Here is a 144,179-nt window from a genome sequence, read left to right on the forward strand (position 1 = left end):
CAGGCCGGAGCTGCGTAAATCCATACAGAGAGAGGCAGAGATCCACCTGCTGAAATATGCATCAAAGGTTCCTCCCCTTTGAATTCATGTCCGCACATTGTGAGGAGCGGATCGATCTCTCTGAGGCCGGCGATGATGTGATTATTGGCTTCATTATAATGAAATAATCAGATGATCAATGGCTGGATCTTGTACAGGATTATGGTGGTAATGAAATGTGAAGCAGGAGGTTGTCTGATGGGTTGTAATGTGTGAACAACACGCAACAATACGGAATATAAAGTGTGCAGAGGAAGTGTGTGTGTGTGTGTGCTTGTGTGTGTGTGTTGGGGTGACGGGGCTCGGGGTGGAAAGGGGAGGGAATATGGGGTAAAAGCAAAGGGGGGGCTGGGTATCTCTCCGTCTGTCTCCCGGTGAGAGCGCCGAGCCGAGCCAGAGTGCGTTCAGGCTGCGCAGCGTCGGAGCTGAAACCGCTGGGGTTCCCAAAATAAACCGAAGGCACCCCGACCCTCACAGACACACACACACACACCCAGGGAGAGAGAGAGAGGAGAGGATCCAGGCGGCGGAGAAAAGACCGAGGATGGAGCAGCAGAGCCAAAGAAAAGACACCAGAGCCTGAGAGAAAGCGCCCTTCCCCTCCTCTTTTTGTCGCTTCCTCAGCTGGAGAGGAAACGGAGGATCGCTGCGCTGATTGATATGGATTCTCTCGTTTATTTTTCTATCGATTCTGCTTTAATTAGTGACCCCCGCTAGAGGAAGAGGAAGAGGGATACAGCGAAAGGAGGAGAGGGAGGAGCGAAAGTCAAACAGGGGGTGCTGCCTGCCTAGCCTTACTTTATTATTTTATTAATTCTTTACCAAATAATGTTTTTACGTTGCATTATTGTGTCGCTTTGTGTATTCTTCTTCAGACCAGCCAGCTACTAACCAAATCTTTACCAGAACCAAAAATTAAAATCAGCTCCACTCAGATACGAACATTTCTTTTTCTTTTTTCTTTTCTTTTTTATTCCGGAGGATTCACGGGTGGACAGTTTGAGACTTTTACGGACAGAACTGGAGGAGAAATTGATTTTTATTAAACCCAAAACCAAAGCAAAGAGACGGAACCTCACCGGGCTTTACGCGCAAACTGTGTCTGCTCCGACTGTTCACATGGGCGCAATGAGAGCAGCTCTCATCCGGGCTCAGAAACCTCCAGCCTGCTTGGATAACCACTGATCAAGCATCGATCACAAACATCCACCAGATCTGAAAGCAGAGCGATGTAAATCTGCAGAGGAAAAGTCCAGACTCCCCGAAGGAAAACCACCTAAACTTCCTGAACCGTCCCAGCGTCCTCAAAGCGTCCGCAGAGCAGGAGAGCAAAGCCGGCAGGCAGGCCAGAGAACGACGGCAGGACCCCGGACAGAAGGAGCAGCGAAGTGAGACCAGAATAAACCAAAAAAATCCAACGACCACCAGGTCGACAGAGGACCATGTTTGTCCCCCTGCCGGTCCCCTTCGTCTTTCAGAGAACAGCGTCCGACTTCAGCGCCTGGAGACTCAAGTCCTCGCTGGTCCCGCGGTCCAGCCCCGGTAAGCTGCCTCTCCCTCCGCGCTGCACCTGCAGACAGTCAGACCCACTCAACACATGAAACATCATTTAGTTTTATTTTAACAACATCCTGCTGAAATTGGGTAAATTTTTTTTAAATGTACAGCAGGCAATATATATATATATATATAATTTTTTTCTTTAAAAAAAATCAGCTTTTCAATATGTTAAGGTTGCAGAAAAAAGATAAAACACAGCAATAGTTTGAGAATATTTTTAGTTATTTACTTAGAAATCTTTTTTTTAATCATCGAAATTGTTCCGATGAGTTTTCTGTTTGTTATAATTCACATTAATCCCTCTGTTTTACAGTGAATAAAACAAAAACATGTCATTTATATTTCATCTAATTTTTAAAGAATCAATCCGTTACTTACTTGCATTTGTAAAACCTTCCCAAAAAAAAACTGTATGCATGAATATTTAATCTCATTAGCATCCATCAGAGATCGTTGCTGCTCCTCCATCCATCCCATCTGCCTCCTCTCCTCTCCTCCAGTCTTTCTCGGCCGGGTTCGGGGGTGATATTCATGGTCGTCTATTGATCAGGATGTATTGATCCCTGACTGTTGGGAAAACAGGAGTGCAGTTGGAGAAGGGAGAAACTTTAGCGAACCAGGAACGATAACGGTTTGAGTTAAAAATCAGTTTTTTGGAGTAAAATAAATAAAACTGATTGGGTTTGAAGTGAGTCTGTCAGTCAATAATCACCTCCCTTTGTGCTCACTTTAATACCTCATCACTACTGTAATGATGCTTTGGTGAATGGCTGATCAATACCCTGCTGCAGCTGCAATGATTTTATCATTGTCTTAAATGTCTCTGCTTGTTCACTGGGATAGTTATGCAGTTTTCTTCTAGGGCTAATAAGAAAACCATTTAAAAACTCAAATGAAGTTATAAACTGTTCATGCTTGGATCATTTTCAGTCAAAAATAAAACCGTTTGACAATCTGGATGTATGCTGGTCCGAGCAGAACCATGCGGCAGTAATTGAGGTTATCAGCCTAAGTAGGCGTCAGGAGGAGAGAAACGCTTTTTGCTTTGACAGGCAACACATAACCAGCTTCTGTTTTGGAGGGGGTGGGGTCCCTTCCCCGGCTGGGCCTCTAAGAAATTAAAGTTAAAGGAGCAGCAGAGCCAGGGAGTGATTGGATGAATAAGAGAATGACCGGGTGCATGAATGAATAACGAATGAGTGAGAGGGTCAGCAAATGAACAGGTGAGCTCATCTGTGAATGGCAGCAACAAGAATTAGAGATTGTTTGTTTGGAGGAATCCGTCGTTTAAAGGCGGAGTGTGAGTGAAATCTGACCAGCGTGTAAAATGTGAGAGCGTTTGAGAGCGAGCCGGTTCCCCTGTGTGTTAGGAAGAGAAAGGGTTGGAGTTCCTGCTCCGGCTGCTTTTTTATTTAAACACAATGCTGTGATAAGCAGCCGATACACACCAGAGAAATAAACTGTACAAGAGTGCAAACACCCATCTGTCAATTTTTTTCTCAGTTGTTTCTTCTTTTCTCCGCCTTTCATCGATGCTCCCCAGAGACACACAAACGGAGAATCTGCTGTTTCCTGTTGTCTTTCCCATTTCTGTGAAGTAGGATTCACTCGACACGGAAATGCAAACTCTCTTCCCGTCTGCGGCTCGTCCCCGCGGACGGCCGGGTTGCAGAATTGGATTTTCTTTTGGTGTTTTGGTCGGGCCTTGTAAGCCACTTTAGCTAAATCTGTTACCCACAGCCCTGCTCTGATCTGAGACCTCACTGTGTGTGTGTGTGTTTTGTGTGTGTGTGTGGGGGGGGGGTACCTTTGGGTGTGTGAGTGTGCACCGGTCTGGGTGTGTCCCAAAAGAGGCGAATGAGTAAAACAGCTGACAGTGGCTTTTTATTGGATCTAAACTCTTTTTGTCAGCCTGAGTCTTAAACTGTCCAGCAATTAAATCACTGATTTCAGTCCAGTTGCACAAACTCTGAAACGTTCTGAGATTCTGCTTTAAAATCCCTTATCTCACACTGCTGCAGGATGTCTGTTTGTTCTCTTTCAGTAACATAAATCTTGTCACTCTGCTTTACTAGCTTTGGAAAATTACAGAAACATGCTGAGGAATGGTGGCTTTTATGGATGCAAACATAATCAAACCGAGTAGATCCTCTAACTCCCTATGGATAATAATCTTTATGTAACCAGGTTTGTCCCATTGAGATAAAAAATCTTTTTCAAGAAGACATGTCTGAAGAATGGCAGCATACAGTTGAAAATAGAAAATATTCATTTATAGCACATAGTCACAAACAGACATACAGTAAAATACATTCATAGACATTTAAGTAAAGCAGTGTGTGTGCAAAATCAAAATCTGATTCCTGTCATGCTTAAGGCCTCAAACTACTGATTATAAGCTAATGAAATGTTCCTTATGGCTAAAATTGTTTGTGATCCTAAATGGCTCTAATTTAAAACGGTTAAACACAACGAGCACCCAGTTCATTTAAAAAATTGAATCTGACTTCATTTTACAACAAAGAGTAAAAAATAAATTGCTCCTAAAGTGCAAACAGATGTCAAAATATTATTTTGAATAGTTTTATATACAGCGACATTGGAACCTGTCTGTATTTTTTAGTTTTACAAAGTAAACATGTTCTTTAGTTAAATTTGTTTTATTATGTTAACAGTGTGGAATTTCCCCAATACAACAAATTTATTGTTAAAAACCTAGAAGACGTATTCAAAATGGACGATAAGAAAAAAACTTTTCAGATATAATGTCTCTCATGTTCCAAGTCAAACAAAAGTAATGATGTCTTTAGATTTTTTTTTTGTTAGTTTGACCAACATTTTGTCTGGTGGAGTCTCTAATTTCTAAGTGATTCCACCACGAAAAGGCTTTAGAAACTGCTAAGTTGCTAGGCTAATGCTAGCTTGCTTCCTCTGTTTTAATAGGACTTGTTGATAATTTCTGCTTACAAAATGTTTATTTTGCTGTTATCAGTTAAACAGGTATGGAAAAATGTGTTTTGCAGTTTGCTTGTTAAATATTAATGGCAATATATCCCAATATGTATTCCATTAAAATGTATGCAGGGCAGGGTATACTTACCCTACCCTGCATACATTTCATTTTTTAAAATTAAGTTAAGAAATTTGCCACTAATCTTCAATTAATTTCTTTTACTTTTTCTGCATTCCTTTTTTTGTTGTAACATTTACTTTTAATCTGAATGAAGTAAAACGGACTTTGTCAGTTCTGCACCTGCTGTGATCCTCAGGAGGAACTCCAACATCTCATTCATGTCAATCACAAACCAGATAGAAAACAAACAAAAGAAGAAAGGAAATCCTCTTTTCCCCAAATCGCAGCCGCTTTCATTTTTTTGTTGATTTTAGACATAAAACGCCCTGCAAGCCAACCATTCTGTCAGAATTATATTCACCATCAGATGATCGCTGCTAAGAGTTAAATCCTCCCTTTTTGTGCAGCTCGGAGATCTGATCAGAGGGTTTTTATTCTGCTGTGTGGTTTTCAGAGGGCAGGCAGGGCGGAGAGGGACCTGTAGCTGCCTCCGCTTTGTCCCCACTCTGCAGCACAACAAAGGAAATCTAAATGCTCTTTTATTTTATGTACACTGCTGTAAAATCCTCCAGGGCCACTGTGGCCCATATAAAACTGAGAGCTGTCAGATTCTGGATTGAGAGAGATGCTTTATTTATGCCGGCCACTCTGAGAGTCCTCCTGTTCAGGCTGCTTCTCCGCTCCAACTTCTCCGTCATCGATCTTCTGCAGACGCTGTGAAGTGAATGTGATGGGAAGCCATTATCTTTCATGATTATGCCAACAGAAACAAAAGGAACAAAGAGAGAAAACAGCTCCTGGAGGTTAGAAATGACCACAGTAAGGAAACGATGAGGCTGTGTTGCAGTGGCAGCGCTGCAGAGAAACTTTTATTGCAGAGTTCAAAGCACAGACCTCCTGCCCACACATGCACAAACCTTCACAAATGCATAAATACAGTTTGTGCTGCTGCAGGGCTTCAGCAGATCCTTAAAAAGTCACAAGTCTTAAATTCGTGTATCTAAAATTAAGGCCTTATAATGTCTTAAATTCCTTTTTCTTTTTTTTAATTATGTTGGCCTTAAATTGATCTTAAATGTTGTTGTTGCATGACTATTTAATCTTGTATATTATATGTCTGGCAAAAGATTGAATCGCGCTCAAACATCTTTGCTTTACTTGAGGCATTTGACTCTAGATTGACGCTATTGCTAACTGAAACAGATTTGTAAAAGAAGAAAGCAAATACAACTTGAAAGGAACTGAAATTTTCAAAAACTTTAGATTCAATTAAAGCTGTCAGTTTATGGTGAAATTCTGACAGTGAGATAAAATGATTAAACCTCTTTCTGCATTTTAAAGAAATTTAAAATAATAAGCTGATGTTTTATTGTTTATTTTTTGTGTATTCAAAATAAGTCTGTATTAGTCTCCTGAGCTGAGTAGCTAATTTTCTTTTGTGAATAGGGGGCAAATATTCTATATTCATACTTATTTCTCCTCTTTTTCATTTATGGTTTGTTTCAGTTGTTACATACACTATTCATATTTCTTATTGAGTGAATGAAATCAAAAACAAAATTGAGTGAAATGCCGTTGGTAACTAGCTAGCTAGAAACTTCATTTTATTTTTGACCTGTTCCAAACACCAGGTCAGAAATTAGCTACTGGCTAGCTAGATAGAGGGCTAACTTGGTAGCTTTTTGGTGTTTATCATGGTTAAGTGCAAATTTACCATCAGTCGCCAGGACAATATTTGTTTTCGCCACTTCCGTTGTTGCATTTTCTGCAAAAAACAAAACAAAAAAACCTCACAAACAGACCCCAGATCTTTTATTGTCTTTGCTATGCTTGATTGCAACATATCAGGATCCCCCAACCGTTTTTGGTGTTAATTTTTATTAAAGGTTTTAAAAGTCTTAGATTTAGCATGCAGAAACCCTGTGCTGATAACTTCCTGCCCTCGCACTCCGGATCCTCACCTCTCAGACCTCAGCAGGGGGTTTGTGGCGTCTGAACTCCACCTAACTGAGCCTGTGTAGAGGTCGCCGTCCGTCGGCATTAATTGCTTTTCTGTGGGTTTGTGCATGAAATGGCAGACCTTTCCCACTCGGATCGCAGGCATGTTTGTAGGTGTTGGCTTGATCCGATGTTTGGATCAGGTCAGAATGATTGTGTCTCCTGGGCAAATAGCTGAGAGAAGATGAAACTCATGCAAACTGGAATGAAACCCAGCAGACGGGCACACGATTTGAAAACTGCACGTTGAGGTCAGTCATGGATCGTTCCGGCGTGTGTGTGGTAAACCACAAGCAGCACATTGTGTGAGTGGTTTTAACCTTCCACCGGTATTGATCAGCCGGCATTGACTTCCCTTCCACAGCCGCGTCCGTGTGTGTGCGGCAACGTGAACGGTGATGGTGGATGTGTAGGAATGTGAGAAGGTGCATTCATGTGCACCTGCCTTAGTATGCATGCATGTGTGTGTGTGAGTGTGTGTGTGTATGGATCGGGTTTTAAAAAGGGGCAGCGTTTGTCGGCGAGTCCCGGTGTTAACGTGATTGCGAATGACAAAGCGTCCAGGCGGGTTTGTTAGCTCCATAATGGGGAATCAATAGACACAACACAGATGTCAATACAACATGCTTTATTGCGTTAAGCTGCCTCACTCCCACACTGAGCTCTGAAAACACACACACACGCACACACCCCCACACACACCCTGTGAGGATGCATCTTTAGCTGCAGGTCGAGGTGCATGCAGGGATTAAAGTACATGAAAACTTTGACGGGTATAGATTGTGTGTCTGGCAGGAGTCCATCACATTTACACCTTGACTGTTCTACGATCGTTATTCTTCCTCCATTTTTATTATTTAACTTTCTCTTATTGTGCTAAACTTAATGGTGAAATAAAAAATCTCAAGGGGAATAACATTTGAGAAAGAAACCCAGCCTAATCAGAACAGTTTTACTACATTTCCCAGGGTTCCCTACTCATAATCTTTGAATTCATCTTTTGTTGTCCTACTAAGCTGAATTTAAGGAGTTTGATATTGAAATGTACATCAGTGTGAAGAAAGTTCACCCCAGTTGTTTAAGTGACTCAATGGGATTAATGAAGTTTGACTTTTTAGTGCTTAAAAACTGAACATGTTTAGGGAAACGAGGGATTTAACCTTCACTTACATGAACCTCACCATCTAAACAAACACATAGTCATCAGGTCTGATGTTTTCTGATGGCAAAAACAGCTTATTAATTCATTATAAATATTTTGCTTATTTTTTGCAAGTCTTAAAAAGAAAGAGAAAATATGAAAGAAAGCAAAGTATGCATTATGTATCTAATACTTAGATGTATTCTCATGTTAGTGTTTTTTTATTTTGTGGATTTATTTTACTGCACATGACTTAAGTGATTAAAAATGTGAGTGTTTATTTCTGCTCAGATATTTACCTGTATTCCTACTGATATTTGCTTACTTTGTCTTTCCAAGTTGCTGTTCGACTACACCCTTTATCTAGTTGCCAAAAACCTTCTGGCATATATCTGGTTTGACCTTTCACCTCTCTGCTTGACACAGATAGAAATCTTTTGAATCGGTTAATGACCTGCCAGAAATGTGGGATTGAGGCTTTGGCCAGTGTTTTTTGAGGTGTTGAGTTCGGAAAGGGTTTTTCCTGAAGCTTGATGTTACTCTCCTTTGTGTATTCCAAGATGAGATTTGAGATCATTGTCCTGTTTCAACACCTGGTTGTTTTAAAAATTCAGCCGTTTTATTAATTTGAAAGAAAGTTCTAATTAATTGGAGGGAGAGTGGATTTCCAACTATTTGCGTATTTTTTTTATTTTGTAGAGTATATCTGAAGTATTATGAAAAGAAAATGGCAGCACAATGCAACTTGACACGCTATTGGCTGCCGTTAGCAAAGCAACCAATCCAGGAGCTGCAATAATTTTTCTTGATGCTTATTGGCTGTACTACCAAACATAATGAAGAGCAGAGTTATTTAAAACTGCAAAAATCTGTAGTGTTAAGATGGTTTCAACTGTGTGTATTAATAAATATTTTGTGTTTGAACTAATACAATATAAGTGTTTTTGGAGGGGATCTCAAGTATTCACGTTATGACGCTTCTCCCACCATGCTTGACAGTCGGTTGTAGCGTTCTCTGCCACATCTTGACTCCTCCCAACACGTTTCTTCTCATTGTGGCTCGATAAAACTTTTCTCTACAGGACATTTGGCTGTAAATTTAAGTCAGTTTTGAAGGGTTGGGTATTCATTTTCTTGTTCCAAGTCGCAGAAACCAGGTCCTTAGGCTCATCCTCAACAACTTTATGAATATTTTAACTCCAGCCTCTTGCTTTAAAAAGTGATTGGTTTGGAAAATGGGATTCAGCCAAAACTTCTGTCCTAAAATTTATCTTTTGCTGCCAGTTTTGCAAAAGAGATGCCAAACCATAAACCCAAGTCTGAAAAAACTCAAACTTTCTGAAGTTTAAAATCCAATTTTCTCCAAGAGACAATAATTTTTTTATGTAAAGTACTTTATACAGATAAATATTGCAGTAGCTAGTTAGATGCATCGTGTTTAATGTGTTATTTAAAGTCTCATTTGTTCACATTTTGTCTTGTTGGAAATGGTGAGTAACATTTCCCCTCATGGTCACTTCCTGCTGTGCAGATATGAAGGAATATTTCCCCCTAACTGCCAAACATGGCCGCCTGAACTCTGCTTCCCCTCGCCGCTGTCCACCGATCTGTCCATTCAACCAGCTCAAACTCCCATTGTTACCGTGGTAACATCCATAGGCCATTAGACACACATATAGGAGAGGAAAAGAGTGCAGGTAAGCAGTGTCCTCCTGCACATGCATGCCGCATTGGACATTCAACTTGATGGTTGGCTCTAATGGCCCCAAACACCATTAAAGGCTAAATTGGCTGTACTGTGTTTGTCTGGCTGCCCCGTGCGTCCTTCTCTCTTTGGGTATGTAATCAGCGATCATACGTCACCTTTTATGAGCACAGGGCCGCCATGTCTGTCCAAGTACACAGGACCGTGTGTACTCCTTTGGTACTTTGTGTGTGTTAATTTTCCCCAACGCCTTGCTTCAGTGGCTGCATGTGTTTATAAGGCCGGTGTCCATTTTACACTCCTGCTAAATAATGAATCGCGGCCGCAGCAGGGGGACCTTTACTGGTTTAACACCGCCGCGCGGCCTTAATCGAATGCACTCAGCGTGCGCGGCCCTTTTGTCCGACAAGGTGTCCATCGATAGGCTTTCTACTCACTGCACATAAAGGCCATAAAGAATGCCGTGCCTATTCATTCGAATTCCTCCCTCCCTTGCCTCTTACTCTTCCTCCTTTTACCTTCTCCTTCACTTTTACTCTGTTTTGGTCTGAGATGAAATCTGGCAAGTTTGGATTAAGATGTTAAGGTGAAATAAAAAGAGTATAAGGGAGGCTTACAACTGGAAAAAAAAACCACGAAAGCGTCAATATCAACCTTTATCAACTCTGTAAAATCAATGGTACATGATCAATGTGTCTGCTTTAAAACTGTTGACTTATAATCTGAATTATAGCGCACTTACTCAGTATAAATATGGTTTTGATTTTATTTTGTGCTCTTTTATACTCGGTTGTATACTTTCAACATATTCTGAACTGATAGCTGTTAAAACTCAGAATTTGTTCTCAGTCAACTGGGATCATAGTTTAATGGTTATGAAAAAGAAAAAGTAATTTCAAACTATGAAATCAGCATAGAATCACCTTGTTAATGATTACTTTGTCTCAGATGTTTTATAAGTCTGATAACCTGATTGGGTCTAACTGGGGTCTTTAAAAAAACCAACTAATTTTCTGTTCAAATCATGCAAATTAAAACAAAATTTCTTCAGAAATATTCTAAACTTTGTGGTTGTGAATTTTGGGAAAAGTTTCATTTTCATCAAAAACATCAGGAGTCAGAACATTGACTGAATACAGTTTTACGTTAAGCCTCAGCCTTTTTTAACAAGCTGACATTGTTGGCTAGTTTGCATTTCCCTCCTATTACTGATTGTAGGAGACTAAGGATTCGTACTCAGCGACTCAAATAATAAAAAGTAGATTTTTCAAAATAAAAGCATGCAGAACTGAAATTTTCCACTTTTCAAGGACATCTTGAAGTCCGGATTTTCCCATTGGTCATAAAATCCCAGCCTTGACCAAGTAAAAGTTGTTAAACTAAAACACTTTAATTTTGTAAATGAATCCTTCATTGAAGAAGCAATCACATTTAGGATTGAGTGACTTCTACACAATATATTGTTTGAACAAAAACTTAAGAATTGACTTTAATTGCCAAGTTTGTGCACAAACAAGCAATTTGACTTCAGTTCCACTTTGCCCTCATTGAAGACTTTTTTTCATATAAATATGTTTTTAAAAATTGTTGTTAATCTTTATTTATTGGTTAACAATAAATAAATAAACTGTGCGAGCCATATTCTGAGTTGGGTGCCTGCAGATCGTCTGTCCTTCACCTTGCCATAGATACAAAACAATTGAAGCATCAAATTTGAAAAACATTGGAGGGACAGAAGATTCAATGTCGATTCTCAATGGATGTAACAACAGAAATGTCCTCCTGCATAGTAGAATTGTTTTTTTGACACGGGGTTGTTGCAGAACTGACCATGAAACCACATTGTTAGATCACAAATTTAGTCCGTTTGAGCAACTCTGTCTGTTAAATCTGCCGTAAAAATATCAGCTTCTCTGCAAACTAATAAAAGAAGCAACACACAGAAATCTGACTGAAGCAGCTGTTGCAGTTTAGACTGGCCAGATGTTTCCATGCATTAAAATAACAAAAAGAATATGCTTTTACATTTGTTTTCCTGTTTTCCACAAGGCGTGTGTGATGTAGCAGGTGTGAGTGTGCTGCATCTAATGTCCGTCACTGCCTGCTGCTGATGTGTGTAATCCAAACGAGCCGGCCTTTTGTGCCAACCTGAAGGCAGCGATCTTGTTCCCCCGCCTGCATGAATAAGATGGAACGGGGCTTTAGAAAGGCTGCTGTCCTCCTTCACAGCTTTCTGACATAATGAAACCAGCGTGTGATCTCTCACACACACACACACACACACACACCCCCACACACACACACACACAAAGAGCCTTCCTGTGGAAGTGTGAGCGAGCTCGTCTGGGTGCTCGCTTAAAGGTGCAGGACGCTTATAGAGATTACAGCCTGATTCCTGCGACTGCGTGTCTGTTTGTCTCATCTGCGAGTGTTTGCATGTTTAGTTGCGACACTGTAATCCAATCTGCGCAGAACGACTACGGCTGTTTTCCCACTGCGTAGTCCAGTTTACTCGGTTTGGTTGGAGAGCAAAATTGCAGCATTTGTTACATTTTTAGCTCCTGCAGTCCTCTTTCCCACTGCACTGTGTTAAAACCTATTCCTCTCCTCACCTGTGGTGGCGCTGCACCAATAACCACTGAAGGAAACAACACAAAAACCTCTGAAGAAGACATTGAGCGCAACTTCCTTCTTTACAAAACAAGAATGGAGTAACATCAGATTTTAGCGGTTGTAGGATTTCTCTTTTGTCTTTGGTTAAAGACAACGAATAATTTCTGCTGCTAGCGCTAGGCTAGAGTGTTTGTTTTTGTTGTATTTACCCAGAAGGCCCTGCATTGTAGTCCTCTTCCTGCTTTTGGCACTGTCTCAGGTCCACTTAGTGTTCACATGTGTATTCAAACAGCACTAAAGTTCACTTCAACCAAACCAACACCGAGGTTTGGAGGGAAACCAGAGTTCCTCTTTTTGTTTTTGAGCTTGTATTGAGAAAAACCCACACACAGCAAACCAGCGCGTGTCCTTTGTCGGGCGATTTCCATGCCTGCAGGTGTGTCCGTGTGTTTCTAAGCAATATAAATCGCCGCAGTAACAATGTGTTTCTTTCTGCCGCTGATACATTTAGCTAATAAAGCCGGATGACAAAAGTGGGGTCAGATAGATTGGATTTCACCTCCTTTGTGTCCCGTCGGCTGGTGGTCAGCGCTGTTTTGGGGATAGAGGGAAGATTTAGACCCCCCAATTTAATTTAGCAGACAGGAGTTATGGTAATGAACTTGTGTCAGGGAGAAGAGGGCTTGAGATGAGAGAGGAGGGAAGGGTCGGGGTCCCCCCGATTTACCAAAGGAACACCACGTCCTTCCTGTCCCCGACCCCTCCCTTAGTCCCCCCATTGAGCTTATTGAGGGGCCAGCAGTGACTGCGTGTTTTTTTAATTTTTTTTAGAGAAACAAGTAACATCATGCAGAATCTGAGTGGGGGTTGGAGGGGCAGCATGTATGCACAGAGACAGAAGTAAAGTGACAACAATAGAGGATGGGGAGTGAAAGGAATTGTTTGGGGTGGTGGGAGGTGGACAGGCGGAGGGTCCGGCCCTTTTTAATAAATCTGAGTGCTCTGGTTAGTGCTTCAATCTCCTGTACTCAACTAGCCCACATCTCTCTCACACACACACACACCCAAATCACATGCACTTACTCTCTATGACTCATTTTCACCCACATTTGCTTTCAGCAGACTACCAGCTCAAGGGCTTTTAGAAGGTGTTTTTGCCTGATTGTGCAGCTGATGCTGCTCCTAATTGGACTATTTTCCAGATTTGAGCTTAAAAGAATGAAAACCAGTTGCATTTAACACTAATTTGGACCGCCCGTCCTTCCATCCTTTGAACTTTTCTTTCAGTGGACAGTCTTTCCTTAATTGCCTCGGCTGTCAACAAACTGCCAGAAAGGTAAAAAGTAGATGTGTGCAATTTCAGCAAGCGTAAAAACAGACTGCGAGACGTGCCGGACGATGAGCCACTCCCATCAGATACCTGGATGAGACGCTCAAAGTGAAGTGAATCCAGCTTTGAAGCTTTTTAAGTGCCTGTTAAATGAAAGCAGAGAAAACAAACTACTGGCTGTATACCTTGCATTTTTGGGTCCATTTTGTGCTTGGAAGGTGTAATTTTGTTATTCGTCAAGCAGCTACAGTTGAGCTTAATAGCAGAAAATCTTTCACCTGTCAGACACATCAACCGTAAACAGCAGGCTTTGGTCTCGGCAAATAGAAAGAGCAACAACCTCTTCATAAACACTCCGCTTTGCACCAATGTTTAACCCCCATCCAGAGAACTTACTTCTTACAAGAAACCATAACTAGAACTCACAGATGTGTTAAGTTTTGTAAATAAGTGGAAGTCAGACCTATTCAGGAGTTTGAATGTTACTCCAAGCCATCAACTGGCTGTTTCTCTTAAGCATTGGGGATGTGCAGTGAAGCAGCAAATCAGTCTCAGCTTTAATCCACTGGCTAATAAGGCAAATCAAGACGCAGGTTTCCACCATCTGGTTTGGAGTGAAGCAAAGAAGCTGCAGTTTCAACAAATGCATACAGCGTTAGCTAAATAATGAATCTATGAATGAATGGATGGATGCAGTGGTCGGGACATTTCCTGAAATCTGCAAAAATCTAACAGCAAAGCTAATTTTTCATCTAGAGGTTTTGCTAACTTTGAAAACGTTTAGCGCACTGAGCTTCCCCTTAGTTTCTCAGATGTTCAAACTGTTCACTTGACATGTTTACAGTCATTTCTCTTAGTGTATTTTGTATCACTAAACTTATTCACATGCGATTTTTAATTCTGTTTCTAATGGGAACTCCACAATTGCAAAATTTTGTGGGGGTTTTATACAATCAGAATATAAAGTTTTTCACACATTTGTAATGGAAACGCAGCTAGTGAAGAGGAAACACTGAGTTAGAGGTGCTTTCCTTCAGGGAAGGAAAACAGAGAGAACAGGAAGTTAATGGCAGCAAACCTCCATGAATGGATCCTGTTCCTGTTCTGGCATGTAAGCCGAGTTTGATTCTCTCTGATGGCGACATGAACTGCACTGCAACACAGAAACCTAAATACAGTCAAGATTTCAATCTCTTCTTACGTTATAAGAAGAATAATCCACACACAAACCAATTCTGATTGATGCAATTAAAGAACGCCATGGCAACAGAAAACTGGTAGGGAATAAAACTACGAAACTGAGCTAGCCTCCAAAGTAACAAATCATGTAATGTTTGCTTTAAATGTTGGCCATATGCAATGCAGTCATTTTTTAAGAGCAGTGTTTTCCTGACCTGGACTGTTACATTTGTTATATAAAACCTTAACTTAACAGATATGAGTATAGAAAATACTAAGAATGTTATAACCTAGTTAACATGATTAGTTATTTATTAGATTATGCTGCTGATGTAAATTTATACTTCTACCCACTACTTAAAACATGTAAATGTACTTTTACTGTTTTCCTTTTACTTGCTTTTGTTTTAAATTTATTTTATTTGTATATACTTTTCTTGTCTTACACGATGTTTTAAAGTCGAACTCGACTCTGTTAGCAGCTCGTAAAAGCATTTAAACTCAAAATACGCTTTTTAAAAAATATATATTTTGTAAAAAGATAAAAGTAACAAATTCTTATTTAAACTTAGACATGAGGACTTTCCTTTTTTATGCTTTAAAGCAATTTTTTTGCTCTGTTTATATTACCATATTAAGTTAGTTATTTTTCACCAGATAATTGTCTTCACAGAGCCTCTATCCATAGCATGTACAGTATATTTATTACATCAGATAAACAGGAGGAAAAAGACTTTTCTTTTTGTCGTTTTTCTAAGCTTGCAATCCTTATCTCTGCCCCATTTTCCTTTTCTTTATCCTCTTTTATTACCCTTTGCGATTTTTCCAGAAGCAGAGGAGTGCTCAGTACAGAAATGAAATTAATCTGTTGTACTACTCCCCTCCCTCCTCTTCCTCCTCTCTCCTTCGTCTCCTCTTCCCTTTGCTCCGCAGAGTCGTCACTTTAACCTCTTTGTATTGGATATGAATCTGTTAGCCTCTCGGCCCTCTCTCTATCGCTTCAAACACACGCAGGCGTACTGTCGCACTCATTTAAACACTCACACTCTTCATTCCGCGCAGGTATCTATACAAATCTTTGGAAAATCCTCACACGCATGCCGACGTCCCTGACAAGCTGTCAGCCGGTGGGTTCCTTCCTCTGCCTCAGTCAAATCCATTGATATGAATCTGGGATGTTTTCTCCCAGCCTGCAGCAGCAGTATTACAGCAGCTCCACGTTTTTAGCTCTGACAAATCTTTCATCAGTGCCTCTGCCTAGAAAATGGCTCTTTTACAGCTGTCCCACCCCCCCACCCCTTCCTTCTTTTATTGGAGCCACTTCTATAGAGGCAGGAGATATTGCTGGATTTTAACTCTGGCCTTGGCTCAACCATCCTGCCTTATTAGCTGGATGGGATGAATGAGAGAGGCCTCATACTTCATATGAGAAAAGAAGACAGGGAGATGCATGGAGGGAGAAATGGGGGATGAAGAAGAGAAATGTGGGGAGTGAGCGAGGTTCTCCTTAATGGTCCCCCCCAGGGGTTTCAGCAGCCCCTGCCAGCTTGTTCTGCCACATGCAGTCATAGCACACTGCAAAAAACACAAATCTAACCAGGAATTTTTGGTCAGGTTTCTAGTGCAAATATCTTAATTCACTAGAAATTAGACACATCTAACTTACAAGTAAATTTTCAGCCAGATATCACTTGTTTTACATCAGTCACTCCTTAATATCGATGAAAAAGTGCTAGTTCTATTGGCAGATTATTTCACCTATGGGAGAAAATGTCTTATTTGTGAATTAATCTGCCAGTGGAAGTAGCACCAATGTTATAGGAGACCTATTAAACAAAAAACACATTTTACACATTTTCTGTACTTCCATTTGGGCTGTTATTGCTTTTACAAAACAACCCAAGCGATTAAAAAAACCACGTGCCATTTTTTGGCAATGAGTTAATGTTTTTTGGTGTTTGGAAAATTATACATTTCAAAAACCTTCTGATTGTTAAGTCTCACTTCACCGTTACCTAGCAACCCCAGCAGAACTCTGCCCGTCACCTAGCAACATAAGCTGAGTTCCAGAATATTTGGTCAGCTGGTTTTACAGCTCTGCACAATGGCTACTGGAAAAGACGAGTGTTTTATTGTTGACTTCCCATCCAGAAACCACTTGGAGCATTCTTGTTGGTTGTGCAGGAGGCTCCACTTCTGCTTTTCAAAGATAAACGGATGTTTATCTTTTTGCAGCCATTGAATCAGTTTGCAGCCATTTTCACAAGTGAGTGTAAAAGTTGGGAGGGCAGCAGTTTAGTTGGATTGAAGAGACCCTAAAGCAGCTCAAAATAGGCAGAATTAACCTAAAATCTTATTTTGAGGTAAAAAAAAATGTAATGAACATAGTTTGTATTCTAATCTGTTTAAGGAAGAAATTATTGACATAAAACTAGCTGCTATCTTGCTGAATAGTTAGTTGTGAGTTGGTTATTGTAATACGATATCTGCACTAGAAACCAGAAATACTTGGTAAGGTTTGTGTTTTTTGCAGTGCAGGGAAACCGTGGAGATGCTCTCCCTCCTCCCCTTAAAAAAAAGTGGTATGAATATGGTAAACCCACTGTCCGCTCGGCAGCACGATTCTCTGATTCCAGAAAATGGCCCAGTGTCTGCCTCCCTCGGGGGGTGGAAGCTAAGAAGATCTGCATTTAGGCCCAGCACTCACTGCCTTCTGCTCTCCCGGGGGTTTCAGTGGACCCCGGCCCGCCTCAATCCTCCTATCTGTCTCACCGTAGCAGCAGCAACAGCAGCGCAGCTTAAACACGGTGGCTGGAGCCGCACGGCCATCACTATCTGTGGCTGTTTTCACGCCCGGCCTGCGTCGGCGTCCGTTTCGCCGCCATTCGCCCTGGGCAGCGAGGAATCACTGACAGCCATCGTCATGTTCTGCTCCAAACACTCGCTCCAGCCTTGTCGGGGTCAGAGAACATGGTCGGATGGAGGCTCACTCCGACAGTCTGTCAGTCATCCATTACCGGAGGAGACCAAACGTTCAGTTTAGTTGCACCTAGTTGGCCTCGGCCTTACTGCTGGGAGATACTGATACAATCAAACGGAGTAATGTTTCTGACTCAAACCTTCAAACTCTGAGACTTGGCACGCTCATGAGTGAATAAATGCTGGTTGTTTCTCTCTGTCTATGATTCAAACAAGATGTTTTCTCACCAAAGGGTCGTCTTAGGTGGAAAGAACGGGAAGAAACAGAAATTCCCAGTTTTTGCAAACAGCTTTTTGTATTAGTGTGATTGAGTTGGAGCTTTCCAGTCAGCTTTTTGAATAGTTAATGATCTTATGATTAATTGCTGGGTTGAATTGTTAATCAAGTTTAATTGTATCACATATTTCATCAACAAGGCAGTTCAAAGTGCTTTACTTCATAAAAACAAAAATACAAAGTCACAGAACACACACAGCTTGTTTTAAATCAATAATTTCTTAATATTGACGAAAAAGCATTTGTACCATTGGCAGATTATTTCACTTATAACAAGGTATTTTCCCATGTTATAAGTGAAATAATCTGCCAAATTTCAAGACGATTGTTGACTGGAAGATGCTTTAAAACCTGCACAAGATGGGATGTTCTGTGACCAATAATCCCAAACACACATCCGCAGTTATTTTGAAATTAATAAATTTGCTTGTATTAAGCATCTGGAACCTCAGTCCTGTTCAGATATTTATGGAAAACACTTAAAAGTTGCATCTGTGCCAGAAAATGAATCAGTTTAAATTAAATCCATCAATTCTACCAGGAACACGAGTTAAATATCAAACCAGAACGTATCCCAAAGTTGCTGATGGCTACAAAAAATCGCAGACATTTAATCAAGCCCAATATTAGCATAAACTTTAACCATGATGAGTGCATCTAACTAGTAGATAGCTCAGGATTTGTGAAATGAATCATTTTTATATGTTTTTCTTTAATGGGAGCTTTTATCCTGTTGCCTCTGCAGAGAGCCTGCAGTTGGATTTGTGCTGGACATGTGAACTGATTAAGCAGCTAAAATCACAATTCTTTCACCCTTAAATTAGGGCTGGACAACATGGATTTAAAGTTCTATCACAATATTTTGTGGTATCATTATGATAATTAAAGCACTGATAAGGAGTATTATGTTTATTAGGTCACTGTATGGCTCTGAATACATGACGCAGCAACCATAGCCCGGCAAACACAGATACTAATCTTGGAAAATCTTGGAAACCCGTGGCGCTGGGGGTTGGAAAATGCTTCTCCAGGACTCCAGTCACATAAAGAAGTGTGTTTTGTATCACTAAGCTGATAAATTTGAACATATTTTCAAATTTATTGATGCTCTTGTTGAACAAACAGTGGATAAAACAGTAAAACTAACAATCCCGACAATATGGACAGTTTTAAGGGGTTTTAAACATAACTAATTGCAAATTATTGTGACAATGATCAATCAAAATTCTTATAAGAAATTTATCAATAAACCCCCATCCCTACTTGAAATACAAATTTGTCATTTTTTAGCTGCTGGGAAAAACCCAAGTGTGTAATTCCTGCTTCTCTAGCTGCGTTTCTAATGACCAGAAAATCAAATTGCCAATTGGAGTTATGAAAATAAATTTGCTTAATGGAAACCTGCCAAATCAAAACAGTTAGGTTTTTGCGCCAGGTTCAGGTGGCGTTCGCAGAAATATGTGGTTTACATCCATAATTTTTAAAGACTTGCCTCAGGTGTAATTTTAATTGCACTTCTTATTTAATGAAAATAAGCAATTGCTTTTTATCAGGATATTGGAAAGATTGTCACAATAACAACTTTTGCTGGACAAGACGTTATTGTGATAAATGATAATATTGTTGCTTTGGGACCTTTTTCAAGTAACATGAAGGAAGTGGCATAATAATGCAAGAATACATTCTCAAAGATCAATACACTTTAAATTCTATTCAACATTTAACACGAACTGGAAGACGTTTTAAATATACAAAATAAATACAAAACAACAAAGTCTGTAAATAAAATTATCCTTCAAACACCAGATTGAAGACGTTTATTATCCCATTTTTTTGTAGAAAGAGAAAAACGGTAAATCATGCAAATGGAAATTGAGTTGATTTTAATTTATCATGAGATTAATTGATTTATTGCAACAGGCTTACACATTTGTGATGGAAACACAGCTTGTGGGTCTGACTTTGAGCTGAACTTGGTGCTTCTTGTCCTGGTGGTTTGGGTCCTGGTGTTTGCAGAGTCCATCTGCATGTGTTCATTTCCAGCTCCGGTTGCCCCGTCCCTCCCGCAGCAGCAGCAGGGGCTCCAGCTCCCCGTGTCATCCCGACCCCTTCCTCCTCATCCCCTTTGTCTGCTCGTCAGTTAGGCAGCCGTCCACGCACGGCTCCGTGGCACTGGGGGTTGACCTTTACCCTTAACCTCCCTAACCTCACCCCTCCCCTCTGCATCGCCCCCAATGATTCATATGCAAGCGACCCCATCCCCGCTTATTATGCTCTTTCATCTGTCCGCGCCTGGCCGCGCTGTTGTGTCAAGTCTCAAGTTCAAGTCCCGGGACGAGTGGGCCACGCCGGGTCACGCTGCGCCTCAACAGACCAGATCTGGCAGGCAGCGAGGATCGAGGGCGGTGGGGGGGAAGACTTGTGTTTGTTGCTCATTTTTTATTGGGGGTCAGTGAGAGGTGGTTGGCCGGTGGTTTGGGGATGGGCTGGGGTCACACGCAGGGGTCAGTTCTGCTATAACAAACATGTCTGCTGTAGCTGGGGATTCCATCTGTTATCGAACGGCACTTGAATAATAAGACTTTAGAAACTAATGGTTCTCCTCTGCCTTAAACATTAAAACTAATAAAAATCCAAGTGATGTGAACCAAAGTTTCCACCTGCAGAAGATTAATTTTGGTTTTATTCTCCTTTTATAAAGCAGTAACAGGCATAAAGCAAATTTTAGCAGCGCGATTCCTTCCCACTGGGTGATGCTGGATACTTTATTCCTCCATCGTTTTGCTAAGTATTTTACTCCGGTTTCTAGTGCAAATATCTTCGTACACTTAAAATAAGACAAAACTAACTTACAAGTAACTTTTCAGCAAGATGTAGGAGCTTGTTTTAAGTCACTAATTCCTTAATGTTGATGAAAAAGTAACAGTGAAATAATCTACCAGTGGAACTTTTTCAACAATATTGAGGAATAATTGAAATAAAACAAGCTCCTACTTCTTGCCAAAAGGTTACTTGTTGGTTTTTGTTTCATTTCAAGATCTGTATAAAACACGTTGAAAAACTTCTGACTGATTATGGCGCACATTGGCTGTAGCTTTTTAAAATCAATTTTGGAACATCATCAATCGATTCTGAATCATAATAAATGGGTAAATATAAATCAATGACCGAAGTTCTTGGTTATTGTTAACACTTTGGTCATTAGTACTTTTTAACTATAAACAAACAACTGAAATTTTTCCAGTTTGAATTCCTTTTATATGTAGTCACTGATGAGACTTTTCCTGGTAATCTTCCAATTTTCTTTCAGATTTTACTAATCCTCATGTTTTATTCTGTAGTTTTACACGGAGGAGAAAAATGTGCTGTCGGTTGTTTGGCGAAAGGGTTTTCAATCTGAAACTGGTTGGATTTATTAATTTTTCATGCATTTTATGATGGTTTTTGATCTGCTGATTGATTAATCTCTAGTAGACTGAGGAGTAAGTAATAGGTTTCTTTAGATTTTAGGTGGATTTAAAGAAACGGATCAATGTTAAAAGAATAAAGTGGACATATAAAGTGACAAAGTTAGCCTCTGATGCGTTCGAGTCACATTTTACTCAATCCAAATGATTTCTTTGTCATCTGGAGTCAACAGAATCTATTTCATTGTGATTTTCTGTATTAGAGTATTCATTTTGTTTTTGGCACCGTCTATTGAAGCTCTGTCTAAATAGGAGACATGATCACATGATTATGGTATTAATTCAGCTTCTTTTGTGATGCTATAAACTCAGGAACAAGCCGACTGCTCTGAATGCAGCGGACTCTGTCTTTATGGCCTCACTTATTATTATATCTCTATTCAAATATAAATGTTGGCGTTTGGTAGCTGACCATCTTCCACACACCTCTGGTCCTCCACACCTGCATCAAAGGAACATCAAACCCAATAAGAGAGGTGATGTGTGAAAAAAGCCAACGATTCTAGAGAAATCTCACTCAAAGTTGATCTTTTTAAAACTTTTTGAACATTTTGAAAACACCAATTAAAGCTCGAAACGTTACACAACCAGCTCCGTCTCCCTGATGCTCTGAATCTTAATGCACTTTTCCAGGAATGACCTCAGTGTTGAAACTGAGGCAGAAAAGACTCTTAGGTTAAAATCCACAGATCTAAATAGTACAGCTGTATTATTTGTCATTACATTCCAACATGCAGCATATAGATTGTTTTTGACAACTTGTATTGATTCTTATTTAAATAACTCAAGTTTACCATAAAATCACAGTGGAAGGGACATTTTGATGCAAAGTACAAGATGGCCAACCAAGATGCTTTTTCATAAAACATGTCAATAAATATTGTGTTCTTTAAGTTGAAGTTGAACATAATTTCCATCCCCAGACCTTATGCTTGATGCCAATCCTGGCTTTGTAATATAATTTAGAACCCAAATATTATATTATTTCACAATTTAAGAGTATGTTTGGACTTTTAAAGTTTAGTTCAATTGCTCAAAAAGATTTCAAATTGTGTGATTTATATATTTGATCATCTTAATCTCACACATACAAATTAATCTGTATATTGCATGTATTTTATCAGTCCTAAAGCTTTCATTGTGTGAGTGTGAGAGGAGGATGCGCTGGGGATTATTGCAGCATGCCATCTTTACAGCCTGAAATCATCGTGTTTTTGTCCAGAGGCTCCATTGTCCTCCACAGAGGGACCTGCTGCAGGGGTGGGGCGGTTTGAGGGGGTCAGAGGTCAGGGTCAAGGTGGGTGGGGCTTTGGGTCAGTTAGCCAGACGGACGCACAGACGGTGGACTTGACATTGAGTGGATGAGTGGATTAACAAGATTGGGAGGGAAGGAAGTTGGACAAATTGTCTTTTTCTACTGCAACGGATTTTTATTCGTGTCATAAGAATACTTGAAATAAATTACATTGCATTCATCTTGGAAATGATTAAATATTTTGTGAAATTGGGCTTAAAGCTAAAGGTCTCCCAAAGCTTCTGCTTTTAATGGGTCAGTTTGTAGTTCATAATGGAAGGCGGACACATTTTGTTCTCTACCCATTAGAAAACGGAGCGTATATGACAGCCGTTATGCCCAGCGACCTTCAGTTTAAAGATGTAATCCGGAATGAATGAATTGAAAATAACTAAGCTTTTATTAAGCTAAAAAATACCTTCATTGTCCCACAACAGCTCTGGTTTCCTCCCAGAGATGAATAAACACTCGCTGTGGGTGGAATAATGACATAAGAAAAAAAACCCCACCGCATTCCTCTCTGATTATTCTTAAAAAAAACATACAAGTATGTTTTGTTTTGGTTTCTTTTTTTCATGGAGAAGTCTAAAGTGGCATTCCTTGAAGAGATGCACAGCTTCTACAAAGTCCAAGGCTGCGCTAAGTGGGAAAACAATTTCTTCAGGAATCTGACATTTAACCCGATGCTTGTGTTTGTGGCATTCTTGCTGATAATGGGCCGGAGTTTGTTTTGAAAGCATCCCAATTGACAGCTGATTGAGCTGGCCTGAAGGTTATGCAGCAAATGAAGGATGACATCCAGCCGCTGAGAGCCAAAGCTAGCCTGCTGGTAATGGTTCCTCTGAGCTGAATGCAATCACAGCGCACGCTGGATCAGTACTGGCCTTCTCAAGATGCACCCATGCTTGATGTTGAGCATGAAACATGGGCTCTGAATGCAGGAGGTGAAACAGGGCAGCTGACCTCATTTTTCAGTGTATGCATCTGTAGCGTTTATTTATTAGTTAGCTCTTTTAAAGGGGGTGAGAACGTCTATGATGCAGAAAAATGTAAACAACAAAGTTCAGTCAAGAATGTAAGAGATGGATAGTCAAGAAAAAACAGGTTATTTCTGATTAATAACACACTTTCTGATTGATTCAACAGGTTTTTGCTTATTTGAACCATGAATAGATGGAAACAATGATGATTTGTAGGCATGCATCTGATATGTTACATAAAAATAAGCAGAGATTTACCTTGGGACTGGGACAAAAGACTTAAAACTTGACTTGGGCTTTGAAAAATGACTTGATTTGAAATAAAAATGAGTAATTTAGCAGGTATTTTAACAAATCAAATTGATACACTTCTCAAATGTGGTGTTTGTTTCAATTAAATATTCATGAAATTGAAATATCCACCTTATTGCCTTGGAACCCTGACTTGTTGTTGGCACAAACCCACTGAGCATTCTTTTGTAAAAACACATCTATAAAGTTTTTAAGGTGTTTTTAGTTCAGTATACGCGTAAATCTGTGCTAAATTATTAGATTTTGGTGTTACAATTGAATACAATTATTCCTATTGCCTCATTCTGGGAAATTCAGGTGAACCAACAGATAAAGCATTTTCTGATGACTTTCATTCATCAGAAAAGCTTAAATATTTACCGTTACCAAATGTTTAATAGCAACCTGTTTACAGGAAAAACTTGTTTTTTAGTGATTCATAGATTAAACGTAACCAAAAATAACCTGATTACTGATGATAGTTTGACCTTTTTTCTCCTTCTTTGCCTTCATTTAACGTTTAAGTTGCTGGTTTGACTCACGAGTTTTAATTGTGTAATCATGGTAGCGCTTAGGCCTTGATCCAAACGTGTAAATTCATATGAGCATGTTTTAATATTTATACAACAAATAAACAAGGTTTACATCAGGTGTAGGTAAAGGTGATATTGTGATACATTTCTGATAATTCCATAATAAATTCCAATTGGAACTGTCTGTATTTTTAGGATTGCTCGTTCTACTGCTTTCTCCCTTGTTTGTTCACTAAGAGTATCAATAAATATCAATAAATTTGAAAATATGTGTGCAGTTTAGTGAAAAAAATTACACATTTTCATGTGACTGGTGTCCTGAAGAAGCATATTAAAAATGGGAATTTTTTTTTTTAAGAGCAGGATTTGTGCATGTGAGCCAATAATTGCTGTGACACTTGGTCACATCCATACAGTTACCTAAAAAATAAGTCATAAATGTTTCTTAAAGTAATTTTTATTACCACAAAGTCCATATAACCGATTTCTAGGTGTTAGAAATCAAAATGCTTTTAAAACATGGAGCAGAGTTGTTGCTTTAATGGCTCAAAGGGAAGCCATATTTTATTTCAGTCTAAGATAACTTATTTAAGTGGATAATGGAGAAATGTTTTTTAATCCAGTTTTTATAATTAACTAAAACCCTCATCCAGTTTTTGCTTGTTTCTGCTCTTAAACTAAAAGTTGTTTTTTATTATTATTATTTGCATGACATTATCTCACCTATTAGATTTAACACCTGCTTTCACTCTGCACCAGATATCGAGGGAAAATCTTTCCTCTTTTTGTGAGAATGGAGCTTTTTAGCGGAAACAGTTTGGATGATGTGCCGTCAGCGCAGACAGAATCATGCAACCTGTCATTGATGTCAATTGACAGTTTCTTCCTGCCCTCCCTGAGTGCTGAAATCACTATACTTCAGCTCGTCAGTCCTTTCCCTCCACTGTGGTGTTTTTTCCATCATATTGATGAAATTACCATCAAAACACATATTATTTTCTTTAAAATGGAAAACTGGGTCCGAGTTGAAACGGCTTTCCGTGATTCCTGGAGGATGTGTTTTCTTTATTCAGCGTGAGTTTGGGTCTGATGCCGCGGTCACCAGTGGCTACTCTCAGGCTTAATAACCATCAAATAACAGCAGAAATCCAATAGAGCTCCACTGCAGTCATATTTGAAGGCAAGACGTTGTAAAATTGATCCTCGGGCCCTGCATTGTGTTTATATCGCTTGACTTTAGCACATTTTGTCACAAACATTGGTTTATTTTACTGAAATTGCATTTTATAAAGTATCACATGCTAGTTCATGTTTATAAAATATTTAACAAATAAAAACTCAACAATTTTGGCATAAATTTGTCTAAACACAATCCAATGCAACAAACAACTTTTAGAAGTTAGTTAGCTGTTTTGTGAAGGTTTGCACTAGCTAACTTTTCAAATGTTTTTTTTCTCACGTTTATACTTTATTCAATGATTATTATATTTATTTAGCTTAAATGCTACCACACACCTTCTGATTTTAGTCGGCATTGAGTTCTTTGGGGTTTTTTGACAGTTCCTTTGGGTTTTTTTTGGTCAGAAACTTTTTAATTTAGCACTCGCTATGCTAGCTTGAGGAAAAAAGCAGCTTGATGGATTTGACTGGCAGCCAGTCAGAAATATGAGTATGACAAATATAATTTCATTATGCCATTTTAGCTTATCATTTATGCTTAAAAAAATGTACAATTATTTTTGCATTGCTTTTCTCATTTTCCTTCCACAAAAAAAATGCATTAGAGAACAATTTTCAATATGAGGCTGCAGGATTAGGCACTAAAGCAATAGAAAAAGAGGGACCTCTGGGGGAGCTGCCGAGCTTCACAGCTCAGGTAGAACAATTTATCAGCGGAACGAGTCGTAGTCGTGCACTCCACATATTTGGACTTATTGAAATGTGTCAAGAAAAAGGTTACAGTTGAAAGACATGAAAGTCAAAACAGCCATGCTGGCAGAGCTGCTGTGGAATGGTTAAGATCAGAGGTGTTCAAAGTAGGGCCTGGGGGCCATTTGTGGCCCCTGGACTCATTTTGTGCAGCCCAGCCCCCGTCCACAACTCGAGTGAATTAAATAAATTGGGACAAAACTTCTACTTTTCAGTTAAAATCTTACGAAAATGTTACATGTAACTATAGGTGATCATCTCTTTCCAAGCTTTCTGGTTTCCTTCTGTTGTCATGGTAACTAGGACCTCATCTACGGATTGACTTGTACTCTAAAGTTCACCTTGGTGCACCCAAACCTATGCTTAATGTCTTTACTAAAACTTGGCTAAGTATAGAAAATGTTTTCAGATGAAGAATCACCTTGATCCTGATTTTATTGCTGAGAATAGATGATTTTTTTGTTTGTTTTCTTCAATCAAGCCTAAAATAATAACCACACTGGATCATTTAATGAGGAAATTGTGCAAAAATGACGTGAAGGTTTGTATCTACAAAAGGTCACATTACTTTATGTGTTTAATTAAAATAGTTCATGCTTAGTTTAATGTAGAATAGTTAAAAATCACAACAGTTTTGGTGATTTTATGTTGTATTTGTGACCTGACGATTTTGGCCAACGAGACAAAACGTTTGGACACCCCTTATTAAAGATTAAAGTATATTCATGTGTTGAAATGGCCTAGTCAAAGTCCAGATCTGAATCCAGTAAAGAATTGGTCACATGATTTAAAAAGTGACGTTCAGAGATGCTCTTTGAACCTCATGGGGAAAATAATTGAGTGTCACGATTAGCAAAGTTGCAGTAAAAAATGGTTTTGTAAAGTTTTAGAACTGAATTCAAATTCATAAAACCAAGCATCATGTTACTTTCACTTTACTCTTATCACCTCATTTGTTTTGGTCTATCAAATAAAATCCCAATAAAATCTGGCAAAATGTTTGTTGCAAGTAAGAAAACCGTCAGTAGAAAATGGTGGAAAGTGGAGTCTCCTACTACCGATGGCTGCACAAACAGAATACTCAGAATATACGTGATGGAAAAGATATTTTTCTCCCTCAAGATGCAAAGGAAAACATTTGACAAAATCTGGACATAAACTATTTCAGTTGGGTTTTCTTTAAAAATGCAGTTTAGGACTCAAAACTTGTGGTTGATGATATGCTCCCTTAGACTGATTTGATTTCATATGCTGAATATATTTATATAATAACAGGAAAACCTTTCAACAAAGCATTTATTTTATTGTCTTACGTTCATTAGTTGAGACACTCAGATGTCCAGAAGATTGAATCCTCCACACCTAAAGCCAGTTTTTGTTTCCTTCCCTTCACCTGAATCAGAAAACAAAAAGAAATAGTCCCAGTAAGGAGTGAGAGGAAAGTGGGAGATCACTGGTGGGAGAAGAAAGACGGTCCGAGGCAAAGGGACAAACAGAGCGACATCAGAGAGCGGGAGGGAAAGAGACGGCTCTTTGAATAAAAGCAGAGGAGGTGAGGATGAGTGCGAAGCGAGCGACAGACAGACGGACAGACAGACAGCCAGGCATTAAAATTCATGGCCTTTTTTATTTTCCGTGCTGAAAATCAATACTGTCTACTATGGATGAGGTGAGATGTGGACAACAGTGGTTTCTGGAGGGGGGCAGGGAAGGAGGAAGGAGGGAGTCATGGGGGGCTTCGTCAATATTAGTAGTGACACGGCTACTGCTGGGGGTGGCGTTATGTGTGTGTTTATATATATATATATATATATATATGTGTGTGTGTGAAGTTGGGGGATGGGTTCATTAAGTCTGACCAGCAGAGCTTTTGGTCAGCGCATGGCAGCAGCAGCAGCAGGCCCTTTTGTCCGCCGCTCTGGACACACACTCCCCCAGATGGACGGACTGATGGATGTTCCCCCTCATTCCCTTTGTAATTTACAACCCCCTCAGAAGCTCCATCATTTAGGCGGTGGTGCGCCTGACTAATGTCTGGCAGATGCTCTAACGCCACACACCAACTATTGTCGCTGGGCTGGGGTCACTTCTCTTCTAATTCAGGAAATGGAGATTCTTGTGCGCTCGGAACCTATAAATCTTCCGCCATGAAAAGGCCCATCCCTTCTAGGCTCTGCGGTTATTACATTAGTTTCATTTTACAATTTAGCTGCATGCAGGCCCACCAGGACTGTACTGGGCACGGCAACCTTCTGAACAATGTGGAGCTTCACGGAGGTCAGCCAGATTTGAACTTCATAAAGCCTCTCGCTGTATAAGTTCGCTCTTTCCTCTGAATTAGGCTTTCTGCTCTCCTGTAATTATAGCTGAGCACCAAAGAGACCATTAACCCAGTCGCCACGATCCTCAAGGACGCCCTGCTTTTTCTTCACCACCTTCTGAAGAGCACAAAATGTGATCCTATCAGGACGGCCATCAAAGAAAAAGCTCTTATTTAATAATCTGAGAGATTATGACTATTTTGGCTTGTTTTAATGAGTTTAAAGGTGACTGTGGTGACCTCATTATATGTATTTCAAGAGATATTTGTCTGTCTACTTGTAGCCTCTTTAAAGATAAATATGCCTTCAAATAAAACTGGCTAGCAACATTAGCAAGCATTTAGCGTAGGGATGCACCAATCCACTTTTTTCACTACCAATATCTGAGATTTAGCAACGGCCAATAGCGTTCTGATACAGAAAAACAGCGCTGAATTAACTTAAAACGTGTATTTCTTTTAAACAAAGACGTAAATGTAGTGAATTATAAACTTACTTGATAACTCTGCACCAGTACAGCTCATGTAAATACACTAATAGCTTCACTAGCTTGGTCAAACATATAAAAACAACACAACTCCAATTTGTTCAGTCACTGCAGTATATAAAAATAAAATATAAAGAAACTGAATCACCATATCAGACCTGCACTGTTCTGATGTCAAGCAGAAAGGAATGAGCTTTTCCCATGTTAGGATTTTTTTTAACTGCAGATGCATCCTGATTCAGTGTTCGCTAAAGGAAGGTTATGTATTCGCATTATAGGCAATAAAATGTTACTAGTTTGAATGTATTTCCAATATTGTATATTCATTCATTTAACCTTAAGTTGTTAAATGAATGTGCCAAATATTTTATCCGATTAATCGATTGCTAGTTGCAGTCCTACAGCTCATGCTTGGAAACAGCATTTCAGCATCTTGTTTGTCATTTGTTTTCAGCTCTTTTATAACAAACCGTCATTTTTCTGACCGTGCAACATCCGACATGTCAAGCTAAAAAGCTCCTCCTGACTTGGATGAGGCACTCTGCAACCGGCGAACATTTTGACATCCTGATGCGTGACATCACTGAGCAAACGTGTAAATCTGACACCGAAGTTAACGTCGGAGCGGAAATATGAAGCGACTCGTTCAAACTATCCCTAAATGTCATGTTTCATGACGCGACCCATCGAGTCCCTGCTGGTTCTGAAGGTCCGGCACTCGGCCAGCTGAAACCCCGGGTTAGTAGTTACTATGGGGATGGGTGGTGGAGAGAACCGGAGCGAGTGAGGTAGGCTCTGGTTTTGAGGTGTAAAGCGTCATAAATAATGGAAGCTGAACCTCACATTGAAATGCAAAGGCTGGAGCTCAGGTCTGAGCAGAGGTAATGCTGGCTTTTTGAAATTTATTTTTCATAAGCATGATTCTCACACAGCACCTCTGGACCCCCCAACACTCCACCACCCCCCACCTTATAGGAAACAGACTTTAACATACGTTTGCATTCCAAATTTCACAGAATCTGCCAGAGAAGATTATTCTTTATTGAATTCAGTCATCCATTAATCGCACATCAGAAGCAATATCAAAGTGAGACTAGTTACGCTCAGCAGCATATTAAAATATTCTTCTTCTCTTTGTTGAATGAAACTGCGGTGTGGTAATAACGTATCTGCATATCATTTATGTGGAGCAGGTATTAAAAAGTTCATGAAGTGAATATTATTTACAGATTCAGAGGTTGGCGAGACTTCGCACACCTCCAGAGTCTGTCTGCGTGAGAGTGAGATGGAGGAGAGTGAAAACAGTGTGTGGGGGTGTGCATGTGCAGGCGTGGGCGTGCGTTTAGGGGTGCAGGGGTGCGTGTGTGTGTGTGCGTGGGGAGAGGATGAATACACACTGCTTTGAGTTGCATTATGTCCAGAATAACATACCAGCATCAACTGAAGGAAACGAAGGTGGACATTCAGCCAGAATGTGGATGAGAATCCTAACTGTGTGTGACTGACTGGAGACATTTATGTGTGTGTGTGTGTGTGTGTTGGCGTGTGTTGGGGTGTATGTTTGTGGAAAAGAGAGATGTGGCCACCACAGTGATTTTCCTCACATTGACCAGAGGAGAACCCAATTTCTCTTAGATTTATAATGATTTCTCATGTAGATCAAATTTTAGCTCTCGTTTGTGTTTTTAATAATAATGCACCAATTGATTGATCTGCAAACAGAATCTGACAATTTTTTCCTTGATCTGTGAAACAATAGAAAGTCAGATTTTGTTTTCTTGTTCTTTAATTGCTTCAAAATGACAAAGTCCGATTGTTTTCACTCTGTAAACGGATCAACAGACATCATGTTCTGCAGTTAAATGCAAAAAAAACTTTTAATCCCATTATTTTTTATTTGGGTTTCAAAATTATATTCCAGGTATGAACAATTATATAAATAAAAATGTAAAAACAAGGCTTAGCTAGGTTGGACAACATAGACTTAAAGTTTTGTAATGATATTTTGTTGTACTATTATGATAGTGATAAAACTGACGATTAAAACTATTATTGATAAACAATTTGATAAATGCTTCCCCCATAACATTTTAAATAACATTATTTAAAAGTCTTTTATTTTTTTTTAAAAAAGCAGAAGTTGTTCCACAGGCATAATCATCTTTTTTTTCCATTTACTTTCAATTTCCTGATCTTCACGGTCAACAGATTAATTTTCCTTTCTTGTAAGCAAGACAAAGCGACATTATTCCTGTTTCAGCCAGCTGACTTGTGGTGTGCAGCAGCAGGCGGGGCATTCTCACTTCTCTAACCAATCAGAACTAGCAGGTCACACCTGGAAGGAACTGACTTGAACTGACTATTTACCCAGAATTCCCTGCGCTGTACTTTAATGATCAGTTTCACGGTGAGTTGATTGACTTTTATACAATTTAGAAGAAATCAGATATTGATCATTTCTACTTCCTGGTTGGTAAAGATTGAAGAAAAGTTGTGAAAATCTTTTCTCTCAATCGCAGTTTAGACCCTAAAAGTTAATACTCAAGAATCAGAACCAGATATCTCATCGCTGGATAGACACTCGCTTATATTTTTCATGTCTTTCGACAGAAAATGATGCAACTTGTCTGTTTGAGTGAGTAAGAAATCTTCTTATGCTTTTTGCATCTTTAAAAATCTCTTAGCGCTCTTCCACACCTGAAATCCTGTAAGACTCGTTGTCTCCAGGTTTGCATCAAGGTTTAAAATCTGTGTTGATTGACAGAGTTATGACGATTTCTTCTTTTATTTTTCTCTTTTACTCTCAGTGTTACTGGTATTGAACTATTTTTGCCTGTTCAGTAAACATATTCAAATTAAAAACTATTTTCAGTTCATAATTACAGGTGAAATAAACAGGTTGGGGATAAAGCCTTGAATAAATCCGGGCAATCTTGTAATTTCATAATTTTCTATTGGATTCTATTCTAAGTCCTTCATCAAAATCCCTTCAGCTCATTTTTATCCATTGTTAACCGTAATAAAAAAGTTGCAATTTATAAACAGGTTTAACATCAGATGTGATTCAAGAAAAGCCTGATTGTTGCATCTCTGTTGAATATTTGACTGGGGAACCAAAGTTGCAACATATTTTACATTTGTAGCTGTTCTCATTCACACTGTACTGTATCAAACCAAACTCTTTGAGCAACCTGTTCCCCTCCTCGCCTGTGGCGGCGCTGCACCAAGAACCACTGAAGGAAACTTCAGAAAAACTTCTGAAGAAGACAATGACTGCAACTTTCTTCAAGAAATGTAAACAAAAATGGAGTAGCATCAGATGTTAGTGGCTGTAGGATTTCTCTCTTGTCTTTAGTAAAAGATCATGAGACATTTCTGCTGCTAACACTAGACTAGCATGTTTGTTTTGGCTGTATTTACCCAGAATTCCCTGCGCTGTAGTCCACTTTTTGCTTTTGGAACCGTCTCCAACAAAGCTTGGCCTTCACGTATGCATTCGAACCGCACCAGAGTTCACTTCAACCGAACTGACACCAGTTAGATTGTTTTTTGTTTGTTTGTTTTTTTTAGTCCACATCAGAGTTTGATTGCACATTCACACTTCCCCAAACAAACTGGATTTTCTGGGCAAACAAATTGGAGTTTGATTAAAACAGACTAAACAGGGCTAGTGTGAATGAACCCTCCATCTGCGTACACTATTTTTAATGACTGCACATATAATTTTTCTGATGCTGTAAAGTTGCCCTGACTCTTTTTTTTTTCTTTTTACTTTTTTACGAATCTGCATGGTTCTACTTCCTGTAACTGGCTGCTGTTACGCCTGAATTTCTCCACCTTCGGACAATGAATCTGTGTCCATCTTGACTTTTTAAATTTCAATACAATTGTTTGTATTACAGTGTTTGCTCTTTTTTGTGGTAGTTTTTGAGATTTTTCAGAGTTTATATCACAAATTATTTCAAAAGGGAAATATTATGGGCGTGCCGTGGTGGCGTAGGGGATAGCGCGAACAAAACAACAAAGGGGAATATTATGTAAAATCAGCCTTTTGTAGCTTTATATCATCTTCTAATGTCATTCCCTCATAAAAAACATGCATTTTCTTTTGTATTACTCCTGTAACTATCGGCAACTGTTATAATGACAGGTTAACCTGCACTTTATCCGTATAAAGGCTGATTCACATAAAACTCATTGCAATTTAGACTTTGCTCATATTTACCTTCTGATGTGAAGTATTGTAGTTGATTACTGCTGTTCTGTTTACTGTAAATATCTGACTGTAGACACAGCCTTGTTAATTCACCCCAAGCAGGTGAAAACAGTTTGAAATGTTCCTAAATTCAGCCTCACTCCAGACTCCAGGAGGAGAGCAACTTTCACAGAAACTGTTTTCAGCTACCGCCCTCTTAGTAGAGCTGATTTGGGAGCCTGTGAAATGTTACCCAAACAAATTCAATGTTTTGCTGTCTGCTTGTTTTGCTGTAAGTTTTATCAGCAACTTTCTCTTGTATTTTCTATTTATTATGAAACGCCTACAAGCTCGGAGCCAGGGAATTTGTTCAAAACATTTTAAGTTACACATATATAATCAGAGCAGGATCGGAGGGAATCGGCGCAACATTTGCAGTGAATTGCAACATGAGGCATTGCTGGACCCAAAACAACTTGAATTTAAAAGTGCGAAAACATGAACTCTTAGTTTGTGAAGCTTCTCCAGTATTTTTATTTTATTTTTAAAGCATGTTTCTGGAAACAACCAGCTCAGTGCACCAAAAATCATGTGTTTTCCACCTGTCTCTGTCTCGTCTCTCTGCACCGTCTGAGCTGAGAAGCTTTCAGAGAGATGTGGGACTATTCTGTTTCATCAACATAGCAATCAGTGCCACTCTCCCTCTGACACACACTCTCTCACACACATAGCATTGTGGGCTAGCTGGCGTCAGACCAGAGCATCAATAAAGCCAGCGTGAGTTTGAGAGCCATTTAGGGGCCATTTTGCCCCAGACCTACAATCCTCTATACTGCTCACTACAGCACCTTGGTGACCATCAGCGTGACCCTGTGGAGGGAGAGACAGGTGGAGAGATGAGGACGGGGCTGAAGAGATGATGGAGAAATTGTGGATAAAGTTGAAAAGCGAGAAACAAGAGGAGGCGGAGGGGAGGCTGCTTGGAGAGAATCAGTCGGTAAAGGGAAAGAAAGTGACAGAAAAGGAAATAAAATGGCGACAAAAGTTAATAAATCCTGTGTCAAAAATAAAACTAAAGACAGCACTCTATCTAGAAATACAAAATGTGATCATTAGGTTTTTAAAATAAAAGTTCTAGGCCATTTCTAAAGTTTGTTCATAGATAAATATAGATAATGAATAATTTGTTTGCTAGTTGATGACTTCATCAGGTATCCAAATATCCATCGTCTGCTATTTTTAAAATAAAAAGATGTCGGAGATCATTATGAGGCAGTTTTATGCAAAATCAGCTGCAGGTTGTAGGTCATTTCTAAAGTTAAATAATGGATAAATATAGATAAATAATGAAAACATTTTCTAGTTGGTGAGTTCTTCAGCTGTCCAGATAGCCATCATCCATTCGCCAAATATGAGACATCCTACAACCGCTAAAATCCGATGCCACTCCATTTTTATTTACTTTTTGTGAAGAAGGAAGTTGCGCTCAGTGTTTTCTTCACAGGTTTTCATGTTTCCACCAGTGGTTCCTGGTGTAGCGCCCCCACAGTGAAACTGTGACAAATGTTGTCTGCCGGACTATCAGGTGGAAAAACACCATATATTACTTTACTTATGCATATAAAAACGTAAAGTTATTAGTATTTTTAAATTTCCTAGTTTCCTCACTCTTATAATTTCTTAAGTAAAACGTTTTAACATCTGTCATGACACTTTGAGTCCTGCTTTTGTAAATGGCACCAATTAGCACCGCAGTGCTGACGGATTTGGGTCATTTTTGGTTGATGAGGAGTTTAATTAGACAGGACGGTTACAGAGAGGCCACTGAGCTATAAATAACAAGCAGAGCATCTCTGTTCCTCCTCAAGTCCAGTCACCTCGTACTGATCACAGTCATTAATTATCCAGCTGTCGTCTTCATTAACATCCTACCTGCCTCGCTGATGAATCCATCACTGTCCTTCCTCACTGTGAGATTTCTCAACAGTCATCTTTTCATCAACTCCTGTCTTTCTTCATCTTTTTAGAACCAGTTTTCCTCTTCTATCCACCTCTAATATTCTGAACCCATCCCGTCTCGTCTGTCTGCAGATATCCCTCCTTCCTCTGGCCTACATCCCTCCCTCTCTCCCTCCCTCTCTTCCTCCCTCGCTATTGATCCAGCCATAGTTTTCTGTCTTCTCCGTGCTGGCTGGCTGGCTTTAATCAATATAGATAATTGTCTGCTTTCTCTTCATGCCAAACACGCTGTGTTTTTTCTCAATGAATCCAGGTCTTTCCCTTACACTACCCGCCACTCCCCCCTCCCTCGCTCCCTCCCACGCGGGAATCCCTCCGTTAATGACAGGAGATAACCTGCTTTCCTTACCGATTTTTATCCTCCCTCCCTCCCTCCTCCTCTCCTCTCGTTCCCTTGTTCATTGATTACCGTGAGATATAACCCGGTGTGCCCCTGTCAACAAATGTAAACACTCTGGGCCACATGGCTGCCTCTGCTGGATAAACACACAAATTTACAGATATGGAAATGTTCAAATTTAGGCTAACTCAGTAATACATCATTTAAAAAGATCTACTAAATTACCTTCTCCTATTTATTTACCTAATGTTTAGAAATTACTTTTATAGTTTAGTTTTAATGGATTTTCTAAAAGTTAAATCCACCTTTTAAAAAAATAACAATAATAATAAAGCAAAACCAAATAATAAAGGACTGCCACTGAAAGTTAAATTAGGAATTGATTATTCTGACGATTAATCAGGTAAAAAAATTGGCACATTCTGCAGATTTTCCATTCAATGTTAAATTAAATCAATATTAGAAATACATTTTACCTGCAACTTTTTCAAGGAAGAAAAACATTTTATTGCCTAAAATAGCATCATTTCCTTCGTGGGTTTATGATTATTTGTAAAAAATGACGCATCTGCAGCTTAAAAATACTTCTAAAAATCAATATGTGAAAAAGTCTGCTTAAAACTAAACTTTTTTATTATTTCAGTATATTTTTGTTATTTTTGATTAACTGATTAATAAATGAATTTTCTAATGTGCCTAATAGATTTTCTTTTTTTTTCTTTGCAGAATTTGAATTAGGTGAAGCTAAAACTGTAAAATTTAAAAATTTGAGATATTTTTATTAATTTTTTGTCTTGCTACTCTGTTGCTCTTTCAGCAAATGGCATTTTTTAGAGTCTGTATACTTCTGTATACTCCAGTTAACAATTAATCAACATAATTGATGACTGTTTCAGTTATAGATTCATCACGATTAGTCAGATTAATTGTTGCAGTCCTAATCTAATCTAACTTAACTTCTCAAAATATTGTGAATATAAAGTTAAAATAGCTAACACCTCCAGGATCTTTTTTGTCAACAGTCTAAAATGCTGGATAAATTTTTCTCTCAGTCCATTTCTACTTAATTTCTTTAACAATGTAGAGGCTTAAAGCATCTCCTCTGACACGTAGCTGAATTTATCTGGAAGTACTTTGTTTTTTTTAAAACAAAGGGACTCAGATGTGGGAGAAATTTTGAGAAAAAATCAAATCAAATTTTATTTGTACAGCACATTTCAGTAGCAAGGCATTTCAAAGTGCTTTACATCATAACAAACACAGAAACACAAAGCAACATAGAATCAATAATCAAAACACGACATTAAGTCAAGTCCCATCATTAAATTTGTAATTGATTACATTTCAAATACAAACAGGTGGGTTTTTAGTTGAGATTTAGAAGAAGTCAGTGTTTCAGCTGTTTTACAGTTTTCTGGACGTTTGTTCCAAATATGTGTTGCATAGATGCTGAAAGCTGCTTCTCCTTGTTTGGTTCTGTTTCTGGGGATGCAGAGAAGAACCAGAACCAGAACCTGAGAGGTCTGGAAGGTTGATACAGCAACAGCAGATCTTTAATGTATTGTGGTGCTAAACCATTCAGTTATTTATAAACTAACAACAGTATTTTAAAGTCTATTCTCTGAGCTACAGGGAGCTAGTGGAGGGACTTTAAAACTGGTGTTATGTGCTCTATCTTCCTGGTTTTAGTGAGAACGCCAGCAGCAGCATTCTGGATCAGCTGCAGCTGTTTGATTGATTTGTTGGACAGACCTGTGAAGACGCTGTTGCAATAATCAATACGACTGAAGATAAACGTATGGATGAGTTTCTCTAGATCTTGCTGAGACAAAAAGTCATATTTAGGCTCAATGTCTTTCTATTGATTAACAGATTAACACTAAACTGTTCATCTGGATTGGTAATTTAAAGAAATGTTGTGGTTCTATGTTGGTTAACTTTCTGTTAAGTCTTTCTAAAAACTAATAACTTGCATGTTTGTGTTGTGTAATTGCTGCATATTATTCAGGTTAATTTGAGGCTTTCTGAGTTGTTTTTTAGGTAGAACACAGCTGCTGTTTGCTTTTATTGAAATTGTATCACAGAACACGACGACTTTGGCAAAAACTAAATAGATAAAAACATTAGCATAACTGAACAGAACCAAAACGTCAAGTAATGTTTGCAATATTTCTCCTGCTGTTGAATAACTGTTGAGCTGTTAGACATTTAGCTGATCTTACTAATTTATTTATGTTCATAAGGACTCATTATCTGTTTATTCAATTATCAGCTTTTTATATAGTTTATTTCCATTAAAGTACAGACATGCAGCATATTCTGCAAAGTATTTATGGCTGAATGTTCCTCATCTTCATATAGAGCTGTTTTTATTTGTTTTTCCAACTAATATAAGTTAAAATTATACAACAAATCTGTAGATCTTCTAGTTAGTTTTACATTTTTATACCCTGCAGTGTAAAAGTCAGAGCTAATCTAATCTTTTGTTACAAATATATAATGATATCATCACATTAAACAGCTTAAAGTGGAAGCCAATGCATCTGATTAGTAGTGAGTAAGCAAAATGTTTGGACCAGAAAACACACTTCAGAAATGTTTCATCATAAAAACTGCTTGTTAATATATTTGTTTGTAAAGCTGTGCAGTGTAAAGCTGTGGGTTTTAATCCGGTAAATTAATACATATATCTTTATTTCCTTTATCTCTCTCTCTCCTTGAAACCTACACACAAGTAATATCAGCTCTAACTTATTAAACCATGCACTAAGAATCAGTTATTGTAATAAAAACATGAGAAGGGGAGCGCGTACATGCAACTCAGTTTTAAAAGGGCTGTCCTGGGTTTTATTTAGTCTATTACAGAGCAATGAATAGAAATTAAACATTTACTCTTCTCCTAATAAGCCACAAAAGAGAATTCATAATGGATTCACTTATACAGTTTTTATAAACCAGCATGTCGTTAAATATTGTTAAACTCCTGCATTGTTTTTTTTCTTTGCTCTTTAATTCCCTTTTTCATGTTTATTTACTCCAATATCAGTGAGTTAGATATTTCAGCTCATTGTTCTAGAGTAAACAAACATTTTTTATAAGTTAATGATGAAAATCGAAACTTTTACCTGTTTTAGCTCCTTTAGTTCTCATGAATTCATTCAAAACTTCAAAAAAGATTCTTTTTTTCCAGATGAAAACAAATGCCTAAAGAGAAAACATGAATGGTTTTCAGTTCCCATGTGGCGGCTGACACACCAGAGCGGACCGACTCATAAAGGCAAACATTGGAGACCCACACAGCGTGCAGCCAGGAATCCACACAACCGGACCCTACAGGGGGGTCACACTCTAATTACACTGAGGGGAATCAGCATTTGGGGGGTTAAATACAACCCAACATAATGATCTGAGGTTTAAAAAACCGCCTCCCAATCATTTGGGTTTTATAGCAACATCCTCAGGGTGCAGAAATATTTAAGGAATTAAAGTGAAAAAGCTGCAGAGACACAAGTTACAAAAGAGAAAGAGAAACTGAAAAGTTTAAACTCAAGAAAGCATCATTAAAAATCATATATAGACGTAATCAAAAGGATTAAATCCAATATACGTTAAGAAAAGAACTCCCACTAATTTTGGTCTATAAGGAATCAAATTATTCTTTATAGTATAAGGAATAATTACATGTATTTTGAGTTATAATTTGTTTGTAAGTTACCTTAGTTTTTTTTTCTTGTTTACGTGCATCAGGGGCATGTAATCAACAACTTGTCCCATTATTGTTCTTCTGCCATACGCATATACCCATTTACCTCCTTTGCATCTCTCACCTTGGCATTCCAGATGCTTAAAGCTGAAAGTGAAACTGACAGCATGACCTGCTTTGTGATTAGTGTAGCTAATAATTCTCTAAGCACTTTATTTCACTTGCAGAGCTTTGAGATTTCACAAAAAGTTAGTTGATTTTTAGCATCAAACTGGGTCCTGATGCAGCAGAACACTGTGAATATCACACCCTTGCTCCCAGTTCATATGGACTATTTAAACTGGGAAAAAATCACTCGGTGTCCAACAAAATCCCTTTTATTTCCTGACAGTTAAACAGCAATCACAATATTTTTAAAGTTTAAAAATATATATGCAGTAAGCCATGGAAGCAGAGGTAGGAGGCGCTTGTTTTATTAAATTTTATGTGAACTTTTAGCTTTCTGGATTCATATTTGGGTCTAAAGCTGTGAAGGTTTTGCACTAAGACACAGGACCAAATTCAAAGATTAATTGCTGCTGCTTTGAGCCTTTTTAATAATATGGTGTGGGAATAGTTCCGTTTTAAACTCCCTTTATTTTAAACTCATTTAGCTTAAAAAATAGAAAGACGAACTATCTTATCATGAATATTTTCTTTTATCACTTGTTGGTAAACCCTGAATAATGATGTGCTTATGCTGTAAATGCTGACGTTTCCAAAATGTAACACTTTCACACAAAATAAGTTTATTTTTTCCAATTTATTATAAATCCATCTTCAGTTTTCTTCTGTAAATTTTGAAGATACTTGATGAAGAAGAGCAAACTCACCTTTGTTTTCTCACTTGTCCGCCGCTGTAGCTTCACACACCACCGACTCTAACCGCTGCATTTCAGCCATTTTGAGTCTTTTTTGTGTGTGTGTGGGGGGGTGATCATGCGTCGTGTTTGTGTGCGCTGTACGTGTTGTGTGTGTTGGTGCAGAGAGAATGGACCCTTATCCAATTTGTACTGGTCAGCGGTGTGAAATGGTGGTAGGTCGGTGGGCCAGGCGGGGGGCGTGCTCGTTCCAACGCCGCTGCGGCCGTGCAGCGTGTGTCGCCGTGTTTTTATCTCTCTCTCTCTCTCTCTGTTTCTCACACAGACACACAGCTAAATAAAAGACCTGATTATAGTGCAAATGATAAGACATACATTGTGTTCAGTGTATTATTGTTGTGGGAAAGCATAATGGCGTCACGCTGACTTCCCCGTCGTGTTACAGTCTGAACACACAATCATATTCCAAGCAGAAAAAGATAGACTTTTCCATTAAATTGGTCGTTATTGTATAGTCTACCCCCTGTGGATCTGATCCATACAATGACACCGACACACATCCGTGTTCTCTGTGTCGTTGTAATTATCTCTGCCCTGGATGCCTGTAATTGTGGCTGTGTGTGTGTGTGTGTGGGGGTGTGTGGGTGTGTGTGTGTGTGTGTGTTAGGTCAGTTGCCTTCACCCTTCTGTTGTGATTATTTCAGAGCTTTTTTTATCATTTCTGTGTGTATTATCAGGTGAAAGACTGATTCAAACAGCCTCTTTCACGCAATCAGTTTTCTGGTAAATAAAATGTTTTGGCTGTGAAGTAGCTCTGAAGAGAATAAATAAAATGCTTTTATTCAAAAATCACCTGAAAGAAGTGACCTTGATGCGCTTGAAGTTTTCATCATTCTCGTTTTATTTTTCTTATAAAAGGATTCAATAAAGTCAAATGTAAAACAGATTAAATGTCCTCAGAAAATAAAGCAAAGCGAGGGTCGCCATTTTCAGAGAAACGTTTCCAAATTGAAGAAAATAAGTCGTGATCAAACAGCAGGAAAGAGTCTGGAAAAGGTTGCAGAGTGCGTCCAAACTCGCTTTATGACTCACAATGGCTTCACAGCACCGCGCTCATTGTCTACATCTATAATTTGTGTGTGTGTGTGTGTGTGTGTGTGTGTGTGTGTGTGGGTGTGTGTGTGTGTGTGTGTCCCCGCGTGTCATTTGGTGAGTGAACATAAGTGGGTCTGGGGCGGTCTGTTGATGGAAGGAGTGTAAAAATAGAGAGATAACAGCCTCTCTGAAGCCAAACAGTCCAAGAAGGAGGGGGACGCCGTGGCCTTCAGCGCTCATTCGCCCCTTCGGACGGCCATTTTTTAAATTTTTCTATTTGTGCGTCCGTCCGTCCTTCTCCACGGTTGGCACGACGATTCGGTCGACCCGCGTCAGCAAAATGGAGTTGAAGTGGAAGGTGGTGACAATTCTGGGATCTCGAAATAAAGTGTCTAAACTGTTGTTGAGATGCTGAGGATGTTAAATCAGTAAAACGGATATTAAATAAATCAACATTTTGGCTCGATTGATCTGTAATCTCTCTGGGATCCTCCCTCATTTCGCTGAATGTTTGTTTCCAACATAAATACAACATGAAGTTTTCACAATTATTCATCAAATCTACACTGGTAAAATAAAAGTTTACAATAATTTAGTATATATTATATTTGTTAACATAATATACATTAATAACTTCTCTTCTGCTCACAAAATTCGTGAGACCATGAGAGATTAAATGATTTTTGAAAACCATCAACAGTCACTACAATGAAATGATTAATACCGATAAATCTCAGCACATCATGAAAATAATTTTTAAAAATTTATTTAAATTGAATTAGATGAAAATATAACTGAAAATCCACCATTTACTTACTTTTATTTTTTGTCTGTTTCCTGGTGGTTACAGAAAATGTAGATTTTTTAAAGGCTTTTACAGAACATATTGGAAGAGAAAATTAAAATAAAAACAGGTGCAGGCAAGCTAAAATCTTGTTACTCTACCTGACTCTCACATTTAGCCCCCAGTTCTAGAGCTGCATGAATTGCAGCAACAAGATGTGCAATCTTGACATTTTAAAAGCAATATTTACTGGACTTTTATACTTTAAGTGCCGTTCATTCACACGTTGCCCATTACTGATATATCACATGGTTTGGATGGACTCTCAGTAAAAAGTTGTTGTAGTTTCCAATGACAGAGTTGTAATGTTGAGTGAGAAAAATGTGGATTAATCACAAGGCTGCAGTGTGAAGCATTAATACCATAAATAAATCCCTTCATAATATCAGGCACCATGCGGGCGACACTTCCCTCTGAGATCCTTCATCCCTGCTGTTGCTTTTCAGTTGAAATGTTGCATAAACTGCAAGTTTAACACAACTTATTAGTAAAAACAGATACATGCAAAGTAACGTCCTGTTATTGCAGTAATAGAGGACCGATAGAAAGTAATGAATTGGACTTTTTTGGTAACGTGCATTCGCACTGAAAGCTGATATGGTTGGTTGGATTGACTTTCACCGGCTTTGATGCAAAAATATGATCTGCATTTCATTAAGCAGGACATGATTTTATATTTTACTGATACGCTGTGACACTAACCTCATTCAGGAAGCAAGAAAACCTCAGCAGCTGCATTTGAACCCGGTTCTAAATGGGTATTTGATGAAGTTACTCAAACGGGTTCTAAAAGGTTACGGCTTAAAAACCACAAAAAGTTTACATCATTTTGTTCCTGGTGTTTAAAGCTCTTTAAATGAAATGCTGCAGAAAGTGACAAAGTGATCCAAGTGGATAAGAAAGTAGTGTGACATTTCCCCTCCCCCGCATGTTGCTGAGCATTGCCAGTCAGCTGGCTGAAAGAAAGCTCTTACACATCCTTCATTCTCAATACAAAATAAAATATTTTTATTTATGCGAAACCTAAACAACTAAAAGAGTTGCTTTAAACTCAAATTGTTTTTACTTATGTAAAAGTAAAAAGTAGTCATCCAAGAAATAACAAAATAAACTTTTTTGCAAATCAATTTAATTCTGTTTGAAACTTTAACAAAAACTGCAAGTCTGTGTCTGGTGAATTTTTGGTTAAAATAATTTATCTTAGCCAAAATTCAGTGGAATTACTAACAGTAGGTTAAGTATCCAGAAACTTTACACAAGTAAGAGCAGAAATACTTCAAAATAAAGTTACTCAAATAAAAGTAAAACACAGCTATCCGAGAAATTACTCAATTAAGAGTAAAGCAGTATTTCTTTTAGCGTGAAAGGTATATTTCAATATAAGACTTTAACTAGAACTACAGGTGTGTGTCTCTTTGTCTGGTGAATTTGTGGTTAAAACAAGTTTGTTCTTTATTTAATGAACTCACACTGGGTACAGCATCCAGAAATTTAACTCAAGTAAGAAAGTAAGAGTAGCGATACTTCAAAAGTAAAAGGTTTGTTTCATAATATCCAAAAATTAATATAGAGTAAGTGTTATTTCTGCTGAAGTCAGTGAGTCAAAATAAGACTAAATCAATATTTAAAGCCATAATATTCATGAATTTAGATTGTTTTGGTGTGAGTTTCTGTTCCAAACATAAGCAGTGAGCTCATGTAAACATTTTTATTTCTGTGAAGTGGTGATCGTTTTCCTCCAGGTTATAAAACTCTTCGTCTCACAGGAGCGCAAACCGACTTCCACCAAAAACTGTGTTTAGAAGACGAAAGCAGAGCGCTGAACCCTCTTGTGGTCGTCCGCTCCGTGAAATGCTGAGAGGTTGGGTTCACAGCGAGGAGAGCACGGGCGGGTAAATCACACCACTCGACCTCCCTCTCCTCACCCCCAGCCCCAAACCGTCATCCCACCCCCAGGGGGTGATTGCAGGAACCTGCATCCCCATCCCATCTCATCCTTAAATTTGGAATCCGCCCGCAGCATCCTGATCCCCGGCTGCTGGAACTGAGGACGGTCACGCTCCCAGATTAGGGATTTCTGATGGGACAGCAGCTCAGCCCTGCAGCCGGGGTGTGTGTGTGTGGGTGTGGGTGTGTGTGTGTTTCAGTTGGGGTGTTGACGGATTGGGTGGGTTTTGAAAATGTTTGGCTGGGGGAAAAAAACAGCTTTTTGCAGGTTGTTAAAGTTTGGGCTGCTTTTCACAACATCTGGTGGGTTTTTACAAAATAATTGTCATTGTTGCCAATTGTTGCTATTTGAAACCTTTAGAATCTGTTGAATGTGACATCATCAATGGTTAGTCATGGATTAATCAAGTGTAGTATTGATTAATACAACAAATCCCAGGGCAACATTATTTGAAAGGAGAGAAAAAACTCTTTGGGATATTTTTTTCTTGTGTGGGTTTATATCGTTTTTGGGTTGGAAACTGTCAGTCAGATCTGGCAACGCAGTTCAGTGAACATCAGTGTTGCCAGATTGGACTACTTTTGAACACGTTTTAGTAACCTGCACGTTACTAAAACTATGGCCGCTGTCAATAGTTATAAAAATCTCTAGAATCTGTCCACTGTGACATCATCAATGGTTAGTCAGATAGTAAAACAGAAATCCCAGTGCATGATTTAAAGAGTCAGGTATGAATGACTGTATGTAGAACTACAGTTCTATAGTACTACATGTACTATAGAAAAACAATTATTAGAAAAATTCATGTTTTTCTATAAAACATTATTTTTATTAGAAGTTAAGATTTGGGTTGTTGGATGTGTTTTCATTGTTTTTGGCTGGAAACTGTCAGATCTTACAAACCTGCTCAGTGAGCATCAGTGTTGCCAGATTGAGTTGCTTTTGTTTGTCTGGAAAAAAATGCTTTTTGCAGATTGTTAGTTTCTTTTCACAACATTTGGTGGGCTTTTAAAACGGAAAGTTCTTTTGAAATGGTTGTCATTGTGTGGCAGAAAAGCACAGCATTTTTTTAAAATTCCAAAATATTGCTGCACAAAACTCCAGGGTCATTGTGTTCAAAGAGTCCAATCCTCTGCAGGCCCAATGGGATCTGGTTCTGGTCAGAATGTAATAAAGGACAACCAGAAATGTTGAAAATTGTCACAAGTCTAAATGCAAGTAATGACATATTGGACACAAACTTTTTATATGTATGACTGTATCTGGGGCTATTATGATGAATTCATTAGAAGTTGAGATTTGGGCTGCATTTATGTTGTTTTGAGGCTGGAAACCGTCAGGTCTGGCAACCCTGTTGAGTGAGCATTAGTGTTGCCAGATTGGGCTGCTTTTGAACATGTTTGGTGGGTTTTTAGAAAGTTTTCAGAGGAAATTTATTTCGAGTTGTCATTGTGTGGCAGAAAAGCATAAAACATTTCATGAAATTCTGTGCTATTAAGTTGAGATTCTGTTTTCTTTTTTAAGCCACAATAAGCAATTAATCAATTAATTGCACAATAAACTAAAATGAGCTCAATACTTTCCATTCTGATGATAAATATTTTTTGAAGAGCTATTGTGTTTAGAGACTTCATAATCCACTTTATTCATAGTTTAGGTTCTGTTTTATTTTGGGTATTTAAAGTATCTTCCAGTTCCAGTGTGGAGTGTTTGTCTTTGAGAGGGCAAACTTTTATTATGCAATAAATTACTTTAAAATTGTCTCATACAACAGTATAATCAATTATTGTAATAATTATAGGGAAAATGTATCATCCAGGAAAATTGGTTTTCGTCAGCCAGATCTGGCAACCCGGCTCAGTGAGAATATTCATGCAGCGTGTGTCCATGTTTTTGGAGTGAGATCGCGCTTTCATTTGCACTCTGAGGCTTCCTGAGCCGACGGTAAATAAAAGCCACCGCGCTTTGTCTCTTGACCTCTCCAAACCAGAAAGAGGAGGCAGCAATTTTCTAAGAAAAAAAAACTAGGGGAGGGAGCGGGTGTTGGTGCGAGGCGGGGGCTGCAGGCAGCAACCGGCGGCCTCCGGCGTGCGCGGGTCTGGCTACCCCCTCTGAGGGGCCCCGATCGATACAAACTCAGAGCAATAAAGCTTTCCCCCTGTCATCTCCACAGAATACAAAGCAGAGCGGGGAAGGGAAGGGAAGGACGGGGGGATGGAGGGAGAGGAGGAGGAGGACGAGGCGCTGTTCCGCTAGCCACACCAATTTCCTAACCCCCTTTTTCACCTCCCTCGTCTTCTTTCTCCACCTCTCCTCCAAGCTCTCCACTTCTTCTTCTGCTTCCCTTCTTTATAATTAATGCTGTTTGAATAAATACGCTTAATAATTCATCGCTGTTATTTAAGGCGAGATTGACGGATTGACTGAAAGAAAGTGTAAAAGAGAAGCCGAGCAAAGATCACATCTGGGGGGAAAAGGACAGGAGGAAGCAGGAGAGCAGCTCTGTGTGATGAAAGAGCCGGGTTTAAATAGACGGAGGGAGGAAGAGACGGATGTGTGGATGGAGACGAGCTCGGATCGACGGGAAGGGGTAAAGAGGTCAAATAAGTGCTCTGTTTAATTGGGAGCCAATTTAAGTCGGGTTCAATCGATAAAGCTGTAAACCCGGCCGTCTAATGGCCCGCAGCCCGTTCTATAGATCACCGGACGTCCAGCTCTCCTCCTTTACATGTTTCTCTGCACCTGTGGAGCCGCACGCGTTGGCCTGACACCATAACTAGTTTTGCTGGATGATAAATTGTCCCAGAAGTTAATGTGATAAATGATAATATTGTTGTTTTGAGACCATTTTCAACTAATAATGACATTTTAATGCAATTACACCCACTCAAAGATCAATAAACTTTAAATTAAATTAAACGTTTAACACTGGAACTGGAAATGTCCAAAATAAATAAACAAAGCGACAAATAAAAGGAATTATGAAGTCTGTGGTATCACAATTATCCTTCAGAAAAGGGCTGGTTGAGACCAAAACTCCAGTTTTTCATAGAGAGAGAGAAAACCGATAAATTATGCAAATGGAAATTGTTGTCCTTGTTTTAATTTATCATGCAGATAATTGATTTATTGCATCTGATCCGCAACAAAACCCTGCATGAAGAAAGCCAGCCCGGCTTCACACCGCTGGGATTTTCCGCCTCAATCCAAATAGTTGGAACATAAATATCCCGGCGGTCACATGACAACCTCATAAGCTCAGATTGAAAAATAATGCGATCTTCTTTTTGGGGCGGAGGAAATTCTGCGCTCCTCGGGGGTTCGACTTTTCATCCCGTTTCAGTCCTGAAATTAAAAAACACTTCATTCATTTCATGCAAAATATTTTTAATTCAACTGTTTCTTCCTGCTTTGGTTTCTGAATCGCAGGTTTTCCGTTGAGGCCTCAGCTTTTCTCAGACCGCCGTCTCGTTTTTCGGCCATCTCTCTGTCCGCCCCGTCGTTTCTTTTTGTCATTTACCCTGTTGCACACAATCTGCCCCCTCCCTCCTCATCCAATCGCTCACACTCGGCCCATCAAGGCGAGGCTGTGTGTCTTTGTTAGTCCAATTGTCACCATCTTCTCCTTTCCTGCTATTTCCTGCGAGGACGCTCCGTCACGCTGCTGCTCTCTCTGTTCCACACTCTCATTTTCGCCAATTTTTTCCCCCACATTTGCTCAATCCAGATGTCTTTCTTTGTATTTTGGTTATTTGTTGATTATTTTCCTTTGAATTTCCCTTAAGCAGACATTTTGTTTGCCGTCTCTTCTTGCTGTTTCCATTTTTTAAAAACACTTCTGGTCTCTTTTTGTCCGCCATTTTTCTCTAAAGTTTACGCCCTTCTACTCCAGCATCCCAGCCTCCATCTTTGCGCCTCACCGCTGAGATTCTGGAGGAAGAAGGAAGTACACCACAGTGGCCATTTCCTTCTTCCCCTTGTCCTCCCTCCCGTTCTTTCTGTGTTTTTATTCCTCCATCCCTGCGTTGTGCTCCTCAGGGAGGGCAGTAATAATGGTAGAGAGAAGGAGAGAGGGAGGGAGGTGCGATTATTGTCTTGTCGGGAGTCAGAGGAATCGATCGGCACAGAAATATGTGGTGCGAGAAAGAGGTACTGTATCGGATATAATAAACACTCTGGAGACATATTCAAGAAGGCGCCCGTGCACGCTCACGTGCACACGGTGAAGATGCACGTGTGCACAGAACACAACACATTCAGTTCTTTTCCAATTGTGCATAAAAAAAAGAAAAAAACTCCTCCACAAATCAGCGTCCAAGCATGAGTTTACTCATTCACTCCCAGGCAGCTGCTTCTGTTTGCAGCAGATGCATGCTGAGGAGGAGGAGGTCGTCAATATTTAGGTGTAGAAGAAGTCCTCAGCTGCTCAGCAGGAACATTTTCATGCAGATCGGAGATGGAAACTGATCATATCTCCAGTTTCTTTCAGGTCTGACCTGCCTTTTCTGTTGGTTTTCTAACGATTTTGATGCATAAAAGTGAAAGAAAAATGTCCCGACCGGTTCTTGATGGAGAGTTGAACATCAAAGCATGTGTCACTAACCTTTCTCTGATTTTTTTTTGTTTTTTTGGTTCCAGTTTATAGACTGGAAATCTGGTTTAATACGTCCCAAAATATGTCAGATTTTTCAGCGTTTGACTGTTTGGTTCGTCTTTAACCTTTACCTGAGTGGATGTTCTGCTGTTCTCCAGCATGTCAGAAAACAGAATCAGAGTGTGTCATTAACCCTAAACTCTGGTTTTCTGCTAACCGAGGAGATGCATGTCACCTGAAAAACAAATTTGAGACAACGTGTAGTCCTGCGCTGGTGTGAGAGCAGCAGACATTAGCATGCAGGACTTAGTTTGCTGCACTTTGGCACCTGCAGGGCAGAGAAACATGCTTATTCTTAATGATTAACACTCTCACAGGTGCACACACAACATCTGAGCAGAAGCCCTGTTCACACACACACACACCCCGATCTTACACTGCTGTTGCCTGGCAACGGGTCCATGTGTCCTGCGTTAGCTCTGTCCAGCAGCGCTGCGACCGCCGCCGCCGCCGTTGACCACTGCTGCAGGGGAAAGACGAGTGGCGAGGAAGGGACAGTCGGAGGCGGAGAGAGATGGAAACTGTGGCTGTAATGTTACAAACGCTTCTCAGAGGCGGAAATAATCCGGTTTACCTCGACGCTGAAACCCAAAACTCGTCTGTCAAAGTAACGGCAGGACAGAGACGGATCAAAAAAGCAGAAACATCTCCAGGAAATTAATGGAAACAGGTTTAAATTGCTCTAAAGCACCTAAACAAAGTTTCAGTTCAGGGTTTAATTACAAAAAAAAAAATTAAACTAACTTAAATGTTTGTGTTTTATGCAAAATTTCATTTTATTTTTTTAAGGAAATTATATAAAATCTGTTTCTTTTTATGTCTCTCCACCAACCTTTTACATTTTCAAACGTTCACACATTCACTCGTCAGGAAAAGACATTTCAAAATGAGGGGAACTGGAGCTGGAATCAAACCGGCAACCTTTTACAACAGCATTTAGCGTTAAAGTTGGAGTTTTGGATTTACAAGCAAGCTAAAACTTCACCTCTTGCACAAAATAAAGTTCAATAAATAATTGCTGAAGGATCATTTAAATGTTAGGAAGGGTTAGAAGAGACTGAAGATGATGGAAAATAGCTCATTTTTTGATTAAATCAGCTATTTTCTGATTTAATCAAAAGAAGAGCAAAGAAGAAATAATAGAAACCAAAAAAGTTTTAATATTCCTGTAGGAAAAGATGAGATTTAAAAAAGTTTGTTAATCTAGATTACAGTTCAGTTAAACCAGACAAACTACAAACCTTTCATTGGTTCAACTTCTGGCTTTGCATGTAAGAATAAAAATGCAAAACTCGGCTTCTGTTTTAGAGCGAAATCTGATCAATTCAAGTGCAGTTATTCCAATTAATTCAGAAAATTTTAAAGCAGTGTATTGGTTTTACATTTAAAGGCCCAGTCAAAAGAAAACAATCTTTTTTTTTGTCAGGAGTGCAAAGCATTTTCATCCTCTCATTGAATCTAGATTTTACAAACTGTGGCTGTTTTTCATTATAATCAGAAGCCATCACTGTAAAAACGAAATGTCAGTTAATTTACTCTAGATGAAGCAGTAAAACAAACTGAAATCCAAACACATCTGAGTTTGTCTGCTTCCTGATTTACTGACCAAATATGGTCATTGAAATGCTTTTCATAGATGTGAAGAATAAAAGGCTGAAAACATAAACTTATAGGTTTAAAGGCAGCTGAAGGGATTTTTATTAAAACACAGCTTAACTAAGATCAAAAGCTTTAAAATGTTCTGGATTATTTAGAGAGAAATTACATTTAATTTGCTTTTTGTTATGAACATTATTTACTTTTTAATTTTAGACTTTCATCTTTATCAAATACAAGACTGTTGTTAAAAAATGTTTGAAATAGATCAGAATAATTACTTAATTTAATCTTTCTCATTTTCAAAGACATTTGTTTGATGCAAACAGAACTTTTATTTAGAAAAAAAATTAAAATACAAAGATTTAATTTTTTCAAACTCCTTTGACAAAGTTTCATTTAAACAGATTAAAATCCTAATTTTATCCTCAACATTAAATAAAACAAAGTGAATTAAACAGAGTGATATTAATTTTGTTTTTTTCTGCATTCTCTGCGCTGAATGTCGGGTGGGGGGGCAGACAGGTGGAAAAAAGGGAGGCAGCTTGTGTGTGTGAGGTGGCAGAGACCATGTGCCTGACCTTTGACCTCCACACGCCAAACAGCTCCAGCCTCCCCACCCCTTTCCAGTCCACACACAAGAACCCACGCGCCGTCTGTCACCGGCCCCTGACAGGCGTGACCGAGGCGGGGAGGGGGGGCGCTGAGTTTCGGACCCCCTGCAGCCATTTTTTACCCCCCCACCCCCTGACTGCCCCCCAACGGGGCAAATGCATTACTGCAAACTAATAAAACTAGGAAAATAATAATTATTTTCTCAATAATTAAGAAAATATTGTTTGATCCAGAAATAAATAAAAAACTATAAATAATGGGGGGAAACTTTAACTAACTGGAACTACATTGTTTGTTTATAAAACTAAATAAAATATACTGAAATTATAGATATAATATCCTTTGTTTTCTTGATTATCAATCTATTTATTAGCCTTTCTAACTGATGTGAAATTTATTTTATTTTTATTTTTTCAGCCGTCGCCAAATTACGGCACTCCATACGCCACAAAATGGCGGCAGTAAAAGTTGGGGAAAAATGCCAAAGTCATTTTAATTGAATAGATTTGTTTGAAAATGGCATTTTGTGTTGAGTATTCAAACACTGAATGTACAGTTAACAAGTTTAATATCTTATATTTTCCCAACAGTGGCAGCCACCACTAAAGCTATAAAAGAAATAATAGATTGGTTTTTTATGTGTAATGTTGCGTTTGTATTATTCAGTGTTATTAAAAAAAAAATTAAAAAAATCACGCTAAGTTTTTGCTCTTTGGGGCCCCCTGGTGGTGTGGGGGCTCTAAGGATTTACCTTGGACCGGCTCTGAAATTACGCAATTTGACATTTTAAAAATGGAAACACACCAATTTAAAAAAAAAAAAGTTTTTTGATAAAAAAGTTTTGGCTGAGATGTTGTTTTTTTGTTTTGTTTTGTTTTGTTTTTGTTTTTTGGCAGAGTCAAAATTTGTGTATTTCACAAAACCTTAGTGTGTGCGCTTTTTTCACATCACGAGTCACATGATCAACAACCGGATGTTGAAGACGACAGGAAGTAGCTGGAGCATCATGGTGGTTCATATTTTTTAATGACTTATTGCATGAACAAACCTATTCATGTGTGACTTTAATTATTTAATGGAAACACCGCAAATGTATATTTGTTTTTTCAACATTAGGGACACACACCTTTTTACTTTTACTTTAGAAAAATATGCTTAAGTATCTTTGCTTGAGTGTAATTTTTTTGTACTCATCTCCAGTGTAGACCAGAAACGGATCAAAATCAGAAATAAAGTTTTAAAGATGTTCCAGTAAAACCTGATCATGGTACATCAGGAATATCTGGGATTCGGGATGCGGATGAACAGATTTTTTACAAAATGGTTGAGAAAAAGGATCCAAGATGGATGAAATCAATTTAGTGGATTCTTGGGTTTGTGTGCAGAAAGAAAGTCTAGAAAAAGTCACATATTTGTGTTCAAAATATAAAAAATTTTGTTTAAATCCAAGCATGTAGACTTCACCAATGGTTTCTGGAAATAGCTGAATCATAAAATCTAGAATATTACATTCTGTAAGATGTTTATGATATATATATATATATATATACATATTTCTTTGTGATCGTGGGTGGAGATTTTTATATTTATTCCATAAACTTCAAACTTCCAGTCTCCTGAAATCTAATTTTATTCTGTGTTCATTGTAAGTGGGTCTCTGAATGACACCCACGTCACAGTTGTTCAGTTGTGCTAATTAATTTTAGCATTTAATATGAAATATTATGTCTTTTAATTGTTAAAAAAAGAATAAGTAACTGATTGTGAATTTTGTCTGCTTCCTTACATCTCAATTTTAAAAGTTAAAGTTCTCCATTTGATATTTTAGTTTTTGTTCAAGTCAGAAATGTTATATCTTTATATCAATTATCCACTCAGAATTTGTAGTTAAAAATTATTACCTTCATTCAACGGAGGCTTTTTGCTCGCGTCCTTGCTGTTTGTTCGCTCCGAACACAAAGAGAGTGCTGCCACCTTCTGGTATGATCGTGGAACTGCAGACAATTCAAACCTACACCTCGTTAAACTGTTTTTTGCATTCATTTTAAAAATGTAAATTAAATACCGAAATTTATTTGAGGTTGATGTTTATATGTATTTTATCGTTCATTTAAATTCAAAGGAGAAAAAAAGTTAAATAAATAAAAACAGACGCGACTGGATTTTATTTATATAATTACGCCCTTGAATTTCTTTTTTTTACACCTTGAACTTCTCTCTAACACTGACCATGACGTCACAGCACATGATAACATACAAAACTCACACTGGATTTTTATCATATTTGCAATTAGTAGTTATTTCTCTGAGTTAACATGTTTATTTTTCTGGCTATTACAGAAATATAAAGTTTTTTATTTTAAAATTAATACTACTGTAGGTCATTCATGTTTATTTCTATTTTTATAATTATTTATGTTAATTATTTTTGATTTATCTGCTAGTAGACTGAACATCTAACCTCCTTCTAACTGCATTTTAACTTTTTCAGTATAAAATAAATAAAATGATGCATATTTAAAAGTGTAGGATAGACAAAGGATTAGAGAAAAGAGCCGTTTTATCTGGCAGCTGAAACTGCTCAGCATAGCAGTTTCAGCTTTTCTTCCAGGTCCAATTACTGCTGCAATCCCAGATGTGACCACAAACAGAAAGAAGAGAGAGATCTTTATTAGGAAAGTTTCCTGCCAGGAAAACTTTCTTTTTAAACCTTCCCCTGCTTTCATGCAGCAGCTTCAGCACATTTACTCACAGCTATTTCTGGAACAATTTTTGGCTGCAGTTCAGAAGTGGAGGCACTTATTTCAGAGGAACTCTGATTATAATTGGATGAAAAAGCACAAGATAAAGCTTAAAGTTTATAGGATTCAGATGCAGGCATGCTTGCTTGTGGACACTGGAGAAAAATGTGCTGGAAGAGAATCAGTAATGTTAACTCTGTTTTTACAATAAAAATAATAATACATTGTGCAAAACATGGTTTTGTGTAGCATTTACATAAATTAGACACAAAATTATTCCATGCAATTCTGAAAAATAAAAAAAATGTGAAATAATCTTTAAAAAATCCATCCAGTGTCAAAATATACATATAAAAAATATTTTTTATTTGTTGTTGGGTTTATATATATATATAAATGTTTGGTACCAGGATTCTTATGGTGAACATGTGTGTATTTTTTTGTAATGCTGACTGTGTGTGCGTGTGTGTGGTTGTGTTTTCTGCAGATATCAGGATGTCCAAAGCACCAGGGGAGGAGAAACCTGGAGCTGAATATCCAGGCGACGGTTCAGGTACAAAACAATCAGATGCATGGAATAAACCGCCTATCCTTTATTAAGGAAATAAATACATAAAACGTTCAAGGCTGCTCATTTGTGGTACAAAGACGTTTATTACGCCACTCAAAAACAAAAATAACCGTGCAAACAATTACTAAAGGATAAAAACAGCGTGACTGATTGTGAAGGATCTCCTGTAGCAGTCTGTATTGCAGTGATTCTATGAAGCCTCTGACTGAAACACTCTGTTTTTGTACAAACGTGATGAAAAACCAGCTCAGGATTTTCCTTAAAGTTCATTTTATGAAGAATGCTTCATTAAATGGATTAATTTTTTTTTTTGAGGGGGGAGTAACTTGTCTGCATGATTTCTTCTTTTTTACCTTTTCTAATTATAAATACAAATACTTTGAGAAGAGAAAACAGAAAGTTTTGATTTTCCAGTTTTTTGCATCATTTGGAGAAACTTTTAATGGATTTTGGAGATGATGGCAGCATAAAACAGCCAGTAATATCCCCAAAAAATGAGGCTTTCAGCTCTCAATATGAAAGAAACTCTGGATAAAAACACAGTTCATGAAAAAAACAAATGAACAGTTTTAGTTTTAAAGGGTCTGTTCTTTAATAAATAAAAACAGATATAAATTAGCCTCCAAATGCATTTAAATTGACTAAAGTAGTCAGTATTTAACCCTAATTATATGAATTGATGAACATGTGATTCAGATAGCATTATGATCATGTATATTTTTGTTTTTCAGACTCTGACAGAAACAGTCCTGATGACCAGGTTGGTTTTTAACGTTTCATAATATTAAATCTGATTACTTTTAAAATATCTGAACTTTTTATGTGCAATTTAAAAGTCTTCCTATAAAGTGGAATTTTGAATTTTTAAATATAAAATCATAAATTTCATGTTTCTGACTTTATTTTAAGGGTTTTTATGTTTGCTTGAAATCTTTGAAAATTAAATTAGGTGTTTTCAAGGTTTGGAAAGTTTTGACTTCTGTTTAGAAGTCCTTGAAAATGTTGAATATTCAAACTGTAAGCGTTATTTACAGTTGAAACCAGATATTTAAAAATAACAAAAAATCTTATTCACGTGTTTTTTTCCCCTCACAATCTGAAGTTAAATCAAACCAAGATTTTCTTGTTTTAGGATATTTAAAATTACAAATACCAGACAACATTTTAGTTTTTAAGATATTAATAACAGTAATAAATCATATAATGGTGAATTTAATCTGTGTTTTTAGTTCATTTGTATTGTTTTGGTGTTGGAAAAGTTTGAAACTTATCTTAAAATGTTTTAAAATAATTTTACTGTGAGAAAAGTGTATGAACACTTTATGTCATAAAATTACGGAAAATGTTTATTCAATCGGCACATTCAAAGATTTAAAGCAGTTTAATCAAATGCCAAAAGTTAAGCTTTTTTTTCCAAAGTGCTTATTTCATTTAAGAAATTATAGAACTGTTGAAAAGTTTGTAAAAGTGAAATGTTTAAATGTGAATGTTTTATTTCCAGCTGCAGGTCCAGAAGATGAGAAGCAGCCCGTACAGCCTTTCACCCACAGCAGCAGGCAGCAAGGTAAACGCCTGATTCTGTTCAGTCGGTTTAACGCTAAAATAATCTGTTACACAGCAGAAAGAAACTAAAATTATTATAGAATTGATCTGCTTGTAAAACCTTTAATGTGTAAGACATGAGAACCATGTTGAGTTTTAATCACGGGGAGAAACATGGTGGAGAATGACGGCAGAAAGGATGGACGATGACTGGCAGGAAGGAGCAGCTGGAGGTCAGAGGTCAGCAGCTTGAGGAGAGGTTGACTGAAAAAAAGAGGGACAAGAGAAAAAAGAGAGAGAAAGTTTATAAGGGAAACTTTCCCTTCAGATAGACAAAATTTAACCTGGAAACCATCCATCCACCCATCCACCCATCCATCCATCCATCCATCCATCCATCCATCCATCCATTCTCAAGTTTGATTGTTGACATTTATTTGCTCCTCAGTTTTTCAGTTTTTACTTTTGCATCTTAAAGTTCTTAAGTTCTTAAAGGTTCTGGGTACCAAAGCGTGTGTGTGTGTGTGTGTGTGTGTGTGTGTGTGTGTGTGTGTGTGTGTGTGTGTGTGTGTGTGTGTGTATGTGTGTGTGTGTGTGAAGGATGCAGCAGTAAATATTTCATAGCCATCCTTGTGATTTTCACTCTTTCCTCCAGAGTCGATCATCTTTGGGTTGTGTTAGCTGCTCTTATCGTCACTGTGAGCTTCTGAAAGCCTCAGCTGAGGCGGAGCAACAGCAGAGCATCAAAGTAGCTCTGATCTGGACTCTTTGTGAAGGAGAATTTGTCTTTTCTTCAAGGTAAAGAGCGAAGAGAGCTCAGAGATAACACACAGCGCCGCCGCTGCTGCAGCCGCTGCTCCTCCTGCTGCTCCACCCTCCCAACAACAACAACAGCAACAGCAGCAGGCTCAGCATCACCACACACAGCTGATGCTCGCCAGCAGTCAGCTGGCAGGGGTGAGAACACACACACACACACACACACACACACACACACACACACACACACACGCCGAGAGAGAGACACAGCAGGGAATCATGCACAAAACTCAACAGCTTTTACTTATTTTTGTTTAATTTTAAGTTATAATGTGAGAAACAGAGGTGGGTAAATTACCCACAAATTATACTAAAATAAGAGTAGCACTACTAAAATGTGTTTTTGCTCAAGTAAAAGTAAAAAGTATTTGGTAAAAACTCTACTGAGTTACTGAGTAACTGATCAAATTATCAGTCGCTAAATATTTTAAAATTACATCATAAGTAGGAGCAAAATGTAAAGTTAAGTGGAAATTTTGGTATTTTGAGGATAAACATGACAATTATTCATATAAGTAACAAAATATAACAAAATCAGCCGAAAGAAAGTTTTTCCAAATTAGTTTCATTCAGTAATAAAACTGATGAATCTTTAACAGAAACTGCAAGTGTGTGTCTGTCTGGTGAATTTTTGGTTAAAACGTGTTTGTTTTTCATTCAGAGAAAGCAGAAATTTTACTTGAGTAAGAGTAGAGATACTTCATAATAAAAAAACAAAAGTAAAAGCAGGAAAAATACTCCTGAAAGTAATTTTTTTTTCAAAAAGGTTACTTGAGTAAATGTAACTGTTTTACTACCAAGCTGTTGTAAGAGTTAGTTTTGTTTCCCCGCAGCTCGCCGCTCTCCTCCCGGCCCAGCAGCAGCTGCTCCTCCAGCAGGCTCAGGCTCAGCTGCTGGCGGCCGCCGTGCAGCAGTCCAACGCCGCTCACGCCGCCGCCCACGCCGCCGCGCAGCAACAAGCCAATCAGCAGCAGCAACAGCCAACCAAACAGGAGCAGCCGGTCCAAGCTCCGCCTCCACAGCTGGCGCTGTCACAGCCCATCCAGCTGACCGCGCAGGTAACGTCGGATTCATCAGGCGAGAGGCTAGAGGTGTTCGATGCTGCATATTTCACCAATACTGATACCAATATTTATGATTTAAGTATGATACAGTGGAACCTCAAGATGTGAGTTTAATTTGTTTTGTTTTGCTTATAAGCCAGTCTGCTCAAATTTCAAACAAATTATCTGTATTCGAAATAACTAAAATAATTTTGATCCATTCCACGTATCCCCAAACCACGATAATTATGAAAAAATACAGATTTTTTGTTAACAAATAGACAAAAGGTAGAGGATTAGGGCCACTAGAAAAAAATTCAACAATAGGAGATCAAACAAATTAGTGTGCATTTCTTCTAAATAAAAGGCAAAAACTATCATTTAAGAGCAAATCAAAGAAAATGGTAGAGTTGAGATCGCAAAAAAATTTCAAAAGGTAATCTGAAACTAAAGTATTGATCCAACATCGATTCCGACTTTGCTACTTCACGCAGCGTCCGTCTGGTGTGTGTCACTTCTGAAATGTGTTTGTGTGTGTGTCACCTCTGAAATGTGTGTCACTTCTGAAATGTGTGTGTGTGTGTCACCTTCTGAAATGTGTGTCACCTTCTGAAGTGTGTGTCACTTCTGAAATGTGTGTGTGTCACCTTCTGAAATGTGTGTGTGTGTGTTTGCTGCAGGACATCCAGCAGCTGCTGCAGCTCCAGCAGCTGGTTCTGATGCCGGGTCATCCCCTCCAGTCGCCGGCCCAGTTCCTCCTGTCCCAGCCTGCACAGGCGCAGCAGCCGCAGCAGGGTGAGAACGCGAACTTCACCTAACTCCCTCTGATAACAGGATCTCTTTGCTATCACTGATCGATTGGATTGTTTTGTTTTTAATTGGTTCTCCTTCCTTTTTTCAGGTTTGCTCTCAACAGCAAATCTGATCCAGCTACCTCAGCAAAGCGCAGGAGGCCTTCTCACAAGTCCGCCTCGCATGGGACTCCAAGCACAGGTAACTCATCTTTTTACAAGGAAAGAAAACATAAAACCTATATAAAACCTTCCTGTAAACAATCCACTTTTATTTTTTATGCACCTCAGGGCAGCTCTGCTGTCAGAAAAACATTTATATCTTTATCTGTACCACTTTAACATCATGTTGCAATTCAATTCTGTGTATTTTGGGGCATTTTATGTGACAAACCAACGCAAAGTAGCATTTAATTCTTAAGTAGAAGAAGAAATATTTGCAATTTTCAAAGATTTCTACAAATATGTGAAAACTGAAGTACAGAAGTGTTCAGCTTTCAGCTAATAAATACAGTTTTATCTCGTTTAAACGAGAAAACTTTGTTATAATATGTAAAACTTATAATGAGATTTATCTCTCATTAAACTAAAATATCTTCTCTCTGAAATAAGAAAAAAATCAACACCTGTTGGGGTTCAAAAAAGTAATTGAACTATTTGCATCCTTTAATGTGTTTCTAATATTGTATAAAATAGGCTTAAGTGGTTAACTGAAAAATCTTTATCTGAATAATCTATTACTTTACTAATTCTGATGTTTTCCGTTGATAAGAAAGATGTTTTCCACTTTTTTCTGTTTCTAATCAGAATCAGGTGTGAACTGAGAGTAACTTTTTGCTTCCTGATGTTGCAGAGGGAGAAGAGCAGTGACGCAGGAAGCAGCAGCAGCAGCTCAGCCTCTGTAGCCGCCAGCGGAAGCAGCAGCGCTGTAACGTCTGTCGGAGCCAGCTCTGCATCCAGCAGCGCCATGGCCTCCTCCTTGACCTCTGGCTTGAATCCCGGCGGTCAGACGGCTCAAATGAGCGAAGAACCGAGCGACCTGGAGGAGCTGGAGCAGTTCGCCCGAACCTTCAAGCAGCGGCGCATTAAACTCGGATTCACACAGGTGAAAATGAGCGGAAGAGAGGCAAACAGAACATACAAAGTTCAGTATATTAATTCATTATCTTCTCTGTCAGGGTGACGTTGGCGTGGCGATGGGGAAACTGTACGGAAATGACTTCAGCCAGACCACCATCTCTCGCTTCGAAGCGTTAAACCTGAGCTTTAAGAACATGTGCAAGCTGAAGCCACTGCTGGAGAAGTGGTTGAGTGATGCAGGTGAGGCAGAAGTTTCATTTCATTTATCAGAACAAACATTTTTTCATAAAAGATCAACAGGTCCTGTCAAGTTCAGTTATTCAAGTAGACAAAATTTATCTTATGGCGATGTCGTGGCAGCAAGTATGTGGTGACAGCGGATTGGAACAACTCCAGATTAACAAAAACAAACCTCCTGCACAACCAGGTTTAGTTTCACATGTCATCCACCACAATTAATCTGAGGTTTAGAGGACAAGGAGGAAGCATAGAAAATATAAAACATCTGCTCCAAAGAGGTCAAAACTCAAAGATTAAGTTGTTGAAGTTTTTATGTTTTGGATTCACCAAGCTTTTATGGATAAAAAATAACTTATTATCATAAAAATAGTAATGCAGACTTTATAAAGAAAGGGCCCCGAGTACAGAACCCTGTGGTACTCCATAATTCATCACGTTAGGAAGCACTGAGATCTGAAACTGCACGTAAAAGCTGCTGTTTTTAATTTTAATGTGATTTTAGTTTGGGTTGGTTTTTAATATTTATACAAAAGGCAGATTAAATTTAAACTACCTTACTTACTGAGTTATAAAATTTCCAAAAGCTTCAAAAATTACAACAAATATTTCATTTCGGGGTTGTTTTGTAGGTATTTTATAAGCTGTAGTTGTACATTAAAAACTTTTTGTTGAGGTTTTTGTCTCGTCTTCATATTTTTGCATCCATAAGTTATTCTGATTTCTGAGATTAAAACTATATCTTCCATGAATTCTTACTTATCTTCAGTTTCTCCCCAAAACAACATTAAAAAATCTTTATTTAATCTTTATTTTTTGTGGAACCATTTACATTTTTGTTAAACATAGAGAATATTCTTTGATTTCAGTTTTTTCTTTTTACGTTTTTTAATTTCTAATTGGTGACCTGTTAATTTTTATACATCTTTCTCTTTGCTTTTCTCTGTTGCTTTTTCCTGCAGAAACGATGGCGGTGGACAGCATGCTGCCCAGTCCATCCTCCATCTCCTCCCCCATGCTGGGCATCGAAGGACTTCCCGGCCGACGCAGAAAGAAACGCACCAGCATCGAGACGAACGTACGAGTGGTGCTGGAGCGCAACTTCAGCACGGTACGAGACAGATCAAAACTAAAAGATCAGTGAAAAACGTCAGGATTTGTTTTAGTTCAGCAACATATGCCAAAGAAATGCAGGTTTTAGACTTGACTCATAGAAATGCAAAAGTTTTATTCTGTTTTTTATTTACCTTTATTCAGAAGCCTGAAATTTTCAGACTGGCAAAAAACAACAAAATTGTACGTGAATTAAATTTATATGCTAATTATTTCAAGTGTAAAGTTTAACAATATGATAGTTTAGGTGTTTTTACTCATTTTAACTGATTGCAATGTAAATATTTTATTCAAATCAACCTTTCTCTGTTAATTTAATCAGAAGTTTGTTCTTTTTTTAATTAATGTTTTGATGATATTAACAAAAAAAATGCAGAGATTATTTAATTTTATTTATGTGGTCAACTCAGGTGGATTGGAAAAAAAAAATAATCCAGATTTTCCAAAGATTTATTTCTTTTTCCCCTCCTCTGCTGCTCCAGAACCAAAAGCCGACGTCGGAGGAGATCCTGCTGATGGCGGAGCAGCTCAACATGGAGAAGGAGGTGATCCGTGTCTGGTTCTGCAACCGCCGGCAGAAGGAGAAGCGCATCAATCCGTCGAGCAGCAGCACCCCACCCCTGCCCAGCCAGACCTCGCCTGTCGTGACGCACAAAGTCCACTGCTACAGCCCCCACATGGTACCGTCCAGAACCGAACCCTACACTATTTTTGTTTTGGTTTACAGTTCAAATATGTTAGCACACTTAAAATGAGACAAACCAAACTGACAGTTAATTTTTCAGCAAGAAATAGGAGCTTGTTTTTTATAAGTCCTTAATATTGGTGAAAAGGTACAAAATCTTGTTCCACTGGCAGGTAATTTCACTTATAACTAGCACCTTTTCATGAATATTAAGGAATTATTGGATTAGAGCTGACCTATTATTCTTTCTGTACGAAACATAAATATGTTTTGTCTAAAGCCTACACAAAACATATTTACGTTATTTGCACAAAATCGTTCTTGGATAATGAGATTTTACCATGGTCAGTTCTGCCTATGTTGAGGGGTTGCTAGGTAACGGGGCCGGGCTTGGCTGGGGTTGCTAGGTAACGGGGCCGGGCTTGGCTGGGGTTGCTAGGTAACGGGCAGTGCCTGCTGATTTGTGACGTTACTTTCTGGAGGTTTTTGAAAGAGCTCATTTTCCAGTCACCAAAAAAAACAGCTGGGTGTTTGTTTTTAAGCGCTTGGACTGTTTTTAGAAGCAGTACAAACCAAAATGGAAGTACAAAAACATGCAAAATTTTTAAAGTGAGCCCCTTTTTCTTGCTGAGAAGTTACTTGCACAGTTGAATAGTAACTAGTTATATTTACTCATATAAAATTACTTTTAGGAGTATTTTTACTACACAGTACTTTTTACTTTTACTTGAGTAAAATCTCTGGATTCTCTACCCACTGAATGAAGAATAAACACGTTTAAATCAAAAACTCACCAGAAGTTTTTCATTGAAAACTGATTTGGAAAAATTTTCTTTTACCTGATTTGGTTATTTATATAAATATATATTGTCATTTTGTTCTTAAAATACCATAATTTCCACTAAACTTTATATTTTAGTTCATCTGATTATGCAATTTTTAAATATTAAATGACTGATAATTTGGTCAGTTACTCAGTACTTGAGTAAACTTTTTACCAAATACTTTTTTACTCTTACTTGAGAAATTTCTTGGATGGCTACTTTTTACTTTGAAGTAGTGCTACTCTTACTTGAGTACAGGTTTTGGGAACTCTTCCCACCTCTGCTTGTAAGTCAGTTTTGTCTTACTTCAGGCTTGCTAAGATATTTGCACTAGAAACCAGACCTGAGGTACTTTTTGCAGTGTTACCTGAAAGTGGATGATTTTCTCTCCCTCCTCCAGATATCGAGTCAGAGTCTGTCCCAGGTCACCACCAGCCTCAGCACAACAGGTGAGCTGCAATTACTTGCTGGGATTTTAAGCCCAAAGGTCGCTGGCAGACGGATGAAACGGCTCCTGATGCGTCTGCTTGTCTGCCGCTTTGATGAAACGCTTAAAAATGATTTTGGCCAGAGAACAGAACACAGTGATATTTTGTTGACATGGAGCCACGGCTCCCGTCTTGAGCTGTTTACCTCCATGAGTCACGACTCGTCCCGGTGATTTATCGGCCTCGGCCGCAGGCCGAGCGATCCCGGGCGTCTCGGATTTGACAAACGACCTGACGGGTAACAAACACAGCTGGAAATTTATTGGCCCGCTGAGCCGCAGCTCGCACCATGTAGCCTCGAACGTCTCCCTGCTTTGGAGACGCAGAGGAAGAAGAACGGCGAAATGTTCATAACTCTCCACTGTGCTCCTCCTCTTCATCGTAGGAGCCAGCTCTTCACCCTCAGCTTCCTGCCCTATGACCCCGGTCAGCTCGGTGGCCATGTCGTCGTCTGCCACTCCTCCTCCTCCTCACAGCACAGCCAGCCCGGCTCCTTCCAGCCTCGGCACGGCCGGGCTCGCCACCGGGTCAGTCTCACCTCTAAACACAAAATCACACATTTAAAAACCAAGCAACCTTCAGGAACGGATGAATGTTTTTCTACATGTCTGAGTTTTGTTTATGGGAATCATTTCAGGAACACAATGATGGGAGTAAGCACAGGGATGAACCAGGCCCTCATTGGCAGCAATCCTCTGGCTACCATGCAAGGTAAACCAGTGTGTGTGTGTGTGTGTGTGTGTGTGTGTGTGTGTGTGTGTCCCCTCTGGTCTCCATTTCCAAAAACCACTTCCCATTTCACCCTTCATCCGCTCTGTCTGAAATTAATTTCTCTTGTGAAGCCTCAGGTGACAGTCACCACCAGCCTTCCTCCTCTTCCTCCTCAGCACAAAGTTTTTGAATCGCTCAGTATGGTGAAAGATTCAATTTCATTCTCATACAATGCCGCGCTATTATCACAGACCGGCAAGGGCTCCTTATGGCAGAGCTTAGGAGGCCGAGTCAGCTTACAGTCAACAGTTGCACAGACACAATCCCGTCCCTCACAATGTCCGCCCTGTTGGCTAAATAACCAGCTTTCCCCCTTTCTGAGTGAGATGATCTGCCGCCAAATCAATTAAGCATCACAAATAAGCCCAGCTTTGAATCCTGCATCTCCCTATAGCGCCACAGAACATCTCTCTTTTGAGCGCCGCCGTCCTCCGGGCCTTGTGTTGATGAGAAGGATACAGTCCGTTATGGAAAGTGCAGCTCTGGCAGTGCCGGCGCTGATAGGGTTTCAGGCTGAGGGAGGAAATAAAAGAGGAGCCCGGGTGAAAAGACGGAACTGAAATGAAGTGTTGACAGCAGAGGATTGCAGCTTTGGCTCCCTCTGGGGCCACACATGCGTTATATGAATGTTTACACTCATGGCGCTGTAATGGATTAAAGTGTTTAGTAACACACTGGAAGCAGAAAGATGCTGCGACTTCAACTGAGAGTTAATCTGTAATTTATCAGAAAAGTCTTTTTAAGCCTTGAAGCGTTTATTTTTCAGATAAACGTTATAGTTGTGCATGTCTTGTCCTCAGTAACCTTCATTCATCCTCTTCTGACTTAATCTAGGTATTTACACAAACAAATATCACCACATCATTTAAAAAATATCTGTATATCGCACAAACGGGATCGGTTTCAGAAAGGTTTTCATCCTGATTGTTGTTTTAAATATGCCAAACCCGTAGGGGGCAGTATAGCACAAAGCTAAACTTCTGTCATTGCTTCAAAACAAGCACGACTTCTTGTTAGAAATTAAACATGGAGGCAAGAGGTCAATTTGTGTGGACAGATACATAAACTAAGTTACTTTTAAATAGTGTATTAGAATGTGAAGTTAGTAAAACACATGACAATTAGAAATTATGTCAAAGCAACTATGTTAATTTATTGGCACATTATTTGTCGCAGATTTTTTGTTTATATTTTTGTACTTCTAGTTTTGTCTGAAGTATTTCTAAAAACAGCCCAAGCACTTGAAAAAACATCTGGTTATTTCTTAGCAATATGTTAAAGATTTTTGGTGTCTGGAAAATGATCCATTTCAAATCCAGAGTAATAATTACTTATGTAATCTGCTGTTTCCTCTATCATCCTCATTTCCATCGTCCTGGTATATTTGTTCCCTCTTGCTCTTTGCTGTGGTTTATTTTCTGCTTAATGAGATTATTTTATACGGAGCACCCTCGGGAATATGGGATTTTTTTTCCCCTTTTGTGTTTTTCTCAATAAATTATTAAATTAAACCTTGGTCTATTTTGTATACAGTCATTGATAACAAATGTCAGTTTAAAACAGCACATATTAAAGATAATCAGTGAAAACATTCATTTTGCACATAGGTTTGTGGTGCATTTGTTTCAGTAAAGAAAAATATATAAAATAAATTAGATATGAGATATCTCACTAATGAAATATTAACATACATGGAAAAACTGTTTAAAGACCTTATATTGTAGCAGAAAGACTTTGCTACATGTCGCATGAACTGACTAGTACATTATTGCAAGAAAATGCTAAAGTTTTTCCTGGGAATGCAAACAAAATAATCCCCCCATGTTCTGTAATTTTATTCTGTATTTCTTCTGCTTTTTATTCACTTTCTCTTTTATTTCCTCCTTTTGCTGTCCTTGCTTGGCTTCAGCGCTGGCAGCCAGCGGCGGGCAGCTTCCCATCTCCAGCCTGGAGGGGGCGCCGGGCCACATGTTTCTGAGTGGACATGGCGGTCACTCCGTCCCCGCCTCCCTGCGCCCCTCTCTCTTCCTGAACCGCCCCGGCCTCCTGCCGATGGTGACCTGCTCCACGCCGACTTCCTCCATGCCCATGGGGCTGGTCAGCTGCGGCCCCAGACCTTCGTATTGCCAATCTTCGCCCAGCGGCACCAGCAACCTCATGAGCCCCACTTCCTGCCCAGAGGAGTCTGTGTCTCCCTGTTCAAGCCCCGCCTCTTTCTGCTCCTTCAGCGAAGCTTCACCGCCGCCACTGGGAGGAGCCATGGCCGAGTGATCGCCGACCGACAGCCAAAGCATCAGGAAGAGGAGGAGCAGAGCTTTAAAAATCAAAATCTACAACATCGCCTTTCAACCAAAGCCATCTCTCCGTCTGATCCATCTGTAGATTGTCTCTCGTTTGCCTTTTTTCCCCTCTGAAGTCTCCCGAAGCCAAAAATACACACAGACCGACGAGGGGAAGGAGGTAAAGAGGGTAGGAAGGATGGAGAGGATGGAGAGAACCGCAGAACGGAGGGGAACTTTTGAAACCAAATAATGACCTACAGCTGGAGAGGAGCTTTTTTTGTTTTCGCTCGGCATCGTGAAATAAACGCCAAAAAAGAAAAAACAAAACTGAGGAGAGACTCGTCTGATAAGCTGCGAAGCTCTGAGAAAAAAAACTGAAATGTTTGTGTTTTCCGAGAGAAACCCAAACATTGCAAAGAAGTAAACCAAAATCTCCAAATACCAAAAACTGAAGACCAAAAAAGAAAGACAAAAAAACAACCAACAAACGGAGAGAAAAGCTTTAGCTCAAAAAAACTTTTATTATTCTGTGTCAAACATCCTCCATTCCACTCAGGATTCAGTTCTTTCTCCATTGTCAGTCAGAACATCTATTTTTCTATCATTTCTAATCATCGAGCTTTGAGGAATTTATAATCCCACGTTTTTACAGCTGCAGGATATTTACCTACCTCTCACTTTCCAGCTTTACAGTGATTCGCCTGCCGTACATTTACACTGCTCACCTTGACAATAAGAAGAAGGCAAAACTATATTAGTCAATCCTAAAAAGCTGAAATTAGGTGTCTGCTTTTTTCATTTTTTGGTAAATTCATTCATCTTAATATTGTCAAACCAAAGGAAACACACCAAGCTCAGCCTACAAAGAGGATTTACCTTCTACTCAAACAGATGTGGACACATTGTCGAGGGATTTCTTGTTTTGTTTTGGGGATTTTTTTACATTATTTGCCTTCTTTGATTTATTATCCACCACCATCCCACCATCATCATGTCATCCTTCAGACCGTCACTCTTGGATACCAAAGCATCGCCTCTGGCAGCGTTCGTCTCTGGATTCGCCCGGGAGACGAGTGTCCAGACAAACCTCACACACAAATACAAGCATAAGAAACACCAAAAAGAAAAGAACAAAAGGAGGAGGTGAAGCACCGACGTCCCCCCTTCCACCAACACCACCTACAAAAAAAACAAAAAACCTGCCCTCCAACCCATCTGCCCCTCTCCTTTGTCTCCAAAGATCAGATCAAAGGGCCAAAAACAAGCGAGGAGGAGCAGAGGAGCCGAAGGGGGGGAGCAGGACGAAGAAGAGGAGCAGGAGGAAGCGCGCTTGAAGCGACGGACCAAAAAAAAAAAACCTTCCCAAAACCAAAACCTACTTCTTCTTCTTCTGCTTCTCGTTCTGTGTAAGAAGTGAAACCAAAAACAAACAGAGTAATGGGGGGGAGGATGGAGGGGTGAGTAACTCCGTCTGTCTGTTCGTCTTTAACTGTGATCGCTGTTTTCGTTTCAGCAGACAGAATCACTCCCTCAGCCGAATCCGGCCCCCTCCCCGGCTTTGTTCGCTCCGTTCCTGGACTGATTAAGGAATAACCTCAACAAACTGACTTTATATATTTTATGTTTTTTTTTTTTATTTGCTTTTCCATTGTGTGTCTGTTTCCCCGATGCTACGTTCATACCTTCCCATCGCCTCTTCTGTTGCTCCTTTTCTTGAAATGTTTGGAAACGACTGTGAAAATGTAGCTTCCAAGATTTATGAAAGGCAGCGGGGGGAGAATATGCTGTTCAGAAACCAATATCTTATATTTTTTAAAAACCAAACCAAATAGAAGAACCAAACCAATGCACAAGCTGAGTGACTGTGTGTCCGAATGTCTGAGCGCAAACTGATCCGAAATTATGGCTGAGTTTCTGTTTTTCAACCTGGACTTGTTTCTCATCTTTGTAACAAAACAAGATATTTTCCTGTATTAGAAGTGAAACTAATACTTTTTCATCAATATTAAGAAATTATTGACTTAAAACAAGCTATTTTTTGCTAAAAAAATTACTTGTAAGTTAAATTTATATTATTTCAAGTGTCTTTGAATATTTGAAATACTTAAAGATTTTGGTTTACCTTACTTTTTATTTTGAGATGAACACAAATCAAAGCAATTATCAACAATTTAGTGTTTTTTGCACTATTTAGTGAAAAATCTGAAGAGATGAGAATCTTTCAATTTGAGCAAATATGGTAGTTAAGAATATTACATTTGTAATCAGTGTTGCTATTTACACTAAAGACCAAATTAAAGTCAAGATCAGATCATTCAAATTGCAGTTGGAAAAAATCTGGATTTGTTATTTGTCTCCACTTTATGAATGAAAACACAACAGGATCAATCCAGTGTCACCTTGGATAAAAACAAAACAATGTGTTGGTTTTGCTGCTCAAAATTTGCAAGCAAAATTCTATCCAAAGTGCAAATCTATTATAGTTTGTAAACATAAGTACAAACAATTGCTGTAAAAAATCACTTTAAATTGGGAGAAAAGGATTGTTAGTTGGATTTCTATTCTAAGATTTCAGATCCTCACTATTACGGTAACTTTGACTTAAAAACGTGAAACAAAATGTAAAATGATCTAAATAGTTTATCTTAAAATATAAACAGAACAGTTACCCTTACTGCTTCTTGTTATGATTTTGATCCATAGACGTAAAAAACATAAAATATCCACCTGCTAAATTTGTATTCAAGTCTTTATTTGACAGAATATTACAGTTTCTTCTCTAAATAAGTCAAACAGGCTGACATTAGCAAACAATTCTAGCAAGAACAGATCGAGAAAACCAGTCCAGTGTTGAAACCAGCAGGTTTTATTTTACAGCAACACAGAACTGCAGGCAGCAGGTGATGAAGATGGTGATGAAGATGGTAATGGGGGTTCAGGAGGCAGATTTTTAACATCCACTTTCAGTGGGAATGTAACCGTTTCTTCCTTTGACCTGATTCTCATTTTTACCGAGGCTGGGACTTTTATCCTCCGATGAAAACCGAAGACGACGATTTCTGAACCAAAAGCTTTAAAACTTTTTCCTCTCTCACGTGTTCTTTGTTGGAAAAAAAAGATATTTGTATTTATTGTATGAGGGAGATGTGTGCTTTTCCTGGGTGGGGCGGGAGGGTGTTGAGGGAAACAAAGTGTAATGTATTTTATGAACCTCTCTGTCCCTCACTTTGTTTATTTATTGATTATTTATGTATTTATTGGATTCTGTTTAAGTCTTTTTGACCTTTGTACTCGTTTTCAGGGGTCGTTGTGAGGCTTGTACCTACAGACAGGCGTTCTTCAGATTGTTTCAAACCAAAACAAACTTTAGTGACTGTTTTTAACTGAGACGGAGAGCGAGGAAGAGGAGAGATGTAACCGAGGAAACTCTCACTTAGAATTTGTTCTGCTGACTTCTGATGAGTTTTTCCTTCAGACTTCAGCTTTAAGTGACAAATTCCTCTTTAAATTCTAACAAAACGCCTTAATTTTTCTAACTTTCATATCATATATTTTAATTTTTCCACTGGCCTTCATTTTCCCCAGTAAGTTTTTATTTAAAAACGTCAGTAAATCTTTACAGATCCAAAAGATTTTCTCATAATCTGTTGATTCTTAGTGCTTTACTGCAGTTTCCTTGACCAAAACTTGATCATTTGTAGAGGTTTGCAGCATCCTGATGTTTTTATGCATCTGCAACCATAAAACTCAACAAACAAAAGAAGGATTTCAAATAGCTTAATTGTTCTGACTGGAAAATAATCAGAAAATAAACACAGGAATGCTGTTTATTTAGCATAAAATACCCTAGAAGCAAAATCACACTACATCTGATTTCAGGTTGGAGCAGTAAAACTGCATTTCAACTCCAGAAAAAATGAGCAAAAAAGTCATTCAGTAACTGACAACGTTTACGTTTTAAATGGTAGTTTTTAATGGTGAGAAAATAATGTCAAAATATGCATTTTAAAGAGTCGGACCCCAAATTCAGATTCAGATTCAAACCCAAGATCTTCTTCATAAAGAAACTTTAGATATTATTTACATTTTTCCAATTTAATTGGACCAATCAAAGCAGCGGGTGACTCTCCAACCATCAAGGACTCAAACAAGAGATTTTCTCTATTTTTATCCGCATATTTTACAGCAGGAAAATTGTTTTCTACCAGTTAAATATTAGTTTAATTTCCACTTTTTGGCACTCTGCTGCTTCAGTGCCTAAAAACATACAAATTTAGTTTTAGATACAATTATTTTAGCCACTGCTTATTCTATCAATTATTCTGACAATTAATCGATTAATTGAATAAATTGTACGTTTTCTTACAGTTTTGGCTTAATTACTGCTCTCAGTGGGATGTTCTTTCAGCAAAGGGCCGTTTTGAGTCTGCATACTCCAGTAAATTATTTGATTACTAGTTTACTTGATAGTCAATTCATCATAATTAATATGATTAATCGATTTAGTCCTAATTGCGTTCCTATTTACATCCGATTTGTCTCTTTTTTTGTACCAGTTATCTGTCTAGCTGCAGCATGAAGCATGTTTCAGAAACCATGCTTCACATTTCTCACATTTATCCGTGTTTTGACACATTTCTATCGTTTTTTTATATCCTTTAACTTGATTTTAAATCCAGAGTGAATTTCCTCCATTTACTTCTCCTCTGTTCTCCGGAAAGCTCTCCGATTCCCCTTCATCCCATTGCGGGATCAGGACTCAAAACAAATACCTCTGATGCTCTGATGAAAAAAACCAAATAGACTTTCGAGCTTTAAAGATGAAAACTAAAACAAAGACGTGTCTGAACTCAGGAGTGAGGGATGTGAACCGTTTAAAGGCTTTAACCTCCATTTTCACTGAGGTGTTGAGGGTTTGACAGAGAGGACGGTGTGTGCGCGCTCATCATTTCTGTCAGAGGCGTTTCAAACCCGGGTTTTCCGTGTTTTATTTGTATTTTTTTGACTCCATCTGTTTGTGTGCCTGTGCAGTCGGGCTGTGGTGGCGACCGAGAATGATACCAAAGTTAAAAACTGCCACAGCGAGCCGCTACACCACAAACACATGCAGTTCCACGTGTATATATATATATTGTTAGTGACGAATTAAAGGAAACGAACGCCTGATGTTCATATAAACACGGATACAGCGGGCGTTTTCTACTGTAGTTCTTCTGTGGATGTGAATGTTCATTTTACTGCAACCATCTCCATGAAATAAGACTTTCTGATGGCCTCAGTGAGCGACTAGCAGACACAATAAATGAGAGAATAACTTCTGGCCCGTGTTCTTGATTTATCGAGGAGAAAGCTAAAAGAAAAATTTCCTTTCTATTTTTTCTACAATGCAGCTTAAATCCAAAGGTTAAGAGGACAGCAAAGATAGATTTTACTGCTAAAGAAAAAAACCTCAACAGTGAAAACCAAAGAGCTCCACTTTGATTTCTCCGCATTGTACAACCCCCACGATTTTATGACAGGAACTCCTAAAGTGTTCTTTAATAAAGTCTAAAGATGGTGGTGATGAAGCTCAGAGAGGCACCACTCTGTATCTATGGGGGGGTCTGTGTTTATCATGTTAACGATATGCTGTTTTTTGACCTCAAGACTCTCTCTGTCTGAGTTTGTTTCTGAAACCTGGTTCTGTTGGGAACGTTTGGGTTTGAAACCGTTCTGTTACTGTCCCTTAACCCATCGCTATCTGTGTGCCTGTTGTTTTCCGGGGTGTGGGAGGGAGGGATGCTGGGGGGGGGGGCAAGAACAAACCTGTAAGTGTTAGAAATAAAGTGCAAATTTAGACCAAAGTCATTTCCTGTCTCCGGGTCGTTTATTTCCTGTCTGTATCTGCAGGCAGAAAATCTACTTTTGGTTACATTCACACTGCAGGCCTTAATGCAGTTCAGATTTTTTGTGAAATCAGTTTTTTGGGTTGTTTTTTTTAATGCTCGTTCATACTTTCAAATATGACTTGTATGTCATCTTCCGTCTGAACTGCAAATGACCTGAAAGTTTTTCCTATGCGCAGTAGAGGGCGCACTAATCACACGTAGCGAGCGTCAGTGTTTTGCCAACCGCCATGAAGAAGAAGAAGAAGATGCGCGCTGTTTGCGGAAGTAAACATGGATGCTAACGGTGGCGCATATCTCACGGTTTTGAAGTTATTTTCCGACAGGTGACGTCACATTAACAACTTAATCCACATTATCGGCTGACATGGTTGTTTTTCTTTTTGCGCGTATCAGGACGCACAATAGTGACGTTTGTCGAGTATCAATGACGTTCATGTCGTATAAACGCGACCTGGCCGTGTTCGTATTGGAAAAAACCCGATATGTGTTGAGATTATCATGAGAAGATCAGATTCAGGTCTTATTTAAGCAAAAAAAATAATAATAATCGGATTAGGGCTTCGGGCTGCAGTGTGAACGTAGCGTTTGATGCACATTTCTGGAGGAGTGAAGAAAAACGAGCAGATTTTTGTAATCCGGCAAAATCAGAAATGGTAAAAACTAAACACTCTTGCAGAAATGTCAAAACTTTTTGTCACAAGGGCCAAAATCTCCAAGTCAAAAGGACTTGGATACCAAAATAAAAGCTCTTTTACCTGCTCAACAGTAAACTGAGCAGAACCAGATCAGTTTTTAGAACCATTTCCGGTTTGGCCAAATCAGGATCATGAATGTTAACAGAACAAATGTTGTGATGATAAAGAGACTTTTAAAAGTTTGGGGGAAAAACACAAGTTGGAAAAAATGATTCAAGTCTGTTGCGCATCCCTGACCGTGGTGAGTCCAATACTTTTATTTTGTAAGAATTACACGCTACTTTGGCACAGAAACATAAAGACTGAATCCTAAATAACCTATTCAAACAAATTATTGGCAAAAAAGTTAATTAATGGGTTAGTTACACTTTAAATAGGGGCGATTTATTATAAGCTTTAATACATCTAATTAGAGGACACACCTTGTAAATTATTTTCGGTCTTTGCTCAGGTACCATTGTTTTTGTCAAGGCTAGTTAAATTTTTTTAATTATTATTATTATTATTGCGCTTTTATTCCAATTGTTTATTCTGTTGTGTGTCCTGAAAGGCACTTTTAGATAAAATGTCTTTTTTAGTAATTCTCTTTAACCACAATTCAAAAATAATGTCTGATTTTCATTGGTTAATTTTCAGTAAATTTTTATTTCTTATTAATTTTGTCAGTTTTAAGTTATTCCAGTCAAAATTGGATGATTTTTAGTCATTAACAGAGAGGTACCAACATTTTTTTATTTGTTTTTTAACCTAAAACAGGAACAGATTCATCTGATTTAAAGTTAGAAAAAGTTATGTAAACATCTGTTTATCTTTGTAGAACCTCCATCAATTTCTCTGTTTTTTTTTTTCACTTCTTTCCACTTTTGTTTTGTTCAGAGTTTCAGTGAAACTTTTCCCCCTTTGTGTTTCTGTGTTTGTTGGTTTCCAGTGTGGCGAGGGAAGGCCTGAAAAATTCAGGGAAGATTGAGGCAGGAAAGGACAGCAGCCCTGCAGCCTGTCATGGATCCTATTGTGGATTTTTAATGAGCTCCTCGCTTCTGTTGTTCTGGATGTCTGGCAGCGCCACAAAGCTTACAGGCGAGTTGTTGCTGTAAAGGCAACAAAAATCGAATCTGCTTTCTTAAAACTGCATCTCCTCAGCAGTCTGTTTCGACACACTTCTCATCTGTTTTTCATGAGCTCCATCTTGGATTTGTAATGTCACAGACGAGCCAACAGGCCTCCTTCCTCCAGAGGCCACACCATCTCTCTGAATCTCGTCATTTTGAAGTCATTTCTGTCACTTTTCTTAATTTTTCCAGATGCTTCCTTTATAATATTTGCTTCCTAGCTGTGAGAAGCCGCCAGCTGTGGTGAAATACAGTCCCAGATATGAGGCTTCTGTCTGAAACCAGTTCTGACGGCTTCCCTTGGTGTCATTAAATAATGATGCTGCTGTTGGTTCTGGGTGGTTCAGATCTGGGTGGGCTCCTGTGAGTGTGTGTGTGTGTGTGTTTCCAGTCAGAACCTGTCCCTCTTCTGGGAACGATCGCGCTCCAGCCCACAGGAGTCCCCCAGGAGCAGCTGCTGTTTCTCTCCCCTCTCCGTAAACCCTGAATGAACCTCAGTGTTTGCACCTTTCACACTCTGCGGGCCAGATGTGGATCAGCCAAACCCAAACGAAGCGTCAGGTGTGAGGCAGCAGCTCCACATCCAACCACAGAGGTGACGAGAAATGCTAAAATGTTTCAAAAAACATCAGATTATTGAGTTCTTTCTTTTTTCATTACAAGTTTCTCTGAGCACAGTTGTGTTCAAAATGACATCATTAACCAGATCAGTCACTGTTTCCAAAAAATAGATGAACAAGCTGTTAAAAATATAATACTGAACATCTTTTCTCAGTTGTTTTTTGCTATCAAAACTCTAGATTTTGTGGTGCTAATTTAGAAACTTTGCATGAAAGTTTGATGTTTTGCTTATTTATGACAGTAAATGCAGAGTTGGATAGTAACTAGTTAAATTTACTCAGTTACAGAATAACTTTTTTGAAAGATTTTACTTTTCGGAGTATTTTTACTATCCTGTACTTTTTACTTTTACGTTAATAATTTTATTACCAAGTATCGCTATCTCTTTAAATTTCTACATTTTTTACTCACTGTAGGAAAAACAAATATCTCTTAACCAAAAATTCTCTGCAGAATTTGTTAAAGTTTTGTAAGTTTTTTTTATTGAAAGAAACTGAAAAAATATTTTTGCCTGATTTTATTTTTTTGCTACTTATATGAATTATTGCCATTTTTGTCCTTAAAATATCAAAATTTCTCCTTAACTTTATATTTTTGTCCATCTGATAATGTAATTTGTAAATATTAAATGATTGATCATTTCACCAGTTAGTACTTAGTAGATTTTTTACCAAATACTTTTTTTTTTTCTTGAATAATTTCTTGCACGACTACTTTTTACTTTTGCTTGAGTAAAAATATGTCGAAGTAGTGCTACTCTTACTTAAGAGCAATATTTTGGTATTCTCTCAAACTTTTGTTACTCGCCACATCCACCATGGACTATACTGTAACTTTACATCAAGTAAGGAGTAAGAAATACTGCCACCTACAGGTGGGAGTTAGTAGGTCTTTAAACAGATTTTCACCATTTTTGCAGAAAATATGTAATGAACTCAGAGAGATCAGCGAAGGTTGCGGTTGGGGTGTCCAAGGTTTTTGTTGCAAGGGCCAAAACTGTCACGTCAAAAGGTCATAACGGCCAAAAATAAAGTTCTTTTACCCACTCAACAATAAAATAAGCATGCGATACTTTAGTTAAAGAATTGAGGTTTGTTATTGGACAGGAGTGTGTAACTTATTAAATAAACTCAAAACTTAAACACGTTCTTGCAGGTTTTCCCTATTAAAATAAATGTTGCAAGTTATCTACGTGTCAATTGGGAAAAAATAGAACAAAACTTAGTAAATTGTGAGCAATAAAATCAAGATTGAGGTTTCTTTGAAAATGCTTGCCATATTTATCAAAGTTTAATAATTTAATTTAAATCAGATTTGGGCACAGCAAAGTTATCTTTTTAGTGAAAGTCACAGAATAGACGTGAATGCAGAAAGCATAGTTGTTAAAAACAAACAAATAAAAATATAATCTTACAAAGAGCTATCTTTGTAAGATGATTTACTTTGTGATAAGTTTGGACTGAGTGAGAATAAATTTGATCATCTTCCTGTTCTTATGTCACGTATTTCCAGTCCATTAATGTTTATGAAAATAATAGTAGTTTTAGTTTTGAGCCTTATTAACTGCTTTTTTGTTTGTTTGTTTGTTTGTTTGTTTGCTTGCTTGTTTTAACACAACCATGTAAATAAACTATACAAAATTAATACTGTTGTCTTCATCAGGAGAAAAACTACATAGCCGAGTTAGTAGTTTGTAATTTCAGAGTAGAAAAATGAACACAGAAGATTTAAAATGGCCTCAAATTTAATAACTACACAATATATTTATGCTATGTTTAAGTTATATTTTGTTTAACTGATATTTTTCTATATTTTAAGCTTTCTGTATTTAAAAAAAATCAGGAAAGCCCTTTTTCATTTTATAAAATAATCCCATTTAGACCGAAATCTGAGAGAAGGCCTGTTTTACACATGCCACCAGGGGGCGCCATTAACCACTGTAACTACTGCCAGATCTTTACATCAGCTGAACAAGCAGCAGTGAATCCCTTCTTAGTTTTATTGTTTGAATTTAACTAAATGACTCTTAGGAAATGGATGCATTTTATTTTTTGTGAGTTTCTGCATAAAGTAACAGATTTTTATGTATTTAGTCTTTTTTCACAACTTGGAATAGAATTAAATAAACTAGATGGAAAACTACTTTGACTTATTCCACAATGGGATAATAGAACAATTGCAGTCCTATAAAGACCATTAAAGTCAGTTAAATACAGAGTAGCTAAAAATGCAACTTTTTCTTCTTTCTTTCTCTGGTTTTTCACCCTTTTCTGGTCCATCTTTTAGGATTTTGTTGCTCATTTCCTCGTTTACTTTTAAAGATCTTTTCTACATCCAAACCGCTAGAAGAGTTCTTCTATTTACAAAGTAATTTCAGTGAGTCAGAGTAGGACACAAAGATGCTCCAGTCTTTTATTAATCTTGTCTGCCAGCGTCGCTTCCTTTGTTTGGTTTATTATACTTCTTTGTACTTTCTGGTGCTTTGCTATAAAAACAGGATATGTTCCAGTAGTTTGGAAGGTACTTTCTTGGAACTTATGTGGTAATTCCAGATATTTCATAAAATTAAAAAAAATACTTTTTCATAAGTTTGGGAGTGTATTTGCTACTCTGGTAAAGTACCATCCATACTCTGGTACCACAGAGTACCATTACAATGGTACTCGATGGTACTTTGCTGCAAAATCAGGATACGTTCCAATAGTTTGCAAGGTACGTCTTGGAACTTATGTGGTACTTTCAATTATTTTTCCAGAAAAGAAGGATACTTTTTCATTGGTTTGAACGGTACTTTCTTGAAACTTGCACTGATACTTTCTGGTACTTTGCTATAAAGTAGGATACTTTGCAGGGTACTTTCTTGGAGCTTACATGGTACTTTCAGGTATTTTCTTAGAACAAAAAAGATACTTTTTCATAAGTTGGTATGCAGTTTCTTGTGACTTACAATGTTACTTTATAGTACTTTGCAGTAAAAACAGGATATATTCCAGGAGTTTGCAAGGTACTTTCTTGGAACTTACCTGGCACTTTCAGGTGTTTTCTTAGAACAAAACAGATTCTTTTTCATAGTTTGTAGGCACTTTCTTGCAACTTATATTGGTACTTTCTGGTACTTTGCTATAAAAACAGGATACATTTCAGGGGTTCGCAGGGTACTTTCTTGGTATTTACTGGGTATTTTCTTATGCTTTCACACAAAACTGGCAATCTACCAGCCACAGGACAAACTCCTACCTCCTGTGTCCCTTGACTCTCAGTCCGTCTTTATAAAACTAATTTTAAACAGCATTATTTGTAGTATTCTTCTTATTTTCATGTATTTCATCGTGTTTCTGATATCCGCTTTTAGAGTTTATTTCTTCAAAGATCCAGATTATTTTCCAACCTCTTTCTGAAAGTTTGTTCATGGGATTAAAAATGAGCAAAGTCTGAACGGATGTCAATGAATACAATGAATACTGATCATGACTCCACAGGACTTTCCCTGTAAACAAACTCTCCATTCTGCTCTCAGTTTTTGATCTGAAGTAAATGTAAATGAGCATTTCCCCGCTTTGAATACGAGAGCCGCCTCGTAACAGTTGCCGTGTTTCGCTGCATTTCACATGTAAATTCCCGCCCAACAGTTTAACTGTTTACGCTGCAGAACCAGTACAGCAACACTCCTCACACGTCGAGGTTATTTTGGGTAAATATTAAAATCACAGGGCAAACAGATCTCACTGTTCGCCATCATAAACCTTAAAGGTAATATTTAGAATATTTCCAGTTAAACTATCATGTTTAATATTTATATTAAAAGCAAGAATTTCATATTCAAATCGTCCAGAAACTGTTAAAATGTCACAAATTTACAGTAGAAAGTTTATGAATGGTTAAAAGAGCCTTCAGTGAGTAGAGATCAGCTTTTACCCATGTACAGTATTTTACCTAAGTTGTTCATGGAATTAAAAATGTAAACTCCTAAAATTCTGCCAGTCCAATCTTTTGATATTTTTCTAAACATCCAAATGCTTTCCAGGTGTTTTTAGAGTAATTTCTTTGTAACTACAGAGACTTTCTTGAAACATGCAGTCTACTTTCCAAGAGTTGCATGTTACTTACGTGAGACATACAGAGCATCTTCTTTCACTTCTCTATAAAGAAGGATACTTCACAGGATACTTTCTGGTACTTTACTATAAATCAGGATACTTTCCAGGAGTTTGAATGTTACTTTCTTGAGACATACAGTGTAATTTTTTATACTTCACTTAAAAACAGAATACTTTTCAGTGCTTTACAAGATACTTTCATGGATCTTACAGGATGCTTTCCTAAGCTTCATAAGTTTGCAGGGTACTTTCTTGCGACTTAAAATAGTTCTTTCTGGTACTTTTCAGGAAAATGTGATACGTAAACAGCATACACACAGGATACTTTCCAGAGGGGATATTGGGTACGTTTTGAAATGTACAGGATACTTTCTGATACAAGATATTATACTTTTTTAGAACATATAAGTTACTTTCCTACAACAAATGGAATATTTTCCAGGAGTATGCATATACGTTTTTGAACATACAGGTTGTTTTCTTAATGGGAACTAACTGGGAGCTATCAGACCTTCTCATGATAATAAACCAACTCAATAGTTTGGATGTAAACTATTCAGTTGGTTATGTCTTTTTTTTAGACATAAAAAGTTTCATCTTTTTATGTCTAAAGATGAAACTCCTGATGATGGGAACTCTCGTCAGTTTTTCAGCTTTCTGCATCAGAGCCCGTGGCAACACGCCTATAATGTAAACATACGTGAAAACCCGTCATCGCCTGATTTTGGAGTGTCTCTCTGAGGTCCAGACTCCTCCAGATTCTGCCCTGCATCAGCCGCGGTGATGCAGACAGTCACTCTGTCGCTGTAGAAACCAAACGTTGTGCGGTAGGTGGCCGGCTGCTGCGGTCGGCTGGCTGGCTGGTGTCGTCTGGCTGGCTGATCGCCACAGGCCTGGTGTGATGTCTGTTGCCATCGCGCTCTCAGCCAGAGCCAAAAAAGGAGCAGGACTCATGCATATTCCAGGATCCTATAGGCTGCACCGCTTCCAGCCAAACCTACACAAACACAGATCCAGCCAATCTCAACCCAACCCAGACGAACTCCATCTCCATCCAAACCCATCCAAACGTAACTGTGCAGCCAAGCCCACCACTCCCCACCCTGCCTTAACATTTGATATTTTATATTCCAGACATCATTTAGCCAGCAGTCCGCCTCCAGGGCGACAGAGAGCTGCAGCGAGGGGAAGAAATCCCCCAAACTCCGGGTGGCTGGATCACCCTGAAGGGAACTGAATCACATCAATGTCTGATGACCATGAAGAGCAAACTTCTTCTTCAAGCTCTAATGACTTAAATATCTTAAATGAGAGACAAAACCTCTAACCACAGATGAATTATGAAAGATAAGAGTTTTCAAATCAAGTTCTTGTTTTTGTTGCTGGGAATAAACTAAAAACTTTTCCATTACAAAAAGTTTGGACACCACTGATCCATGTTACGAAAAAACTAAGATCACCTGTGATGTTTCCAGAGGATTAAAGAAAGAAACAGCAGCTACTTGCTTCTAAACAAATACATTAATTATTTGATCATTAGCATGTGTTAGCATCTCTTTGAAAGCAACACCAGAGCATTGAGGCTGGGGTCAAACCAACATCAGGCTGGAAAGACATCAGCAACTGTTGCTGGGAAGATTTTGAAGGCCATTTTCAAACAATTTGAAGTCAAATTGATCCAGGAGAAGACATCCCATCAAATTCATACAAAGATAAATATCAGACTTTCCCAAAAGCTCCATCTCAGAGTCTAGAGGCCTCAGGTAAAGGTCACGACAGGTCAAAGGTTGATAAAGGTTCACTTGTTTAGAAGAATTGAAGAAGAAAACTTCCTCACTGTGAAAACATTGTTTGCAAAGCTGTATGTGAATGACCAAAGTAGAGATGTGTGGAGAAAACCAAGCAAGATATTCAACTAACTTTGAAGCACGGTGGAGGAGGAGTGATGGCTAGTGCTTGTTTTAGGAGTCGCTGGATCTGGGCATCTTGTAGCTATTGAGTCAACCATAAACTTTTCTCTATACCAAAGTTTTTTAGAGTCAAACGAGTCCTGCTAAAGCGTGGCACAAAAATTCCCAAAACAGATGACCTAGTCAAAGTCCAGAGCTAGCCCTGATTGAAATGCTGTGGGCGGCAGAAATCAAAGTTGGTCAATTTGGTGAACTGAAGAATCTTTGGATGAAAAGTGGACCAGAACCAACATGATGACAGATGGAAGTTCTGTCACGGTTAAAGTTACATTTTTAAACATTGTGTGTTATTTTAAATCTCTTCCAGAAGTCTGTATGATCAGCCTGAAGGCCGGCAGGTAGAGAGGCGTGTCAATGGACAGCAGGACCGCACAGGCTTGTGAAGCACACGGCAGTAGACTATACACGTCAGGCCAAACATACACAACACATTCAAACCATAAAGACGACCGCCAGAGCTCAGGTCTGTTTAACCGTCTGCAACAGGAAGAAGAGGAAACGGTGACGAAGGCCAGAACCAGGCTGGGAAAAAGGAGAAGACGGCGGAGGAACTGAGCTGAAGGAGTTCAGGAACAGAAAGACGAGACAAGGAGATAAAAGCTGATGAACCTGACAGCACAGATATTAAAATCAACACCGGAGCAAATCAAACTCATCGTTGGGATTTTTACAGGCGGGTTGCAGCGTCGGCGTCTCATATGACACATCCCACCCTGAGCCGACAGCAAACTAGAAACTACTAAACTGATAGAACGAACAAATAAAGAGTCTCTCATCATCACAACAGAGAGTTAATTAACGGCTTTACTGTTTCTGTTGGAAGTACAGAATCAGCAAATTGACATTTGGGGGAAATATTTAATCCTGACAACATATTTGGTGAGGAGGAGCGAACTGATTAACGTCTTACTGCAAATTATATTTATATGTACATGACCATCGCAAAGAGAAATTACATGTTGAATTAAATATGTGTGCTTATGTAATTATTTAATTTTTATATTTCTATTGTATTTAAATAGATTAATATATGCAGTAGATACTTAACTTATTTAAAAGTTAATTAAATCAAATATTCAGTCGTATTGAGTAAATTTTAACTTTATTGAAACGCTGAAGTCTTTATTTATGGTCATTCTGAAGATTTTTTGATTACTGCTAATAAAAATATAACATGGGTAGAGAATCTGGAGATTTTACTGAAGTAATAGTAGCAAAATTTCATAATAACTACAAGTAAAAGTAGCAAAATTACCCATAAACGCACTTTTTCCCCCAAAAAACTAAAAATGTAATTGAGGAAATGTAACTATTACTACCTCACTCTGTCTAAAAGCAATCTGCAGCAGAAAGACAGTGCCTGGAATTCAATGTTTAATAAACCAAAACTACAGTTAGAGAGTGCCTAAATATTAAATTTACCATTAAAAATATTTAAATATCCAACTGGAAATGTCTGTAAAATCACCCGAAGGCCTCAAGAACTATGAAACGTGAAAGTCAGACTGATTGGCAGAAACCCACCGGGTCTCTGGAGTTTAGGAAGCTGTTCCAGGAAACGTAAATCAATCCTTTAAACCCAGAGATCCAGTCCTAGAATACCCCGCCGCGCTCGGTGAGCCCATACCGACGCGTGACGGAGCGGTCTGGGTATTTGTGGATGTGTGGAGGGAGGAAGTGGAGCACCGTGCCAATAGGAAGAGGGAATTCCTCCAGAGATAGTCCGAGGAGCCCGTTAGCACATGAGCTCAGGATAGACCGACACCGTTCCCCGCATGCCGGACCCGGTCCACTGACTGCTGCTCATCTTCATCCTCACTTCCTCACTCTTCGTCCTGCCAACTTACCCCCTCCTGTCCTCTCAGGTTTCCCTTACTCACCTCTTTATCACAGACCTGGATCAGATCTGCAAGTAGGCTGGGCTGAGTTCACAAAAATAATTGTACTCAAGTAAGAGTAGCACTACTTCAACATATTTTTACTCAAGTATACAAGAAATTACTCATGAGTAAAGAAAATTTTAAAAAGTCTACCCTAGTACTGAGTAACTGATCAAATTATCAGTCATTTAATATTTAATAATTACATGATCAGACTAAAAGGACAATAATTCACAAAAGTAACAAAAAAAATAACAACATTATAAAAAAAGAAATGTTTCCAAATCGTTTTTTTTTCAATAAAAAACTTATAAAACTTTAACAAAAACTGCAGGTGTGTGTCTGTCTGGTGAGTTTTTGGTTAAAACATGTTTGTTTTTCATTCAGTGGGTAGAAAATCCAGAAATTTTACTCAGGTAAGAGTAGAGATACTTCATAATAAAATTAAGTTAAAGTAAAAAGTACAGTGTAGTAAAGTAAAGTAATTTTTCAAAGAAAGTTACTCAAATAAATGTAACTAGTTACTGCCCAACCAGTAGGTTAAACCTTCACCGTCACATTCCCATTCCTGATCTGAACTTCCTGTGAAACTGAATGTAGAGAAAAAAAATTATGTGTAGCTTTGGATCAGCAACTAAACTGATAATGAAACATTTCAGGATAATAAGATAAAGAAAGGAAAACTCTTTCTTAGACTTCTTTAGTCTTGAGATATTTACAAACCAGAAACAGCGAATGGATGTTTTTAGTGACGCACTAAAGCACCAGTGGGAGTTTCATGGTGGTTAAATATAAACCAAAAGTTTTTACAGCGAAACTCAGGAGAACAATGAATACTGGATGAGGTGCAGGGATGGGAGCAGATTGAATAGATTATACATCTACATCTCCCAAAATAAAATTAAGCATTCCTCTTTAACTCTGAGTATCTTTAATTTAAAAAATAAGCAGAAAAACAAAAATTTTGAATAGTTTTTTTTGTCCAATATTTATCCTGTTGTTTATCTTGAGGTGCTTCAGTTTGACATGAGATATAATTTCTAGGAATTATTAAGAAGCAGTAAAATAAATGAAATAAAAAAATGTTTTTTGTTAACATAATTAAATACTAAAAATGTGAAGAAACTAATTTAGCAGAGAAAAGCTTCTCTGGGATTACTGAGGTATGTTTACTTCTTCACAGCAGATCTGATTATTATGAGTCTAATTTGAATTTATAATTGTTGCTCCTGCTGATTTTAATGTATTTAGAGAAAACAAATGCCAGGCGAAGTTTTTCCTGAAATTCAAATAAGTGTAGAAAGTTCCCAGTGACCTCTCATGGCCTAAAAACATCCTGATGGAAAGAGATTTTTCTTTCCACTAAACATTTGTTTTCCTTTTCGGGACCTCACTCTCTGTCTCTCTTTCTTTCTTTCTCTTTCTCTCTCCTTCACTGTTTCTTCATCGTCTTTTCTCTCTTTTTTGTTGTTTTTCTCTTCTGCTCGATGCAGCAGCGTGTTAATCCCATTATAGATGTGTGAATACCAGCTGGAGGGTGAGGGTGAGACAGAGGGGAGGCACGAAGCTTCCCAAGCTGCATAATTTAAGTCAGGAGTGTCCAAATTGTGGCCTGGGGCCAAATTTGTGGCCCTTGTACTGATTTTGTGTGGCCCCCAACTGCAATTCAAAACTGATACAAGTTTGGTCCATAGAGGGACATATTTTAAATTAAATGGTTTTTAATTTGTAGTCAGGCTAAAATAGTTACCAACATAATTTTCCTACACAATCAAATGTAAAGTGGAACACAAAGTATTCGTCTTTTTATAAACAAGACTTAACAGGAGAGACTTTTACTGGAAAGCCGACTTTACTGCATCCAAATCAACGTTTATTGTTTCTTAAGTTTGGCTGAAAATAGCAAAAGCATTTAGAAGGAAAATGATCCAAATTCTGTTTTTATTACTGACAATAAATTCATTCAATTGAGCCCAAAGAAAATGAAAACTAGATGTTTTTCTTTTAATACAGAAAACGAGCTAAATCTGCTACATCTTCTAGAAAAAAACAAGAAAAAATATCTAATTTTTAACATCAGAAATTTTGTACAAAAATCTTGGTAATTTCCGAATTTCAAATGTCAAAAATTCTTTTGGCTTTTGAAAATTTCCAAGTTTTCTAAAAGATTTCTGAGATTAATCACAAATTTTCTGAGTTTTTAGCTTAAATTTGCTCCTTATTTTCTGTCTCCAGTAGGCCTAATACACCGTCGTAAAAATCCCTTTCAGGTTTTGGATACACGATAAATATCAGGCCAGTTGATTTTTAGTTTGCTTCTTCCCTCCAGTGATTACTTTTGAGTCTACGGTTTCGGCTGACATGGCAAAAAGTTTGGACACTTCTGTTGTAAATATTTTAAATACTCTGGTACAGAGAAAACCAGCATTTAGCTTCGTCACTGAGCACAACAGTTAATTAAAACCCATTTGTCCTCTTTGCTGCTGGGACACAATTACTCTGAATTAAGTCCAACATCTGATTTCCATTGGCAGGATTTTTCTGTGTGTCCACGTGAATCATGAAAGTCGGTTTTATTGCATCATTAAGAGCCTTTGGTTAATGTGTGTTGAAGTCCTACCACAATCAGAACCCGACATTGATAGCAATGCTGTAAAAAAGGCCAGAAGGTTAAGGAACATGGCTGAAACTGAAGCTGATGGTGGTGCTGCAGCACAGCTGGTGCGGACAGGAAGCTAGGAAAGTGGCAGCTGAGAGAATGGTTGTGATCTGTAGATTGTCGTTGCAGTGTCCTGTACATTTCCATATCAGTATTTTAGGCCCCATCCACACCAACACTGAGTGTTTTGACCTCTAATCCATGTGCAAACAGAAGTTTTGTTGAGAAAACAAAGATTTTTAAAAACAACAACATTCATATCTGCTGTCTTTTTTTCCAATAGAGCCAACATCTATCTTCATTCTGCCTCAGATACAGCTGATGTTTTGGACGTCCGTTATTTTAATTTTTAGTGGTCCTATTGCTAATATTATCAACTTAATTTAGATTTAATATATTAAATAATCTTGGTAATTAACAGCCACTGTAAAGACCTTTCCTCCATCAATGAGGCATAAAAGCCACGGATTGGAGTAAGACAAAGCTGTAAAAAGATAAAGCAATCATAATGGTGATATGAATTTATGTGAAGGGAGCGCTGCTTATACAACACCTTTCAAAATTAGTCATAACCCTTGAACGTTTTCTCATTTTGCTAAATTACAACCACATTCTTCAGCTGGATTTTATGACACATCTGCACAAAGTAGAGAATAATTATTTAAGGCTTTTCTGTGGTACTTTATTTATGCAGTATTCAGACAGAAAATGTACTGAGAGAAAAGGAGGGAAGACATTTAGCAAAGGTCCAATAGCCTATATATAGATGAGGCGATGATTATTCTGATTTTGGTTTGTAAATTTGCTTAAAAAATGTAAATGTAAAGATTCTTTAAGCTGTAAGTGAAACTGACAGCAGGACCTACTTCCTGATTAATTAGGCTACTAATTATCTGACCATTTGGGGTCACTCAGAGCATTAAAATGTAAGTTGAAGATGATTAATTGATTGATAGATTTGGAAGAATAATCAAACATGATGCGGATGTCATGGCAACAGTAACCTAACCCATTTTGATGCAGCCGAACACCATGAACTGCACAGCCTTGATCCCAGTACACATGCACTATTCAGAACGGGAACATGTTAAAATTGCTGGACATACTTCAAACACAGGACCTGATATTATACAAAATCCACTGAATTTCCTTAAGTTACTTACTTAATGTGTTAAGAAACCCCAAATCCCGACTGGAACCTGGTGCAGGGACAGCACTGCAAAAACTAACCATTTTTGTCTAGTTTCTAATTGAAATAAGTCAAAAAACTAACTTAAATGTAACTTTTCATCAAGATCGGAGCTTGTTTTAAGTCAATAGTTCTTTAATATTGATAAAAAGTATTTTTTTACTTACAGGAAAAATGACTTCTTGTAAGTGAAATATCGGTAATAAGGGATTATTGACTTAAAATAAGCTTCTATATCTTGCTGAAGAATTAGTTAAGTTAGTTTAGTCTAGTAAGATATTTGCACTAGAAACTAGGCCAAAAATATCTGGTAAGATTTTTTGTTTTGCGTTGAGGGAAGATCTCAGAATCGACAGGATGGATGGATGGATGGATGGATGGATGGATGGATGGATGGATGGATGGAGCTAAATACAGATTAATGTCCAGATCTAAATCCAGAGGAGAATTTGTGGCATGTCTTGAAAACTGATGTTCAAAGATGTTTTCCATCCTGCTTGTTTTTTTTTTTTTTTACAACAAAGAGGGAGAGAGGTCCGTTTCTACAAGTAGTTAAACCCCCTGAAACTGTAACTGAAGTCAACTGGTTCTAAATACTGACCTTTGAGTCCTGATTATAAATGCACGCCACACTTTTTAGAGTTTTACTGGTAAAAAGTTTTTTCCTCCTTTCACATCAACGAAGTATTTACCAACAATAAATAAGATGAACTTTTAGTTTTAAGTGGGAATCAGATGGATTTCGAGCTGAATATTCCTCCATAGCTTGCGCTTTAAGTGGCCCAGAAATCTTCTTTCCATCCTTCGTTTGCTTGTTTTGGTTCTGAGCTGACCCGGCTCACGTATGCGATCCAGGTCCGGTTGCTGGGATGTCGGGCAGGCAATAAGGGCCCGTGTTAAGCAGCGCAGACAGGCCCAATGTGGCTCCTGGAGAGTTGAAGCGCCAAGAAAATAAACAAGCCTTTTGATCACAAAGGACCCATTCACTCCCTGCCTCACTCTTCCTTTCTCTCCACTTACCCTCAATAAGTAGAAGTTGTCAAGCTCTGTTTTTTTATCCTTCTTTAAAAACCCTCTCTTGTGTGTTTCCTCCATCCATTTGCAACATCTTTCTTGCTTATCTGCACATGCAAGACAGCTTTGAGTAAAAGACAAAGAGCAGCAGCGACAGACAGACATCATCTGACCAGCCAGAGGGCAGATAGACAGGCAGACGGAGTGAAACATACAAGGGCCTCCTTCTTCCACAAACACGCTGTCGGGCTGGCGCAGAGCAACACGACATGGAAAATGTCCTCATCACTCCATCTTTAGCAGAAAAACATGAGCGCAAACTCTCACCAACCTAATAGGCTTCTCATTTTGGCCCTTGGAGTTGGAGGCTGTGTTTTCTTATGCGTGCAGATGGGTCGGCGTGAAAAGGCCTCTCCCGTTGAAAGCCACGCTGTCGAGGCAGTGCGTGTCGCTCTCTGGGTGTGGCTTGGCTGCCATTTGACCCCCTCGGGCCGGTTTTCCATTTTCAAAACAAGCCAGATTTCCTCATGCAGAAATCGCTCACTTTAATGAAAATAAATAGAGGAATAATCCCGGTTCAGTCCGGAACATTTCCTCTGGGGTTTCATTTCATTTTTCCACCATCTCGGTATTCACCCAAAAAGGCAGCACTTTTAAAATTCATAATTGCAAAAACATGAGAAGATTTTAGCTTTTTTTTCTTTATTGTTTACCAATCAATGCTGATTGATTGCCCTGTTTACTGATTCCTCTCATTACCACCTCAGTAATGAACCCAGAGTGACTCTGGTGATCAATTAGGACAGATTACCCCAGCAGTTCACACCAGTTTACCCATCAGATCCCCTGCTGGGCTTTTGTTGCTGCTGTTTTCTCATGCAGCTTCATCCCCCGACTGCAGAAAGTAAAACTCTGCCTTTTCTCTGCATCTGTGATTTTCATACTGACTTTCTAAGAATCTACAACAAATCATTGGAAACTTCTGAAAAAGCTAATGGGTCAGAGCTTTCAGCACAGAAGCCTTCTCATAAAGTCAAAACATTTAATTTAGACAACATTTTTCCACATTCTTTTTCATTTTTACTTCTGCAGACTTTTCAAATGGAAAATATCATGATTTTTTACTTAAACCTCCTCAAAAGAAGGTCAAATATTAGAGTTATTAATCTCAATTGGGATTATATTTTACATAAACCACAAAGCTTTTGAAAAATATTCACATGCGTTGAACTTTTTCACATTTTGCCATCTTGCAACATAAAACTTTATGAACTTTATCACAGTACATAAAGTACTTTGCACCATAGCAAAGTCCTTTGCTATGGTGCATTTCTCAAAACAGAATTGAAATTCTCAAAACTACTAAATTATTATTCAAGTTAGAGTAAAAAGTGTAATTATACTTAAATAATTTAGTCACGTATGCACATCAGAAAAGCCTTTTCCTAATCCTGTGAGAAAAATACAAATGCTTTTGTACATCATGCAAGTGATTATGTCCAATTCTCTGCTTTTTCATACATGTTTAATTGCTTTTGTCATGTTGCTCAAAGCATAAAATCAAACTACATTCTGAGGCAGTGACTTGTTCAATGATACAGATATTTAATTTTCAGAGATGAACTAAAGATTTAGAGAAACTGAGTCTTGCAAGTAATCCAGGCTGTTTTCCTGATTGTATAAAATGCTGTAGCTGTGACTGAGAAAAACTGTATATTTTTATGCTGTAGAGAAACATTAGAAATGTCCGACCCAAACTAATCTCAATTGGCAAATTTTAAACATCTTTTAAATCAAAATTTACTCAAATTAAACATTAAATGTGACTTTGTGTGTCACATAACTTCTAAATAATAATAATAACATTATATTTAAAAAGCAGTTACATGTGAATCTCAAAGTGCTAAAAAATGACAATAAAGGCAATATAAAAATAATAAAATCTCATTTAAACAGCCTTTCATATGTTTTGTTTTTGTGTTTCTAATTTCTTTCAGGATGCACACAGACATTGTGTGATGTGAGGTTAGCTTTTCGATTCAAGCCATTTCCTGATGCTCTGTGGCATCTCCCCACCCACACAGCCACTCGGTTTCGCTGTCTAAAAACTCACTAACAAAAAGGAGAATTTTGTTTCATTTGCATTAATTTTATTTTATGGTATTTCCATTGAGTTAGGTGGATTCTTGTACGCAAATCTATATTTAAAACACAACCTCCAGACTGAAAAAAAGAAAAACATGGAAGAGAAGAGAAAAGTTGGTTTCACCTTTAAAGGTTTAATTGAAGCGCCTTTTGTTAGATTTCACAGGCGGCTCTCAGTTTGAGGTTGTCGTGGTGAAAGAAAACAGACGTTCACGCTCCTCTTCCTCGAGGTGCTCCTCTTCACGCGTCTTCAGGTGGAGCAAAAGTTCATCCTGAGCTGAAAACCACATCTGGGACATCTGCAGTCACATTCTAACATGCAGCCTGTCTGTGTGAAAAACTAAACATAAAAACGTCCGTAGCTCCTCCAAATGTGATAGCTAAAATGTTTATTCAATATGGAGGAATTTTGCCCCATTTTTCAAATTCAGATTTAAACTACAAAATACTTTTTCATCCAAAAGGGAAATTAAATGTTGTTGTAACTCAAATGAATTCAGATTCTTCAATGAGTTATTGCAGATAGTGATGGCTGTTGGCAGGAAGGATCTTTTGTAGCAGCCTGTATTACGTGCGCTGGATCTTCCCCGGGTCTCCTCCCGGCCTGGAAAACCTCACCAGGAGGCATCCTAAGCAGATGCCTGAGCCACCTCAGCTGGCTCCTCTCCACGTGAAGGAGCAGTAATATAATCGTATAATAATGCAAGATCACATTCTCAAAGATCAATAACCTTTCAATTGTAATGAATATTTAACACTGGAACTGGAAGACATTTTAAATATCCAAAGTAAATAAACAAAGCAGCAGAAACAACAAATAAAATTAATTAAGAAGTCTCTGTAAATAAAATGGTCAATTAATTGCTTTATTGCAACAGGCCTAAATGTAAACTGACAGTAAACAAATAATTTTTACCAAGGAACGTTGTATTTTTTCCATAAATGATGATCAATAATCAATATATTAGCTGCTACTGGGGAGGTAAGTAGTCATACAGGTGGGTTGTTTTCAAGAGGGTACAAGCAGGAGAAGGTGGGAAATTAAAGAGTAGAAATGAGTAGAAAAGTAGGCCGGAAATGAGCCTTTTTCATTGTTTGTAGGAGTTACGTCATCACTGATCTCAATAGGACCTTATAAGAACCAGAACTCAGTCTGATTAGGATTGTGAATCATAGCAAGGCTAAAGTTTGTGATGGTTGTGACTATCTTTTGTGATGCTTTCTTCAAACACCTCTCCCTCCAAGAGCGGCGGTGAGAGCTGAAGGGCCCTTCATTAGCCCGGAAAGAAAAGGGCGTGTGGGAGTAACTCCGAGCTACATAATGCTAATGACAGCCTGATGAGCTGCAGGCGCTGTGCTCTTGTAATTACAATCAATGTAAATGCCCCAGTATTAATGTAAATGCCCCAGTCATTCCTTTAGGACAGGACACCTGTTGATTGGACCCTTCCGTCCCCCAGCGGCCGAATAAAATGGCCGATTGGCCGCCTAGATGTCGCGGTTTACGGGTAAACACGGGCGCCTCTTGTCACCCGCGGCTGTAATCGGTATCCATGGCAACGCCTGGACGCGCGAAACGAGAGCGAGCGACAAAAAGCAAAGCGGCAATCAGTGACCGGGGTCTGCCTCAAAGATCGTCTATTAGTATGATGGGGGCACCATTGTTCAATAACTCATAATCCTCTCAAGGATCATCTGTTGCTTGTTTGAGTTACAGAAAAGTAATACGGGTTAAGTACTAAACACAGAAATATATATATATATTCAGTAAATTAATCAGCAAAGTGAAGTAGATAATTATTTTCCTCATTTAAAACGGAAGAAAATAGGATTTGTTTATTAATCTGAGGAAGCAGCAGAGGTGAAACCACTAAGTTAGTGTGATAACACTTCATTTGAAGACCTGCGCATATGACTGACATAAACCTTCATGTTCATGACAAAGCAACTGTCATGAACATGAAGGAGACTGTGCGAGGTTACATTAAAAGTATCCATTTTGCATTATTCAGTAAATAATGACACTTTTAAAGTAAAAATGCATTAAAACCTGCTTTAAAATATCAAATAGTCAACTTTGCATTTAAAGTAAACTCATTTCCGTTGATTCCTTCATATATGTGGCTAACATATGGCATCAGTATCTGGTGTGAATCTTTATTGTTGTAGCATAACATTAATGAGATGTTTACATCTTAGTAAGCAGAGGAGTTTTGTCGCTACTTCCTATTTTAATATAATAAAAAAATTCTGCTTAATTGCTAAAAAAGAAATTATCATGTAATTAAAACCTGGCTATCTCTGTGTCTTGAGAAAAACACCCACAAAACCAGGTTAAATCACAAGTAATTGAGGATAGAGTAGCCAAAAATTGTCCTCAAGTAAAAGTAGCACTACTTCAACATATTTTTACCAAAGTAAAACTAAAAAGTACCCAGCCACAATATTACTGAAGAGTAAAAAAACTATTTGGTATAAAGCCTACTCAAGTACTGAGCAACTGATCAAAACATAAAGTATTCAATATTTAAAAAATTACACCAACAGAGTCCAAAACAAAAACTTATGCAGAAATATTGGTATTTAAAAGAACAAAATTAGAGTAATTCATATAAATAGTATGTCTACGAAATAAAATCAGCCAAAAGAAACAATTTTCCAAATCTTTTTTTTGTTGTTGTTAATACAGAACTTATGAAATTTTATCAAAAACTGTAGGTGTGAGTCTGTGTCTGGTGAATTTTTGGTTAGAACAAGCTTGTTCTTTATTCAGTGAAGTTACTCACAGTGGGTAGAAAGTCCAGAAACTGTTACTCAAGTAAGAGTAGTGATACCTCACAATGACATTACGGAAGTAAAAGTAAAAAGTACGGCATAGTAAAAATACTTTTAAAAGTACATTTTTCCCTAAAAGTTACTCAAGTGAATGTAACTGGTTATTGTAACAAAACATGTTCTATCTTTTCATTAATAATCATAATGCTTGGCATATCATAGACGATCTTTGAAGAGTGGGCGTTCGGTTCCTCGCTCCCTCCCTCCCTGTGTGGGTCAGCGTGGGCGGCCCCGTGTGGCAGGAGGAGAGCGAAACACGACACCCCGGCCGTGTAAGAAGGAGGAGGGGGTGCTGGAGAGAGAACACGAAGTGACTGAGTGGAAAAAGGAGAAAAAGAGGGGGCACAGAGAAAGAAGTGAGTTGGCTTTGGTACTTTTGTTTCTCCCCGAAGCGCGGCTGTTGTCAGGAGGAAGATGCTGCCGCTGCCCCGGAGGACTCCAACATGCGACACCGCCGCCGCTGCTGCAGCGATAGGAGTGAAAATTTAAACTCGCCACATTCCGTTGCTCCAGAAGCGGCCAACGGCAGCACAGACTGACTCCTCCAAACTTTCACCATTCAGCCGGACCGGACTGGATTTCTCCCCCTCCTCCCCCACAGCTCCAGAGGCTTTGGGGCAACTTTACTGATTTAAACCAGCAGCTTTCACAGTGAATCCGTGTGTTTTAAACTCCATTCGGGGTTTTTTTTCTCGGCTCTTTTTTTGGCTAGAACAACACCGGGGGGTGGAAGGAGTGCGGAGCCGCTGCTAACTCAGCTAAAAGCTACCGTCTGAAGTTCCCCGTCGACGGGATTGGAGACGGAGGGAGCCGCCAAAGACTTCGACAAAGATGAAAACCCCGGCAGAGACGGGTGAGTGGACATTTCTGTGGTTCTTCAACCAACTTTTACAGACTCTGGTGTTTGTTGTTCCCGGTGAAAACGACAGCAGTTAGCCTGTTAGCAGCAGCAGCAGCTCCAGGGAAAGTGTGACTGAATTATGGCGCTGCGGAGGATCCATCCGTCTGTTAAAAAGTTTCTATCGCTTCCAGCTCAGAACCAACATGACCCAAACCTGCTGGGCTTCCTGCATCAAAACAAGCCTCCATGTTTAGATATTTACAATAACTGTGGAGTCACGGTTCACTATTACAGCTCTATTTACATCACTGAAATCTACTTTAAAGTAGAGTTTGATCTCTAAATAAACAAATACAGACTGTAAAGTTTATTTACAGTTTGGGCGATTTGAACACAATCTTGATTTACTCGGAAATGTTATTTAACTTATTAGGTAGGGACACTGCACATGAATTAACTTTGCTATAATACGCCAGAAATAGTCAAAATGCTATTTTTCATCTGTTATCCCGGGACAATGCTCAATTTGTTCGACTAAAAACAAAGACGTTACACATAACTACACAAATTATGTCAATAATGCAAAATAAAACAAACTGCAACACAGTTGTCATAAAAAGCGCAAGAAGTAATTAAAACTAAATTAATCTTTAAGAATACATTGAATTTACTTTAGCAGCAAAACAGTTGTTGGGAAGGAGAATTAAGAGAATTCAGTATTATTATTCAGGTTTTAGTTACCAAAAATGGCAAATTTAATGTTGGAGATTTCATTTTTATTATCTCAGATAGTTTAGAATGTAACATCCATCTGTGCAAAATGCTTCAAATTATACATTAAACACATCCAATAAGGTACTTTGTGACAATTTTGAGAAACATTCAAGATTTATAACTGACTGTAAACAAAATATGAGTTCCCTTCATACCACTGATTGCAGAATGGTTAGTTTAAAATACTAAACATTCATATAAAAGTAGTGATTGTTGCAGATGTTTACAAACTTGTGTGAAAATAAGGTGAAAAGTTGAAACCCAGCAAACATAATTTACTTGGGTTTGCATAAAAAAAGTTTTACAGTGAAAATCCTCGAACTCAGTGGTGTTGGGAAGGAGACATAAGAGGATTTAAAGTGATTATCCTGCTAATACTTTACAAAAGGGCACACTTTATGTTGGAGATTTTATATTAAACTGAAGTCGATCACGTGGTTGCTTCAGAAACTTTAGGAAGTGGTAATAATTAGTATCTTTGGGTAAAAACTATCCAAACAGATTACACGAAAAAGCATTTAAGGTGGATACTCTGGCTCAATATAACCTCAGAAATGATGAAACCAATATGGAGATTCTTTGAGATTTGTTTATAAAGTAGAAATGCACCGATCTGTTCGCCAGAGATCAGAACCGGCCAATTTTTCATTGAAAATTCCCTTTAAATACTGAAAATAGTTGTTCCCCCTCCCCCTTGCTTTCCCTCTCATTGTATCAAAATTTTTATCTCACATCATTCTTGGTATAGAAGTGCATTAAATATTAACTTGTCCTCTGTGTTTTTTAATTTAAATGCAATCAGACCAAGATAAGGGGAAAATCTTACTCTAACTTTATTCTCTGGTTGATGAAGGGTGTTTAAATCCAGTTTTTGATTCAGATTTTCATTTTTTTAAGCATTCTGGTCATTAGGAATATGATTTCTGAACATCCTCCACCTATTCTGTTGCCTAAAATCAATTCACACCCACACATTTACCAATGTTTAACAGTTTATTTTGGTTCTGATTCCTATGAAATACCGGAGATTATGGCTTTTGATCAAACCAGAATAACTCTAAGTTGGTATATAATATTAATTGTGGATATATAACTACATTTGTTCATATTAATTTATGTGTTGCATTTAGAAAAAATGTTAGTAGTTAAGGTGGGTATGAATTGATGTGTTATTGCTAACAAATGTGTGATTTCTGGGCCAAAATGACTATATTTGCAATGAAACTTTACCGTTTTAAGTTGAAATCCTATTTTTATTACTATATAGCTTTTGATTGATCCATACAAATTGCATTAGTTCAACTAATCACAGCTGAATGACTGAAAATCCTGCAGTTAGTCAGGATCTCCTGCAGAAACTAGAGGGAAGCTTGGAGATAGTTGCAATAAGAGGAATGAAAAATGCTGCCTGTTTGTTTACAAAGCTTTCAAATGAATCCCACTTCCAGAAAGATGAGCTTTAAAAAAAAGGAGCCACCTTTCACCTGAGATTCAAGCAGACCTTACAGCTCTTACAGTTAACATTCCTCCCATTTTTCTGTGACACCACCGATTTTGCTGAAATGATTATAATTTTCGCCCCATTGTGCATTTAGGTGCTCTTAAATTCAGTTTAGTCAGGAGAGCTTTGCGGTGACCTCGGGCAGGCAGGGATCCAGCAGCCCATAATAGACGCTTAAAGAGGGGAATGCCTCACCGCAACACAACGTCGTAATTAGAAACGCGGCTTCATCCATCTCGTTGCTGCTGAAGGTGCCTTTTTATGTCCCAAACTGCTCCGGAGAAGCCGAGAAGAAGCTCAATCTTCACATGAAGGAGTGAAAACTTTATCTTTCTGAATTGAGCCTCCTTATTTTTGTGACTCCATCTTTATTTTTAGAGGACGGCTCAGACCAGCGGGTCATTGTCGCCTATTTCTGACTCCTGAACATTGTATTCCCTCCTAATGACTTCCAGCATCCAGGGGCTGTGTCACACTTCCGCTTGGTTTTAAAAGTAGACCGTCTAGTTTAACCCACATGCCACTCTCCTTTGTGTATTTTTGACCCGAGTTCTGGTTTGGTGCAGCTTGTAGCAGCTTGCAAAAGGCTTAGAGGAGTTTGTGTGGCAGCTTAGAGAAAGTTAACCCAGTTACATTAGTTTCTGTTGATTAAAGCCAGAGTTGGGTAGTAACTAGTTACATTTAGTTGAGTAACTTTTTGGAAAAAAATTTACTTTTTACTACACTGTACGTTTTATTTCTACTTGAGTAATTTTATTATGAAGGGTTGCTACTCTCACTTGAGTAAAAGTTCTGCATTATCTACCCACTGAATAAAAAACAAACACATTTTAACCAAAAATTCACACACCTGCAGTCTTTGTTAAGTTTCATAAGTTTTTTATTGAAAGAAACTGATTGGAAAAAAATATTTTGTCTGATTTTGCTATTTTTTATTACTTCAATGAATTATTGTCATTTTGGTGTAAAATACCAAAATTTCCATATTTTTACATTTTGGTCTGTTGATGTAATTTTTCCAATATTAATTGATTGATAATTTGATCAGTTACTCAGTACTTGAGTAGACTTTTTACCAAATACTTTTTCAGTAATTCCCCGGTTGCTACTTTTTACTTTTACTTGAGTAGAAATATGTTGAAGTAGTGCTACACTTAATGGAGTACAATTCTGCAAACTTCATAAAGCCAGGTGATGCTTTTACTCCAAAGTTTTTACTTTAGAAACCATTTTGTGGTCTTGCAGACCTTTGCAGATATAAATATCTCCATTAAACAAAACAAATATGGGTCAGCCTGCACTGTCTTCCTATCAGGAAGTCACAAGTCTGGCCCCACCAGCTCCAGCTCCAATTTTCCACTGGTGTTCCTCCTTATATCAACAACACTCCACATGTGAGACGTCACAGCTGCGGCCGGCTGGGACCGCCCGCCCGCTCTGCGGCGTGTTGCATGTGAAAGGAGCCATACATTAGCAGTGAGCTGCTGTTTACGACTGGGAATCTTAATTGCGTGCGTGCACAGGCGTGCAGACACGTGTATGGCCGGCGGTCTGTCGCAGCGTGGCTCCACTTGATGTTGATGTGGTCACAACAAAACAAGTGTTTTTACTGTCAAGCTTCAGGAAGACCCCTTGGTTATGGGTTGATGAGTGAAGTTGTGTTTACTGGAAGTAGAAAGGCAGTTTCAGCTAGCACTAATAAGCCTGGTTTAAGTTTTGGCTAATGAACCACATGCTAATGAACCACATGCTCTGTCTGTAAAAACATCAACAAACACCAATATGAACCGCTACAGTTGTTAGACTCACGGCTTAACCTAGAATAATAAAACTAAATCACATATAACTGCCAGGGATGTGCAACATGACATAAAATTCATGTCCTGGTCAAGCCTGTCACAATAAACAATAGATCAAATAATCACATGATAAAACAAACTCAATAATTTCCAATTGCACGATTTATCATTTTTCTTTTTTCTCTCTTTCTGCCAAAAACTTGGTGATAAAGGTCTTCAGTCTGGTACTTGAGGCCAAAGCACCAGGCTGTAGACTTTTATCATCCAGTTTTAGGTAGAAAGAGAAAAACAATCATCCAAATGTAAGTGATCAAGCTTGTTTTAATTCATCATGTTATTAATTGATTTATTGCGACAGGCTTACCTACAACCCAAAACTGGATCAACCTGCACCAAGTAATGCTGAGCTGTAGAGTCAAAACAAATTGAAGCTTCATCTTCAACAAATGTACAAAAAAAACCCTGAAAAGTGAAGCAGCAGAAGTATTCAGCCCCCCTGAAGGCGTGCTTTACTGAGCCAGCTCCAGTTACACCCTAACCCTCCTACGACTGAAGCATAACTCAACCTTAGATTGAATTGGATCAAATTTATAGCCTTGCCACAGATTCACAATTAGATTTGGGTTTGTACTTTGACTAGGCTGTTCTGACATACAAATACGCTTTGATCTAAAGCTGAGATGCTTAATTCCACATTTCCTGAGCTGATCTTGCAACTTTTAGATGCATCCTTTCTCCAACTTCTTATCAGACCTCTACAGGAGGGAATTTTGGTGCATAAAATGGATCTAGAAGTATTTTTTATTATTTGTTTAAAATCCTAAAAGTAGAAACAATTTGTTTTTGCAATTTCTGGGGTCATGTTCATTAGGATCAGCCAGATGATGTAACAACAGACCATAAAACAATTCTTTTTTTTTTTCTGGTCCAACAGCTGCAGAATCGTGACAACTGGAAAAAAGCCAAACGTATTCTTCCCCACACCCACACAGAAACTCACAGATTGTACTTTCCCCAGTTTTTCCTCCCATTATGCAGTTACTGTGAGCGATTAGTTCGACAAAGGTCGACCTGATCACATTCCTGATTGCAAGCGAGCCAAGTCTGGGCAAGTGGGGCCTGGAAAAACCGCCACAGAGTGACGTCAGTGCCTCTCTGATGTGCTGTTGAGCAGCAGCCCGGGTCAGCGCCACTTCGATCATCTCCTGATGTTATGGCGGGCCTCTTTTCCTGGAAGTGTGTATGCACAGTGGCTCTGTGACCCGTAGCAAGCGCCGACTCCAGACAACAGGTTGCTCAAAGCACGACCATGCTGGCTAAACAAATAAAATTTCACATACAGGAAAGTTTGGCAGCTTCACCCACATCTTTATTACTAAAATATATAAAGTCAGACTTCAAAATAATGTTTCCACAAAGAAAATTTGGCAAAACTTAATTTGAGAAGTTTGCATAAGACTGATATGATACTGTCATAAACATGGAGTCTTCATGAATGTTTACTACTGTTATGAACTATCCTTTGGTAAATGATGACACTTTTAAAGGACTTTTAATGCAGCTCTGCATTAAGAGTGTTATTTACCAACTGACACTTCATGACAACAGTAATAAATTTGTGACAGGTGTCAGGTTTATGCACACCCTTTCAAATGAAGTGTTGCCTAAAATTCACACTAAGCGCTTAAACAGTTTCCATTTTTATTTCTGAAAATGTTTGAACATTTCAAAGAAACAGAAATATTAATCCAAAATCTTAAATATTACAAAAATGTATTTTTTTAAAGTGTTTTTCCAATCAAAGCAACAATTTCAAAGTGTTTCAACAAACAGATGCTTTCATGATCTAATAGCTGGACTGTTGGGCAACATGGAGTTAAGTGCCTTGCCCATTGGCACGTTTGCATGTGGAAGAATTGTTATTGTTTTAGAAATTAATAAAAACAAGGTGAGTTTATTTGCATTATGATATAATCACAAGTTGAGAAATTTAAAGAATTTGTGGATAAAAAATCAAATTAAAGCGTTTTGACAATAATCAATGAAATGTTGCTGTTGGGTGTAGAGAGGAGCGATAAAATGCTAATTTAAAACAACAGCCAAGAGGGATTCTTTATCTGCTTCCAGCTGAGATTACCTGCTGATCTGATTCCTCAGGGCTGGGTGTAGGCTCGTACCGGTTCTGGAGGCCCAGAGTTGGTTTCACAAACACTGATTTAAAGTAAAGTTATAGTAGTTGCGCACCACCAACAAACAGAAAATTTTTATTCTAATGGAAATAAGTATTTTTTTGTTTTTTCGTGCTAGTACTTTCAGGAAACCAAAATGTAGTACAAACATTGTGAGATTTTGTTTCGCCAAATGTTATAAACTTGTATTTATGTTAATGACGTCGCTTAAAATGCTAAAGGTTCTAATATTTACCATCACAAGATTTCCTAACACATTAACACCTAGTCTCGTGTTTCTGCGTGTTATTTCTGCCTGTTTGTTTCACTGTAGCTCATAACTTGAAGTTGAACTACAGGAGAAGTTATTTTAAGTTGTGTTTTTATCTTTCAGCAGCTTCAATCAGCTGAGGAAACAGAACTAAACCACAAGCTGCTGTGGTTGAGTGAACTTTCTGTTTGCATTTACCTCCATCTGATAACCATCACTCCTCAGCACAGGATGCTTTATCAACTTTATCCCTTAGATCTGAGTGGAAATGCTCATCATCCATGGTTGAAATTATTCCTTTGCTCCTGAAGAGCGTTTAGAGGAAAATATTCACCTCTTTACTATAAAATACTTTTACAAGTATGTCGTCATTAAATGGAAAAAATATTTCCTGTAAAGTTACATTTTTTTCAAATTTAGAGGACTTCCAAATTATTAGAAAGCCTAAATAATCAGCACAGGGTATTATTCTGGTTACTGAAAATGCCTTTTATTCTGAGCTGATCCGTAAGAGACTGGAGGTGTAAACTTTTCTCACACCGGTTCTTTAGTGAACGTTTCCAGCCATGAAAACATCAGGCAGTGAGCTGTGATATTCTCTGATTTTACACGCTTCACTTCACGTTTAAACATCTATCTAAACAGGAAGGCTTTCAGAATGCCTTGCCTAAAGGAGCTAAAATGGTTGCCATGTTGCTGCCTGATTGAATGCATTAGTCTAAGTATTTTATTTTGCACGACAAAGGTAAAGTGAAAGAATGTGGTCAGGATCTGTGTCAGCCTGACCTGTTGGCTTGGTCCTATCTGTAAGTATTTATGACTGAGTGAATCTCTGTGACATTTGACCTCCAGTGAGGCCAATAAAACAGCAGAACAGGTCGAGTGGAACCAGCAGTCCACCTCAGCGATCAGATAAGGAGGAGCTCAAATGTTTCTGAAACGCCTGACAGGATGCCGGGCTTCTCGTGGAAAGATATTTTAATCAGGCCCGGGACTTTACCGCCTTAATTTTGATTAATTGGTTTTGACGCTTTTAATCACTTTTTTAATACATAAAAGAGAGAGTGTTCTTGCATTATTTTGCTACTTGAAAATGGTCTCAAAACAACAATACTGTCATTTATCGCAATAACGTCTGGGACAATTTATCGTCCAACAATATCGTGAAGTTGATATCGCGACGGACCTAAGTGCAACATCAACCAACAACAATCATCGTGCATGCGTGCTTTTCTTCTGCACACAGAGGTGTTTTCCGTTGAAACAGGAGATTTTAGACTCTTTCTAAGATCTAGATCACCAAACTAAATATTTGAGGTTTAACTAGAGGCAAAACTCCTCGAACACTATGTGTGGTTTTAGCTATTTTAAGGAGCAATAATTGTAAGGTTGTCCTGATTCTTTACTTTTTTTTTTCTTAGTAATTGATGCAGAAATTAAGGTATTTTCGTCATATTCTTGTTTATAATGTTGTCATTTTTCAGTCTTGTTTTTAATGTAACAAATCCATGTTTTCCCGATATGGTATAAAAACACACAGGCTTTCACAGGGTGCACGCTCCCTGCTGGATTTGATGTTTTGCTGGCCTTTATGGCTCTGTAAAGTAGTTCCAGTGTTTCTGTCGAAGCCAAATCCACCACCATGTTTGTGAGGTTGGATCCAACAAACATGAGCGGTAGATCGGAGCCAGCCAGGTTATGTCCAAGTATTTAGGGTGACCCACTGTGGGTGGCAGTGTCATTAATTCGCAATAAAATGGGAGTATTGACATGACTTCCATCCATTCATCAGCATTGCATTACTTCACCAGTGGAAAGTCTTTGATAGTAAAAACAAACCTGTTGAATTTAGAAAGCGTTTAGGATTGATGCAGGATAAGCCTGAAGACCACCTGAAGAGGCTCTCAGGGGGAAAACCTGCCAACTGGCGACAGCGGCTCGGTTTGTGGTTGTTTGGACTTGGTTGATCCAGACCAGGCCTTTCCTGCACCTCTGTTGGCTTTGCACCTGCATTTTAAAGCTCCCACTGCTCTATAGAAAACATCCAGCTGTCTATCTATACTATCTATATTTTATTAATAACCCCACAAATAAACTCTGCAAAGAAGAGTTTTGCTGAAAAGCTGTTGAAATATTAAATTTTTGATCTTTATGTCAACAGTAAGGTCCTGTTTGAATCCCTTTGGGACAGACATCGACCCAGCAAGGCAGACAGAGACACTTTGTCCACACCTTTTGACATCTAGGATCTTTTGATTTGCAGGCCACCCTTCTTAAATCCAGGTTTTATGCTGAACTAAAAACTTATTTTTCATAATCAAACACGGTGAAAGAAACCAGGAACACACAGAAGACACAATGCTTCCTTTTTCTGCTGCATTAAATGTCTTTTATTCGGCTCATCAGAAGATATTTCTGAATACAGTTTAACCAGATGAATCATAAACTTTTACCTGGAGCTCTCACGCTACCTGTAAATGCTGAAAAGCCTGGAAGTTTGTTGGTTTTGATGTGTTTTTGAAGTGTTACAGTTACTCCAACATGAGTTTTCTGAACCTCCTGAAGCTCTTTGCTCCTTCTGAAATCCAGTGAGGCATGAAACTCAGGCACCTGGTACTGAACCATGGATAATATCTGAAAAATCTAACAGGAGGTTTTATTATCACACATCGTGGCCATGTCTGTGGTACTGGTATTGGCTTTTAGAGAAAGTTTAGGAAAGGTTGGCATATTTATAAGTGTTTTCACCTCTGAGGTGTTGAATCTGTTTAAAGTTCACTTTTATTCATTTCCCGTTGCCTAAAATAATACCCAGAAAAGAGGGGCGGGCATTTATAGGCCTGTAACGATAACAAATTTTGCTGGACAATAAATTGTCCTAGAAGTTATTGCGATGAACAATAATATTGTTTTGAGACCATTCAAGTCAGTGGTAATGGCATAATAATGCAAGAATACATTATCAAAGAGAAATGATGAATCATGCAAATGATTGAGCTTGTTTTAATTTATCGTGCCTTTAACTGATTTATTTCTTATTGCAACAGGCTTACCTGTATTCACATTAGCTATTCCAACCCTGAACACATCAAGCCAATAAATGAACTAATTTGGTTTGTTACAACAGATTTAGAAACCGAACCAAGCTAACAAACTCATCAGCTGATTTGGACCAAATTAGCGTCGGGTGTGAACGTTCCTCAGAGGTTCAGAGGGTGGTTCTCTGCTGGGAACGGAGCAAACAGGTGATGATCAGCGTTCAGCAGCGTTCACATCATGTTTGTTCCAGTCATCACTCCGCTGGGAATCCTACAGCTTTGTCTCTCTCTTATGGCCGTCAGGGCCAGCCTTGGGAATCAGTGTGTGGTGTGTTTGTTGTGACTCTGTGTGAAGGTGCCGTACCACTAAAGCTCAAACGCCTACTTTAAAGACGAGACGGAAACAAATTTTATAGACTTTAAAATGCTGCAAAACATCCCAACTCAGAGCCGGATGGAGGAACCTTTTTAATCTTTTGCAAAATCTAGTTTTTACTTTTCAGTTATGAATCTTATTTATGTTTTGTCCTCATCAGTTGGTCCACATCTACTCAGTATTATTTGTTGGATTTTATTTTGTTGCTGCTCATATGGTGAAAGATTCAGAGAAACGCTAGAAATATTGGAAACTGAGTTTAGCTAAATGCTAACAGGTCATACTAACAATACATTTTTTCACCTTTGACATTGACGATTTTGAAAATAATGTGAAGCCCTATATGGCCTGAGCTGCTACTGTTCATTTAGACTAAAAGAGAGAGCAACTTCAGGGGCAAAATTTCTGTTTTATCTTCAGTTTCCTACTTTGATCTGTGATTTAAAAACATGCTGATTAGGAAAATGTTGGCATCTATAAATCAATGACATTTATCGATTTTAATGAGATATTCCAATCTGTATTTCAGAAAATCTGAAATCACAAATTGGCCATAAAATGTTTGATGCGTCTGTAATCCGATTCCTTTTTTGGTCTAAGGCGCAATAGAAAATCTACCAGAAAAGAAATAGAAGGGCTGTTTATTACTTGGTTTATACATTTAATTATGTGTTTTTCTGGGTTTTTGAAAATGTTTTCCTAAGTAAGTAAAATGCCTTTGAGGTCTACCATGTATTACTAGTAAAATGATGTTTTTTTTCTACACTCAAGGGCATAAAAGAAACATTTTATATCAAGAACAATATGCACATGAGACAACCTTGAAAGGTCTCAAATTTGATCAAAACGTACTATATTAGCAGGTAGGAGACTGTAATTAAGCACAGATGTATAATAACTGGGGGAAAGTCATATAAAATGTTAAAAATTGTTTCATAACGTAGTAAAAAAAGACCATTAAATGTAATGGCTATAAGAATGAATGATGAGCTTTGTTGCTTAATCACCTGCAGCACACAGACCAACCTGATTTCGACCCAAACCTTAATAAAAATAACAGTTAAATAACATTTAAGATGTAGCTTAGTTTAAAGAGCAAACTTTAGTCGTTTTTTAATAATCTGACTTATTTTCTGTCTGTGTAGTTTGTGTGAACACCAGTCGGTGACAGTGATGAATGAGCGAGAATCATAACATAAAACCCGTTAATCTCTTAGACTCCCACTCATTCTCCTCGCCCACTCTGAGCATGCTCCTTTTATTACGGGTCTGGACCCCCCACGTGCCATGAAAACGGCCGATATATGTCTTGTATTACACACACACACACTCTTTTAATTTTCTCACTGCAGCTCGTGAGCGTGTTGCGCTCGTTTGGGCTGCCATCTCCCTGCGGTGACGCCGTCGTGCCTCCAATCTTTCATGTTTTTACAAACGGAGCGAGCCACTTTGTCTGCAGACTGGAAGATCCAGATTTAATGTAATGGAGGAATTAAGACTGCGGCGACTTTTTCCTCTGAGGAAAGGCTGACTAACGCTCCCAGACGTCACATATGTTGAAAGTCCCGTGTCTGCTGACACTCGTTTTTTAAAGTTTTTCAGAAGTTCAGACTCATTTCTCCAGAGCGGATCACTGTCGCTGTGATTGTTCTATAAGTCTCAAATGGCAGATAAATTACACAAACCAACGCCAGAGAGTGGCAGGGGCAGAACCGCAGCCGTCTGGCGGGAAAACAAATATTCATGTTACAGTCTTGATGAAACTGCAGAAGTGATGACCCGCTGCATGTGGAGCTGATGAGGTGCTTTTGTTTAGGAGTGGCTTGAAAACTATTAGTCAGGAATGCTTGAGAGGCCAGATGGATCCAATCAACAAAACTTCCCACAAACACTGACTGATGATGTTAATCAGACACGAAGAACATGCATCAGATGATTAACAGCACTTTAGTCTGGCTTTTTTCCCACAACACCTTCAGGACGGGGCTTTTCCTTCACCCACAGGCTGTTTATGGATATTTGATCGAGGGCTGAAACGATTAATCGGATGATCAGCTAAATTAATAATCAATCTTTGGCTGTGAAAAAAGGTTTTAAAAGAATCTATCACGCAACTTTTTCTGTCCAACTATTAATCAGCTTATCTCAAAAATAAACAGATTAGCCTGCACTGTATTGATGTTTTTCACATTTTGGTTTTGTTTAGCTGCAGATTTATCTTTGTTACAGATGATTAAGTGTAAATTAAGTGAATTTTGTGTAACTGCATTTTACGCAGTAAAATGATGATTTTCTTATAAAAAAGATTATTTCAGTAATCACAATTTATCTGATTAATTATTTCACTCCTAAAATAATCGATTACTAAAAATAATTGTTAGCTCGAGCCCCAGTTTGATGTGAATTTGTTTGAGAAATTATTGGCTAAACCATCAACAGGCTGCATGAAGAGCAGCTCCTTGAAATCTCCTGCTCCCGATAATCTATCCTTCAAGTTTTCCATCGTCCTGCCCACCACAGAGTCGTGTTTCCCAGATCACACCAGTCTCATGTGTTTTCACTGTTTATAAATGCCATAAATACTACTAATTTCATTGTGCAGTTTACTGTACAATGACAATAAATCAAATGTATCTAAGTTTTAAAATAGTTTGATTGGCTCTAAGTCAAGGTATTGGTTGGTCAGGTTGAGGTCTGAGCTTTGACTAGACCATCTCACCCGTTGATTCCTGATTCTAGCATGTTAACTGACATGACATGAAGCTATGGATTTTGTGCATTTTTTCTGAGCATTTTTTCCATCTGACCTTGGGTTGAAATTCCATTTGCGAATCTTTTTCACCATGGAGCGGGCGTGTACAACTCTAGTCCTCGAGTGCAGGACTTTGCTGACGTGTCAAGGAGGTAATTCAGGCTATAAATTCAGGTGTGTTGGAGCAGGGATGCCTCCAAACAGAGCAGGATGTTTCTTTCTCAAGGCCATTGCTGATGTTTCTCCGGCTTGGCGCAGTATTAGCACACACCTGTCTAATCCAGAGTTCCAAACTCTGTTTTTTTTGGATGTTATTTTATTTTTGTGTGTGAAGCTGCAGCTAAATCTGTCAATAATAAATTAATTTATATGCTAGTTTTATTATTTTTGTCTTAAAGCTCCCAGTTGTTGTTGTTCTCATCCTAAACAGATGTGAAAAGGTTTTTATATTGATTCTTAATACATTAGAGTGTAGGCTAACTTTTTAAAGACACTTTAAAATCCCTTGGAAGGAGAGTTAATCAGTACCAGATATGAATATTATGTGTTATGAGTTTGGCATCATGTAGTAATTAAAGTCGCTGTGATGTCTCCTCTGGCTGGGTCGGGAGGTTTTGTGACTTCAGGGGGGATTATGACATCGTTGTTGCTAATTTCAGATAGATAGATGCTGTTTCATCCTTCCTCTGTCACATCTCCCAACTGCTTGTATGCAGTTGTCTTAATCAACACTGGAGCCTTTCCGTCTGTTGGAAAACGTGCTGAAAGGAAAAACTGCCTTATTGGAAAGAAGCAAAATGAGAAGATGACATTTGATTGGCAGAGAGAGCAAGAGTGACTCATTCATGTAGCTCGTCGGATTCAGAGCTATAGATCTATTCAGGGCTGTGGTGACACATGTATGCGCGTGGTTTTGTACGTGTATTCCTGCACACTAGTGTTCAGACGTGTAAATCAGATATCTGAAGTCACTCAGTGAGCGGTGCTGGGTTTGCTACTGTGCCTGTGTGTGTGTAATGGAGTAAAATGAGAGTAGTCTGCAGAACAAACCACAACACTGAAGCCATATTTGAGATTTAAAAGCAGATATTGCTTTCCTCAGATGTCCTCCCTCTGTTAAACCACAGCTCTGCATTAAAGGTTAACAACCTTAAAGTTGTTTCTAATGCTGAATATTTAGGTAAAGTAATAAAGGACTGTATACTTTGAATTTAATCTCTACGTAAATGCTTTATGGGGGATATGGTTCGGTCTCCTTTAATGTGGTGCTGAAACAATCAATTGTAATCAATTATTCAAATAACCATCAACTAATTTAGCAATTGATTAATCATTAACTGGAATATACAGACTCTATGAAAGGTAATTTTGCTGAAATAACACAAATAAAGAGGTGGCATATAATATTTAATTTTTATGTAAATATTTTTGGGGTAACATGGTTGAGTCTACTTTCATATAGTGCTGAAACGATTAATCATGATTAGTTGATTATTCAAATAATCCTAGACTAATTTAGCAATTGATTAATCGTTAACTAGAGTATACAGACTCAATTTTTTTTATTTTGATGACAGAACAACAGAGTAGTGATTAAATCAAAACTGTACAAAAATATGAATATTTTTAAACACAAAAATATGAATATTTTTGTGTTTAAGATTAAAAAATATTTTCTTATTTATAAGTAAGAATTGTTTATTTGCATCTTTGTGTATTTCTAATGCTGTATAATTTGCAGAATGTGCCAGGTCGTTGTTTTTTTACCCCATTTATCAATAAATCGTAAGAATAATCGATTGCTAAAATAATCATATTACTTTTGTCATTCCCATATACTTGAGCCACTGTGTCTTAGTTTTTGAAAAACTGTTGTCATGATTATAAAGATAATCATAATAATTAATATACTCAGATATTAATGTTGAACATGTTTCACCTTATTTACATTAGTTGGGTTTCTGATTGCTGTTCTTAACCATTTGACTCCAGAAATAGGGCTGCACAATGGATTGAATCAATAATCTTTGTAATGTAAATGTTTGCAATTGCAAATACTGTAAGTACTTTGAAGCAATATATCATATTCGTGTGACATTCATTCACTCTCCATGCAAATAAAATATCGGGAAATCGGGAAAATATAGGCAGGTTATAATCAATATCCCAATATTTATTAATATTTATTTTGATATTATGGAGTCATGATCAAACGGCAGTCATCTTGTAAAAGTTTGAATTTATGTATGGCGGACTATTGACTTGTGAGAATATTAGCAGCAGAAAAACTCATAGAGAAGGTAAACTCACTTAAAGCACTTGAGAAATTAGACAACCAACTTTTGTGTCATTTTAACTTATGCTTTTGCACAACAGAGTGAAAATGCTGGTCAGAACCAGAGCAGATTGTTTGTAATCTGCCAGAACTTTGGGGTTTCATGTGACTCTTGTTATATCTGTAGTAAATATGAGGCATGTTAAGCTTTTAAATCCTTCTATGAAGTACTAGTCTGAGAAGTTTGTTCACCCAGAAAACATTTCTCCTGACTCCCTTCTTCCTTACTGGATGATTAGCCATATAAATCTTCTCTTAATAAACTCAAATTTAAGGTGGAGACTTTATTACTGCTGTGTTTGGTGGAAAAGGTGTTGTGTATTAATATCAGCTGGTTTTTCAACTTTGATGTCACCTCATTTGTGTGGACATTGTTTACTTTTCTGCATATTTGTTTTATCTATTATGGAAAGACAACAATTGATTTACCCAGAAAAAACTATAAAATGTATTTTATTTTAGATTCTATGCCATGTGTCAGTAGGTAAAAAAAAAAAAAAAGTCCCCGTTATTTCTTTGTCTCTTTCTCCTCACGCTCTGTATTTGACGTCTCGTTTGATCATTCTTTACAAGCCACGGGAAACACTTCTAAAGGTTTTCAGGTTTTTAACAAGCCTTTCTAGTAAAAAAGTGTTTCTCTTTTTCATCGTGCCGACCGAATGCCCAGTTTGATTCGCCTAATCAACGAAGAACCTGCCCGACTATGGAGATGTCTGGTTTGGTTGACTTCACTCTGCAGGGTGTCGGCTTCACTCACTTCCTGCACACAGACAGATCCGTAACGTGCAAACTTTAAAACTTTCAGTCTTTCTTCTTTTCTTTTTTTTTTTAACTTTCAATCATTTAAACCCAAGTTCATCCTCGTGCCCCGACGGCGGCAGGATGTACTACAGATCTCCTGCAGGGTAGTCACGCAGCCAGCAGCTCATTACAGGTGAATGTTCTACAGGGTTGTCATTTTCTGGAAGGGAAAGCATGCTCCGACGCGTTGGGCAGCACGTGTACATGCATGTATGTGTTCCTTCGCTGGGAAAACTGATAAGGCTTCAACCTTGGCTCAGGCGCTCCAGATTAGCAGATAGAGTCCTGAGCTGTGAGATCATCACCGATGCAATTGCTGAAGGATTTTGGTTCTCATTAACGCTCGAGTAATGATGCGTTCCCATGAAGAGTTTTATTCCACTCACTGACGCTGCCAGGACCTAATTACGAGCTTTAATTGGATTGGAATTATGAAAAATCAAAACAGCTGTGTAACAATGAAGGCTTCGCTGGTTGTATCATATCATAATGACTGACTGAACATAAAGAGGTGCACATTGAACCTTTTTTCACTTCCGATGCAATCCAATACAGAAAAACGGAGCTCAATTGACTTAAAATGTTTGGGTTTTTTTTAAACTGAGACATACTGTAAATGTACTAAATTACAAATTTATTTGAATTTATTATTATTATTATTATTATTATTATTATTTGACAGCACACTTAAATAGCTTTACAAACTTGGTCAAACATCTAAAAACATGGTTTTTAGATGTTTTTTATATTAGGGGTACAACAGCCAATGTAAAAATCAATAGTAAACTGAAACTGACAAAAACGATGGGTTTATTGCCTTAGTGGAACAATAAAAATAAATTGCCAAAAACCTTCTTTCAAATGGTTCAGAAAGTGTAATGAGGGATTCTATATAATGTAACAAAAAAGAAGACACCAAACATAGAATTAGACTGAATAGATCTGTCCTTATGGACCGGACATATTGTCACGATACACAATCTAGAATTATTTTTTTAAATACTGGGACGGATACAGATATAGTTCCTGATGTTCATATTCCAACTCTGCAGTTCTAAAAAGTGCATATAGACATTTAAAAAACCGTTTTTCACTTTCTGCAGTTTTTATTTGAAAGTAAATTATACTCGGATGGTATTGGCTGATTTTTAAGCCTCCTTTCTCTTTGTTACCCCCAAAAGAAATCCAGTGTAACAAACTGGAACCTAAACGAGGAGAATATTAATGAGAAAAGCAGTGAAAAGACTTTTAGTTACTCTGGAGGAGCTGCAGAGATTCACACTCGAGTGGGAGATTGCGTCAAAAAATGGAGGTTCACATTCCAGCAGGAAGCCAATATACATATTACTGTATTTTCAAAGGTTAGAATGACCTAAATTTAATTGAAAATGCGTGGAAGGAATTTAAAAAATATCTTTTGATTCTCTATATCTAACCTGACTGAACCAAAGAAAAAGAATGTGGAAAAGTTTCAAGGTATTTTTTGCAACAAGACATGTAAGAAGAAAAAGTTCGGCAGCCAACTTCCTGCCTCTGAGTGTGGAGTTGGGACCTGCACAGAGGTTTCAGAAGCAGCCAGGAAGTCACTTGTCTACTTTTTCCTCTGACTGAACTCAGTTTGATCTAATTAGGAAGATTTGTGATAGATAAATCTTTTTCCCAGCAAACATTCCTTTTGTTGCTTCTTCATCTCATTTGAAATGCGGAGACAGTCGGCAGCAAGAAATGTTTTGTTGTGTAAATATAGAGTGAAAAAAAAAAATAGAGACAGGAGGGTGTTTGAACTTTCCGTTTATTAAACAACAAAACAAGGTTTGTAATGACAAAATACATTTTCTTTATCGTTCTGCACATGACAGTAATGTGGCTGCCTGCTCTGAAATTGTCCATCTCTAAACGGTGAAACATTGTTGAAATATTTGGTTTTCAGACTACAGGAAGTATCAAAGACATAGAAGCCAGATTCCAGCTCTGAGGTCTGAGGAAGGGACTCAGCGTGTTTTCTAGATGCTTTGTACTTTTCTTAGCATTTCACTTTGATAGCATAGAGAGTTGAGTTCATACTATACATGCACCATAAATAGTTTGTTTACATTGTTATATGCGCTGACATCAGTCTCACCGCGCCCTCACTTTGGGGTTCCCACACTTCACCACTTCAGTTTGGTTGTGTGACTTTTTCACTCAAATGAATGAGTTCATTCACACCAGCCCTGTTTAGTCCACTTCAGTCAAACTCTGGTCCATTTTTCTGGAAAGTCCAGTTTGTTTGAGGAGGTGTGAATCAAACTCTGATGGGAACCAAAAAAGCGAGCTCTGGTTAACCTACAAACTTTGATCTGGTTTCACTGGAAGTGCACATGTGAACGCCAAGTGGACCAGAAACCGATTCAAAGGCAGGAAGTGAACTACAGTACAGTGCATTCTGGGTAAATACAACCAAAATAAATGCACGTGTCTAGTGCTTACGAGAGAAATGGCTTGTGGTCTTTTACCAAATCTAACAAAGAAATCCTTCAACTGCTAACATATGACTAAACTCTATTTTCGTTGACATTTCATGAAGAAGAAAGTTGCGCTCATGTCTTTTTCGGAGTTTTTTGTGTCATTTCCGTCAGTGGTTTTTGGTGCAGCGCCCCCACAGGTGAGGAGGGGAACAGGTTTTTCAATTGGTTTAGATTGTTTGATGCAGTGCAGTGTGAAAGCAAACCATACCAGCTGAAAATGTAACAAATAAACTGACTCTACTGGGCTATCAGGTGGGGAAAATACAATTTAAAATCTTCATCTAGTCTCTTTCCAACAACTTTATTTTAATAGATCAGAAAAATGTCATCTGATTTTTGCGTTCAAGCTTTACTTCTCTGAACAATTATTGCTTTTCCTGGAACGTTTCCCATCTCTCTTTATGCCTTTCTGTCTCATTTTGTTTGTCTTGCGGCTGAAAAGGTAACTCAAGCTCACCTTTAAAAGCTTCTGTCTGCATCCTGGTTGGAGATTATTCTCAGTTCTCTTTAGCTGGTATCCTCTAACCTACGATGTGTCTCTTTAAGCCGCAGTGATCATGTGAAACCTGAGGGTTCACGCTGTCCTTGTTTCTCTTTGATCTTTTTTTTTGTCTCTTCCTCCGTCTCATCCTCATCTGTTTCCACCTGAGTTCCTCCTCGTGCCGCCTCCGACTCCGCCCGGCTTTAAGCCCCTGGCTCCTTGCATCTGAACTCCATCCTTTAGGGGCAATTATGAGCTCAGCTCAGTGAGGAGAAGATTGTTTTTAAACAGCAGTTTGAGGCTCAGACCTCTTCATTAAAGCGGCGTTAGGCTGTCTTTTTGTGATTCCAGTGTGGCAGAGGGATGGTTATTGTAAAGTAAACATGGAAACCAGACGGTTTGATGAAGATGACCATAAGTTGATCATTATAAACTGTTTGTTATTTTGGACTTCCTAGCTTGCAGCAGGGTGTTTATTTGTGTTTTTTTCCCAGGAATATAACCCGCCCAGCAGAGATTCCCCGTTTCCTGCTCTGTACCCATTTATTTCCTGCTTTTCTGCGATGTCCTGATCCCGGCGCCGATAAACCCGATGCAGATCCCAGCCGGCCTGTTACCTCTGCACGTTGCTCTGCGTGCCCCTGCAACGCACACCGACCTTTCCACAGGCTAAATTTAGATTCGGCAAAGAATGAGAGGAAGGGAGGGAAAAATAAACGGGGGATAGATGGATAGATGGAGTAGCGTGCTGCAGAAACTTTTTTCTTTCTGCTAGAGAAAACAGTTTTCCATTGGAGGCTGTGTTTGCTCTTACCCCCTCTAACAATACTCCAGTGATGTTAATCTGTTATTATGAGCAGCGGTCCAACTGCCGTGACGTCAGATTTCCCGAGGAAAGCCGGGCTGCGTGTCGAACCTGCACACTCACTGATTGCTGGCGTGTTTCTCTTGGAAAGGAGAACGCAGGTGGCTCGGTTCTGCAGGCTAATGGGGAATTCTGCTTTGCTCTTTTTCTATATTTAGACTCAGCAGAGGTCTGAAATGCTGCGTTTCACCTCTTCCTGTCTGGAGCAGAGTTTGCTTTATTGCACAAAGGCTTTTGTCCCGTGAGAGCTGAGTGTTTGCTTGTACACTTCCTGAAAATTACCTGATCACTGAGGGGCAGTGCTGTCTTTTAAAGACTAATTTGGGTCCAATTTGACTCCAATAATCTTTAACAGAGATGATTATGATTCATTAGCTTTATTATTTGGTGGTGCTTCTTAATCAATTCTATCAAACCAGAAAGTTTCACTCCATGTAGTGTCTTTCTCAGAAAGTGATGATTAGATGCCTCTTTTTTTTGTTACAAATTTATGAAGTTTGCAAATGTTTTCAAACCCTCGTCAGTTGACAGTTCTAGCCTCCAGAACAAACTTTACTGTACATCACTCCATTAATCATAAAATTGTGCAAATTGAAATTACGAAAATAAATTTGCTTAATGGAAACAGGGCAATTTTGAAAAAACTTGTTTTTTGATAATTTTTGTGCTGGGATCAGGTGGTTCACTTTATTCACATCACAGGAGTCACGTGATCATCAGCCCGGTGTTACTATTGGTGGAAATGACAAAGAGCCTAAAAATCATTTTCCCTCAAAGACTAATAAACACACGGACAAGGTCGCGCTTTGTGTTTAAATAGAAACTGGTTCCTCACCTGTATTAGTCATTTGCTGTTGTGTTGAGGCTGAGTAATAGTCACTTAAGGGATCCAGTCATACATCCTGTTGTAGCACTAAAACTCCTTCTGAAAGCGATTTAAAAATAAAGTTCACTTTAATCAAACTCTTGTTTGTTTGCCTAGAAAGTTCGGTTCATTTGGGGAGCTGTGAATGCAAAATCAAACTCTGATTCAGACCAAAGAGGCAAACTCTGGTCCACTTACAAACCTCAGTCTCTGTTTGGTTAAAGTGAACTCTGGGCCGTTTCAAATGCATGTGTGAACATCATGTACACTACAGGCCAGGGCTGTATGCGCATGCTAGCACTAGCAACAGAAATGACTCATCATCTTTCACCAAACACAAAAAAGAAATTCTACACCTGCTAAAATCCAATGCCACTCCATTTTGTTTGCATTGTTCTCAATGTCTTCAGAGGTTTGGATGCTGTTTCCTTCTATGGCTTTTTTTGGTGCTGCCCCCTCACAGGCGAGGAGGGGAATAGGTTTTCCAAAGTTTTTAGAACCATAGCAGCTGAAAATGGAATAATATTTAAATTTTAGTTCCCTAATCAAACCAAGTCTATTAGGTGTGAAAGCAGCGTGAATCTCTTTCTGAGCACTTCGTGTATCAGAAATGGACGAAGGACTAAACTTGTCCAGTATATTAGATCTGAACATTTCAGTTTGTCTCTTTTTATTTTTTATTTTTCAACTAGCTAAGTAAAATAAATTATTTTCCAGCCCAATACAAGCTAAAATAACTGCACAGATGCCAGGAAACTGGGTGGTGTACTTCTGATTTCTAGTTTCATTCCCATCTTTATATAAGTAGCAGACTATTACAGCAATAAGTGCAGATCAGATCTACAACATCTGTGACCATCAGTCCAGTCCACTAAGAACATAAAAACCAGCCATAATTTCTATTGTATGATGCCATCTGTATCTGGTGCATCAGATTATAAAGTTAATGCAAACTTTAGAGCAGCTGTAGTACACAAGATCAAACAACAGACGTTAATAATTTAGCTACATCATCACCTGTCCTTCTAGATTCTCTCTGTTAATGTTTCCAAGGCAGGATTTCTGAACCGCAGCATCATTTATGTTTGCCAGCATCATGCAGCAATAAACCGATAATACCACCACTGCCATTTATGTGGACCCAGGCCCAGAACTTCAAACTCCCGTGGCAACTTTTTCCGTTACTGAGTCTCATTTTGTCTCATTTGTCGTGACTCTGCTGTTTATTTTCGGCGCTGAAAGCTCCGGTTGCTAGGACACGGTTTGTCTTAGGAGAGGCTGAGCGAGGGAGGGACCTGTATGAAAAGGGAAAAAAGAAAGAAACGGCAGCAGCGTTGAGGGGGAGAAAGGCGAAATCTGTGAAAGCTTAACGACAAACGAACGAGCTATGAGTCAGCGGGGACATCTGCAGCGCACACGCAGTGGGCACGGTTGCTATTCCTGCGCTCTGTCTGTGTGCTCTGCGCACCCACGCATGAACCCACTTACCTCCGCTCACTAACCTGTCTCGTGTATCTTTGTACTTTGCGCCTGTGAAATATTAGCTCACCCACTTTAGTTTAAAATACCCTGACTGTACACATCAAACTTTCCTACACGCCCCATCGTTAGGCAGCAGCGTTTTGTGTCATGGCGCCTCACCTGTGCCCAGTGACACCCGGCTTATTGTCTGAAGTATGGATCATATGCTCAGACCAAATTAGTAATCTGCCTTCAGATGGCTGCTAGCTATCTCAGCCAGCTTGTCTGTCTCTGTTGGCGTTCCCTCTGAGCTCCACAGGAGGTCTGAGTGCAGCATGTGGTCCATTAGTCATCAGGAACGATTCGGTTTTCCTGGATTTATGATGCCGTTTCTCAAATCTTTACCGGTTAAAACACAAAGTTGCTGCATCTGATGCTTTTGGACCTTAGATTCACATGAAGGAAAGCAAGAAGGTTGCATTGTTATAATATATAAAGGATGTATTCAGGGTTTATGTGTAGTATAAAGTTTTTCCAGTTATTGCCACTGTGTTTTCCAGAGACTCAAGTTTTTCTCCATGCTCTGAATATTTGGAAATGTTTTGCAGGATGTTGCGCAGCTGCTGGCTTTGCATCACCACATGTTTCTATTCAAAACTTTCCTTCTGATTTGTTTTTATTTCTTTCCATAAATCAAGCTCGGATTGCAACAAACGATTATTGTAGTAATTGATTACTCTTATTATGTGATTAATTGATTTATTGCTTATTGCTTACTTTCTAGGCATTCTTTTGCTTAGTTTTGCTTTTCATATGAAACAGTAGTTTTTTTTTAATCAAGTTCAAATTATTTTAATAATTTTTAAAGGACAGAACGAGAAAGGATCATCATGTTGCAGGAAAACATCAGTTTGAAGCTATTAAGTTCAGTTCTATGGTGTTTTTTTGTTTGTTTGTTTCCCCTCCAGGGGTTATTTTGTGGGCTCTAGTGTCCGTTATATGAAAGTAGGCTGACAGAAAAGGGGGAAGAAGAGGGGGGAAGACATGTGGCAAATATCACCGGGTCCGGGAATCGAACCCGCGACGGAATTCGAGGACTCGAGGCCTCCAAACGTGGGTCGCGTTATCCCCTACGCCATCACAGCACGCACAATACTATGGTGTTTTTTAAAGTCAGTGTTTATTTCTGTTCAACTTCAAAGGCAACCAAAGAGTTCAATAGTTGGTCTTTAACCTCTAAATTGTGTAACTATATTGATGAATATTGATACAGTGTAGATCCACAGCCTTGAACTTGACCTTTGGCTGTAATGTGGCAACGCTGTTCACCAGCAGCCACACTAAAATCTGACTGAATATTTTGTTCCTGTCTGAGTGGGCTTCTAGTTCAATGATGGGCTTCTGTTTAATGTGTTACTTTGACAGGAGCTCCTATAAAACCCGGGTTGTTGCCAGATCTCCGCCGACTGCATGCGCCAAACTTCGCTGCGTTTCGCACGTTCAGGGCTGGACTTTGGTGTTACTATACCCAGCTCTCTTTTTCCATGACTCACTTTGGGTTTTATCAGCAGGTGTAAATGCTCAGTCTGGGTGGAGATTAGAGAAAGTGTGCGTTAAATTAACCAATGAGCACGTGCAGATTTGTAAATAAACAACCAAACAAGAACAGGGTGATCAGTTTCTTTTACTACCCGTTTGGTTTATTGTACAAAAAAAATATTTTGACTTGGCCATCATAACACTAAAATAGGAGTGTGCCAAGAAAAGTGATTCACAAAAGAATTCAGATTCTCATTTACTATGATTCAGAATTAATAAAAAATAAATAAAATAAAACAAATCCTCTGTCTGTCAGCTGCCATTTTGTTGCTACACTGGAAGTTACTGGGAAGTACGTACATAATTAGGGGTGCAAATTATCAGTTAATCTAACGTTTTATAAGCGGCCATTTGCTTAAAAACCTGAGTTTCTTTTGTATCTAGAGGGCCGACTGCCTTTCCGTAACATAAAGGGCAAAATTTTTTTATATGTTTACACTGCTTGAGTTCTATTAAAGTGAAACTTAAGGAACTTGTTGAGTGTTTATATTTCAGAACAGAAATGCATAAAGTGCATTTTGCATCCCATTTTGATATGACCCCGCCATCTTTATTTCTGTATTAACTGGCAGCCAAATTACAACATTTAAAAAAGGTCTAAGCATAGGATATTAATCAATCAGTTGGAAGTAATTATAATCTTATAAACCATTTGTTGAAAATTAATCATAATTTGATTAATTATACACAATAAAGAGAAAACAAAAGAGAGAGAGATTCATTTGGCTCCATCTGTGTTGAATGCAAACATTTGGACTCAATTTTGATTTTTACCAAATACCCGGGAAGATCGAGGTTGACTCGAGCATCACTGTTTGCAATATTTTCACACAGTGAATGTAAATTGCAACGTTGTCATTCATGGAGGTTTATTTGCAGAAAGGTGGCGCTCTCTCCATGACGCTTTGTAAAACCAGGATGGAGGATGGAGGGAGGGAGTGGTGCCGTTTAACAGAGGGAGTCGATGTTGACTTAAATTTTTATCGCATTATTTTGTGGTAATGTTTGGATAGCAATTGAAAGCGATGGAATGAACTATCTATTACTTATTTTTTATGTAATTGCATCCTGTGACTGCCTGGTTCAGCGACACAAACCCCAATACGCTCATGAAAAACATTCCCATTTGTAATGCACTTCTTTAGGACACCAGTTAAATGAAGAAGTGTGATTTGTGTCACTAAACTGCTCACAGTAACTGGAGTATTGTTTATCAGAATGATAAACAATTCGATAAACAATACCATCTTAGCATGGATTAATATTTAAAATACAATAAATGTGAAAGACATGTCATTCTTCCAAAGCAGACTGCAGTAGATCACGATGATCCTTTGATCACCTACAGTTTGCAGCAGAAATCATCATGAAAAATCGTTTTGAATCAGAAATTGATTCTGAATCCGATCATGAGAAAATAACCCATTTTTCTCATTGTTCTGCTTGGGTTCCCGTTCTCCAGGAGTGTCTGCTGGGTTTCTTGGTCTCCATGGTGCTGAAGAACCTCTGAGATCAGAACCAGAACATCTGGATTTATTTTGAGATTCAATTAGACACAGCTGGGCTCCATTTACTAATTGGCTGGCTTTGAAGGCGATTGTTTGCACTGGATTTTATTTTGGCGGCAACATATGAATACATACCCCACTTTTCAAAGTTTAGTTTTTAATTGAAAGCCGACATAAAGAAGCTGCACTTCTTTATGTCGGACTAAAAAAGTGAATTGTATTTTAAGAGGAGCTAGAGAAAAGTAAATATTCCTACAACGTGTGTTAAACAGTCCAGACATCCTGTAAAGAACAGATTTAGGAACTCACGTCTGTTTTTCATCTACGTTTTTTTTGTGGTTCTTTTTCACTGTTATTGTGAGCTTTTAATAAAGTTCCTCCTATCAAACGCAGAAGGCAGTAAAGGATAAAAGGAGTAAATAATACAATTGCATCATATGGTGCCTTTGGGTAATGATCGCATACATTGAGGCGTGTCGTTGTTGCATCATCCTGCTGTGATCAATAGGATGCAGAACGGCGGCGTGGCGGCGGCGTCCGTGACCATGTGCGTCGCCGCTGCACACATACAAGGGACTTTAAAGTGTGGGAAACAAATTGTAATCTTGGTATTTAGACGAGCGAGATTTTTTACAGCAGTTGCATAAACACACACACACAGAAACAGAGAGAGAGAATTAAGCTTTGTTATATTGTGCCCATATGTTTCCCAGCCTGAGTTTTCTCAGCCTGATTGCCAAGGCACATCTGGTCCTAATAAGGTGTGTGTGTGTGTGTGTGTGTGTGTGCATGTGTGTGATTACGCTTCAGCTCTCCAGCCTTTCAGTCTGGCCTTCTGCACAAGTAGTGTTGAGTCTTTTACTGCGTTTGCAGCATGAAGCCCATACTTTTAACCTTTGTATAATAGTGAGTGGCTCGCAGAGTGTGTCCTGATAGTAGTTATCAGGCCGTATCTCATATTTAGTCTGCTCGTGTTTCAAGGCCTGATAATCTCTTAAAACAGTGTTGATTTTCCAGCTTTGATGCTGATAGGGGCTGTGGTTTGATATATCGGCCGTCTGTGGGAACAGATTCAACCGGAGTGATCATCAGCTGCAGCTTGAGGCAACAATAATTGGGTTTTATATTTTTCTAAGAAAGAAATTACAGATGACAGAAAAGTGTTTTTCAATCGTTCCTTCTGTTATACAGTGGAGTATCAGGGACAGTTTTTTAATTAACAAGAATATAGGCACAATATTAGCAGAAAAATTTTATGAGAAAAAAGTTTGACATGACCAGCTCAGTTTGTGGTTCTTTCTTCGAAATAGTCTGTTTTACATAATCGTTTCAAAGTCCTGATAATGATTTGATGCTGATGTGATAACAGAGGAAGTATTTCTACTCAGAATTATTTCTTTAAAACTTATGCCAGTGTAGAACTTCACAATATTCTCAACATTCCTCATTTTAATTTTATGTTGTTGTTACCACTTTACCACTTTATTCTCCTTTTCATCCTCATAGTTGACCTGAATTCAAAGTTCAAATAAACAGAAACTGTAAAACATGCTTGTCTAGCAAGATGGCCGCCATGGGTGCGCTGACATCACTCTGAACTATGGAAACCAAAGAACATTGATGGGAGGGGGGATCCACATTTTCCAAAAATAAAAACTTCAAAAACCCCAAATTGGATTTATTGCCCAGCCCTAAAACTGAACATGAAGTATTTTCTGTGGTGAAACATCACTAAGATGATCCCCTGTGTTTTTCCGGCAGGGTTCGCCTTCCCAGAGTGGGCCTACAAGCCGGAGTCGAGCCCGGGCTCCAGGCAGATCCAGCTGTGGCACTTCATCCTGGAACTGCTGAGGAAGCAGGAATACAACGACGTGATCGCCTGGCAGGGCGACTACGGCGAGTTCGTCATCAAGGACCCGGACGAAGTGGCCCGCCTGTGGGGCGCCCGGAAGTGCAAACCGCAGATGAACTATGACAAGCTGAGTCGGGCTCTGAGGTGAAGCTTTCTGCCTTTTCTTCTTTAACTCACCAGAATTCGGGTTGGTTTAGGAGGCATGTTTAGGTAGTTTTCTCTCCTCTCCAGTAAGGTTTTCAATATTTTTTTTAAATTTAAGGTGGCCTCTTATGTGTCCATTCCCTCCAATTCAACATTTACAATGTTACGTGAAAATGACTGTAAATAGATGCCCAATTATACAACCATACGTCTTTGAAAAGCAGGAGTGGAGCCTCCTGCATAGTCAGCAAGAATTCAGCAAGTGGTTTCTAGATGGTAAGTCAACAACTAAACACTTGTTCTTTCTAGCAGCCATGGTATGGTAAAACCTGCTGAGCAAATGTCCTGCAGCTCTACTTGGGTTGCTAGGTAAAGGCACAATGCCACTGAACAATTGGGACGTTTTTAAAACGGCTCATTCTCCAGACACCAAAAAAAACCCCCATCAATTTACCGCCAAAAAACAGGCTGTTTTTTTTTAATTGTTTAGGTTGTTTTAAGAAGCAGTTGAGACCCAAATGGAAGTGTAAAAATGTGGAAAATGTGACTTTTGCATAACGTAAAAGAAATATGCTTCAAATGAGCTTAAAATGCGGCTTTAAAGTCAGTTTTTAGACAAGCCTGCTTTGAGACGGACACCTTTTCATAGATACTCCCTCAGCACACCTGTCCTTCATGCAGAAATCAGATCCTGATCTTTATTTCAAGATCAATGTTTCAGTATTACTCTTCAAACTGTAGAAAATAAAAAGAAATGCATATATTTATGTGAAAGTGAAGCAGCTTCAGCCTGGGATTTAATGAGATCCATTAGTTCTCATATCTGTGACTCATGATCTGTCCTTCCATCCCTCAATCATCCATCCATCTGAATGTCCATCCATCCGTTCTTCCATTATCCATCCGTTCTGTCATCCATCCATCTGTTCTTTCATCCATTCATCTGAACTTCTATTGGTCCATCTATCTATTCGTTCTTCCATCCATCCATCTATCAGTTTCTCCATGTCTCCTTACGTGTATCTGAGTCTGTCTCCATCCATTCACCCACCTATCCCTTTGTCCATTTATGTGTTGGTCCATCCAATTATTAATCTGTCCGTGTGTCCCTTTGTCTATTCATCCCTTCATCTTTCTCTTTTTGTCCTTTTATTATCCATCCCCACTCTTCTTCTCTGGTCTCTTTTACATGTGTATTTGTAGAAACATCTGCCATTGATTCATGGTACACTTTTATTGTTTCTTCTCTAAAAATTGACCAAAAGGACAGAAAACTGCAGAAATTTGCGTAAATAAAAGGATGAAACTTTGACCTGAAAACTGCAGGCGTTCTGGGAAAGAGTGGAATGGTTTTCAGGTTTGTTCTCCATCTTTTCCCTCCTTGTTTATAACTTGTGTTGGGTCGTCGTTGTGGCTGTTTGTGTGGTGCAATTAAAAGGAGCCGTCGTGTTTTGAAGCAGCCTCTGCTCCGCACCGAAGCTCCAGGGTGACGGCCAATTTAGAAACACACACCTTCACCCACTGCGGAGCACATGTGGGATGCTGCTGGGTTTTATTTAGCCACCCGTATGTTCTCATCCTTATTTACACACACACGCACAGTCACGCAGACGTGCCCACACACACACGCACGCACACACACACACACACACACTCTCTTAACACCCTGCTCCGTGTCAGTCCTCCTCCAGCCCATCTGTCCTGTCTGCTTATGAACTTTCTTCTTGCAAGAAAATTTTATTTTATGCCATTTAAATATTTATAAACAACACAATTTATCATAAATGTGATTCTAAATTTAAAGCAATTCAGGATGCACTGATTTAGCATCAAAAATTAAACTTATCTGGACTGATCTAAAATCACACGATGCATAAATAAAGAGCAGACAGGTTCAGGTTGCAGGTACTTCCATGAACTTGGAGGGGCGTTTTTACGTAAAGCACAGATATAGAAACAAAGCTTCACCTTAATGGATAGTTTGAATAAGCAAACATGTCTGGCATCTATTAATACAAATGTGCCATAAATTGCTAGATAATCTGTCTGACTCAAACAAGATGCAGGCTGTTTTAAGGTGCAGGAAGAAGTGGAATTTTTCAGTTTTGGATGGGATCTAACTTTTCTTTGTATTTGACCTGCTGATTGCTGGTCGCTGGAAAAATTGACCAATTACAATAAATTCCTAATTAATTGATGCTTTGGAGCACTGATTGCAGGACATTAAGGTGGTATTTAGTGTCAGTTCTTGTATTTGGAAAGTCAATCTGTCCTAGACTCATCAGAACGTCTAAAGTTTTATCAGCACCTAAACAGTCGGTTTTAAAGATGAATTCTTACTTTCTCTCTGATCTGAGCGTTTCACATCAACGACAAGCTGGAACCGAACTCTGCAAGTTTCTTTGTTGTGGTTTCTGGAGCTTTTATACGAACCGCAGGCCGTTAATTGATTCTGACGTCGTTTGAAGAAACTTCCTTTAATCTTTGATGCTTTTCTGCGTCTTTTGAAGTGAGCTAGCAGTGGTGCACACGTGTGCTTTCATTCATGCATGTACAGTATGCACGTGTGGCTATGTTACTGCATTTTATGGCTGAAATATGACTCCTGTCTGTTTTAAGCAAAGATATTTGATAAGAAGAGGCGTGTGGTGATGCATTTTAAACTCGCCTTGCTTCCTCCTGGTGTTTGCTTCTTTCACAGCTCTGCTCCGGTTTGCACCTTTGCTAAAACTCCGATGTTTACTATTTGGAAAGGTTTCACCACGTGTCCTCCATGTGCTCTACTTAGATTCACATTGAGTTATTCACCACTTCCCCGTTAGAATATTTACTTCATCTAGAAGTTTACAAACCTTTCTGATATGTTAACAAAAAGTCAGACTTTTTGTTAACAACTACCTTCTACCTACCGATTACCTTCTAGGAGTGCACAGATAGCAATTTTTGGGCTGATCACCGTTCTATAAAAAGACTTACAATTCAATTCAATTCAATTTTGGTCAATACCATTAATTGACGATTATTTCAATTATTGATTCATCACAATTAATCGGACTCTTCTCAAACCAAACATTTCACTACATTCAAGCCATTTTTCTGATGAAGACTTGAACTTTGTAAAGAGAATTTCTTAAATATCTTGTATTTTCATCAAAGTGTCTCTTTTGAGTCTCCAATCCCTAATTAACGATTAATTGATTACTAAATTAGCTGACAGTTATTTCCAATTAATCATGTCAGCCCTAGTTTTTAGGTTATTCTAGATAAAAGAAAAAAAACAATATAGTCACAGAGGAGTACATTTCCAACTCAGTACAAAAAACTCTGGATTTCAAAATTAATCTTTGTCAAAATGTTGAAAATTTGCTAAAAACAAAAAAAAATGTTAAAGCGTCGATTTACGACATTAACTCCAAGATCTTCTCTAAGATTATAAAGTCAGACATTTATGCTTGGAATCGTCTAGGAAGGAAGATCCACATCTGAAACCTGCAATCATCAGGATTCATATTGTCTGTTATTATTGATCAAAACTAATGAAGGCAGCCTGCCTGCTGTAACCACCTGTTTGTTCCTGAGTGATTAAATGACCTCAGCTCTTCATGATCTGATTACTTCCCCTGCTCACAGTTCCTGCCGGTTTTGTCCGTTTGCTGCTTTGTGCGGCCGCTCTCCATGTGAGAGTGTGGGAGTTCATCACAGCCGTTTCTTTCAGAAGAGGCCCTTCACTCTTTGAGTCACTGAGGGGCTCAACGAGCTCCTGCTTTCTCCCTCCTTTGTGCAAAACTCCCGTGACGAATATCATGTCTACGCTGGATTCAGCCTGAGCAGAATGACTCATATCCCCATTATTGTGTGATTTCTTTAACCGTCGCTCCTAATGTGACCGATCACCTCAAGTTGTGTCGTTTCTTCATGTTTACCTTCAGTTTCCTGAAGATTAATCATCTCTCTTCCTGTCCCAGAATGAATACTTGTTACGCATGTGTCCATAAATAATAGCATTGATCTTTATGGATGGACGGATGTGTAAAAATTAATTGATTGGTGCTCAGGGTGCAGTTATACAAGCTTTTGTAATCTCATTCAGCCTGCACTGCAAAAAAACTAAATCTTACTGAGTAGTTTTTGTTCCGTTTCTATTGCAAATATCTTAGTTCACTTGAAACAAGACAAAATGAACCTTCAGGTAACTTTTCAGCAAGATATAGGAGCTTGTTTTCAGTAAGTAATTCTTGAATATTGATTAAAACGTAGGGCTGCAATTAACAATTATTTTTGTAACCAATTGTTCTGTTGGTTATTCTGACAACTAATTTAAAAAGAAAATAAAATTGGCATATTCTGCACTTTTCAGTGATTTGTAGCAAAAATGCAAATGCAGCTAAAAAATACTGTCTGCTTATTTGTTTGTTTTGGGATTAATATTTGAATTGGCATAATGGGAGATAATTTTCCATGCAAAGCTAAAGGAAAAAAAGGCATTTTAGGAGATCTGGGTTGAACAGATTTAAATATTTTTTCATATTAAATGCAAAATGTAATGTTTTGTGTGTTGTTTCTTCAGCAAATAGCCATTTTTAGTGTCTATTAACGATTAATCGATTACTAAATTAGTTGATGATTATTTCAATAATCCATTAATCACAATTAATTTGATTAATAGTTCACGCCCTAATAAAAAGTACTATTTCCACTGGCAGATATTTTCAGTTGTCATCTGTCAGTGGAGTAGCATTTTTATCAATAATAAGGGATTATTGGCCTGAAACAAGCCCCTTAATCTTGCTGAAATGTTACTTGTGAGTTAGTTTTGTCTTATTTCAAGTTTAATAAGACATTTGCACTAGAAAATACTTGGTAAGATTTTGTGTTTTTGCAGTGTGAACCAGACATCATCCATAAATCCATGTGCAGATTCACCCACCGAGCTCCTCTGTGCTTCATGTAACTGGAAATGATGCGTATTACATTTCCCAGAAGGAAGTGGCCGGTCCCTGCTGAATGAGGTTCTCCGATTTACTTGTTTTTGTGTAAAGTAGTATGAATGTGGCTGTTGGTGAGTCACACTGAGCCATTTTCTTGTCTTTTGGAGGAGCTGTCAGCAGCTGCCTATTCACTCTTTGCATCACTCTGTGTGCTGACGATGACTAATGCACTCCTACTAATGGAGCCGCCTGGATAAGACTAAATCTGAATGGATGTCTCACCTCCTTCAAGCTCACAGTGAGGCTTTGAATTGAAGCGTTGTGTTCAGTCAGGAAGCGGCCTGTTTATGGAGGTTTACATCACTCTTTCCATCAAGAACTCCCCTCCTCTCACAGCATTTTGTTTCTTTAAGCTGTGTTGATCAGTCTCACTGTGCATCATTGTATCTTTACCCATTTTGTTTGGTGTGTTTGCTCTTTTCTGCACCAAACAGGCTTTTCCTTGCTTATTTCTTTGATAGCAGACCCACCTTGATGGCCTGTGGGTTTGAAAAGTTCTGCAGTTTCGTTGATGGAGACCATAGTTTTGAATGCAACGGAAGGAAGGAATTATTATTCCTATTTATGCATCAAAGAACCTTTTGTGTTGTTTTATAAGTTGTGGTGGGACTCTATTAAAAAAAATTGTTTATTGCAGGATCTGTTGTGCAAAATTCACTTTTTGCTTGTTTTTATGCTTCTTTCCTGGTCTTTACTGTTTCTAGAAACTATTCAGGTGCTAAAAAAAGCCTTATGTAACCGTTTTCTACCAATAAGTTAATGGTTTTTGGTGTTTGAAAACAAGCCGTTTCAAAAACCCACTGATTAAGTCACAGTCGGTGGGTACAGCCCAGTTACCTAGCAACCCAAGCGGAGCTCCGCCTACTCCACTATTTGAAGACAAGCCCGATTGGTCCGCTGGTTTTACTGCTGACCAACAATCAGAAACCTCTGCTGCATCCTTGATAGTTGTGCTTCGTCAGCATCGAAATATGTGGTTTTACAGCCATTTTCAAGAGTCTAAAGGGCAAGTTTAAACGTTGACCTTGGGGCCAACAACAGCTTATTTGCATAAAAGTGACAGAGCCCTAAAACGGCTCATTCTGGAACGAGTTCACAAACATCAGAACTGAGGAGCTGAAATGTCATTGCAGGAGAATGATTTTGTTTTTATAACCCACAGACCTTTCCTAACTTACTTAAAAGGAAGCATAATGGGTCCCCTTTTAATATTTTTCACAGTATGTTACTAAAAATGTTTAAACTTTTACAGTGGACTTCAAGTATTCACAGGAGTTAGAGACCAACAGGTGCTGACAAAACAATTAGAACCTCTTATTTTAATAATCCAAACACTCAACATGCATTAGTACACATATTATAAACCATCTTAGCACTATTGCATAGACCTTACAATACTGTTGGTTTATAGGTCACTGAACCTCTTAGCATCCAAATACTACCAAACATGGAGAAGCAGCATTCAGCTTCTATGCACCACAAATCTGGAACAAACTTCCAGAAAAACGTAAAACAGCCGAAACACTGAGTTTCTTTAAATCTAGACTAAAAACTCACCTGTTTAGAGTTACTTTTGAAACATTATAAATGAAACACTGACCAGCATTTTTTGTGTTTTTATGATGTGAAGCAGTTTGTTGCTGAAATGTGCTATAAAAATAACATTTTGATTGATTGATTTGATATTGTAGAAACTAATTAATTCAGACTAACTTATCCCCACTCTTGGGGTTACAGCCAATCAGCTTCAAAGAAAATAAATAAAGTTCCTGGATTGGCTGCTTTACAAACACCAGGAATTATTGTGTCAAGTAGCATTGAGAGTAGCTTCTAAAGCTGCATTTAATTTCCAATATGTTCAGTGGTTTGTATAAGCTTGAAAATCTCTCCTAAGGTTTTCTTTTCCACGTGATGAATTTAAACTGCTGCTAACTTCCGTAAATCTGGCTCCACGGTGAATAACCCGCAGGTGATAACATCTTCCTGTCCTCCGCTCTCTGCACAGATACTACTACAACAAGCGGATCCTCCACAAGACCAAAGGGAAGAGGTTCACCTACAAGTTCAACTTCAACAAACTGGTGCTCGTCAATTACCCCTTCATCGACATGGGCTCTGGTAGGTACACATTCGCAGCAACGTGAAAACTGCTGGCCGGGTCGGTGTTAAAGCGCGCTGAGGTGATTTACGCAGCGAGGAGGGGAAGCGTTACGCCTGCTTCTGTGGAAGGTTCTGTTGGTTTGAGTCGGATTTTAAACTGAAACATGAAAAACGAGATCCAGCTGTTGGATCTTTTACTCATCAAACGTTCAACTTCCTGCGTTTCAGACTTTATAGATAATTCAGTTTCATTTTAATCTTTTAAGCTTACTTGTTTTTATGCACTTTTTTATTATTTTATATTCCATCATCTGCTACTTTTATTGGGGAAATGAATGCAAAGGAGCCATACTTAGGCTAAGGATTCAGACTATTTATGGTTACAGATGACACAAAAATAAGACTATGTCTTTTTGATATATTTTCTAACCCTATTTTTGAAAATAGCTTAACTTTTGTTATTTAATGCATATTTTAAATAGTTTGGAACTTTTGCATCATATAAAATTCAGTTAAAAACAAAAAACTGCAGACTGGCTTTGTTGTTTTTAATTGCCTTTGCATTCCATTTACTACGCTTTTTACTATACATTTATTGGCACCTCTGGCAAAGGCACATAAAAGTCTTTAAAGCAAGTTTACTGCTGTAGTTTAAAAACAAAAACTGTAAAAAGAGTAGATGAGAGTAGAATGTGAAAAACCCACAGTAGGCAGGAATAATTGATGCCTCTTTTAATTTATATTTAAGCCAATCAGAGTTTTTTACATTTTCCCTTAGATGATAACATTGGTGGTTTTTGATGTGGCTCATTGCCCAGGGTAGCATATCACTGGGGGTGGCCTCAGCTACAGATTTTATTTATTTACTTGTCTACTAAGTTGGAAGTAGGCACCCACAGATGTGTACAGAATAGGCACTGAAATAAATGGCTGTAAAGAAATATTTAATTGTTTGTAATGAATCAAAACTGACTTTGAGCATCGCCATTACACTCATCAAACATGAACTTAAATGTTTTACACTAAAGAGAAATTCTTTCAAACAAAGTTTCATGAACATGATGTATGAATGAATCACATTTCTCTTAAATATGGGAAAGAGAAGCGAACATGTTATTCAATTACAGCTAATGTGACAAATAAATCTCACTCTGTCATTTTACGGTAGGGGTCACCGACCTTTATAACTCTAACTTTTAGAGTTATTACAACCTGTTAGAGATTGTAACTCTAACAGGTCATTAGAGTTATAACTAGTTGACTAGTTAGTAGTTAGTCAGCTTTTTCCACTCTTTCTAATCAGGTTTTAACTGAAATATTCTCGTTTCAGCTTCACCAAAGTTGTTAGATCTTTCTGCTGTAATAGGAGGGACAATACGAGCCAATGAAGAGCTAAATAAAACGTTTTTCTTACTTTTTAGTGGATGTTGATCTTCATTTTGTCAAAACTGACTCAGATTTCTGTTTTTAAGTTTTATTTCTTCTTTATTTCCTCCTATAGAGGGAGCTGTTGAGCAGCTTTTTTTCTCCACAGGCTCAGTTTGCCAGAAAAAAAACCCTAAAGATGTTGTTTCATTAGTGGAACAAATCAGAAACATGTTGAAGGCGTGGAGGCGTATATGCTGCTCTCTGACATTCGTCTTAATCTGCCCAGTAACCGACCGCGTGCATCTCCAGACCCCAGCACGCCACGTCTGCGCTTTTCCCCTCCTCCCTGGGGCGCAGCCGCTTTGGGCCCGGCCACCCAGCGTAAACATGGCCCATATGGAGCGTTGGAGACCGGGTGACATAAGCGAAGCACGAAACTTTAATTATAGCCTCTGTGTGATGTGGCCCACACACTGACATGTTGTGATACAATGGTTTCGTACGCGCTTGCAGCTTCTCGTCCACCCGTCATTCCTGACACACATGGCACAGATGTGTTTTTCTTTTTTTAAACGACAGACGCTGGAAAAAAAAACAGAGGAACCCAGCCCATGTTTGTAATGGCAGTCGGGTCGACTTTTCCAATATTTAATCCCGGCATGTGCTCGGATGCCAAGAATTTATTGCAGTGCCACAGGCTCAGAAGGGGGAGGCAGGAGGAGCTCATCAGGCCTCGGCCTAACCTCTTGGTTCCTCTCAGCTTTTAAGGCTTATGGCTCAAGAGAAAATATAAGAATCCTCTCATCTTGAATGTAAACAAATCAAAGGAGATGATTGTAGATTTCAGAAGAAAGAAGGTTAAATCAAACCTTATTTCCACCATGGGAGAAAAGGTGGAGGTGGTTGAGGAATATAAATAGCTCGGTGTTCACCTGGACGACAGGCTGGATTGGAGACGCGTCTATAAGAAGAGACAGAGCGACTGGAGGAAGCTAAGACCCGTCAAGGTTTGCAGCAAGACGCTGCAGATCTTCCATAACTTTGTTGTTTCATCTCTTCTGCCACGGCATCAGAGCAAGGGACCTAAAAAGTCTCAACCTTATAAAGAAGCTGGTTCTGTTCTGTTCTGGTTCTGGTTCTGTTCTGGGGACGACTGTGGAAATCAAACCTTATTTCACAAGATGAAGATGCAAAGGCGGATTCTTCATTAAACTAAGAATACTATGGACAACTCTGACCATCCTCTCCATGAGGCTGTGTTAGAAAAAGTGTCTTTAGTCAGAGGCTTCTTTAGATTCGCTGAAACACAGACTGCTACAGGAGATCTTTGCTGCCAACAGCCATCACTATCTATAATAACTCTGAAGAATCTGTATTAGTAGGAGTAACAACTGCCTGAAATAAAAGCCACTTTTTGAAAACATTTTCACTCATTTTTTAATTTTTTTCTTTAGAAATATAGATCAGTGGTGCTTTGAACTAAAACTTTTTCTGAAGGACTATTTTGTTTACTGAGACTTCATAATTAATTTTATTTGATTCATTTTGTTGTTTTATTTATTTAGGAGATTTAAAGTGTCTTTTAGTTCCAGGGTCAAATGTTCATTTGAATTTAAAGTTTATTCATCTCTGAGAATGTGTTTTTGCATTATTATGCCATTAAAATTATACTACTTGAAAATGGTCTCAAAACAACAATATTATGATTTATCGTGATAAGTTATGGGACAGTTTATCACTTATAAACGCCCACCGCTACAGGAAGCGAGTCTGAACTGTTCTCTTGTTCTGAACTGTTCTCTTGTTCATCGCAGGTCGTGGAGTGCCTCAGAGTGCGCCCCCCGTCCCGACCGGAGGAACACATTTCCGCTTCCCGCCCTCCACCCCGTCGGAGGTTCTGTCCTCCAGCGAGGAGCTGCGCAGCCCCGGCGTGTTCAGCACCGTGGCGCGCCGCATGGCCCGCGGCTCCGTCAGCGACTGCAGCGACGGCACCTCCACCAACTCCGAGCTAGAGGAGGCGGCGGTGGCCGACGAGCGCGCCATCGGGCCCGACCGGGCCTTCCGAGGGCTCCTCGCCCCCCGCCTGCCTCACGAGTCCCTGTTCAGGTTCTACGGGGGTCACCCGACCCCAGCGGGGTTACCCAGGCCTGCACCCAGGGTCCACCCCGACCCTCTGTCCCCGTTCCCCGTGTCCCCCCTGCCCGGGCCCGGAGGCCTGCTGTCCCCCGCCCTGTCCATGACCCCCACCCCCCACCTGGCCTACACCCCGTCCCCCTCCTTGTCGTCCCCCATGATGGGCTCCCACTTCTCCTTCAACCCGGAGGACATGAAGCACTACCTGCAGGCCCACACCCAGTCCGTTTACAACTACCACCTCAGCCCCCGGGCCTTCCTGCACTACCCCAACATCATCGTCCCCCAGCCCCACCGCCCCACCCTGGAGAAACCCGCCCCCCACCACCTGCAGCTCCCGCCCATGCCGCTGCCGCTCGGCCAGCAGCCGACCGACGACGCGCACGCCTCGCCGTTCAAGTTCAAGCTGCAGCCGCCACCGCTCGGCCGCAAGCAGAGGGAGGCGGGGAGCTCGCTGGCCGCCGCCTCCTCCTCCAACCACGCTTCCTCGTTTACCGGCGCCGGTCCGAACGCCGGGTCTGCTGCGGGAGGAGCGCCGCCGAAGATCAAGGTGAGTCGGCTTTGGGTGCATCTCAGAGTAGCGCTGGAATATTAATAAAATTATTGGTTTTTGAAAATGTAATTTATAAAAATGAAGACTTTTTTTTCACCAATGCATTCCTTGTGTTTCTGTAGTTCAGAGTGATGTCAGCACGCCCAGAGCAGCCATCTTGTTTCGCAAACATGTTTTACTGTTTATTTGGATTTTGAGGTTACAACACGATGTTAGGACCAAGCTACAAATTTGTTTTTTAATTACAAGAATAAAGTGATTATATTAGGAGAATAAGGTCATAATGATACGATAATGAAGTCATTGCCAGAATAATGTTTTAATAAAGTCCTAATAATGCAAGAATAATCATTAACAGAATAAAGTCATAATAACAGAATGATAAATTAGTAATTTTATGACAACTCGAACATTGGAACGTTGAGCAACTTGGTGAACATACCTTACAGGTAAAATTTAATCTTTAAACACATCAGCATCAAATTATTATCAATAGGATTTAGAAACGATCCTGTAAATGACCGAATCTATTTCAAAAAGAACCAAACTGAGCTGGTCACGTCAGATCCGGATAAATATACTTTTTTTTAAGACTATATTCTCTTAATTAAACAGAAATTCTCATAGTCATAAAACCTTTGAAACTGTCATAAAACTTTTTTTGGAAATAATGGATAAAAAGTTTTATTAAAATCGGATCTGTAACCAAAAACTGAGATTCTATTTTTAGGCCTCAGAGAATCGGAGATTATCGCTGATCTGTCGATCCCCTGCAGGTGGAGCCGGTCTCCGACCTGTCTGAGGAAGACGTGGAGGTGACCGACATCAGCGAGGAAGACGAGATGAACCCCAACAGCGAGGAAGAGGAGGGAGACATGTTCCCCCCTCTTCCTCACAGCCGTCATCATACTCATCTCCATCTGAAGAACGGGAACGGCGGCAGCCCGTCCGCTCCTCATCCAGAGGAAGACCCCGACGATGACGAAGAGGTGTTCAAAACTCCCGCCACTCCGCCTCCTGGCGGCGCCGCCGCCTTCTCGCTGATGGGCCTGAAGACCGAGCCGGGCCAGGCGGCGGCGGCGCCCGTCAGTCCCGGCGGAACCCGCTGCATCCCGCTCAAACTGCGCTTCAAACGCCGCTGGAGCGAAGACCAGCGGATGGAGGCGGACGGAGACCGGGACGAGGCGGAGGACAAGAAAGTGAGAGGAGAGGGAGAGGACCAGGAAGACGGGAAGAGAGAGGGAGAGGAGAGCGGCGGAGCAAGAGGAGTGATCCTGGGCCTGATGCTGCCGCCGGCGCCGACCCAACGCCGAGCGAGCTCCGAGCTGCAGAGAGCTACGGCGCAGCTGTCGCTGGAAAACGCCAGCTGCTGAAAAACAAACCCAACATGGCAGGTTCTGCAGATCCAGACGTTCAGCCAGAGCCGGAAATCTGGCTTTAGTAAACGTAGCAGGTTTCATATAATGTTTTCAAAAAACCAGAACCAACAGTTTTGTTCTTTGCTTTTAGCTGAACTCATTTGGGTCGTTTGCAGGAAGATTTGTGCAATAATTCACAAATTCTGGCTTCAGTTACCTAAATCAGGTGTCCAAAGTGTGGCCCGAGGGCCTTTTGTGGCACTCAAAGTGATTTTGTGTGGCCCTCAACCAAAATACAAAAATCACACAAACTTGATAGTCCAGCTCAGTGTTGGAGGTATGCAGTTAAACAAATCATTTAAAAAAAAGATGTGAATTAAAGTCTCCTAAATATTAAATATGGAATGTACAACACAAAGTACGCATTTAATTAAATTTTATAGTAAACAGAACCATAAATATTTTTGCGATATTTTTTTTCTCTGAAGACTTTAATGCAAACACTTTTAAAAGAAATCTATTTTCTGTTTTTGTTGCTCAGAATATACAAAAAATCCAAAAATAATAGAAAAAACATCAACATTTAAGATTGTAATTAATTTTTTTTAAACAAATAAAATTTGTGTTTCAGATCTACAGTAAGTTACAGATCCCTCTTCTATTAAGTCAGACATCTTTATTTGAATAAATTATGTGTTCACTGCAAAAAATACCAAATCTGACCACTGATTTTTGGTCTAGTTTTCAGTTCAAATATTTTAGTTCAGTTGAAATAAGACAAAACTAACTTGCAAGTAACATTTCATCACAAAATAGATTTTTTTAAGTCAATAATTCCTTAATATTGATGAAAATGTTCCACTATCAAATTGTTTCACTTATAACAATGTTTTATTTTATATGTGTAATTCGTGCTTTTTCATCAATATTAAAGAATTTTTTACTTCAGACAAGCGCTTGGATCTTGTTGTAGAATTATTTATAAGTTAGTTTTGTCTTATTTTAAGTATATGATGTTTACTAGACCAAAAGTACTTAAGAGTTTGTGTTTTTTGCAGTGTACTTATTTGTGCAGATAAAAATTAAACATTTAGCAATTTTTAAAATAATTTAATTTAAACTGTTTTAAAATTCAATCTCACATGGCCCTCAATTACTTTCAACTTGACAGTTTTGGTAAAAAGTTTTTAACTGAGCTAAATAAACAAATCATCTTCCTCCGTGTGACGCAGCGACCCGTTCGGAGCAAAAACAAGGAACAAAACGAGCTGTTTGCGCAGAATCATGTTGAAATCATGGTGTTTGCTTGGCGAATACAGCTGGACCTGCTCTGCGACACATCATCACGTCTTTAACACTAAAACTCAGATTTAAACCCGACTACAGAGTTGCCTCGGTCTACTTCTGATCACAATCGTGCCCAAATCCAGTAGATAAATGTTCGGGGGAGGCGACCGGACGTTGGGAGTCGCCTCCGGTTCTTGTTCGTTTCTTCTTTTACCCAACATGGAGCCGACAGATCCTGATGTTACTGAAGAATCAGCCGCCTGTACAGAGATTCTAGAAGTGCCTGGAAGACGCCCCGTCACTACAGATTATAATGCAGAAGAAGAAGAAAAAACGCATCGATTGGTTTGGTCTGGAAGAGACTCCATCTTCCTCTCCAGTTTCGCCGACGAGGGCATTTTCAGCGTTGTTGCCTTCAACCTTACCCATCATCAGCTTCTCCTATTTTTTTATATATATATAAACGTATATATGAAATAAAAATACTTATTTTTTCCTCTGTATTTAAATGGACAGTATTCTTCGGGCATTTGCAGAGATGATAAACTGATTAGTGTCTTTTGGGGGAGGGAGGGAAACATAATGAATGTGGAGCATCAAGGCTAACTCAGGCAAACCTTCACTGAGACATAAAACAAATATATTTTTAACATATAAAAAGAGATTGTGCCCATTTTATCAATCAGATTTAAAAGAGATTGTGCCTTTTTGTCAGTTTTCTCCCCCAAGAACATGTATTATCTCAGAAAACCACCATGCCTTCGGCTTTTTGTAAAACTAAACGTATATATTTTATTCAAATATATATTAGAATCAGATATTCTATTTCAATATGGTCATTTGATACGAATTAGCTAAATCCTCCTATTTTTAATAGCAAAGATGTGTATATAAATATATATTCTGATGCAGCTGCGGCGACCCAGATCCGGCGGCTCGCTCTGATTGGACGGTCGGGACTTTGGTTTGAGACTTGAGCAGCTACAACACACAGCGTCCTGGTTAGTGCGGTTACAATAAAGGGAAACATGACATCACATCTGACATTAGACGCCTCTGCAGTCGCAGAAACTACACCCAAACACACACACACACACACACACACACACAGAGGAAACCTCAGAGCGACAAGGGACTTCCCATAATCCCTCATTCTGCCTGTGTGCGCGCTCTGTGGTTACCCCGTCTACAAACATCCAGCTTTTTTGTGATAAAGGCTCAACATTTGTCAGTTTTAAATAGTTCGTCGCCTCATTCCTGATTCACCAAACCGTTCGGAGACGTTTTCAGGTCTAAACCACCTGAACTGTTAGACTCGTGCTGCCTTACAGCCTCTTCTCTTTCCTCCATGCATTACTGTTACTCCTGTAATGATTTATATTATTAACATGACTACTTTATGATTATGTCGTACCCTTGTGCCGCGGCCCAACCTCTTCCCCATGAATTCCCAGTTTGAGTTCTTGAACTGGCTTGCAGCAGGAGGAGGGTTGGATAATACTCATACAGCAGGGGGAAGAAATCCTTTTAATTTTTTTTTAGTTGTTTGTATATATATTTTTCATTATGGTGGATTCTGTAAGGAAAAAAATGAGTGTTGTACTGTTTAACATTTTTAACATTTGTATTATTTGACACCTTTTTTCTTATCCTCTCCGTCTCTCCTCTCATGTTCTTGTTATTTTCACTCCGGAGGAGAGGCGGAGCTGTTTATTTTATTTTATCATGCTTCTGTTTCCATTCTGTATTTGTTCATCTGCATTTGTAATTAAACAATAATCAGGGTTCATTAAAAAGGTGAAAATGGTCACTTCCTCTGTCTTTATTTAATGTCGATATCTTGGTTTCCTCTTTAGGAGTGAGATATGGATAGAGTGACAAAGTCTTTCATTTTCCAACTACCAAGAAGTCGCTTCACTGCTTTTTCTTTGTATTGAAGTGACTATTACCTCCAGGAACCACTGAGTACAGTCACTGTTCCTCTGTACTGAAAACGCTCTGTTATCATAGGAAGGTTTGGACTAGAGCTGCTGCTCCTCTCCATCAAAAGGTCTAATATCTACTTTATTCAAAATAGTCACCGCTTTTCAACATCGAAGGGGCTCTTGCTGAGGAAGTAGAGGTGCTGCTCCTTTGCATCAAAAGGTCCATTTTACCCCATTGAAGTTTGAAGTAGAGTCACTGCTTCTCAATAGTAAAAGGTCTTCATTATCCCAAAGGAGCACTGAGTGGTGATAAAACCTGTCAAGACTGAACCATCTCTCCGTTCTTACCTGGAAACATCTTGAGATCCTGATGAGTAGCTGCAGAGGGAATGTTGGGGTTATTTCTTGGAACTTATCAGTTAACATGGAGAGTAGATTAAATTTAATCCTTTCAAACTTGGTCTCTGGCAGATTTTTACTTATGCTGTATGTATCACATTAAAACTTGCATCATGTATTTATGCTAAGATATGTTCTAGTACATCCTTTCACTTGGAACAATCTATTTTCAAACACGTCGCAAAATATATAGACTCTTTTTGATCAATGTTTCTGTAGCCCTAAAGTTAGTTTACAGACTAAAATAATAAGCAGCCATTCAAGAAAAGGGTTAAAAGGTAAAAGGGCTTTATGATAACTTTTTATATTTGACTTAAGTTTTAAAACACAAAACAAACTTCCAGTAATTGCTGTAGTGAGCTTTTTTAAACTCAAATGTCTCTGACTCTATTTAGTCTAAAGCTTATATACAAAGCTTCTTATATAAGAAGCTTTGTATATTTCTGATGTTTTGTTTGTTTAATTACATCTTTGTTCCTGATGTTTTGTTTGTTTAATTACATCTTTGGCGCCTCCTGCTGCCGTCTCTGGGTACTACAGCTCAGTTTCCCAATCTTTGCCAGGCGGCTCTGTTGGCTTTGGTGGGGATGGCGGGGGAAACTGGCTCGTGAACGCAGAATGGTTTTATAATTGACTTTTCCTGGAGATTGTTTACATAAAACTGTAAACACGAGTTTGAGTCTAGACCGGCCGCTCAGCTCGTCTGGAAACTTGGACGAGGGAAAGCCTCGCTGTGGGAGGGTGTGGAGGGAAAATAAAAAGGCTCTTTAATATTAGTGTATCCATGTCAACTTTAGATGTAATTTACATAAATTCAGATGAGATTTTTGACATCTGCCTCCCATCTGATCTGGAAACCTGAGATGCTGACCACAGCAGCTTTTTAAATACATTATGTCAGCTTTGGGAAAGAAACTTTTCAGTTTTGAAGCTTTGTGATCAAAGTTGTTCCCTAAAATTACTTTAAAGATAGAGTTGACAAAGATGAAAAGACAGCAATATCTATTCAGAAAATTGGCGGTAAAAAACAAATTAGGCCTAAGTTAGAAGATAAATCCTCAAAAAAATAATAATTTGTTTGAAAAGGTAAACAAATACTGATTCCAGAAATGTGCTCAAAAAAACAAGCTATGATGCAAAGCAAGACAAATATTTGATGTAACTGAGAGGTAAGAGCAGTCCAGAAGATTTCTAGTTCATTAAATTGATCAATTACAGTTTTTATGTCATATCTTATAAATTCAAAAGGCTGAGATATTTGGGAAACTTTTGCCAAATCTGAATTAACAATGCTAGCATATTTAAGCTAAGCTAATTATTGTAGTTTGGTGCAATCTGTTGTGTATTTCTGTCTATATTGATTGCACTGTACAACATCTACACCCTAAAATGTCTATTAGCCACTACAGCATAGTAGTAGAAACTGTTGTCTTATAATAATTAGCTTTGGGAGTTAGCATTAGCATTCTCATTTGGTCTGTTGGAGCTGTTTCAGTCTACCTGAAGGAGTTGAAAACCTCTAGTTTACAATACAACAACATTAGCATTTTTTCACAGTAGTTGGCTTCAGAGGTTAGGCTAAGCATGTTAGCATTAGTGTTAGCAAGCTTATTCTCATCACACAACAGCCTTGGAAGTTGGCTAAAGCATATTCTGATAGTCTGTCTATTTGGATCTATTTTGACTTATGGTGACTTGGTACACTACTACAACATAAGCATTAGCATCACAATATTTGGTTTTAGTAGTTAGCATAATTTTTCTGCTCAATAATTGAGCAAAACAATTAATCAGCACAAAGTTAAATGCTGATTTAACTTTGTGAATCAGCATTAGCATTCTCATTTGGTCTGTTGTGACTGTTTTAGTCTAAATGATGGAGTTGAAAATCTATCTTACAGTTCAACTACATTATTAGCATTTGATCACATTAATTAGCTTGAGAAGTTAAGCATTTAGCATTAGTGTTTTTCTGCTCAACAAAGTTAGTTTTGGCAATCAGTGTTAGCATTTATTTAATGGGTTGGGTCTGCTTTAGTCCAACACAATGAGCCATCAGCTTATTATCTTCTTCTTTATCATTTTTAGCCAAATTTATTAAGAACTTCATTGGAGATCTGATCTCTTAACCACAGGATCTTTTATCCTGTGGATAAGAGGATCTCTGGATCCTCTCCAGGATCCAGAGGTTTGGTAAAACCTGAATGTTAGCTTACTGTTCTGCAGTTAGCAGAAGTTTCCAAACCACTTATTTTGTGTTTTGTTTTGTATTTTGTTTACTTTCTTCTCTTGCTTTTACTCTTCCTGATTATATGAAATCAGCATCCAGTCCTCCTCCTCCTCCTCCTCTTTGTCATCTTCCTCTCTGCTGTGACAGTTTGAACTGTTCAGCAGGCCGACTCACAGCCTGTTGGGCCTCCAGCAGAGAGGGGTTGTTGCCTGGCTGAGGTCAGAGGTCACAGTCTGGAGACACAAAGCTGATCACAACAGAAGGCTAATTATCATGTATTGTTGCAGGAGTCCTGCTGGGACTTCACCCTTTTGCTTTCACCAACAGGTCGCAGTGAAACTTCAGTTAAAACCCTGTGAGATCCTCCTGATTAACATATTTTATTGGCTGTTATTTATTATTTAATAAATAACAAATGTTTTATGGGACTATCTGCTGTATTTAAGCTGCTTCTTAACTAATCTGAAGCTAAAACTGCCACCTGTAAGTATATTTTACTGTAACAGTTTTATTTTACTGTAAAATATACTTACAGACAAACGTGTTTCCGTCCTAAATGCAAAATGTATTTACATTTTGTTCAGTTTAGGCCTAATTTCTGCTCTGAATATGTTGGGGATTTTTCAGCAAATGGCTTTGCTGAAAGTTAACAATTAACCGATTACCAAAATGCAATCATCTGAATACTTTGGCTTATTTCAGTCTGAGAAAGAGGCTATCGCATGAAAAATATCAAAGTTGTTTTAAATATTTTCTTAAAAGTAACTGAGTTGCTTTAAAGCCACATTGTTGAGTCAGATCAGGTGGGCAGTGAGTGTGTGGATAATTTAATCTGTTAAGGTGTTTATTCCACATGAACGTAACTCTAAACGTATCAAATGAGTCAGGATTTGCCTTAAAATTTAGATTTTCCACCTTTTTAAAATGTTTCTTATCTAAACTTACAGCTCAGATATTTATAGGATATGAAACAGCGCCTTCTGCTGAGCTGTAATGATCAATGCAGCCACTGGTTTCCTTGATTTTACTTAAAAAAAACGTATATTTTTATTGGAAACTATAAATAATTGTTCAGTGGAGTAATAATAATATAATAATGAGTTACTTCACTTATCTCAATAGTGTAAATATATTAGCACACTTGAAAAAAGATTAACTTACAAGTAACTTAGGAGTTTGTTTTAAGTACATTTGTCCTTAATATTGATTTTTTTTTTTAGTACTATTTCCACTGGCAGATATTTTTTAATGTTTGAGTTTGAAAAGTTGAAAATGTTTCAAAAGTCAAAACGTTTTGACTTTTGAAACTCAGAAATTTCCAAGTTTTTGTTCAAGAAAATTTCAAAAATTATTCTAAACTTTTCAAAAACTTCTTCTCACATTTTTTCTAGAAATGTTTGTATTTTTTGGCAGAAAAATATCAACTCCCTTTTTTTGGATCTACAATGAGAAATCCACTGAGATTTCTTTTTATCAAACTTATTTTTTTTCTATCTAAAATGTCGTAAGACACTGTTTATATTTCAGTCATTTTCTACAAAATGTAGACTACTTCACTTATTATGCTATTGAGGACATAAAAACAATTTTACTTTAGAAATAAGTATTTCCAGTTTGAATTTTAAAAAAGAAATGTGGCCCTCTGGTTCTTACAATTTAACCGCTGATTTAGGTCCAACTCTAATGTTAAAAGGCTCTTGAATGCTATTATGCTGTCAAATCCACTCTGCATTTTTTCCATTTGAATATTGAATATTTTATGTTGGAGAAGAGCAGTGAGGTCTTTTTTTAAATACACACTTCAATCAGAGAGTTTAGAGCGATGAGTCCCCTTGGAGTGTGTGGTCTCCGGAGCGGTTCAGGAGTTAAGTGGCTGTAATGGGTTGAGTGTAAAGTGACTGGGATTGTTTCTGTGTGTGTGTGTGTGGGTACGAGTGTGTGTGAGAGAGAATTAAAGCTTGCAGCTTCATGATTCATTCTTAGAAAGTGTTAATACCAGTCGGATTTACAGAGCTCATTCACAAACGGCTCGGCTTCCTCCATCCTCACCGTCACCAGAGGCCGGTATAAAACCCTAATTGTACTAAAGTAACATATTTTTATTCAAATAAAAGTAAAAAGTAGCCTTCCCAGAAATTACTTAAGAGTAAAAAGGTATTTGGTAATAAGTAGTATCTGATTTAATTATTAATAAGTTATTATTTAAAAGTTACATCATCATATTGACCAAACTATAAGGTTCATTTAAATTTTGGTATTTTAAAGATGAAAATGACAATAATTTTTATTAATAACAAAAAATAACAAGATTAGGCAAAATAAACATTTTCAAAATCAGTTTCTTTCAATAAAAAAAAACTTATGAATCTTGCAGGTGTGTGTCTGTGTTTTTGGTTCAAAAAAATAAAATGTTTGTTTTTCATTCAGTGGGTAGAAAATCCAGAAATTTTACTGAAGAGTAGAGATACATCATAATAAAATTACTCAAGTAAAAGCAGTAAAAATGCGTCTAAAAGTAAAATTTATATTTTTAAAAAGTTCCCCAAACCAAAAAGTAATTGAGTAAATGTAACTAGTTACTACCCAGACTGTTGATACATTCAACTATGCAGTTATGAATGATCAGTAAGACTCTGTGTGTGTGTGTGTGTGTGTGTGTGTGTGTGTGTGTGTGTGTGTGTGTGTGTGTGTGTGTGTGTGTGTGTGTGTGTGCGTGTGTGTTTGTGCATGCGTGGGCGTGTGTGTGTGTGTGTGTGTGTGTGTGTGTGTGTGTGTGTGTGTGTTTGTGCATGCGTGGGCGTGTGTGTGTGTGTGTGTGTGTGTGTGTGTGTGTGTGTGTGTGTGTGTGTGTGTGTTTGTGCATGCGTGGGCGTGTGTTTTCACAGATTTGACATTTCTCTTATTAGTTAAAATGTGTTCAGTGGATGATAGCCGGACTGATATGTCTGCTTGCTCTGTTTGCAGGAAAGGCTGCGTGTGCTCAGAGACACGTACAGCTTATGTAACACTCAGGCGGGTTATAACTTCACTACTTCATGTGTGTGTGTGTGTGTGTGTGTGTGTGTGTGTGTGTGTGTGTGCAGACTGCAATGCTGCAATCAGCCAGCTCTGTTTCATCGCTGAGCAAACTCACCATCGGTAAGCTAAACAAAACAACGTGCCGGGTTTGTTTCATCTGTTCGTGTTGTATTCTTTACAGAGCATCGGTGTCCAAAGTGTGGCGCGCGTGCCATTTGCCGCCCTCTGAATAATTTTGGGGTGGTCCTTGATCGCCAGTTGAAGGACTACAGAAATCTGACTGCTTTGCTTATTTCATTAAAATATTGTTTTTCTTTGTTTATTTAGCAAGTAAAAATTAAAAATAAAATACTTTTTGCAATCATAATTAAAAATACTAAAATTTTGGTGGCTCCCATGACGAAACGGATAGTTTTGGGAAGCTTCAAATATTAATTAGAATTAATCAAAAATAAACAAATCAAAATTCTTATCATGACAAGAAATTCTTCACAGTAAATGATAAACGATACAGTAAACGTCCACCCCTACAGGCCGGAGTACAAATATCTGGACGATCCGTAATGTTGAGTTTTAACTTTTTCAAAAACCAAAAACCCTAATTTACAGCAAGCTGTTGTAACATATAATCAAACTCCTCCTCTATGAGTTTATTTCATTTATTTATTTACTGATTTTAAACAAGTTTTTAAAAACTAACAAAACAAGTAACCAGCCGGATATGTCAGTGATGCATGATATATCGGCACTAACATTGGTATCGGTCACTTTTTTAACATATCGGTTTCAGTCTGATAAGGAAAATTGGGCCGATATTAACAACCAATATTTGTTTAACCTTGTTGATATTTGTTTCTGGTTGTTTTTCCCAAAGGTGTCAAAAAAGAAGAGAAATATTGGTTATTGGCCATAACAGCAATATTAATATTGGATATTGACCCACATTTTTTATATCGGTGCATTCCTAAAACAACAAGTAATTTGCTTACCACTAATTTGCTGTTTGACAAGGAGTAGGAAGAAGTGAACTCGTCTAATACTACTCCTTATCTCAATTTAATGAAATATATTGCTTACTGACTCAATAATTATTAGAAATTTGTAATTAAAAATATGCTGTGGTGTTCATATGCCTGTTCAATTTACTGTGCTACAGAACCTGCAAATAATTTGGATTATATGCAACAAAATGATTACAAACTGACTGTCATAACAGGACAAGAAAATTCACCAACCCATAATAATAAGAGCAATAATGACAATTTCAAATAATCAGACATACAGCAGCAGAATAATTACTAACTCCTACAATATACACCATACAATATTCTTACATAATCTGAGTTATATAACAAATAAGTGAGTAATCACTTGTTTTTAGAAAACTGTAATGGCTGTTATTGCAGCCTCTAAAGCGAGTGCTGCTGAGTTAACGGCTTTTCCATTATAGCTTTACACATCAATCTTTACAAAACAATAAAGTGAGTGTAGTTTGGAAAACTACTAGACATACTCGCTACAAGATTTTCAATCCAAAATGGTTCCCAGATCAAAAACTATCATATAAAAAGCTAATTTCTGCTTTTCTAACTTCCAGTACCAGCTCGCTGTGCTGAGACGCTAATGCTACCTACAAGTGAACATGGACATCAGTTAGATATTTGTAGTTTTCTTGGAAAGGAGTTGAAATGCAATAACATCAAATTCCATGTTGAAAAAACAGCTGGATTTTTTTATTCATCCTGAAACATGTTAGCATTTTTGCTCATAATATATTATAGCCTGTAGTGAGCACAGCTAGCTGCAAAGTTAGCTCCACTGACCCTAAAGAAGTAATCATACGCATTAGTTTTATTAACGTTACAATACTGTAGCAACAGGGTATGGTTATGCTAAACTGCTAAATCTAACAAAGTGAATCGAGTTCAGTTTGGTAAAACTGCTAGACATAATCACTACAACGGTTTTTATCCAAAGCGGTTCCTAAGTGGCAAAGGAAACAGATAATAAACAATTGCATAACTTCTGAAAATTCTGCTTTTCTAAATTTCTAGTTATTAGTACTGTAGATGCTAATGCTAACTCCAGGTGGAGATTTGAACATCAGTTTGATTTCTGCTGTTCTATTGATACCTTCTAGGAAATTTAAGTCATCATTAGTATTTGTTTTTAATAAAGTCTCGCCAGTGGTGGGCACTGCTAGCTAAAAAGTTAGGTAACCTTAAAACACTAATCATAAAAAATTAGTTCAGCTAACGTGCAACACCAACAGATAAAAAAAATATTATATTATCTTGTTTTATCTTATCTTATGTAACTAGTTACTACAAAGCTCAAAGTTTATGTATGATATAATTTGAATTGTGGACGTCAGCTTCTAACTAAGCCTTAATATAATATGATAACTGGACTTGCCATACTACTCTCTGCTGTTTGGTTAAGCTGATGGCAACAAGCTTAATGACCTCACCACACCACACGCTCATTGGCCTGCAGACATGAATCCTCCTAACCAATCATACGCTACTCCGGTGACGTACGGTCTCCGGCGGCAGCTCTGATTGGCCATGGGGCGGGACGATGGGATTCCGTCCTGTTTAGGACTTGCGCTGGTTGGCTGCGAGGAGGGGATACGGAGAGACTCAGCAGGAGAATTTGGGAGTTGGTGTTTTTTGTGGATCTTGGTGAAACTACACTCCACCTGTGGATCACAGCGACCACGCTGAAC

General features: G+C 38.4%; 2 protein-coding genes across 3 annotated transcripts; both read left to right on the plus strand.

Annotated features, from left to right (window-relative positions):
- The first annotated feature begins 426 nt into the window (after positions 1-426).
- On the plus strand, positions 427-66,130 carry pou2f2a (POU class 2 homeobox 2a). The gene is made up of 16 exons (XM_028035246.1): positions 427-1,581; positions 54,294-54,359; positions 55,109-55,137; positions 55,879-55,941; positions 56,718-56,876; positions 57,572-57,796; positions 58,462-58,576; positions 58,683-58,774; positions 59,426-59,677; positions 59,751-59,892; positions 60,852-61,000; positions 61,485-61,682; positions 62,912-62,960; positions 63,385-63,526; positions 63,637-63,710; positions 65,680-66,130. The coding sequence occupies exons 1-16, from the start codon at positions 1,482-1,484 to the stop codon at positions 66,039-66,041; spliced, it is 2,217 nt and encodes a 738-aa protein (XP_027891047.1). The 5' UTR covers positions 427-1,481; the 3' UTR covers positions 66,042-66,130.
- Positions 66,131-92,375: 26,245 nt separating this feature from the next.
- erf (Ets2 repressor factor) lies at positions 92,376-133,001 on the plus strand. 2 transcript variants are annotated; one of them, XM_028036412.1, is made up of 6 exons: positions 92,376-92,510; positions 92,867-93,007; positions 119,858-120,092; positions 127,086-127,198; positions 130,363-131,231; positions 132,011-133,001. In XM_028036412.1, the coding sequence occupies exons 2-6, from the start codon at positions 92,986-92,988 to the stop codon at positions 132,605-132,607; spliced, it is 1,836 nt and encodes a 611-aa protein (XP_027892213.1). In that variant the 5' UTR covers positions 92,376-92,510; positions 92,867-92,985; the 3' UTR covers positions 132,608-133,001. The 2 variants fall into 2 exon arrangements, with proteins under 2 accessions (XP_027892213.1, XP_027892212.1); XM_028036411.1 differs by having other exon boundaries at positions 92,379-93,007.
- Positions 133,002-144,179: the final 11,178 nt, after the last annotated feature.

Source organism: Xiphophorus couchianus, chromosome 13 (assembly GCF_001444195.1).
Source record: "Xiphophorus couchianus chromosome 13, X_couchianus-1.0, whole genome shotgun sequence".
Classification (NCBI taxonomy): domain Eukaryota; kingdom Metazoa; phylum Chordata; class Actinopteri; order Cyprinodontiformes; family Poeciliidae; genus Xiphophorus; species Xiphophorus couchianus.

Bases quoted from the DNA above. Each gene is read 5' to 3' on its own strand.
- pou2f2a (XM_028035246.1), top strand. From the start codon at position 1,482: ATGTTTGTCCCCCTGCCGGTCCCCTTCGTCTTTCAGAGAACAGCGTCC. The intron at 55,138-55,878 runs GTTGGTTTTTAA...TTTTATTTCCAG, and splicing joins GAAACAGTCCTGATGACCAG to CTGCAGGTCCAGAAGATGAG. The intron at 57,797-58,461 runs GTAACGTCGGAT...TGTTTGCTGCAG, and splicing joins CCATCCAGCTGACCGCGCAG to GACATCCAGCAGCTGCTGCA.
- erf (XM_028036412.1), top strand. From the start codon at position 92,986: ATGAAAACCCCGGCAGAGACGG. The intron at 127,199-130,362 runs GTAGGTACACAT...TGTTCATCGCAG, and splicing joins CTTCATCGACATGGGCTCTG to GTCGTGGAGTGCCTCAGAGT. The intron at 131,232-132,010 runs GTGAGTCGGCTT...GATCCCCTGCAG, and splicing joins GAGCGCCGCCGAAGATCAAG to GTGGAGCCGGTCTCCGACCT.